Here is a 144,179-nt window from a genome sequence, read left to right as displayed (position 1 = left end):
TGATGCAATAGTTCCAAATTTTTCATCTTGAAAGTAGCAATCAAATCAATCTTAAATTCAGCATTATGTGTCTCATTCTTCAGACCAATGATCAGTAAATCATCCACATATAAAACAACAATGGGAAATACATCGCCCTCACACTTTACATACAAAGTGCTTGTTGGAATGTTACAAAAGCCTTGTTTGACCAAATGAGTGTTAGCTTTCTCATGCCAAGCACGAGGAGAATGCTTCAACCCATACAAAGCTTTCTTACATTTTCACACTTTATCCTCTTGTCCTTTCTTGACAAAATCGCAAAGCTGCATTACATAAACTTTCTCAAATATGTCACCATTCAAGTAGTAACAATGTCTGATCAACATACATCCCATCCAAATGTCAAAGTTTAGGCATCTCAAGTGAACTGCCCAATGTGATCCCATTATTTAGTTTGGCTTTTAGGTATTTAATTTACTTATTTGTCAAAGTTTTGGGTAGGGCAATTTACTAGGATTGCTATATAAGCAACCCCTCGCCTCCATTGTATACACATTCAGTTATGCATTGCCGAGGTTGATTGGTTCAAGAGACTCTCTCTCTCTCTCTCTCCCTCTCTCTCTCTCTCTCTCTCTCTCTCTCTCTCTCTCTCTCTCTCTCTCTCTCTCTCTCTCTCTCTCTCTCTCTCTCTCTCTCTTCTCTCTCTCTCTCTCTCGTGCTCACTCCCCTTGGTCTCTACGCTTCCACATCGTCGACTTTGACACGGTATCAGAGCACTTGGTGGAGCTCTATGTTGCCTAAAGGCCTTGGAGTAGGAGTTGTCCTCCAAGAGGAGAAAACCCTGTCGCCAAAAGTGCCACCCCCCCCCCCCCCCCCCCCCCCCCCCCCCCCCCCCCCCCCCCCCCCCCCCCCCCCCCCCCCCCCCCCCCCCCCCCCCCCGCCCCTTTTGTGTCCCCCACAACGTTTCAAAACACTGCACTTGGTCCTTGGTGTCATCGAGCCCACCTGCAACGGCACTGTCTCTTCTGTGCGTGTTTTAAAAGGGCACCGTCGGTAGTGCCTAAAGGTTCCCATTGGACACCGATGGCGTTTTAGCAAGTGGAACATCCCAAGTCGGGGCTGGTTTCCTCTTGTTCCCTACTACGAGCATCTCAAAACTCCCTGTGGCGGCACTGTGTAGGGAAGAGACCAGCATCCTAAAGCGTTTCAAAATGCTGCCAATGCCAGCAGTGCCCCCCTTTTCCCTCTAAAGCGTTTCAAAATGCTATGTCCAGCGGCTTGCCAAATTAACCACAAGCCCAAGAGAGGGGCATCAAAAGAGGCTCTCTTGATTGGCTTTGGGAAGTGAGAAAACCATAGAGGTGAAGCGGTTTGGGAAACGACAAGGAAAGCAGCTTTGCAGTTGAAGAGAGGGATAGCAGAGGGTGTGGAGCGGCTTGGCAGAGGTGAGGAAATTGGAGATCTTGTAGCTTGGTTTGTGCGGCCACACTTTGGAGTGCAAGAAGGTTCCCAGAGTTCCAGATCTTGCAACTTCACCATGGCCCCGCCTTGCTCAAGCTCCAGCGACAAATTGAACGGGAACAACTACACTAATTGGAATTTAATTATGTGACTCTGGTTCTTACAGAAAAGTTTATGGGATATTGTCGATGTCTTGGAGCCTCGTCCCACACTTGATTCCCACAATAGGTACACACACCTTCAAGATGAGGAATATCTCAAATTGTGTGTCGATTGGGATGCGGCTAATGCAAAGGCAATGCCAGCCATTGCGGAATCTCTTACAAAGGACCTTTCTCCAGCTATTCAGACCTTGAAGATTGCCAATGCAATGTGGTTCAAGCTCATAGGTATGTTTGATCAGGATTCTATGATGCGAGCATTCACCCTTCTTGGATAGTTGTTTGCCATCCACTTTCCCCGAGGAAGTTCCATGCAATCATTTCTTATGAAGACTAAAGTTACTCATGATCAACTACTAGCTATGAAGAGTGCACTTATGAGTACCGAGTTAGCTGCTTTGGTTCTCACGAATTTGCCTCAAGAGTATGAAACAGTGGCTAGGACACTACGGCTACAAGTCACAAAGGAAAAGATGGAATTTGCTGATCTCAGCTCTTTTCTCATTGAGGAAGGAGCCGTGTTGGTAACTCAAGGCAAAATTCAAATTTTTGAGACAATGGAAGCACATGATGAAGCACTTGCTGCTTCGGATTGCAGAAAGAGGACAAAGTACTGTTGTTACAAATGTGGAAAGCGTGGTCATTTGGCCAAGGATTGCAAATGCAAAGGCAAAGATAGAGATTCTACAAAGGACAAAGGTAAAAGCAAGAACCGGGAGGAAAGGAGTGATAGTGACCCAAGGAAGGATAGTAAGAAGGCTTCTAGTGTGGTGATGACTACACTGGCACGGACTCTTGCCTTCTATTCACACTAGCTTCAGCTAGAGAGAGGCTTGTGAGTGGTAGAGAGGGGCAAGAAATTCTCCCTATATTTAATTTGGATCCTTGTGTTGGAGTTCAAGTTATTGGTGTTTGGACCCATAGGTCAGAGTTCAGTGCACATGCATCTGGCAAGGAACCAATCAGACGTCTAAAACACTATGGATGGGTGTGCCAATTCATTGTTGTTGGTCAGATTATGGATAGGATGTGTTCCAACAGTTCATTATCTTGCAGTTTTATATTTTGGATGTGATGTGTTCATAGTTCTCGAATTGGGATTATTCAACGTAGTATGGTCTACAATTCAAAGTTTCTACAAAGGCAACCAATGCTAACATCGCATTACTTTCAGGTACAAAGTTGAGGGGAGCAACACCGAGGTGTATCCAGTAGTTCAAGGTCTTCTATTGGGGTGTCCATGGTAGCTTCTTCATCGACTTGGTCTCACTATTGATGTCCACTATGAGCTACTGAGTGGGTGTTAAAGTTTAGGCATCTCAAGTGAACTACCTAATGTGATCCCATTATTTAGTTTGGCTTTTAGGTATTTATTTTATTTATTTGTCAAAGTCTTGGGTAGGGCAATTTACTTGGATTTCTATATAAGCAACCTCTTGCCTCCATTGTATACACATTCAGTCATTCATTGCCAAGTTTGATTGGTTCAGGGGACTCTCTCTCTTGTTCTCTCTCTTTCTCTCGTGCTCACTCCCCTTGGTCTCAATGCTTCCGCATCGTTGACTTTGACACTAAAAGGATCTGCCAATGCACATAGAAAACGCACAGTAGTCATACAACAAGTGGGAGCAAAAGTCTCTTCATAATCTATGCCTTTCTATTGTGCATAGCCTTTTGCAACAAGTTGAGTCTTATAGCGATCAATCTCACCATCTAGCTTGCGTTTCAACTTGTAAACCCACTTTGTACCAATGGCCTTTTTGTCAAGAGGCAAATCACATAAAGTCCATGTGTCATTTTTTATAAGTGCAACATATTTTGATTGCATGGTAGCCATCCAATTTTCTAAATTCTGTGCTTCATCAAAAGACAGAGGCTCCTCTACATCACATAAGCTAGAAACAACAAAAGCATAGCAATCTGATGCAAAAGATGCATGGAGAGAACCTGAACGAGTATGACTAGACAAAGGTGCATCCGATTTATTGTCACGCAAAGTATACACTAGCCATTTTGGCATACCTCTAACCTGCTCATTTTTATCACTTTTGACATCAAGTACATCATGTACATCTGCATCAAAAATAGGTTGATCTGTAGCATTTTCAAAAACCCCATAAAAAGAGGGAACAAACTGTCATAAATGTCATGTGAGCTGACATTATTGTCTCTCGTACATGACAACAAAGGCTGAACAGTATCTTCCACAAACACATCACATGAAACCAAGGTATGCTTTGTTTGTGGATGGTATAACTTGTAACCTTTGCTTTTAGTACTATAACCAACAAAAATGCATTAGATAGCCTTATCATCCAATTTTCTATAATGAGTTTATGGCACCAAATCATAAGCCAAATAGCCAAAAACGTGCATGTGATCAATAGATGGATTTCTATCATGCCATGCTTCATATGGAGTCATAGAATACAAATCTTTTGTAGGATACTTTGTTAAGTACATAAGTAGCACACATGAGGGCCTCAAGCCAAAACAAATGTGGCAAAGCTTGACTCTTGACCATACACCATGCCATCTTCGTAAGTGACTTGTTTTTCCTTTTAGCAACACCATTTTGTTGAGGTGTATACAGCACTGTACATTGGTGGTTTATCCCACAACTAGACAAAAATGCATTGAACTCATGAGACATATACTCCCCCCCTCAATCTGAACGGAGTGTGCTCATGGTACATTTAGAGACATTTTTAGCCGTAGCTAGAAATTTCTTGAAGCACATGAACACAATGGGCTTAGCTTTAAGCGAATACACCCATGCATTCCTAGAGTAATCATCAATGAAAGTCACAAACTAAAGGTAATTGCCCAAGGACGGAGTTTGCATAGGCCCACAAACATCACTATGCACAAGGTGCAATCTACATGTAGTCATAATTGAACTATCCTTTGGAAACTTTGAAGGTTGTATAATACAACCTTTGCAAATATGCTTCACAAGTGCTTCAGGAGGCGGCAAAGAAGCAACCATATCATATTTTTTTAAATGCAACAAACTAGCAAAATTCAAATGCCCAAGACGTGCATGCCAAAGTTTTGCATATGAAACAGCCTTTGAATCCACAACTACATTTGCAAAATTCTACCCAAACTTGTCATACAAAGTGAGCTTATATAGCCCACAACATAAAATTCCATATGCAACAATCTCATCACCAAAACTGAGATCGTGAACTGTACATTTTTCATCCACAAATTTAACAACAAGACCAAGTCTAGCAAGTGAAGATACGTACAAAAGGTTCTTTTTTATCCCAAGTACATAAAGTGCATCAACCAGAGTGAAAGAACTGCCATTCGTAGCAGTCAATATAATCTTTCCAACTCCCTTGATCAGATAAGAGGCATTGTTGGCACAAGTGACTGAATTCCCATGAGGGACATCCTTGAGAGAGGTAAACAAGTCACGATGAGAGGTAATGTGCTTTGTAGCTCCACTATCAAAGTATCACACATGAGCATCTGTAGCAACTGACATACATGCATCATGGATAGAAGGATCATAAGTGCACTCTGGACTAGGATCCCATTCTACATATACATCAGCATCACAATCTCCTTTCATAGAAGACTCTACAATAGCTGCACTTGTAGTAGAACCAACCTCTTTTGTCTTGGCCTCTTTTGCCTTCAACTTAGGACATTGATTGATCAAGTGATCATTAGCTTTACAATAATGGAAACTCATCTTCTTTTTTCTTTTCTCACCAAAATTATTAGACGAAGTGCTACCAACAGAAGCATTACGAACATGTGATTTACCACCATGAGAAGTGGCTACATTGATATTACCACTTTTTCTCTAAGTAGCAATAAAGACCTACTCAATTGCACGCTATTTAGCCTTGTTTCTTCTTGAAAGTGACTCTTGCAAAAACAATGTGCATAATGCATCAAACTTGACAACTTCTAGTTTTCCCTGGGTCATAAGTCTCCAAGTACGAGCAAAACTCTGGTAAGAATCTGGCAAAGCATCAAGAACAGTCTGCACAAGGGAACTATCATGACTTTGCCTACAAAAATAAGTTGCTCATTAATATCCTTGATACCATCAAGGAAAGTGTCCATTTCATCTTTCTCATGCATAATCTTTGACTCCAATTCTTTACACAGCAATGCAATTTTAGCCTCATTGCGACTTGCATAAAGACCAGCCAAAATATTACAAGCTTGTTTTGCAGATTTAGCTGAACGAATGTGAGGAGTAATAGTTGTAGGCCAATATATGCAATCAATGCATGAGCCTATGCATCTCTAACATCCCAACAAGCTTGCTCAACCGTAGGCAAAACAGCTCTGGCAACAACAGTCCTGCCACCCAAACCTGCAACATCGCTTGTATCCTCAAAACCAAGGCGTACAACAAGGTCCCTACACAACAATCCAAATTCCCTTTGACACAAGAACATGTGGCATCATGTAAGCCCACATTGAGTAATTGTCCCCATCCAATCTATCCTCAGCAGTAAACATCTTGAACACATCTATGTTGTTGTCAACCATGGCGAGTGTCTGCACCTAATGTGAAAACTGCCCAAAAAGAGGAGAACCAAAGTGAGACCAACACGTGCTATGTATCACAATCCGTAGAAGACTGTAAGGGACCTATTATGCAGAAAATGACACTTACAAAAATCTGCACAAAAGGACGAAATTGATGCATAATTCTAATGGAAATGGAGGTCGAAATGAGCCCAAATGGAAATTCTGAGTAGACCGAGCTCTGCAAGATTTCCCGAAGTATTTGTTGACCTACTGATGCTCAAAAAAGCTCACCAAAATCTGAGAAAGTGACCGGGCTGTGTTGTCGATGCTGGCGACTAGGCCCGGGAGGATGCAACCTGCTTTGGTACCAATTGTTGGAAATAGGGTCGTAGGGAAACACATATAGCTTGGAGAAGACAAAGAAGCTCAAGGCATGCAACAGAGAGTATGTATTGCTTAGTGCACAATGAAATATAAGATAGCCCTAAAGTGATGGGTGTATATACAATGCAGAGGGAGGGAAACCTCTTAGTGAGGGAAAAAACGTATCAGCAGTCCTAAGTGTGCTCACACACATCGCTACCACGTTTGTATGGTAACAGACCCCCCTTTTATAGGTGTTAGAGGGCTTAGGATTAGCTTGATCATGCATAATTATTGCTATAAAGCTTTCTTTAGAAGCAATTGATCGATGTAGGTGACGAGGTAATTGGTAGGGCTAGAGAGTACCTTCGTAGGTTAGAACTCTAGTTGGTATGATTTACATAATGGAAATGGGAATGTAAAGTAGTAGGGTGTGTAAAATGAGAAATTAGCAAGAAATTGGGTAGGATTACAATCTCTCTCGTCCATCAGTGTCGAGAAAATGATGAATCACCGCCCTCATCTTTTATAATTGGTGCTTTGAATCCATTTGAATTTGTTGATCATCCGTGTGAGTGCGCAAATTAGGTGCGTGTGCGGAGAGAGAGAGAGAGAGAGAGAGAGAGAGAGAGAGAGAGAGAGAGAAGGAGAGAGTACGCAGTGTGTGGATGGAGCAAGCTCAACACTATGTGCGTAAGAGAGGCCCTTATTCTTCTATCTAGTAAAGAATAAGGTGTGTACAAGTAATGGGCAATCGCACGTCTCTGACATGTTCGATTGAGGTAAGAGGCACACCGCCTATTATAATAATCAATATCTAATTCTCCTAAATGATTTCCTCATGTTAAACTGATCATTTAATATGGGGAAGTGCCAGGGGAGAAAAAGCTAGAATATTGGTTAAGCTAGCAAACCAGCCACAGTAGGGATCCAAAGGACGAAAAATAGGGATCCAAAGGGGGGGCCATCTGCAAAAGAACTATGTGCAACAATGGGCTCAAAAGACCCTAAGGTTCAACCCATTAAGACTTCCAAAATGCTAAGGTTCCAAAATTTAAAGGTTGTGTCCAAAGGTCAAACATTAGGGGAATTGGATGCTTTGAGTGTGTCCCAAAAAGTCTTTGTCAAGCCCTACATAGGAGGGGGCGAGCCCAAGAAGTAGGGGATGAGAGAGAAACACCCATACACACTCACAAGCTTCATTTGTACACAAGGGGAAAGAGGGACACATGTCAGCTCCCTAAGCCAGATGCCCACAAGGTGTACTCAAATCCTATTGGATGGCCATGGAGGTGGACCAAACAGAATTAGACTAGAGTAAATCTAGTTTAATTAATTAAAAAACACTTAATAAAAGAACCAACAAGAATTAAGCTCTCTAGAAGACTATTGGACAATCTCCCAAGGGGACCAATGAGCATTCAGCAGCCCAATGGCTTGCCTGATTCCTATTGGCCAGCAGGCAAAGGGGTCCAATGAGAGTTTAGTTGAATTAAATAATTACCTAAAGCTCTCACAAAAGGGGAAAGGGGGACACATGTTAGAAGGCTATCACTTATGCTGCTTAATTACCATTGGCTAAGCCTGGGGAGGTCCAATAGGATGCTAGCAAGAGCAAAGCCATGGGCAATCCATCCCTCCAAAGTGAAGTGCAATGGCAGCTTCGTGCTCATGGGATTCTCCAAGCTCCCCACCATGACGAGAGAGCACCTAGGAAGCCTCCTTGCAAGACTTCCAAAAGGGGCCTTTCTCCGATTCGAGAAGAAGAAGAGGATCCCTATGAAGGGCTCATAAATTTTCTCCTTGATGACGCATCTCCTTCTCAAAGGATAACTCAAGAGCCTCCACCGAAGGAACAAGAAAGAAGTGAGTCTTCCGCCACCTCGGCGGAGATGGCTCCACGAAGACGGCGAGCTAAACGCTCTCCATTGCCTCCAAAATGGAGAAGACCATGGCATACTTCTCCACGCCATACTTCGAATAGGGATGACAAAAAGCAAGAGAAGAAAAAGGCGAGAAAGAGGACACCCTCTTCTCCATCTTCTTCATCCTCTTCCTCTTATGAAAGTGATGGTGAAGACAACAAAGATCAAGGCAAGAAAAAGGCGAGAAAGAGGTCACCCTCTTCTCCATCTTCCTCAAATTCTTCATCTTCTGAAGAAAGTGATGGTGCAACCCTTGAACCATCAAAAAGAGGAGTCCATAGGAAATCCTATGCCACGTGGAAGAGGTCATCCAAGCTCAAGAAGTTCAAAGAGGGAGGGAAGAGCATCTCTTTCCTTAACTACGATGGCACTTTTGGTGCTACTGACAAAGTCTTGGCCTTTATCCAACCATTCGATGCGGCGTTTGGAGATGAGGGATTCATGGAGTCCTCTAAGCTACGCCATGTAGCTATGCACTTTCAAAAGTCCGCCAGACAATGGTGGTCTAGCCTACGGGCCAACGGTGAAGCTCCACGAACATGGAAAGCTTTAAGAGCTTCCATCATGAAGCAGTTTTTGGCCACCGATGCCAAAGACAAAGTACTCACCGAATGGCGAAGCTTGAAGATCTCTCCCTATGAATCCATCCACAAATATGTAGACAAGTTTTGGGACCTACAACTCAAAGCCACTGTCTTCAAAAATTTGGATTTTGGAGAGCAAAAGCAGTAATTTTGTGCGGGCTTAACTGAAGAAATGGCAGAGCATGTCAACTCCCAAAGGCCACGTACCATATCAGCGGTAATACATCATACTATGGTGGCCTCTCGAATCAATTTTCAAACAAGGGCTAAGAGGAATTCTAAGCCCCCTGAAAACAAGGGTTCCAATGAGCCTAAGGGGAAGGACAATGTCCAAAAGTCTCTAAGGGCAATTCCAACAAAGCTAAAGAGAAGTGAGTTTATAAAGGCAAAAATAAACTCTCTCCTGAAGAGCTTGAGCAATATCGCAAGGATAATCGGTGTTTCAAGTGTGGCGAACAAGGGCATGCGTACCGTGCTTGTCCCCAAAAGAACAACCACCATGATCCTCCTAGAGCTACCTTGGTCGAAATCCAAGAGGAGGAAACTCACCACAAAGGATCTCCTCTATGCCATGCTTGGGGAAAGGTAAGAGAACATGATGCTTTTATTCTCTTTGACCCCAGTTCTACTCATAATTTTATATCTATAGAGTTGGCCACCAAGCTAGGCATACAAACCTACTAGATGGGAGATGTCCTACCTGCAGACGGTGCTTTCAAGGCGCAAGAAGCTTCAGTCACTCCCTTAATCGGGAAATTGAAGCTCCATGTCCAAAGCTATGTGGAGAAAGAGGACTTCTTTATCTCTCCTCTCAAGCATGAGGATGTAATCCTAGGGGCACCATGGTTTGATGCATGTCTACCAATGTTAAATTCCCTAAAAGGAGAATCTCCTTTAAGTTCAGGGAAAAAGATATGTATATAGATGCTAAGGAAATGGGTAACATTATACCCATTGTACATACACTAGCTTTCAACAAGTCAATAAAGAGCTCTATTTCCGTGTACATGATTTTTGTTAAAGATTCTCAAAATGAACCTAATGTTTTAGCAAAAGAAAATATACACAATCAAAAGGAATTAGAGTTATTCAATTTTCTCAAGGGGTTTCAAGATGTCTTTATTGACGACATCCCTTGTAAGCTACCTCCTAAACGAGGTAATGATGACCATGCAATTGAACTTCTTCCAGGAAGTTCACTGCCTAACAAACCTCCTTATAGAGTTTCTCAAGCTCAACAAGAGGAGATTATGCGGCAAGTGCATGAGTTAGTTGAGAAGGGCATGGTTAGGCCTAGCTCATCTCCATTTTGTTCTCCTATGCTACTAGTGCAAAAGAAAGACGGCACATATCGTATGTGTGTCGAATATAGAGCACTAAATAGGATCACTATCAAGAATAGGTTTCCCGTTCCACGGGTAGAAGACCTATTTGATAAGCTACAAGGGTCCACCTACTTCAGTAGGATTGACCTAAAAAGTGGCTATCATCAAATAAGGATAGTTGATCAAGACATTGTAAGGACCGCATTTCGCACTACGTTTGGTCTTTACGAATACATTGTCATGCCTTTTGGCTTGACAAATGCACCAGCCACATTCAACCACTTGATGGAGAAGCTATTCAGGCCTCACCGAACCTTTACTGGAGTGTCCTTTGATGATATCATCATCTACTCTAATTCATTAGACAAACACAAGCAACACCTCCATGTAATATTTCAAGCACATTGCACTATTATTTTTGATAAACCTATAAGTGATCATGTTTTTGTTTTCTGCCCTTCACCCTCCCGCGTCGACGCGGTACTAGTTAGGGGCACGTCCCGGCCTTATAGGTGCAAGCACATTGCAGTATTGATTTTGATAAACTAAGAAATCAGGTTTTCGTTTTCTGTCCTTTACCCTCCCACGCCGACGCGGTACTAGTTAGGGGCACGTCCCGGCTTTATAGGGGCAAGCACACTGCACTTCCAACGCCAAAATCAGGGCTACCATCACAAAAGTAAGCTCTACTACCTAGGCGCTGTCTGATCAAAACATACAAGTGATCTTGCAAGCTGACATTAAGGGCCAGAGACAGGAGCTGCGAATTATCACCAGAGACAGGATTAAAACGTTCACGTCCCGGCCAGCTCATTAGCAGTGGCAGTAATAATATACCTGCTATGGGCACTGAGGAATTAATTCCACCTTTATTGGCCGCTGATCAGGTGCACGGAGGGCCACGCGGTTAGCCCGCACTGACGCGGTATGGATTAGGGTCATGTCCATGTGAGATTAACGACGCGGAGCGCGTACCTTAATCTCGGAAGATATTAGCGTCATCCCTGCTTCAGCTTCCTAAAGAGAGAGTGAGAGAGAGGGAGATGGCAATGGCCACTGCTGTGCCGATTGCTTTCCATAGGTTTTCGCCACACTGTGAGGAGCAGCTACATCAGCACTACAGCCCTCCTGCAAGCAAAATCTTTTGTGTGTCATCACTAGATAGTATAGCCTCAGCTCATTCTCTTTTTGTTTCTCTCTCTCTCTCTCTCTCTCTCTCTCTCTCTCTCTCTCTCTCTCTCTCTCTCTCTCTCTCTCTCTCTCTCTCTCTCTCTCTCTCTCTCTCTCTCTCTCTCTCTCTCTCTCTCTCTCTCTCTCTCTCTCTCTCTCTCGCACACCTCACTCAGCTGTGCTGGCAAGAAAGTTGGGCCGAGCAGAGGAGAATGTTGTTTGGACTCCTTTGGAGTAAGAAGGCTAGACCCCATGGATTCTAGCTCAAGCTACCGACTGACTACCCGCCGCAGATGATCTGGCACGCTCAAAATCTAGCTGTCAGTTGCCCAGATGGACACTTTCCCTTCAGAGTGATCAGTGTTTGGGAAAAAACATTTGTTAAACCTTGCACAATTCCTTCCATGGGTTTTCTAATAGAAAATTTGAAAAATCGATCTGGGTTTTCTCCTGATCTCAAGTGGCATTTTTGAATTTCAAAGCTTCACGAATGTAAGCTGAGACGCTTTTCCCGAACAGTGCCAAGGGTCCCTTGTTCATAGTAACTCTAGCAGTGTCCTTCCTGATTGTAGGCTGGGGTGCAGCTCCTTCATCTCCACTATGCCTGTTGCTCGAGTGTGAATAGCCCTTCCCTCTTAATTAGCGGAGACTCTAGCTATGTGATTGATGCTCGCTTGGTCAGGAACGAGTCCTTGATTTGTGCCTCCAAAGCCCTCGCACTTCAACAGTAGTAGCAAGCTCTGTCATACAAGTCTTCAGGTATAATATATATATTATATATATATATATATATAATTATATATAATATATATATATATATATATATATATTATATATATATATATATAGAGAGAGAGAGAGAGAGAGAGAGAGAAGAGAAAGAGAGAGAGAGAGACTTTAAAGCACCTTTAATTTATTTTATTACCCTGCATGTTTAAGAGTCGAGTCTCACAAAATACTAGTGGCATTACTGGTTTTTTTTTTTTTTTGGGAAGAAGGTAGAAATGTATTAAAGTAAAGTAGAGATGAAATACAAAGGACTGAGGTCCCACAGGTAGCGGGTGGGAAATCTCCAAGTCCATGAGAAATGTTACAACAATTGAAACATTTTATATTTGGTAAAATGGTAAAATTTAGGGACAATGGTACTACATTGCTTCCATCTGGTAACCTTTGATGCAAGATACATTGAAATCTTTAGAGAGAGCATGTTGTGCTTTTCTACATAGCCTCAGAGCAGATTGTTTAAGCTCAAACATAAGGATCCAACTAGGGTATGATGAGGAATGTTTGAAATACAAAGGCATTTCTTTGCATCCAAGTAAACCATAGTGTAAGACCTCTCTAGATATTCCTCTATTGATATTCCACAGAGGAATATCTAGTCCTTTGCAGTTTCCCAATATGAGATTCTGGTATTCCAAAGCTTGAAGGTTGAGTTGACTGGTTGCTTCTTGAACAATCCTTATTACATCTGCATTGCATCTACAATTGAACCATAGGTGAGCACAATCTTCTATGGTTCTAGAGCATCTGGTGAATAGCCCATCACTAACACCTGCTTTGCAAGCTTTATCTCCACTCCAAATACCCTGATGCATGATGAGAACAAAAGAAAGGAGACAATTCCTGTAGTCTTAGAAATCTTGCAAATACCATGCATTTTATGAGGATTAGCCGACTCTTTGGAAGACTAATGAATGAGAAACATTGAGAATGCTAAAACAAAACTGAAGGTCCTGACTCCTTTTTTTAAGGAAGGGAAGATTGTGCAACCAATGGGTTTTAAATTTCAACAAGTACCATGGCCATGTGACAAAAAATTTACACTTCAAATCTCACTAAATGTCTTGATCATATGCAAGAGTTAGCTCTAAGATAAAACATGGTTTTCTTCATGTGCCTAGTCCTTTCCGTGCTAAATTCAGAGATGGAAAGTATGTAAGATGGAGGTCAAAATTAACCAAAGACTTCAATGAGAGGATAGCATTGGGATGAAACACATAGGCCTAGCTAGTGAGAGAGGTTATATTGGAGCCTAATGCGTCACATGTTTTTCATGTTAGCACTCCTAGCTCGGTTCAAAAGGGGGTGATGAATGATGTGACCATTGCAGACTTTCCTTGATGTACTTAAGAGGATTTTCAAAAAAGAGACAACCAACACCTCTCATATGTGCCATGTACTTTGTGTATTTTCCTATCCTTGGGTTGGACTCTATAGCTCATGAGTTTGTGCATTAGGCTGAACTAACAAAAGTGGAGTTTTTCTAGGGATTGGGTGGGGTCAGAGTTTTAGGGATTGGGTGCTTGGAGTTTTGATAGCTCATGTTACTTAATCAAATATGAATTTATATTATAGCAACAATCACCTTCATGCATTGGATTTTTCAATCCTCTATGGATTGAGCATTTTGTTGGATTTCCTACACTTAAGATTATGACTGGGCTTAATCAAAAAAGTAATTTGTGTTATAACTCTCTTTACTTTCGCTCGAAAAAGTTACATGCTCGGTTTTTTTTGCTCGGTGTATGGATTTCCTCCCATAGTGTCGGGATAAAGATCCTAGAATGACCAATGATTTCTGGAAGGGTCTCTTTGAGAATTTAGGAGCAAGGCTAAACTTCTCTTCGGCCTATCACCCGCAAACAGATGGCCAAAGTGAAACAACTAACCTAACAATTCTCGATCTACTAAAAGCCTATGTAACGGAAGTAGATCAAAGATCCCAATGGGAGAAGTACTTACCCTTAGTGGAGTATACCTACAATAACACTATACATACTTCCACGGGAAAAGCACCTTTTGAGGTAATTGAGGGAAGATCAAAAAGTCCCTTGCTACTTAAGGTACACAGGAAGATCTTCGCTGCAGATGAGTATAGCCGAGACCTACAAGAATCTTTCCAAAAGATTAAGGATGCTATCTCTATCTCACAGCAAAGGCAAAAGGTTGTTGCTGACAAGCACAGAAGAGCCCAAGCCTTCAAAGAAAATGATTGGGTCTTACTCAAATTTCCCAAGGCTCGAATAAGGCACACGACAGGCAAGAATCCTACGGGACACCAAAAGTACTATGCTAAGTTAGCAAAAAGGTACTATGGTCCCTTCCAGATTCTTAAGCCAATCAATGAGATGGCCTATCAACTCAAGTTGCCTAGTCATTGGCTCATACACAATGCTTTCCATGTGAGCCTACTAAAGACTTACAAAGGAGAACCACCTCAAGAACCAACTATTGAAGACCCACCGGAGATCGAGGACCAAGAAGAGGTGATGCAGTCCGAGTCCATTCTCCGACATGAAGACAAGGTACTATGAACAAAGTTTTTGTCTTGTAAGACTCTCTTTTTCTTTATTATGCAAAAAAATTAAGTAGTATGCATGCTTAGATCAAGTTTGCGGAGATGACGTCTCCCGAACACCAAGTAGAGCTTGTCACTCTAGTATGGAAGACTGATAGGACTAATGTGCAGACATGCTTGCGGCAGCTTAGGCTCTCAAGCACCAAATGGACTAGTCATCCATTCTGGAACGATGTCGTAGGGTAACATAGGGATCCTCTACCCGCTACGAAAAGGACTAATGAATATGCTTTGTCTTCTCTACCCCATAGTCGAGGACGACTATGATTTCAAGAGAGAGGTAATGTTATAATAATCAATATCTAATTCTCCTAAATAATTTTCTCATGTTAAACTGATCATTTAATATGGGAAAGTGCCAGGGGAGAAAAAGCTAGAATGTTGGTTAAGCTAGCAGACCAGCCACAGTAGGGATCCAAAGGAGGGAAAATAGGGATCCAAAGGGGGGGCCGTCTGCAAAAGAGCTATGTGCAACAATGGGCTCAAAAGACCCTAAGGTTCAGCCCATTAAGACTTCAAAAATTCAAAGGTTGTGTGCAAAGGTCAAACATTAGGGGAATTGGATGCTTTGAGTGTGTCCCAAAAAGCCATTGTCAATCCCTACATAGAAGGGGGCGAGCCCAAGAAATAGGAGATGAGAGAGAAACACCCACACACACTCACAAGCTTCATTTGTACACAAGGGGAAAGAGGGACACATGTCAGCTCCCTAGGCCAGATGCCCATAAGCTGTACTCAAATCCTATTGGATGGCCATGGAGTTGGACCAAAGAGAATTAGACTAGATTAAATCTAGTTTCATTAATTTAAAAACACTTAATAAAAGAACCAATAAGAATTAAGCTCTCTAGAAGACTATTGGACAGTCTCCCAAGGGGACCAATGAGCATTCAACAGTCCAATGGCTTGCCTGATTCCTACTGGCCAGGAGGCAAAGGGGTCCAATGAGAGTTTAGTTGAATTAAATAATTACCTACAGCTCTCACAAAAGGGGAAAGGGGGACACATGTCTGAAGGCTATCACTTATGCTGCTTAATTACCATTGGCTAAGCCTGGGGAGGTCCAATAGGATGCTAGCAAGAGCAAATAGCAAGAGGGGTCGACCAAGAGAGAGAGGAGGTTGTTTTTTGCAAGGCATTATTATCACACACTCTCTCACACAATCTCATGTGTGAAGTAAAGAAGACTCTCTCTCCTTCTCAAACTTCAATGGAAATCTTATCACCTACTCCAAGCTTGTGAGAAGGAAGGCCTACACCAACAACTCTTGGCTTTGTGATGCAAATCCAACCAAGAGCCAAGCTTCAATGCAGCTCATCTCCTCTACCATGCTAATTACTAAGCTAAGCTATGCTAATAGGAGTGATTATGTGAGGAGATGTACATCTTTCTCGTAAGAATACTCCTTCTTCCTCTCAATCTACTCTCATACCCCGCTAGCTCTCACCATCTTCGAAGGTGTGTGAGGTCTTGGGTCTGAGACCGTGAGGGAATTGATGTTGTGTTTGATAAGTGTTTTGATTAGTGCATGAAGTTTCCATCTTCATTGCACTAGCTAGTATTGAAGGAACACAAAGAATTGTAATGTAAAATGTCTCTCTTGATGGGAGAAACCACAATGGGGACCGGCTCCATGCAAATCCGGTCCTCAACTGTTGTCAATTGCTTAATTTCTCTCTCTTTTGAAGTATTGTTCATGCTATCTAACTAGGTGTTATACTTTTTGTTGCTCTCTCCACCCGAGCACTCTTGTTAATCTCATTAGGAATCTATTCTAATGAAATACTCACTATGTTCATGCTATTTTCCGCTACACACAAGTTACTAGGCCATTAAATGTTACACCACCTTTACCCCAACAATCTTCCTCTTAAAGGCGATGCACCAATAAGTGAGACCTACTAGATAAACTACTAGTATGTACAAGAAACTAGGTGAGAGACTCTCTCAACCTACACCCATTGTCTCACTCAATCGATCTACACGCAGTCGTATTGGCTCTGGAGGTAGGCGAGTGTGGGTACCCATGCTAGATCCTACATGTAAAACTTGTATACTACTTTGTATGGTCTACAAAACTTCACTATGCATCATGCTAGCGTCAGCCATCTCACGACTAACAACCCCTGCTGCAAATGTTCCCACTGCAGCTGCTAGATCGGTCCTTGATACTAACAAGTCAAACATGAGACACTCGAATGTTGACAAAATCTACACAAACCTAGTCGTACTTGCCTCTCGTATGCTATCTACAATCACTGTATCATCAAGACTATCCATTGCATATAGATGTGTCAACGCCGACACTGGGAAAGCTACGTCGCTCTCACCCATAGGCAAAAATGTGCGTCCTGGCACCAACTAATCAGCCTCTAACATGAGAATATCAAAGAACTTCATGTCTGTCATCTTTGTCTGTGTCTCTAGGGAGCAGAATTGCTCTACCTCTGCCAGCGCAAAGCTTGACAATATGTGTTGTATCTCACTAGAGCACTGCCGCTCTATCTATGCTCTACATAGTCTACTGACACATCCTGCACATCTAAATGCTCTGTCTCGTGAGCATGGTAGAGCTCACCTGTAAAAGTGACACGTCTTGTCTCTTTCTCAAAGCATGCCAGCAACAAAACTGAGACTATGTCGTCTCAAACCTCAGACACATGCGTAGGATATACCAGGCCGCTGCGGGCTCCTCTGGCAATCACTAATGAACCACAATGCATCTGGAAAGACTGCTCTCTAAGAAATAATTGACAACCAAAGTCTACTAACTATCTCACTGAGATCAAGCTCTATCTAAGGTGAGGAACATAACGCACATGCCATAGTGTATATGATGCACCACTGGGCAAAGACAAACAAACATCTCCTGCACCCTCTATGTCAAATGTTGAACCATCAGCAAGCTGCACACAATCAAGTCTCCCACTAGAAAATGTGATGAACCACTCACGACATGGTATGACGTGGAAAGCAGCATCGCTATCTAGTAACCATTGTGGAGAAAGTGTGCTATCCATAGACATATTTGTAAGAGGTACACTCGAGGCAAGCATGACATCACTGTCACTGGTATAGATTACCATTGTAATTACCTCTCTAACATGTGTCAAAGTCGTACCTGCATCATGCATACATCTCCGATGTTGTCTCATACATCTGAAACAATGGTGCCTAATGTGTAATGTGAGATCACAATGCCAACAACGCAAATATCGGCAAGAACGAGACTGTCGTCTCTCAAGAGTCATTGTTGTAGACTCTAAATTATCACATATATCTACAACCATAAGTCAATGTCAAGAAACTATGGCGAGAAAACCTGGGAGAAATCCGACAAATTCTCCCTTATAAACTGAGTAAAACCTCAAGTACAATCTCTACCATATACCATACCATTCTCCCTTGTAAACTGAGTAAAACCTCAAGTACAATCTCTACCATATACCATGCCAAAATGGCAACAAAGTGGGAGATAACTCGACCACTACACAATCATGGAAAACATTATCAAACGCATCAAAACGGATGCTAACATACTTATAAAAGAACTCCACAATTTGTAAATTGCAAGCATATAATCTGAGACAAACTGCTCAACCGAGCATAAAGCACATAACCATATACGCAAGTAGAGAGCAAACTAGCTCAAAACACATCCCACAATAGAAACTGCCTGCAAAAGTCTACAAAAAACCTGTGAAACTTGTGAGTGGCAAAGTCTGTAGCCACACTAGCATACGCAATCCTCACTCCTGCAAGAGTGGGTACAAGAACACCAAATTGTGTCCAAGCTGACAAAACCTGTCAAAGTGGGAGTCCAACTTGACCACTAAAGTCTCCGAAAGAGGACTCGAAACCATAAACGCCTCTTGAGAGATCATGTTTGAATTTAACACTTCAAGAACCTTAGTCATTTAAGCATGATAAACACCTCAAGCTTGGAGAAGATTCCCACAAACACCTTAAGCATCTTAGTTAGCAAGCACGACAAGCACCTTATGCGTGGGTAGGATTCCCACCTCAAGGTCAGCTCTAGCTTGCCTAAGGTCAAAGGACTTTTTAACACTAACTTTTGGAGGTCTTTAATGAAGCTTACCCTAAGATCTTTAAGCTCCATTAGGTAGCATTGCTCTTTAACAAACCATCTCTCATTTGGACCCCTTTAACCTTGGCCCCGTGTTGAGACAGATCAATAAGCACATGTCTATATTCTAACCCTTATCCCGTTTATTCTCCCACATTAAATGATCAGTTTAATATGAGAAACTCATTTGGGTTGGTTTGATATTAGATTTTATGACAGAGAAGGAGAGAGTACACAATGTGTGGGTGGAGCATGCTCAATACTATGTGTGTAAGAGAGCCCCTTATTCTTCTATTTAGTAAAGAATAAGGTGTATACAAGTAATGGGCGGTCGGATGTCTCTGACATGTCCGATTGAGGTAAGAGGCACACCACTTTTACCCGAAAAATCCGCTTATTGCATCCTTTTGTCCGCTTTGTCTTAGGTGAAATAAATTAGAAGACTTAGATCATTAGAGATATGTGCATGAGAAGGAGAAAAGTAAAAGAGGTGACTAATGGTAGAGAATTGCAAACTATGGAGGTATATACACATGGCTAATTTGGATGATCTTCTTCATGCTAGATTTTTCCCATGCTACTAATTATTGTGTGTGTGTGTGTGTGTGTGTGTGTGTGTGTGTGTGTGTTTGTAATGAAAGTGTATAAGGATAAAAAGTCAAATGTGTAAAAAAGAGAATGGATTGTTTGGAAGTGCATAAATGCATTTTAGGGTCCTAGGGAGGCCCAAATAATCCCCCAATGTCATGGTCACTGGTTCTTGAGTCCTTTTTTGATGTGTAAGAGGTGAGAGAGAAAAAAAAATGGCCTAGAAGTGATGAGAGAGGGTGAAATGCAAGCTAGGGTTTTATGGAAAAGTGTAGAAGTTGTACACATGTCACCAAGCTCTTGAAAGGTCTTACATTTTCCATTTTTTTTATGTGTACCTTTATCCACATGTCTACCACCATGACTTTGCATAAAACCTATAACACCAAAATATATATCCTCTTGTATATGCTTGAAGGTCTTTGAAATGCATAACTCCTCCTTTGAAATCAAATGTGGAGCCAACACCTCATGTCCTTTGCATTGAAATCTCCTTACTTTCCTAGAAATGTACATGTCCTCTTGAGAAAAGTCCTATTTTTCTATGTGGAGATATCACCGACCTTGTTTATTACTCTATAGATATATACAAGAAGTAGCATAGATAGCTATATAGGTAAGCTAAAATAAATAGGCATAGGTAAAAACACTTTTATTTATTTATTTAGATACCCTCAAATATAATATACATATGCAAACTCACACCTATTAATATAAAGCAAAAGGTGGGGTTCCCTTGAGAAAGGTTGACGTTGGATATTTATTCCCACCATTTTGCCTATGCATAAATAGCTTATTAGAATTATAAACATATTTACATATTCGGTTTATTTGGGGATATGTTTAGGATTTTTGCTATTTGTTTCCTCATGATGGCTAGATCAAAAAACACCTATCATTTAGTTTCCCCCCCTCCAGTTGATGGTTCATTCATGTACCATCCACTGGCTCGCACTGGAATGAAAGTTGTGGATAATTTTGCAACACCTCCTGCAAGGTTCCTCTCCTTCTTGATGCCTCTTTGCCTTCGTATGTTATGCGCCTAGTCGCACATGATTTGAATGCGTGAGAAGTACAACAATAGTAGCATACCTCCTTGGTTTTCTCCTTGGCTTGTTCTTTCTCCAGATCTCCTGGAAGGATGCGACTTAGATAAGTCTTGATTCGATAATTGTTGCCGGTGTTCCTTTCCATCCAAGTCCATCACTTGGTAGTAGCCGCTTGTATAATCTTTTTTCACAATGTAAGGCCCTTCCCATCTACTTTCAAACTTGGCATCAAACCTGTTGTCCAGCGTATTGTTGTAGCAAAGGACCAAGCTCTTTTCTTGAATACCTTTGTCTTTGAGACCCTTGTCATGATTCTCCTTGAGTTGCAATGCTTTTTGCTCGTAGCACTTGTATGCCATCTCTCTTTTCCACTCAAGTTCCACCATGATGAGGAGCCTATTGATCCATGCTTGATCACCCTCTTGCTCATGTTTAGTTGTAAGCTTTATGGTAGGAATTTGAAGTTCAATTGGTTGCAAAGCTTCTTGTCCATACACAAAGTGCAATGGAGCGAAGTGTGTAGAATCTTTCTAAGTTGTCCTAAATGCCTATAATGCCCCATCCAAAAAGCCATCCCAGAGCTTTGGCTTACTCTTCACTATCTTTCTAATAATTTTTGCAATGATCCCACTAGCCTCTTTTTCTACCAAACCATTTGATTGTGGATAATAGGGTGTGTTGTGTCTATGGTGAATTTTGAGCTCATCACACACCTTCGTTAGTAAGACCTTTCTAAAACTTGGACCATTATCAGAGAAAATTTCAAGAGGTGTACCAAATCTGCAACAAATTTGGGTTTAGACAAACCTACTCGTTGTCTTTTCATTTACTCATGCTACTCTTTGTGCTTCTACCCATCTTGTCATATAGTCTATGGCAAAAAGGATATAGACTTTCCCATTTGTTGTCCTAGGCAACGGACCCATAGCATCAATTCCCCATTTTTCAAAAGGACTGCAAGCAATGACTGGTTGTCGAGGTCCATGCAGTAACCTTTTTTTGCCATTGATTTGGCAATAGTGGCAGCTTATACACCAATATTGGACATTCACATACATACTTGGCCAAACATATCCAGATAGAAATATTTGTTTGATTGTTAGCTCATGTGCAAAATGACCCCCACAAGCTTCTTCTCTTGCAACCCTTTTAGGATTTCAAGAATTTCACTAGTGCATGGCACTTGTCTACAAACAAGACCCTTACCATTTTGGTAAAAAGCTCCCTCTAACTAGAAAAATGAGCTTGCTTTTTTGATGAGCACCCAATATATACAATAGCATACATGGCTAATTTTAATGATCCATGGCTAATTTTAATGATCTTCTCCATGCTAGATTTACCCTAGGCTACTAATGATGGTGTGTGTGTGTGTGTGTGTGTGTGTGTGTGTAAATGTGCGCATGAGCGTGCGTGCGTGTGTGTGTAATGAAAGTGTGTAAGAATAAAAAGTAAAATGTGTAAAAAAGAGAATGGGCTATTTGAAAGTGCATAAATGCATTTTAGGGCCATAGGGAGGCCAGAATAAGCCCACAAGGTCATGGTCATTGGTCCTTGAGTCCTTTTTTGATGTGTAAGAGGTGGGAGGAAAAACAATGGCTCAAAGTTGACGAGAGAGGGTGAAATGAGAGTGAGAGTTTTGTGGAAAATTGTAGAAGATGTACATATGTCACCAAGCTCTTGAAAGGTCTTACATGCCCCATCTGTACCTTTATCCACATATCTACCACCATGACTTTGCATAAAACCTATAGCACCAAAATATCTATCCTCTTGTATAGGCTTGTAGGTCTTTGAAACACATAACTCCTCCTTTGAAATCAAACGTGGAGCCAACACCTTATGTCCTTTGCATTGAAGTCTCCTTACTTTCCTAGAGATGTACATGTCCTCTTGAGAAAAGTCTTATTTTTCCATGTGGAGATATCACCGACCTTGTTTATTACTCTACAGATATATACAAGGAGTAGCATAGATAGCTATATAGGTAAGCTAAAATAAATAGGCATAGGTAAAAACACTTTTATTTATCTATTTAGGTACCCTCAAATATAATATACATATGCAAACTCACACCTATTATTAACATACACCTAAGGTTAATATAAAACAAGAGGTTTAGTTCCCATGAGAAAGGTTGACACCCCACCATTTTGCATATGCATAAATAGCTTATTAGAACTATATACATATTTGGTTTATTTATTTGGGGCTATGTTTAGGGTCTTTGCTATTTGTTTTTTCATGATAGCTGGACCGAAAAACAACTATCAGTATTAGAGATGAAATTCTAGAAGGGGAAGACATCACTAATGAGCAGAGAGAGTCTGAGTTTATCGAACAGCAAATTTGAGGATCCTAGAGGCCTAAGATGAGGGGATGCTCCCATCATTGGAGGAGGTTGCATCAAAGGATTGCATCTACATTGGAAAGACATATGCCTTGTGCACACTCTCACCATGGAGGACATCGCCATGATCATGCAATGACCTATGCAAGCCATCTCCGTTTTCTAATACACACATATTCACCGTTTTGTATTTGTTCTTTGAGATACACACCCACCTTTTGTATATGTACCCCACAAGGTCTTGATACCCACCTTTTATAACTTTATTATACTTAGATGAATCCAGGGTCAACCCAAATTCACCTTTAAAGGAAAGTGCAAGGTATAGACTCTTGGTAGTCATCCATAAGGCAATATAACCATAAGCTCCAGCATGCATAGTATTGACTAAATACTGCGACATCCCCACTAACGTTGTCAGTGTCCAATGAAGAGTGTGAGTACACGGATGCGTGCGTGCATGGTGCGATGTGCATGTGGAAAGGAGAGAAGGAGAGAGTACACAATTTGTGGGTGGAACAAGACCCTAATACGAGCTTCCCCTTATTCTTTGTATATGTACACAAGAATAAGGTATAAGTGGGCGGGCGCTCATAGCCTAGGTGGTCGGGCAAGGCGCAAACGCCTGTACCCCAACACCCTCCCACTTAAAGGCGAATGTGCCGATAAGTGGGTCCTACTAGCTAAACTGCTAGTATGTACAATAAAACAGGTGAGAGACTCTCTCAACCTACACCCATTGGCTCGCTTAGTCGATCTACATGCAGTCGTATCGGCTCTCCTGGTAGATGAGCGTGCGTACCCACGCTAGAGCCTGCATGTAAATCTCGTAGACTACTCTGTATGGTTTGCAAAACTCCACTATACATCATGGTAGTGTTAGTCATCGTACGACTGACAATCCCTGTTGCAAATGCTCCCATTGCAGCTGCCAGGTTGACTCGACACTAACAAGTTGTACATGAGACGCCCGAACGCTGACAAAATCTGCACAAACCTAGATGTACTCGTCTCCCCTGCGCTATGCGTATACGTATACTCTGCATCATCAGGACTCGATGCGAGTGTCCTGATATCACCTCATAAGCCTCTAGCATGAGCATATAAAAGAACTCCAAATATGTCATCTTTGCTTGTGTCTCTAGGGAGCAAACCTTCCTTGCCTCTACCTGCACAAACTATGACAACACGTGTTGTGTCTCACTAGAGCACTACCGCTCTATGTCTCTCTCTACATGGTCTACTGGAACGTGCTGTACAGCTAAATGCTCTATCTCGTGAGCATGGTGGAGCTCACCCGTGAAAGAGACACATCTTGTCTCTCGCTCAAAGCAAGCCAAAAACTAAACCTAGACCATGCCATCTCAAACCTCAAACACATGCATAGGATATACCAGGCCGTTGCGGGCTCCTCTGGCAATCACTAATGAACCGCAATGCATATGGAAAGACTGCTCTCTAAGAAGTACCTGACAACCAAAGTCTACTAACTGTCTCACCGAGATCAAGCTTTGTCTCAGTTGAGGAACATAGCGCCCATGTTGTAGCGTGTATGATGCACCACTAGGCAATTACAAACAAACGTCTCCTGCACCCTCTATGTCATACATCAAACCATTGGCCAAGTGCAGGCAACCAAGTCTCCCACTAGAAAAGGTGCTAAACCAGTCATGATGCGGTGTGACGTGGAAAGCAGCATCGCTATCTAGTAACCACTTTGGAGAAAGTGTGCTATATAGACATATTTGCAAGAGGTACACTCGTTGAGGCAAGCATGACATCACCGTCATTGGCATTGACTGCCACTAGAACTGCCTCTCTAAAATGTGTAAAAGCCATATCTACATCACACATACATCTCCGTTGTTGTCTCATACATCTAAAACAACAGCACCTAATGTGTCTTGTGTGACCACAATGCCAACAACGCTAGTATCGACAACTGCGAGACTACCGTCTTCTCACTATCACACATGTCTGCAACCATAAGTGTATGGAAAAAAACTATGGCGAGAAAACCTGGGAGAAATTTGGCAGAGTATCCAGCAACAAAGTGGGAGATAACTCGACCACTACACAATCATGGAAAATATGATCAAACACATCAAAAATGATGCTCACATATGCATAAAAAAGCTCCACAATCTGTAAATTGCAAGCATATAATGTGGGACAAACTGCTCAACCGAGCGTAAAGTGCACAACCATACACGCAAGTAGAGAGCAAACTAGCTCAAAACGCATCCCACAAAAGAAACTGCCTGCAAAAGTCTACAAAAAACCTGTGAAGCCTGTGACTAGCAAAGTCTGTAGCCACACTAGCATACGCAATCCTCACTCCTGTGAGAGTGGGTACAAGAACACCAAATTGTGTCCAAGCTGACAAAACTTGTCAAAGAGGGAGTTCAACTCGACCACTAAAGTCTCCGAAAAAGGACTCTAAACCATAAACCATAACACTACTCAATGCCAATGAGTAGAAATGTCAAAATGGCTCCACAATCTTGCATACAATTGCAATCCACACTCAACGTACATCCACCGAGTGACTGTGCATAAACAAGCGCCAAAAGAGTTGTAATCCAATAACCTTATCAAGGCGAAAACAATGCTCTCAAGAAAGCTCACCGGCACTCAAAAATGCTCGCCAAAATGCATGTATAATGGGCATCAACCATGCGCCATAACCATATGCAAACCCATTCGCAAAGACCATGAATCCAAACACAAAATCAGTGCCAAAGTATCCTGTGAAAACTTGTGAAAGAAGCTCCACTTGTGTGCTTCAAAAATCGTGTCTCTCAAGAGACCGCTTTGATGGTGTGGAAACGCCTCCGTACTTCATTGCCCAAATCTACCAAAAACCCTCAAACTACAAACTTTGCACAAGCTGAAATTGCATCTTCAGTTCAAAAATTATGCACCTAATTTTGAGCACCTTCCGTGCTTCCAAAAGTGCATCAAACTCGCACACTATGCAAAAATAGAAAACCTACAATTTTTGTATACAGTCAGTCTGAGTTGAATGTCAACAAAACGGTGAGGAATTTGCAAAAAATTTCTTCTGCAAAGTGGTAGATGACATCAAAACAAATGGGATGAGTGGGTAGAATATTCAGATCTGTCTTCTACAAGGAGAAAAATGAATCTAAAAACAGTGCTGTTGCGTGCACAGTTTTTAGGGCAGCACCTTCACTTACACACAATCTTTCACACTGACTTATGAGCTTCCACAAGAGCATACATCACTCTCAGCTGAGCTCATAAGCTCCCATTGAATTCTCACAAATCTTTTGAGCTTTCTTGACCCCTCCACCGTCGAGAGCGAGCGAGCTATCGCCTCAAAGCTCTCAAAGCCGTTGTGCTCTCCGCGATCACCAGCGCTCTGATACCAGTTGAAGAGTGCGAGTACGTGGATGCGTGCGTGTACGATGCGATGTGCATGTGGAAAGGAGAGAAGAAGAGAGTACAAAGTGTGTGGGTGGAGCAAGACTCTAGTACGAGCTGCCCCTTATTCATTGTATATGTACACAAGAATAAGGTATCAGTGGGCGGGCGCCCATAGCCCGGGGGATCGGGCAAGGCACATATGCATGTACCCCAACACCCAATAGTGGGTGTAGAACTAGGTACTAATATGTGCTCCCACACACACGTGAAGCTCATGAATCAATACAAAGACACACACATATTTATTTGATTTGTGTCATAGACCGAGTTTGACTTGTGTGTGTGTGTGTGTGTGTGTGTGTGTGTGTGTGTGCATGTGTGCGTGCGCACAGACCTTGTATCAGATTCACCATGATGTAACTCTTCAGTCTCAGAGGTCAATTTGGCCTTGCAGTTCTCATAGTCAGAGTTTGGCCTGTGTGTGTGTGTTAAAAACGACCACATCAATAAGACAATTATTAGTAACGCATAAAGTAGCAAGATTCAAATCATTCTTAAGGCATATGGTACAATAATCTATGATCCCCGTGGTGATGTTGGTTAACTCTCCTTTTTTTAAACCAAAGTTCCATTCTATACAAGCCTTGTCCATGTTACCTACATCCATCATAAACCCAGAACTTAATTTGCATCTAATTTATGGACTATCTATGTCTTTGAACTTGTTCTTGATGTCAACATAGCATGGACTATAGGCTTTACGAGGACCTCATTAGCCATAGTTGGGGGGCTTTTGTTGAAGATGTAAGGGCCAAGTAGTACACACTCTTTTAAATAGCATAAGATAGGTGGGTCCATTTCTTGCAAGCTTCAGTTGTGATGGCAATTTCTCTGCTTTAAGGAGTGGGGTGATAATGGAGGAAGACCCCGCCATGCAAGTAGTGGGGTTATATACACCATGTGGTTTTATCAGCTCGTACCACTAAAGATTGATCCTATAATAAGAACAATCCATCTTTACCCATGATGAGATACTTTTTGGATTTAAACCAAGGCTTACAAGCGGTTCCCTTGAAATTTTCTAAGTGCTGGATCCCACGAAGAAAAAATGCTCATGCTATTGTGTGTGAGTTGCCCTCCATCCTTCCTGCACTAGGCATAAGATAGGAGGTACTTGAGGGGGCACTAGGCCCCTTGAGGGACCTAGTGCCCGCCATTGAGCATTGATAATTATGCAAATACCCCTTTTATTGGTCTCCATAGTCTGAGCCTTTCAAATCCATTGCCACAAAATTCCTGTACCAGCTTTTTTATGTCTTTGCTTGATAATTATGCATATACTCTTTTATTAATGTCCATAGCCTAAGCCTTTCCACTGTTATAGAAGTCCTTTACCGACCTTTTTATGTCTTTGATTGATAATTATGTAGATCCCTTTTATCAGTCTCCATAGCCTGAGCCTTTCAAATCCAATGTTACGGAAGTCCTTTATGAACCTTTTTATGTATTGGGCCGCATGTAAATATGAGGAGTCTGAAAAAACGATAGGTTATATCTGTGACAATATGACTTTATGTGCCCATCTTGATGGGCGGTTGCTACCCTTGTGAATGTACTTAAAGATATGAGTTGGGACAATTTTCTCTTTTTCGAGCTTCTTTCTATTGATGCTGTTATCCTTTACCTCAAGTTGCATACTAAGGAATGTTGTCTTTTGCACTACTCCATTCTCGAAGGTTGTTGCAGTGTGGTTAATTATTAGGCAAGGGGGATAGATTGGACAATGCTCAAGAAAGAAAGTATGGTCATTATTGTTGACCCATAGTATTAGAAGACCTTCTATTAGATTCACCATGATGTAACTCTTTGGTCTCATAGGTCATTTCAGCCTTTAGAAGACATTAATATAACATTTCATTTCATTTCATCTCTCTCTCTCTCTCTCTCTCTCTCTCTCTCTCTCGCGGATTTACCATGATGTGGTCTCATAGGTCAATTTGGCCTTTAGAAGACATTAATATAACATTTCATTTCATTTTCGTGTGTGTGTGTTGGGGGGGGAGGGGGGAACTTACTTGTGGTGGAGACACGAAGGGAGGGAGCCGAGAGCTAGGAACGCGTGCATGCGTGCGCGCGCACACACACACACACACAAATTGAGAAGGGAAACACGGGAGCAAAAAATGGCTCATCACGACTTCACTCAAATTTTTTAACACTTTGTAGACATCACATAATCATCGCATGTCGCGTATGCGACGTCCTGTAATTTGCAAGTGTCGCAAAAGGCATCACAAATATGATGTTGCATAAGTGACACCCTTTATGATGCTTTTAGCGACGGATTTAGTGACGCCCTTTGTACCAAAATTTGAATTTTTGAGGGCGTCGCATAAGCGATGGAGGACGACATTACTTTTGCGACGTGTGCTATTTTTAAGGGTGTCACAAATATAAAAGGCTTCTTGTAGTGTAGGCCAATGGCTTTAAGTACACGGAGGGGATGCTTAGGAGGAGTCACCCTGCAAGATAGGTGGCCTTGCACTCTACCTCTACCTTTGTCTATCTACCACTCTCTCTCTTTCTCTCTGACTCTAGTTACCTATCTCTATCTACACCTTTACCTAGCACTACCTCTCTGTTTATCTCTCTACCTCATAGTCATTGTCTCTCTACTTTGCTATTTTTACCTATTCAACTATCTCTCTTCTCCTCTCTACCTATATCCCTAACCTATCTCCATCTCTACTACCTCTCTATCCCTACGTGGACATTATAATCCACACACATGCACACACACACACACATTTACGTTCTAATAAATATAAGCTTATATAAATTTTTCTTTCTACATTTTAAATTTATCTTAATTTTAATTATGTTGTTCTTGAATTTTCAAAAGTTTGTTCTTATCAATGTAAACAAACTTGAACTCATGGCCTATTACCAAATTAAATAAGCTAAATTGGATCACAATAGGTTTATTATTTGATTGAGGGTTGGCCATCTTTTTATGTGAGCCTTGATAGGAACACCTCAACTCCCAGAGAGCAGGATTCAGGAATGTATTTTGCAGCTGTTGCAATCAGCATCTTCGCAGGCGTTTTATGGGTTGTTCTGCGCTATTTGGGAAGGCGGAGGAAAGAGTACGCTGTGGGCTTTTTCCACCCTTATACAAATGATGGTGGTGGTGGGGAGCGCGTGTTGTGGTGCGCTGTCAGAGCCATCCAAGCAGAGAATCCAGATCTTTCTTGTGTAATCTACACTGGTGATGAGGCTACATCTGAGAGCCTGGCTGCTCGAGCCCGCCGCCAATTTGGAGTTGAGCTCTCCTCTCTTCCAAAGGTCAGTGAATCCACTTCAGCTCTGTTTTAGTAAGTGGTGAGACAGACAGTTATATAGTTCAATAGAAATGAACACGTAAATATTCAATAAATAGTTAGACTGATAGATAAATTAATAGATAGATAGGTTAATATAGTTTACATTAATTAATACATAAATATATGTGGAGAGAGAGAGAGAGAGAGAGAGAGAGAGAGAGAGAGAGAGAGAGAGAGAGAGAGAGAGAGAGAGAGAGAGATTTTAACGTCTATGTGAGGTTGAAGACTGCCTATGAGACAAATCAAGTATACATGTGTGTATGTCCTTCATCTATCGGAAAAGACAAAACAGTCCAAACTGGTACAAAATAAGGATAAGGATAAAACCCTTGGTTTGTGATGGGCTCTATGGGGGGAATGGAGCTCTAGTATGTGCATGTCTATATGCTCAGGTAGTACAACCATGCAAATGCATCAAGCTAGCTAGCTCCATCTTGTGTCAATAGGAGGGTGTAAAATGTGGTGCATGGGAGGATCGTGAGCAAGGTTGGGTGAGCCATCATCTAGGCTCATCTCTCCTTGGCAGATCGATGTGCTCGGGTTTGGATCTCCTCAATCTGTCTACGGTGGAGTCGTGGGGGCCGGGCATCCAGTAACACGTGGGCGTCGTCTGGCCCGGCTTATCTCAGCCTGCTGGAGAGTCACTCCCCGTGGTGCGGCTACGACCTTATGTAAAGAATCTGACCCTAATTTTTGGTGCAGGTTTCAAGATGGAAAGTCAATCGACTTTTCGAGCTCGATTGATGTCAAGATTGCTTTTTAAGTTTGAGTTCTGTTTGAGAACTTGTTTGGTGATCCTTTTTGGATTTTGTTTGAAATGGATGGCATCTGTTTTGAACTTGTCTTGGTGTCGATTTGAACTGTTTGACTGTGGTTTTAATACTGGTTTCAATGATTGGTAATTTTTACTCCTGGGTGGAGTAGTGAGAAATGATGTTTGAGAATGCCTGTTCATACTCATGGCCCGGTTATTTGTGGGGGGAGTATTGAACGATTGAAAAGTATTGTTTTTACATGGCTCGGATCTGGATGGTTATGCGGGAGGAGTATTCAGAAGTTTGAGCAGTGGTTACTCTCAGCACCTCCAAACGACGCAGGTTGTGGTCTGGGGGGCGTTTAGTTGTAAGGGGCCTCTATATCTATCGGCTCGGACCTTTTTAGGTTATGCGGGAGGGGTGATGAGGGAGTTGTTTAATATCTCTTGGCCCGGACCTTGTTAGGTTATGCGGGAGAAGTGTTCATCAGTGACTTAATGTTTCTATGTCTTGTAACATGCATATGTGAGCATTTGTGTAGCATTGTGATGTGCCAACCACTGACTGTTCCTTTTTGGATGAGATACTTCTGGAAAGTCAATGTCCCAGGATATCAAGAGTTCCGATCTCGAATGAGACTCCTTATTGGATGAGATTCTTCTGGGAAGCCTACGATCCAGGAAATCAAGAGCTCCGATTTGGATTGAGAAACTTGAGTTGTTTTGCAGATATGTTGTAATCGCGGATGATTACTTTCTTTCAATAAGGGGGAATGTCACAAATTGCTGACGTGTCAAGCCCACTGAAGAACGGAGCCGACTTGCAGATCCCGACCTAGGGGCCTAAACCCTAAGTGAGGAAGTAGAAACATCAGAAGAAGTTTTACCAACTTGCAAAGTCTTGCCGAGTGGCCTATTTTTAAAGAAGAGTTCCCACCAACTTATGGGACTCCATTCAATGGGGCCCAAGTGACCTAAAGATGTTAAAATAAAGCAGGACCAACGCGCGCGCGCACACACACAAACTTATTTGCGTAGAAGCTGATGAGGTGGCAGCAGTGTACGGATTTTCGGATTTTACGTTGACTGTTGACGTGGCAGTCTGTATTGATTTCCGGATTTTACGTTGACTTGCTGACGTGGCAGCTTGTACGGATTTCTGTGATTTATGTTGGGCAGTTTTCAACGCCAACTTTTGAGACTAATTGCTTTTGAGTTTGATTGCTTTTCATGTAACTGCTTTTCAAGGCCAAGGGCCTCAAAATATGTGCAGAGGGCTCAGTCTCTAGCACGCTTTGGTGAAAAGGTGCAGAGCACAACTACCGACATTGTACCGAGTTCAAGTAATATAAAGAAATATCGAAATGGGCGCCAAGGTTTGGGGCCAATACTCTCTGGGGTGGAATTCCGCCACTCCGTGTCGCGTGTGCTCCCTCTCCCTTTTCAGCTCAGTTGTTATTGTAGTGCTAAAAGTCTGTTCGGTCTGTTCTTTTCTATTGGCACGTGGTCCCCGTCTCGTGACAATGGTATCAAAGCATCAGGGGTGTGCTTTTCGAAAGCATACCGGTCCCCCCAAAGAGCAGACACAACAAGGTGGTGCTTCCAGAGTCGCTTCCAGAGTTCCCTAGAAAGAATCTTCGTGTCCCGACCCCGGACTTAATAGCTACTCCCACCCTTACTTTTTTTTTTCCAAGAAAAAGATCCTTCTATTAGTTAATGAAATTGCCCATAAGGCTACAACCACCTCTACTAGAGAGGGCTACAGCAATCAGAAGGGGAGACTCCCAATGAAAAAAAAAACAGCATATGTACAATGAGGCTAAATCAGGAGATGGGAGGAGGGAAAAGCCACACAGGTGGACGGTAGTGCCATCTGAGCCCACCCTGGACCATGGTGAAGAAAGGCCCAAGGCGCCAGAGTCGAAGGAAAGCCTCTCTGCGCTCCCGCGTGCGGTCGGAGCTGCCCTGGAGTCTCTCGAACTGTCCCCTGAGAGTATGGATCAGCTCTAGCCAAAGATCTCGAAATGTCTCTGCAGGTGGTACTGGGCGAGCCTCGAAGATGCGGAAGTAGCGAGGCCGCCACATGAACCAGAGTGTCAGGCCGCAGATGAGCTCCCAACACTCCTCTCTCTCACTGCACTACTCTAGTGGAGTAAGCTCTATAGCAGGCTAGAGTGTAAGTCGACCCCCCTTATCACTATCATCTTGCTGGTGGAGGATAGCTCAAATTGTAGTGCCGGGCCCGTGAGAGTGGACCAAGCAGCTGCCCCCAAGTGTATTGTCGTGCTGTGGAAAAAAATTGGCATCAGCCGAAGAACTCGAAGTCAAACCTGTTGTGGGCCATAGGACAGTCCCAGAGACAGTGGCGCTGACTCTCCACAGGGTGGCCACAAGAGACCACTATGTACAAGCCAACTTCCCACTGCTGTAGCCCTGTGTGCAACCAACCACTGGAACAAAGTGACTTGCCGCGGCTGTCTGGCGTCCCACAACCTCGCCCAAAAAGCTGACAAGAACACAGCTGTGAGACCCTCTTCTTGCCAATGAGGTGCTGCAACAGGACGAGCCTCTCTCCGTGCTGCAGTATGTGACGTCCCAGTCAAACGGTGTACTGAAAGAAAGGGACACCTGGATGGAGGGTTGAGGCGAAAGGGTCCCTCCAAAACCACTCTTCAAGATCCCACTGTTCTCGTACAAGTGGACAGCTCTCCCAAGCCCACAGCCTCCAGTGGCCAGTCTCAAGAGCTGCTGGGTTAGGATCTATGACACAAGTCCTCCCACAGATGCCCATAACTCGGATCCTCTGAAAACAGGGCCTCAACTGACACTCGGTGTAAACGACCCTCACCCTGTAGCTTGAAGAACAGGGAAGGTACAGTCTTTGAACAAGCCCGAACTGCGATGAGGACCTCCAGGCGTGTGAAGACCCCCATCCATTTGGGCGCTGCTGACTCGAGAGGTGTGAGCCACTCAGCTGGAACTGCCTCTGTAATGTCCTGACACATGCTCTGCACCCCTCTCATGCCTTGTAACTGGATGCTATGGAGCTCCTCTAACAAGCCTGAGAACTGTAACGAGTCACCTAAGGTGCGTGCTGGACCCTCTGCCATGGGACCCCAGGAAACATGAGGCCTACTACCAACCAAGTGGCCTCTCTGAGTGCTAACCATGGGGATCCAAACAAGGGGATGTCGCAAGTGCTCCTCCGTGCAAGAAGATTGGTGCTGCTCCAGGCCTCTCCTCAAATGCTTCCAAGAGGAGAGCAAACTCACAAGAAAACGGTCCTCCAGTATCTCGCTCAAGCCAACCCTGCGCATCTCTGTAAAAATCCATCTGGTCGAAGGTCTACAAGGGCCTCTAGCCTGAGGCACTCTAGCACTAAGCCGCTGAAGCAAAAACTCCTTCCAAGGCTCCTCCCCTGGAAGCAATCTTCTGACAACAAACTTCCCAAGAAGGGCTCTGCTCTGTTGTGCTGGGTCTATGATCCCCAAAACCCCCTGAGAACAAGGAAGAGTGATGACCTGCCGGGCTACTTTGGCCCGGGCTATCTGAGTGTCGCGTCTTGACCAAAGGAAATTCCTGATCAGCCTCTCCACCTAGCTAATGCAAGAACTCGAGAAAATCCAACAAGATGTAATGTACCACATAGTAGCCAACAACACCATGGTGGCCACTACAACTTTGCCAGCTAGAGAGTTGTGTGGAGCTCCAATGTAACAGCTTCCTCCTGATGGACAGGAGGGGAGCAATCTGCTGCTTAGGAGACAAGTCCAAACCAACCTGACAACCCAAGCAGAAGCCTCCCAGAAAGTAAAGATGTTGTCAAGGATTCTACGCTCCTTGACAAAACCAGTGTGTGTCGCATGTATAATGCTCTCAAGAAGTGGCTGAATCCTGAAACTCAGAGCCTTGGCAGGAATTTTGTAGGCCGAGTTAAGGATGGTGATGGGCCGCCACTGTCGAATCTCATCCAAGGAGCCACCCTCCTTGGAAATGAGGTAGATCAGACCCTCACTCATGCTGTCAGGCATCTCTCTTGTTTGCAGGATGTACTGAAAAGCGCTGCAGAGTTATGAAGCAAGCAAGTCCCAGTACTCTAAGAAAAAACTGGGAGTCAAACCATCCTCTCCTGGACAACTACCACGGGGAAGTGCTCTGAGGCCACGTGAAGCTCCTCAAGCTGAAGAGGGAGCTCAAGCCTCTGGCGCATCTCCTTAGTCACAAGACAAGGCATCTGTGCCCAAACCTGCTCTCTGTTGGCATCCTGACTCTGACTGAGGCTCTGTTGAAAGTAAGTCATGGTAAAAGTCAGTAGCTATTGCTCGCAAGTCCTCAGGCTCTAAAGCAACTGACTCGTCGGGCTTCCTGAACTGGCTGACCTTGGCATGCGCATGCCGGGGTCCCACTGCCTCAAAGAAAGCCCCTGTCACTCTGTCACCCACCTAGGTCCACCGAGATGCTTGTCGATGGAAAGCAAACTCATGGCACCTCTCCTTTGTGCTAGCGAGCTCCTGGCGAGCCTGCTGCAACTGCTCCTCTAAGCAAGGATTGTCTGGATGCTGCTCCTGCTTCCTCCGCAAGGAAGCAACGCCCCGTTGGGAGACGTTGCTTCTCCTCTCTCGCTGCAACCAGGCGGGCCGAAGACTCCTGAAGAAAGAATCGACTAAGCTGTGCAAGTCCTGAGGCCACTCTGTCAGCAGGAGAGTACTGCATGTCTAAGCTCTCTCTCCAAAGAACCACCACTCGCTCTCTGAGCGCAGAGTCCAGCAAGGCCCTCTCAGGGATGCGAAGGCCACACATGTGAAACCTGCAGTCATACAAAACCTCTCCCAAGCTGCCAACTCAACTCCATGCACAGTAGTATGGCTACCTCCAATCTTGTCAGAGGGGTCCTCCAACATGTTGAAGTCACTCCCAATGCACCATTGCTCTGTTTGCGGCAAAGACTGAACAATCTGAGACCAAAACTCTGCACGTGCACTCGCCACATTGGGCGCATAGGTGTTCAGGAAGCCCACGAGGCAACCCTGAGCCTGCATAGTGATCCATTGAGCCGTGCTTGGCACAATAATCCCTCTGCCCACAATGGCGTAATGCAAAGAATCCGCAATAGTCATACATACCCCTCCTTGGATGCCTCCGGGTCCAAATGCAGCTGACCAAAAGTCTTATAGTGACCACGCAAAATCTGACCACATCGTCTAATGCGGCTCTCACAAAGATGATGCTCCTGTAGCATAAGAATGTCTATCTCACCACCCACAAGGCATCTCTGTAGCTCTTGACGCATCCGACCCCTCTGACGTTGAAATTGGGGTCCTCCTAATCCCTGCACATTCCATGAGGTTAGCTGCTATGGCACCATAGCAGCTAACCTCGCTATCTTTGAGGCCAGTTTGGATGGGGAGTAATCTGTATCCGAACAACCTCTAGACAAGAGCGAAAGGAGTGACTGTCCCGTCGAGGCCCAAGCCGAGCGTGCAGTTCGAAGGGCTACATCCTCTGTCCAAGAATCCTCATGTACAAATATATAACAAGGAGGGCTCTGAGTGTCAGCAAACAGATGCACCACTATGTGCTTGCAACCCGCTTCATCCAGACTCCAGAGGCGTCACGTTGAACTTGGCAAGAGGCCAAAGTGTCCGCACCAAATGTGTCACTCCTAAGTCCCTTGAGTGGTGTGAGAACTCAGTAGTTTGAATCTGGAGCCAATCAAGAACAGTGTGCTGGGTCCACTCTGTAGAATCCCTGCCGCACAGCGGAAAGGAGAAACCCACCGCTGTGTCCAGAGCCTTAGTGCCTCTAGCTTCTAAGAAGAGGACGTGGACTCAAAAGCAAGCCTCCTCAAAGTCAGGAGTAGAGTCACTCAGGAATGAGGAACTGTGTGAAGCTGTGGTGGAAGAAGTCCCAGCGTCTGCGAATGTCGAAGCAAGTCAAACCTCTAGGGACTGCTGCAAAGGGAGAAGTCTGCACCACAAAAGGCGGCCTCAGGTGGGGGAGTCCCTCTTGAGCCACTCGGCTCGTGGCAAAAGCACTACCAAGAGATCGCCTCGCGACAGACACGTGTCCAGTCTCCTGCGCTTGAGGAGGAGTGGAGGAAGGGTCGAGAGATGACGTTGTGGGCCCCACCGGGGAGAGAGGAGGGACGGGAGGCGGAGGTGGAGGTGGGGGAGGGGGAGGAGGACAGGGAGGCGGAGCGACAGTGTCCGAGGGAGGAGGAGGAGGAGGAACTGAAGTGGACGGGGCCCCTCAGGCGGGTCCTGCTGAAGGGGGTCAAAACGGTTTCCAATTGGAACCTAGTGCTGCTGAGCTGCAGAAGGTCGGCCACCAGGGGGAGCAGTGCGACGAGCCCTCCCCTGTAGATGACAGCAAGGTACCTGTTGCCAACCGTCAACTGTCTGAACGTTGGGCTTTGTCGAGGTACCAGCATGGGCGTCTTGTGTGTCTGGCTGCTGGGCCTGCTCAGCCTTGGGAGGTTGCGCCTTTGTTGTGGGTTGAGGTCTCCTGTGAGGACGGCCTTTGCCAAATGGCCCATCTGTCTGCAAATGAAACAGTGATTTGGGAGGCCCAAATACTCCACGCTCTGACGGAACCAACCCCCACTCACCCTAGGTAGTAGGATGACCTTTGGGAGAGTGGGTGTGTCTCGAACGAAAACACGTACTGAGGGGATGCCGGCCGCGTTGGCAGCTACCGATGCTGCCGTGCGAGGTGTCTCCAAGACAGTCCCAATCTCTGAGCCTATCCTGGTCAAGAGTGGCAGGTATTCCCTCCTCAAACCGGGAAAGCAAACGGAGATAGGAAGGTTTGCCTCCTCTACCAGAACATCTGTAGTTGGATCGAAACCGTGTCTCCACTGTCGAAAGTGGGCTTGAACTGCTCTGATGGCCATTGGACTCATCGCAATGACCTTGGACGCCATCTCGGAGGTCTCAAACTATATTTGATAGTAGCCACGTTTGAGGAATTGAACATCCAAGATCTTGCCCACCTCAGCGAGAAGGCGGGCCTGGAGAAGATCGCACACTTCTCCTCTGCTGGGTGTGGTGCCGAGAATCTTGCAGATGGCAGAAGTCACCTGAAGGCGTTCCACCTCTGCTGCGAGGCTCGCTTGCTCTGTCGGTGAATCAGCAAGTCGGATGGTGGGCTCTGCGGGTCGGGCGAGGGGGCTTCCTGAGAGTCCCTCTGAGGTGGAGCATGAGCCTCCATCAGTGTTTGCTGCCCTTGAGAAGGGTGAAATGACGATGACGAGAGGTGGCTCTCTGTTGGCCAAGCACGCCAAAATTGCTGACGAATTCAGCTGAGCAAGACTCGGGGGGAAGGGGTGAGGCGAAGCGAAGCGATGCGGAAGAAATGGGAGTGCAAAACTGGGGCGGGTTTGCTACGCGCTGAACCTGCTGTGCACTGAAATTGTTGCGCGCTGGGGAGAATGCGGGTAGCGCGCTGGAGGTTTGGGGGGGAGAGCGATGGCGATGGGGGGGGGGGGGGGGGGGGGGGGGGACGATGAGTGAGGGCAGCAGCGAGCACGACTCCCACCCTTACTTCATCGCGCATTGGGCGCGCTCCCGTCTTCATCGCTCATGTCTTACAGGGCATAAGCCATAAAGATCACTTGCAAGAGAAGGATTAAGATTTGTTTCGAGATGCTGTTTTTCTCGGATGCAGTGGTGGATGTCTATAGCTACCAGGCCGCTCACTCCAAGGACTTGGCAAGCTTTCAAGAAAATTTTTGCCCGAAGTTATATGGTTTCTAGCAACTTCTGGCAGAGGGGGTATATTTTGAAATGTTTTGCCACAGAAACCCTAGTAGAATACGACTTGAAGTTTCTCGACATCTCTCATTAGGTGTCTCTTCCCGAGCTAAAAACCTTGGAGGTTCGGTGTGATTGCTATGTCTTGGGACCACCATCGCCGCCAGAGGAAGACTGTCTGTCCAAGAGGTGATGTGTGAGAATGCGCGTGTGCAGAACCGCGCGTGAGAGAGAGAGAGAGAGAGAGAGAGAGAGAGAGAGAGAGAGAGAGAGAGAGAGAGAGAGAGAGAGAGAGAGAGAGAGAGAGAGAGAGAGAGAGAGAAGCGCTAGATGTGGAAGAAGGGGTGATCAGCCCCCCCACTGACCATAGACAGAAACGCCAATGAATGGTTGTGTACAGATAATATGTGGGTATTCCCCCTTGCTCCATATATAGGTGCCCAAGGAAGGGGTCGATCAGTGCCAGAAAGTGCTCCATGACCTAGCATAAAAGAAAAGGGATATAAGGGCGCCCAGAAAAAGTGGGCGGCCGGACGATGCAGTCTGTATGCGTACGCAAAGGGTGGCCAGCCCAGAGACATACTAGCCGTACATGTATGCCCTAGACCTATGTGAAGCTTCAAGCAGCAGAGTGGTGTAAGTGAACACCCCCTCTCAGCACCGGATGTTGAACAAACTGCATGAAGCCGAAGATGTGAGGCAAATGATGAAGATGTCTGTTGCAATGTCCACTGAAGGACAATACTCCGGCGAACTCTGCGAGTGTAGCAGCAGTCTGAGGTGTCTCGACCGCCCAGAAATCTCCATGGAAAAATGCCGTCATGAGCAGTGTAGCAAACTGCTGTACTCCTCCGTCGATACATGGTGAAGATACTGCGTGAAGGTCTCGAACTGAGTGTGAAAACAACTTCTTGTTGTAAAAGAAATGCCAATAGACCTGCAAGTGTCCTGTCCAATAGGATCTGTGGTGTCTGTAATCAAACTGTCTGGAGAAAATGAGGAAGCCTAGGAATTGTCATGAGAATGACCGGAAGCCTGTCAGTGCATGAACCTGTAACCGAGGGTAGCCAGGTGGCTAAGCTTTGGAAAAACTCAAGGAAGGTAAGATGTTGCAACCTGCATCATAAACTCCTCCGAATCAAGGAAAGCCAGACTAAATAGTCTGCACTGTAGAATCTACCGTAAGCTGTAGCAGTCATCGAGAGACCACACGGACCACCACCGGATGGTGTCCTATTAGTAGGTATGGTAATTCAAGATGAGGGGAAAGTCAGACTCAACAGTTTCCGCTGTGAAGGGCCTCTGAGAAGAGGAAAGGCCATACCAATTTGTTTGCACCGTAATCATCTTGTAGAAGTAGGGGAACCAGACTGGGTAGTCTGCACTGTGAATATCCTTTGAGAAGAGGAAAGGCCAGACCAATCTGTCTGCGTTGTCTTGCCTGTATCTCCCGGCTCCAGTTCCCTGGTGTCAACCAAAACAGAATTCGCGCCATCAACGCCACCAAACCACATCTCAGTGTGGCTCTCAATGTGAATGAGCTGGGAGTGGCCTACTGCCCAGGTCGGGGATAAGTCTGCTGTAAGGTTACCAAGGGTGAGTGTAAGCAACTCTGAAGGTAGCAATCCAAATGATCAGGAGTGTAGAAGAGCATTTGCACTACCATCCAAGCCAAGCTCCGGGTGACTTCGGATGTAGTCGCGTAATGAAGCCTGATCTCCCGCATCTTGCGGGTAAACTCTCCAAGAGAGTCCAAAGCACTGAAGTCCCACTCGAGTCTGTAGATCCAAGCAATGAACGTGTCCAAGAAGAGATCCAAGATCCTCTCCCTAAGTCCATTGTAGATGCTCCTGTGTAAGCAAGTGATCTGACGAGTCGAGGTCAAGTGGTAAGTGTCTGTCCACCCAAGGTGGTGGTGTCTTCTCTGGGAATGTCGGAATCCCATATGCCATGAGCATGGCCATATCTCGTGTGAACTCCTCTGATGAGTGCATAGGTGTGTCCATAGCAAACCACAAGTCACCACCCCCTCTAGAGTGTGCAACCGTCGAATGATGGCTGGGATGAATGGATCTTTCAAGGATTGTACGCCCGTAGATGATCAAGCCGAAGTCGAAGATACCGTGTACTGCAGCAGTCATTGAGAGACCGCATGGACCACCATCGGATGGTGTCCTGTGTTGCTAATTGGACTATTTTCTTATTTTTAATGATTAATCTCTTTTTTTAGGATATTTTATTGTGTGCACTAAGAACTGTTAAAAGATTGTAGCTACAGGAACTACCATCAAGAACGGACAACTCCGATGTGTCATTTGATGGGTGACGGTAAACATCGCGAAGGAGTTTCCGTAAGTTCGGTGAAAAGGGCCGGGTTATGAGTGCCCCTGATGCGTCACATGATGGGTGACGGGTGCATCAGTAAGGGGGCATCCCGTAGGCTAAGGAGGAAACCCGAACTGAGTAAGAAAATACGCGTAAGAACGCAAGCACAAGAATAAAGATGGGTTCAATGAAGCTTTTTACGAAAAGCAGGAACATTCGCGGGAGGGAGATGTTTTCCCGCGAGGAGTCTGTGTTTGCATTGCATCTGTGCCGTGTTCTGCACCCGGGGACGCCTCGAATGTGTTCGTGTAGCATTATTTTCACTAACTCAGTGAGTTTTTAAAGTTTGAACAGGTTCACACTTTATTTTATAAAGTGGCTGGCCACTTTTAAGTGACCAGCCCTATTATAATAAAATAAAGCAAGGCTCTTCTTAAAAAAAAAAAAAGCCAGCGCTAAAAAGCTACGCAAGGGGGGGGGGGGGCTGATTCAGCGATCCCTCTCTCTCCTCTCTCTAGGGGCGCCAAGTTCTGCTTTTTCGGCCTCTATTCTCTCCGGGTGCCAGGCCCTATAAAGTAGCAGCCAGCGTTCAGTTTCTGGAACACGTCGGAAGCAGCAGAAGAAGCTAGCGCTGGGATTCTGGAGCAGAGGTTGGCGACGGAAATTGCAGGTGTTCGTGTGACGATTGAGTACGGAGGTCGCTTTTCCGAGCAAGGAGCGACAGGTATAAGGTGTTGATACGCATCGAGAATTGTTGCTTTGTGTGGTTTGTTTTGCAGGAATCTCCCGTCTTACGGGAAAGCCCCTCACGGGAAGTACGGCTTCACGCCTAAGTCCCTTACGGGAAAGTACGGCTTCGCACCTAAGTCCCTTACGGGAAGGAACGGCCTTGTGTCCAAGCCCCTTACGGGAAAGCACGACCTTCGGGTCTAAGATTACAGAACGGAGGGGTTTCCTCGGGTTCCCGTGCTTGTATAAGAATTCTCCCTGAATAAAGAATACTCTTAACGGGGGGGGGACCAGCCCATCTTCTAGTCCCCAGTACTGTGTCGATCTTCTCCCTTCTCTCATGTTTGCAAAGTATTATATTTTTCAGATTTCTAAGTGCTCGTGTACGCTCCCGTTTTGTGACAGTGGTATCAGAGCTCGGACTCCTCTCTTTCTCTCCAAAGAAGGACGATTCCGGGAAGAACGGGAAGAACCATGTCGGGCCAAGGGAGAAGCGTTGAAGAGGAGCTTCAACAAGTGCAAGCTCAGCTTGCGGATTTGCAACAAATTTTACTATTGCTAGATGTCCAAAAGTTCTTGGGCGGAATGAAGAAAACGAATGGAACCGATGCAGCCAGGCATCAAGACAACACTGTTGGCGTGAGACCACAGGAGGAAAGAGAAGAAGAACGTGCCGAGGTGCACAAAGGATCTTCGGATCGGAATGAACGGCCTACTCCAAGGAAAGGCCAAGAAAAAGCGCTCTCTTTGCTAGACGAGAGCAAGGACATCTCTATCTCATCTCCATCTTACTCTCTTGATTATACTTCTACTTCTCGATCATCTCGACAGAAGAAGGAAGCCGCTACTACTACTACCTTACATCAACCTAAAGATAAGCCTCGATTCAAGAAGCATGGTCGCAAGTCTCAACATCGCATGAGAGTCTTCAAATTGGGCGACAAGGACATCAAGTTTGAAACCTACAACGGACGGAGAGACATCTCCAAAGCACTGTCCTTCATCAGACAGTTTGAAGTCGCCTTACCAATGGGCACTTCACAGAAAGATCCAAGTTACGCCATGTGGGGATGCACCTCAAGGAAACGGCAAGTAATTGGTGGTTAGCCAAGATTCTGGAAGGTTCTCAGGCCAGAACTTGGGAAAGCTTCAAATCTGAATTTTATGAACAATTTCTTCCACCTGACTTCGAGCAGGACATACGGAAGGAATGGGACTGGCTTGCCCAGAAGGAACATGAAAGAGTAACGACCTATGTGGACAAGTATTGGTCGGTTCTTCTGAAGATCACTCCCTTCATGAAAATTGCCGACGAGGAAAAGAAACGAAAGTTCGAAGCGGGTCTCCAACCGCAGCTTCGAAAGAGTATGAAAGTGTATCCGCATGATACTCTTCAGAGGATGATGGAGTCAGCAATCATTGTTGAGGATTTGCACTCAACTGGGACACCCAGAAAAATGGAGCATAGCACTTACCGTGCAAGACAAAGAGGGGTCTACGATGACCAAGGGAGCCAAGGAAGAAAACGTCCTCCATCTAGGGACTATGATCATTCTAAGAAGCCAGAGGGCAATGGCAAGCGAACTAAGTATCTTTCTCCTACTCAACTTCAAACTTTCAGAGAGGAAGGAAGATGCTTCTACTGTGGCGAGAAAGGACATATGAAACCGGATTGCCCGCTAAAGCAGCAACGGCAAAAACCAGCCTCTACGAGACAAGAGAAAGCAAGGAAGGAACCCGCTCCACCAAGCTCGAACTCAATTCCAGATGTTCAAGGAAACACAGAAACGGAGAAAGGAAAGCGTCAACTTCTGAAGGGCTGGGGGTCTTTGAACAACCAACGAGTACTGATTCTTTATGATCCAGGATCCACGGATAACTTCATTTCCCTGGATACTGCGGAACGTTTGTGCCTCACACCGGCTCAGCTTGGCACACCGGTTACATACGGATCGGCATTCGAGGGGTTGACAACCAATGCAACTCCTGTGCAAGGACAACTCAATCTTCGGATTGGCGAGTACAAGGACCGCGAATCACTTTTGATGGCACCCATCGAGGGATGTGATATCATCTTGGGTATGCCATGGCACTTCCACATGACACCTATTCCCGATTATGTGGAAAAGACCCTCACTTTTGATCATGGGGGTAAGAGAATAAAGAATCATGCTGATGTAGGAGATTGGCAGTTCCCAATTGTAAGCCATATCTCCATTAAGAAAGAAATGAAGAAGTGTGTTTCTGCTTACTTGATTTTTGCACGTGAGAAGGATAAAACTAGTAGGGACTCTTTCTCTAGTCTGGAAATTAAGCGTCTTCAATTTATTGAAAAGTACAAAGATTGTTTCACGGAAACACTTCCTGATGAACTCCCTCCGGTACGCCCGGAAGATCACCGCATAGATCTCATACCGGGTAGCTCGCCTCCCAATCAACCCCCTTATCGGGTGAGTCTTGCTCAGCAAGAGGAAATTCTGAAGCAAGTCAACGAGCTTCTAGAGAAAGGGTTAGTACGGCCAAGTGCTTCACCCTACTGCTCTCCAGTTCTACTGGTGCAGAAGAAAGATGGCACGTTTCGAATGTGCATAGACTACAAGTCTTTAAACAAGATCACGATCAAGAATCGCTTTCCGGTCCCTCGGATTGATGATATACTTGATAAGTTGCAGGGTGCAAGTGTCTTTAGTCGCATAGACTTAAAGAGTGGGTATCATCAGATATGGATCGCCCCTGAGGATGTCCATAAGACTGCTTTCCGCACAACCTTTGGACTATATGAATTTTTGGTAATGCCTTTCGGCTTGACCAATGCTCTTGCGACGTTCAATCGCATGATGGACCGCATTTTCAGCCCGTATCGAGCTTTTACGGGAGTATTCTTTGACGACATACTCATCTTCTCTAAGTCAGAAGAGGAACATCGGAAGCACTTGGACTTAGTGTTTCAAGAATTGCGAAAGCATGAGTTGCATGTGAATGCAAAGAAGAGCGAGTTCTTTCTCTCAGAGATACACTATCTCGGCCATATAGTCTCTCACAATCAGGTGAGTATGGATCCTGCCAAGATCCGAGTGGTAGAAGATTGGCCTATTCCCACTACGGTACATGATGTACGTAGTTTCCTGGGATTATGTTCGTATTATCGAAGGTTTGTCCGAGGAGTTGCCCATGTAGCAGGACCACTTCATGATTTGACAAAGAAGAAGATTCCTTTCAGATGGGGATTGAGACAACAAGGAGCTTTTGATCGGCTCAAGTACTTGCTAAGCCATGGACCTATTTTGATAGTGCCTGACTTAAGAAAACCATTTGAGGTTCACTGTGATGCTTCAGGCGATTGCATCGGAGCAGTGTTAAACCAAGAAGGCCATGCAGTGGCCTACGAAAGCAGACGACTTAAGGATGCAGAGTTGCATGCATCAATCTAGGAAAAGGAACTCACGGCTGTGATTCACGCCTTATCCAACTGGAAGCACTATCTTCTAGGAGCGGATTTTGTGATCAAGACTGATCACCAAAGTTTGCGATATTTTCCTACGCAAAGGAAACTATCTGAGAAGCAAATGAGATGGGCAAACTTTTTGTCTATGTTTCACTTCCAAATCCTTCACACGGCTGGGAGTAAGAATGTGGTCGCGGACGCATTGTCTAGGCGGCCAAGGGTGAACGCTATCACTTCGGTATATCACCAAGAGTTAGAAGCACTACCAGATTTGTATCCGAATGATCCAGATTTCTCCACCATTTGGGGAAAGCTACATCGTGGAGAGAATGAGTTTCCCTATTCCATTCGGGACGGTTATCTCTACCACCATCAGGCCATATGTGTGGCGGAACCATTAAGAAAGAAGATCATGGATGAAGCACACGCTTCGCCTTATGCGGGTCATCGGGGTATTCTCCCTACGACCTTAGCAATGGAAAGATATTTCTTTTGGCCTAGCCTTAAAGCAGATATTGATAAATATGTCAGGGAATGCTTGGTTTGCCAAAAAGTGAAGTATGATCGGCATAAGACGCCTGGGTTGCTACAACCATTGCCTGTGCCTAATGAACCTTGGGAAAGTATTGCCATGGACTTCATCATGGACCTCCCTAGAACTCAGACTGGAAATGACGCGATCTGGACCATTGTGGACAGGTTTAGCAAGCAAGCACACTTTATACCAGTAAAGAAAATGATCAAAGCAGATCATATGCCTAGGGTTTTTCTGGCACAGATCTTTAAGCATCATGGAATGCCTAAGTCTATTGTGAGTGATCGAGATCCTCGCATGACAGGAAATTTTTGGCGTGCTTTGATGGATAATCTTGGTACAAAGCTGAATTTTTCATCTGCCTACCATCCTCAAACGGACGGGCAAAGTGAGATAGCCAATTCCACAGTATTGGATATGTTAAAAGCTTATGTGTCAGACCGGCAATCTGACTAGGAGAAATATTTGCCTCTTGTCGAGTATGCGTATAACAATACCATACACTCATCGACGGGGAAAGCACCTTTTGAGATTCTCTATGGTAAGCCTTTGCTTCCACCGATCCTTTTAACTAAGGATAAGATCTTTGCAGCAAATGAATTTGTCCGGGATTTGGACACAGCCTACGGGCAAGTTAGGAGAGCTATTCTACGCTCTCAGGAAAAGCATAAGAAAGCTGCAGACAAGCACAGGAGGAATCTAGACTTAACAGTCGGACAGTTAGTCTTACTCAAGTTTGAGAAGGCAAGACTTAAGAAACAAGCGTCTCATAAGGGTAAGGTGGTAAAACTTTCTACCCGTTATTATGGGCCGTTTAAGATCACTAAACGAGTGAATGATGTCACCTTCCGAAAAGAGCTACCGCCTAATTGGAAGATCCATAATGCTTTCCATGTCAGTTTACTCCGGCCGTATGTGGGACCGCCTCCGAGCCAGCCTAGTGCTGAGGAACCTCTTGAGGTTGAGGAAACAGAAGAAATACTCCAACCGGAGCAGATAGTAAGTCATCAGGAGCGGCCTCTCAAATCCGGAAAGATAACACGGAAGTATTTGGTTAAGTTTAAGAACTATTCGAATCTAGATGCTCAGTGGATGACGCAGGAGGAATTAGCAGCTTATCCCGAGATACTGGAGGTATATGTCCAAGCACTATAGTTGAGGTCAACTGTTTAGAAGCCAGAGGGATGTTGCTAATTGGACTATTTTCTTATTGTTAATGATTAATCTCTTTTTTTAGGATATTTTATTGTGTGCACTAAGAACTGTTAAAAGATTGTAGCTACAGGAATTGCCATCAAGAACGGACAACTCCGATGTGTCATTTGATGGGTGACGGTAAACATCGCGAAGAGTTTCCGTAAGTTCGGTGGAAAGGGCCGGGTTACGAGTGCCCCTGATGCATCACATGATGGGTGACGGGTGCATCAGTAAGGGGGCATCCCGTAGGCTAAGGAGGAAACCCGAACTGAGTAAGAAAATACGCGTAAGAACGCAAGCACAAGAATAAAGATGGGTTCAATGAAGCTTTTTAAGAAAAGCAGGAACATTCGCGGGAGGGCAGATGTTTTCCCGCGAGGAGTCTGTGTCTGCATTGCATCTGTGCCGTGTTCTGCACCCGGGGACGCTTGGAATGTGTTCGTTTAGCATTATTTTCACTAACTCAGTGAGTTTTTAAAGTTTGAACAGGTTCACACTTTATTTTATAAAGTGGCTGGCCACTTTTAAGTGACCAGCCCTATTATAATAAAATAAAGCAAGGCTCTTCTTTAAAAAAAAAAAAAGCTAGCGCTAAAAAGCTACGCAGGGGGGGGGGGGGGGGGGTGATTCAGCGATCCCTCTCTCTCCTCTCTCTAGGGGCGCCAAGTTCTTCTTTTTCGGCCTCTATTCCCGCCGGGTGCCAGGCCCTATAAAGTAGCAGCCAGCGTTCAGTTTCTGGAACACGTCGGAAGCAGCAGAAGAAGCTAGCGCTTGGATTCTGGAGCAGAGGTTGGCGACGGAAATTGCAGTTGTTCGTGTGACAGCTGAGTACGGAGGTCGCTTTTCCGAGCAAGGAGCGACAGGTATAAGGTGTTGATACGCATTGAGAATTGTTGCTTTGTGTGGTTTGTTTTGTAGGAATCTCCCGTCTTACGGGAAAGCCCCTCACGGGAAGTACGGCTTCACGCCTAAGTCCCTTACGGAAAAGTACGGCTTCGCGCGTAAGTCCCTTACGGGAAGGAACGGCCTTGTGCCCAAGCCCTTTACGGGAAAGCACGACCTTCGGGTCTAAGATTACAGAACGGAGGGGTTTCCTCGGGTTCTCGTTCTTGTATAAGAATTCTCCCTGAATAAAGAATACTCTTAACGGGGGGGGACCAGCCCATCTTCTGGTCCCCAGTACTGTGTCGATCTTCTCCCTTCTCTCATGTTTGCAAAGTATCATATTTTTCAGATTTCTAAGTGCTTGTGTACGCTCCCGTGTTGTGACATCCTGACAGGAGGTTACTTCATCCTCTGTGAAAAACACAAGCCAAGAGGCTGCTGTCCACCCAAAAACACAACTACGAGGTGATGAAAAGGCTGCTGTCCAGTGATTTTCAGTGTGCTCGTACGCTTATGGCATGGTCCGGAGCGTTGCAGAGGGTGTAGGGAGGGCGGGGAATCAATGTCACAGCCCCAGGTGGGCTGAAAACAGAGAAACAGCAGGTGTATGGCTGAAATCTGTAGATTTGAAGAGGAACTTTGCTGGCAACGCACCGGATGCCAAGGCCAGGTAGGTGGTGGCGAGATCCGGGGTCCAGAAGCTGAGCGCTGCCCTCCTGTTGCAAAAATGCAGCACCTGTCCAAAAATGCAGATGAAGATAAAAAACGCAAATGGATCTGGAGGGGTTTTCCGTGACAAAATGTCCAGAAATGGTAGCTCTGGCAGCCAGCAGGTGATCGCCATGTGGAGAAGAGTAAAAACGCGATTCCCGCGACAAGAACACTAGATTTTCGTCGCGTACCTAGCTTGTTGCAAAACGCTGACAGATCTGTAAAAACGCTGCCCTGACTGAAAAAACGTTGCCTTGGCTGATCCAAAAACGCAATCTGATCTTCTTCTTGGGAGGGGTACCTGATGCGGAAGCGAGAGAGAGAGAGAGAGAGAGAGAGAGAGAGAGAGAGAGAGAGTGCACACGTGCACTCTCACATGGTATCAGCAGCTTCAGGCTCATGTCCTGCGCATCACCCGCTAGATGTGGAAGAGGGGGCCATTGACCATAGACAGAAAACACCAATGAATGGCTGTATATAGATGATATGTGGGTACCCCCCATATCAGTCCCCCCCATTGACCATAGACAGAAAACACCAATGAATGGCTGTATATAGATGATATGTGGGTACCCCCCCAGCTCCATATATAGGTGCCCAAGGAGGGGGCCGAGCAGTGCCATACACTCTTCACGACCCAGCATAAAAGAAAAGGGATATAAGGGCACCCAGACAAAGTGGGCGGTCGGCCCAGACGATAGGTGGCCGGACGATGCAGTATGTATGTGTACGCAAAGGGTGGCCAGCTCGAAGACATACTAGCCGTACATGTATGCCCTAGACCTATGTGAAGCTTCAAGTAGCAGAGTGGTGTAAGTCTAACATGATGGACCATGCTGTGGTCGGCTATGAACTTATGGAAGGAATCTAACCCTAATTTTTGGTGCAAGTGTCAAGATGGAAAGTCAGTCGACTTTTCGAGCTCGATGTCGAGATTGCTTTTTAAGTTTGAGTTTTGTTTGAGAACTTGTTTGGTGATCCTGTTTGGAATTTGTCTGAAATGGATGGTATCTGTGTTGAACCTATCTTGGTGCCGATTTGAACTGTTCGACTCTGGTTTTAATACTGGTTTCAATGATTGGTAATTTTTACTCTCAGGTGGAGTAGTGAAATTGCTTGTTCATACTCATGGCCCGGACCCTTGTGGTTATTTGCGGGAGGAGTATTGAATGATTAAAAAGTACCGTTTTAACTCATGGCCCGGACCTGGATGGTTACGCGAGAGGAGTATTAAGAAGTCTGAGTAGTGGTTACTCTCAGCACCTCCAAACGATGCAAGCTGCTGTCTGGGGGACGTTTGGTTGTAAGAGGCCTCTATATCTCCCAGCCCGGACCTTTTTAGGTTATGCGGGAGGAGTGATGAGGGAGTCGTGGAATATCTCCCGGCCCGAACCTTTTTAGGTTATGCGGGAGGAGTTTTCATCGGCGACTTAATGTTTCTATGTCTTGTAACATGCATATGTGAGCATTTGTGTTGCATTGTGATGTGCCAACCACTGAATGTTCCTTTTTGGATGAGATACTTCTGGGAAGTCAACGACCCTGGATATCAAGAGTTCCGATCTGGAATGAGACTCCTAATCGGATGAGGTTCTTTTGGGAATCCTACGATCTAGGAAATCAAGAGCTTTGATTTGGATTGACAAATTGATTGTCCCACTAAATGACCCTCGGAAATTTTAGAGCTAACTTGAGTTGTTTTGCAGATATGCTGTAATCGCAGACAATTACTTTCTTTCAAGAAGGGGGGATGCCACAAATTGGTGATGTGTCAAGCCACTGAAGAAAGGAGCCGACTTGCAGATCCCTGCCGAGGGTCCTAAACCCTAAGTGAGGAAGTAGAAATAGCAGAAGAAGTTTTACCAACTTGCAAAGTATTGCCGAGTGGCCTATTTTTAAAGAAGAGTTCCCACCAACTTATGGGACCCCGTCCGATGGGGCCCAAGTGACCTAAAGATGTTAAAATAAAGTAGGACCAGCACGCGCGCGCGCGCTCGCAAGCTTATTTGCGTAGAAGCTGATGATGTGGCAGCTGTACGGATTTCCGAATTTTGCGTTGATTGTTGACGTGGCAGCTTGTACGGATTTCCGGATTTTACGTTGACCTACTGACGTGGCAGCCTGTACGGATTTCCGTGATTTACAATGGGCAGTTTTCAACACCAGCTTTTGGGACCAGCTGCTTTTGAGTTTGATTGCTTTTCATGTAACTGCTTTTCAAGGCAAAGGGGCTTTAAATATGTGCAGAGGGCTCAGTCTTTGGCACGCTTCGGTGAGAAGGTGCAAAGCGCGAGTACCGGCATTGTACTGAGTTCAAGTAATATAAAGAAATACCGAAAGGGGCGCCAAGGTTTGGGGCCAGTACTCTCTGGGGTGGAATTCTGCCACTCTGTGTCGTGTGTGCTCTCTCTCTCTCTCTTTTCAATTCAATTGTTATTGAAGTGCTAAAAGTATGTTGAGTTTGTTCTTTTCTATTGGCACGTGGTGCCCGTCACGTGACAACAATAAAAAATTGACGCTCAAAAGCTCTAGACGATAACTACACCTAAAGCTTTCCACCTGCAAAGTGCATGGTGTTTCAGGTGTGCTCCAGCTTGGGGCAGCTATTCTGGCCAGGCTCTTTCTCTCCTCTTTTGGTATGGTTGCGGTCATGCCACATCGCCAAGTTGTGACAGCAGCGTTTTTAGCAGCACATTACCCTCCCATTTCAGCGATCCGGCACATTGGAGGTGCCGCATTGCTAATTCGCTGCAGATTTCAGCCACCATCAGCCCCATCTAGCTGACAGATTTCACATCAGATCTGCTGCGTTTTTGTAGCCAGACCTGTGTTTTGCAGCCAGCTTTCAGCCCCTTGAATCCTCTCACAGTGGGTGTGCATATTGGCCTCAGTTCTTTTGTGGTGGCTATACGCAGCCCACATCAATTTGTTTGAGAATGGTGCATCAAATCAGCCCCAGAGGTGCTTCATCTTGAAGAGTTGCCGTGGGGGTAGTCTCCCTAGTCTACTGTATATACCACTCCGGTAAGAAGGTGGGAGGCCCTTGCGAGGGTGGGTGGGGACCCCATCTGTGTGTCTTCTTCTCCTCTTCTCTAATCTCTCTCTCTCTACCATCATCTCTCTGACTCTCTCTATCTGAGCTGAAGGCAACTCTTGTGGTTGTTTTAAATGGATCAACAAAGGCGAATTTAAAAACTGTCATGTCGAGAAGAAGAGCCATGTAGAGCAATTCTGAATCCTGATGCTGAGTGATTTACATATGGGTGTATGCGGAAATAGCTTAGGCTTGAGGAATCTCAATCTCACAGCTTAATTATGTTCTTGTTAAACATCATTTATTGGCCCGACTTGTCTCTTTATGGCCCGACTTGTCTCTTTATTGAAAGCTGAATCAGCAGCATTTACTCATTTAGCCGTTCTAAAATTTTAGGTGGTCCGGTTACAGAAAAGGCGGTGGGTGGAGCCCAAATCTTATCCATACTTCACTCTATTGGGACAGAGTTTGGGCTCCATGGTACTTGGAATGGAAGCCTTATTGAAATCCACACCGCTTGTTTTTTTTGACACTAGTGGATATGCCTTCACATATCCGCTTGCGCGTGCTCTTGGATGTCAGGTTGTTTCCTACACACATTATCCAACAATAAGCTCGGACATGCTGGCAAGAGTTCTTAGGCGTACATCAGCATACAACAATAATCTTGTTATAGCACGAAGGCAAGTATTGTGCTTAGTCATGGGATCTGCTTTTGAAGTGGGTAAGCACTTGTGGAGAAACGTTATCTGCCAATTTTTTTCTTGGTTAGGATTTTTATGTACTGACAATTTTTTTATTTTTTTTCAGTCACCTACTCTCTCTTCTAAAGGCACTGTATTATTTACTGATGATGCTTTCATATGGCCTGGCTGGCCGTTGTGTGCATTTGGCCATGGTTAACTCATCTTGGACTCAGGATCACATTCAAAGGTTATGGAGGGTTCCCAATCGAATCAAACGTGTGTACCCTCCTTGTGATACACGAACTTTACAGGTAATTTTCCGCAGTACAGTTGCTGTAGTTTTGGCTGAGTTCTTCAAAGGGTATTTACAGCATCTGATCATTCTGTTTTTGGGATCCATGTACTTACTCTCTCTTCTTCTCGGACAATGAAGACTATTCCCTTGAGAAGGAAGGGTGAGAGTACATATTTCATATCTGTGGCTCAATTTAGACCAGAAAAGGTTTGCCTCACTGCATTCTTGAGTACTTTTCTACCAACATCTGCGATTCGACCGCTAAAAGGTTAACTGCTTTAAGCAGGCGCACGGGGTTCAGCTTGAAGCCTTTGCAAGACTCTTGGAAGGTCTACATGCTGCGGATTTTTCCACTCAAAGCAGAAGTAGCAGTGTCAGATTAAAGCTGGTAGGAAGCTGCCGTAACAAAGAGGATGAGGAACGGGTTGAGAAGTTGAAGCTGAGGTGCTCAGAGCTGGGAATTGCAGAGCAAGTAGACTTTCTCGTTAATGTCACATACAGGTATAGTGTGTTTTCTTGTGAAGTTGAAAGCAGAAGCAATTGGATTAGCCTCTGTTAAAAGCTTCTTTAGCCCTATCAGTACAATGCTTCACGAGTTTCTATCATGCAGTCATGCCAGGCACTTGCCTGTTAAGAAGTGCTTGGATTGTGGTGTCATGCTCTTTGACACTGTCCCAGCCCTTTAGATAATAAATTGCAGATGTGTAAAGATGCACATGGTTGCACACACACCTGCCAGGTGAACTATGTAGTTTTTTTTTCCAAGTTCTTGCGGGGTGGTTTCAATTTAGTTACATACGCTACTTAACAACCACCTTGTGGTATGTTTGCCTGCATGCAAGGTCTTCTTGCATTCTACAAATCGAGTTTTTTTACCTAGTTTACAATATGCATTGTCCGGGCCCCCAAAACTAGTGAGCACACATACTTTTGCTACATAGGCACAAGGTAGAAATGGGCAAGCAGAGGTACTTAGTGATTGCAAATATCCACTAATGCTAATTCATAATTTGTCGTTGCTCAGAGAGCTTTCATCGTTACAAACTCAGCTGTTGCCCCTAGATGAAATATCACAAGTATCAATTTTGGCCTAGAACGCATTTAGTTGGAACTGGTGCCATTTATATGTAGAGAATCAGTTTTTGGCACTTAGTGCTAATCAAAGCAGGTTATTTTTTGGGCACACAGGGAGCTTGTGGACTTGTTGGGGGGAGCTATAGCAGGCTTGCATTCGATGATTGATGAACACTTTGGCATTGTTGTTGTCGAGTATATGGCAGCGGGTGCCATACCTATCGGTATTTACTCTGTTCGACCTCCTTTCCTTTTCCTTTTTTCTTTTATTCTTTTCTATTGCCCGCTTTGAAGCCCTTTTTACATGGTTTTCAGCTCACAATTCTGCGGGGCCAAAGATGGACATCGTTGCAGAACAGGAGGGTTGCAGGGTAGGATTTCTTGCAGCATCAGTGGCTGAGTTTGCATCAGCCATGGCGAAAGTGCTTTGCATGCCTGAAGAGGAACTCTTGGAAATGGCTGCTCTGGCAAGACAAAGGGCTATGTCCTTCTCAGAAGCTCGATTCGATGAAGATTTAAAGGCTGCAATTTCTCCAATTCTGAGCCACACAAAACACAAAGGTCTTAACCAGGGGTAGAACGTCATCACCTTGTGAGACATATCTTTAAGATTGACTGTTTCTATGAGGGTATGGAAACAGACAAAATCTGAACTTTTGGGTAATTATGGGTCACAATAGGATTCAAGAGAAACAGAAACGGAAGTAGAAACTATGACACTGAGGGCCCCTTTTGTCATATTGATATCATTGTTTCGCCACAAACGTGACAGGTTATGTCAGCCCTCAAGCAAGGATGCAAGTTCATCAAGTTACACAATTTTGTCTAATGCGTACTTTTCAACGTTGTTGGGATGTTTTTTTAGGATAAAAAGTTGAAAGTGAGCTCTCAAGCCAGGACAGCATTGCAATGTGATGGGATTGTGTTTTCAAGCCTGCTTTCATTGAGAACACAGAGATAAGATTTCTTTTAATTGTCATTATAGCTTTTTCAAGGCTTGAAATTTCACGCTGCCACACTTAAAGTTTCCCAGGAAGTGTATTATCTGTTATTAGACATTTGCATATTTATATTGAAGGATACCAATTTAAACAAAGGAAACTGTAATTTTAAACCATGTCAATCAAGCTTTTTTTTTTTTTTCAGTCATACAATCTTAGGTGCCCTAACGTCTCTTTTTCTCAATGTCTATGACTGAGGAATTTTTCCTATTCCATTTTGCGGTAAAGTCTTAAATTCTTTTCAAATTAAATGGTTAACACCAGAGGGCTGGTTGAAGATTTTAAAAAAGGGCATTAAGCAAGATGTTGGCAATGATGACAAGTTTTTGTGAGCTTTTTTACTTACATAGTTCAGAGACTTCAAGAAACAGAGAAAATGTAACAAGAAGACATATGGTTGCAAAGAGAGAATGTAAAGATAGATATTATTGCATCCAAAGGGGAAATACAAAAATCATGCATTATACTAGTCGATTTTGCCCAAATGCTGCACAATAGTTCTAGAACTTTTGTTTCTTGTGAGCTTGTACTGGTCCCCCCCCCCCCCGCGCCCGCCCGCAGGGCTTCTCACTTTTGTTCTTTTTATAGAGCCACCATGACTTTGCATTGCTGGTAGAGACATACATAGGCATGACCCGCACACTGTTTATATTTTGATTGCAAGATGATGAGGGTTTCAAGCATCTAATCTAGGGATTATTGTCATAAACCTTGGGAAGTAACTTGAATGTGTAAACTTAGTTCACCCTTATAAGCAATTGCTCATACTATCATAATGGAGCTTCTTCAATAAAAATTCAACAGTACTAAGATTTCCCGAACCCCTTTGCCACCTCACCTTGTGTGTTGAATCAACGGTTATCTTCTCTGCCCACTATGCCTACACATTCCATCAAAGTCCAGGGTCGGGGGGCAACCAATCCGAGCCGTGCATTTACTGCACTTTTCTGTGCAGAATTCAGAGGGTGTCGATTGGATGTACGCCAACTCAGCATACGGAATGTTAGGCAACACCAGTAGCCTGCGCACCAATGATTGCTTGGCACATCGACGTGTGGAATCACTTGATTGTTGCCACCTCAGCACCCATAATATATATGCTTCCCCCCAATGAAACCATGCCAACTCAGTGTTGGGAAATTGGAATTTAGATCATGAACCTGTGTCGTGACTATCATCTGTGCAGCATTGTTGCAGTGTGCCTTCGTGTCATACGGCATGCCATTATTGGCCCCCACTCCCCTGGACCTTTGATGGTCGGGAATGGTCGCTTAGTGACCATTCCCGTAATCAGTGCTCCCAGCCTCCGTCGATCGCCTTGATTACACGGAATGGTCATTCCCTACCCCATACCTAGCCATTTGACTCTCTTATGGATGCCACATTCTCTTAGTATCTCATAGCAAGAGTAGATTCTTATCATGCTCACCTTATACTAAAAGAAAAGGCAAAAGCAGGGTAGAACTTTGATTTTGTGGATATTCCCTTTAGGAAAGTAGTCTGTACGGTGTAGCCTTGAATAAAATCACCATGTCTTTTAATGGAGTGAAGTTTTACAAAGGAAACACCAAGCATAGGTAAATAAGTCAATTCCCTTGTTGGATTCATGAGGCACTCTCATTATTTTTTAAAAGAAACCTTATAACACCTTCCATTTTCAAATAAATTTGCGTGTGTTCATGTTGCATACATTATGAAAGTATGAAACCATGAGTTTTTATGGTTTTAAAATATATTGATGAGGATTATGACTTCATTATCATGTGGGGATGTTTTGTTTTGAAGTCTTTTTATGTGAATGAATGTTATCTCTAGTTACATGGAATGCACAATCTTAATACACATGTCCACCGTAATTAGGTTACCGGAGTAAGATAAGAAGAGTTGTAGGTTGTGCGATCCAATGATGGTGAATGTTTGTGATTTGGTCATAGATGCATGATGCTTTTAAATATTTTTCCATAAACACAATAGGTACTAAGTTCCATGTCTCGCTATGAAATTGTAAACAAGCGAAAATTTACCCGGGTGTATTTTGTAAAAAATGTTGGATCCTCTTGAGGTTTGATGATTTTAAGTCACAATCGAGACCTCATACATGCTCTTATAGGTGAAAATTTAAAACCTATAGCATGATTCTTGTTGTTTGGTAAGGAGGTGAATTCTATTAGTTTCACCTAAATTGAGATCATGCCTAATGACATAAACATGGTACATATGTAAGGCTTGTTTATAAGGATGATTTTTTGCCATCTAGGTAAAGCATATTTGGGATGCCTTAGGGGTATAAAGGTGAATTTACTTCATATCTTCCCCTAATCATACTCTAGAGTTCTTATATATAGTTCATTATATGATTTAGATAAGTAATGTAACTTAATGTATTGCATGCATGACGTTTTTTTACAAAATTTTATGCAAGAGTATTATTAGCACATACATGTTGGCTTGTATCTTGTGGCCTTGGCACACATGCACAGATGCTAGGCTTGCAATCTTTTATGCCTTCTATTGTATCCATGTACTCTCATGTACTCCCATGTACTCTCATGCACACACTTTGTATGGGGATCTCACATGCAAGCATCCTACCATGAATACATTATATGTCTTGCTCATAAACATTAGTAGATACATGAATTAATATTTTTGTATGAAAAATATATTGGGAGGCCAGCTTTAAAAAGTGTGTGACATGTTGAAATTGAAAGTTTGGTTATTGAGTGTGTGGGGTGATTGTGGGAGCTATATATTGATGGCTTGTGGCACATTCTACTAAACTTGCATAGGTCATTGGCAATATGTTCTCTTATGCACTTTTGCTTTGATGATGTCGATTATTTAGGATTTTCTTTTCTTGCTTATTCAACGTTCAATGTGTAGATGATTTGCTGATTGATTTGAATGCTACTTCTAAGATGAAAGACTTGGGGTTGTTGCATCATTACTTGGGCATATAGTTTAAGCAGTGTGATGGTGGTATTGCCTTAGGCCAAACAAGCTACTTAGAAACATTGCTATGTAAGTTTGGACTTGAGGACTGCAAACCTATTGCTACTCTGAATATTCATGATGCACGTGATCCTGCTAATGTCACTCTTTATCAAAGTACCGTTGGATGCCTTATTTATGTATGCAATACGAGGCCAGATATTCAGTTTGCAGTCTCACATGTCAATTGATTTATGTATAGCCTACGGTCTAAGCATTGGCAGGCTACCAAGAGAATTTTTCACTACTTGAGTGGCACTTTGCATCTTGGGTTGTTTTATCCGAAGGGGGGATTATTGCCGCCAAACTTACATGCTTTTTTAGACTTAGATTGGGTTGGTTGTTTTGTCACTCGAGTGTCCACAAGTGGTTTTTGTTTGATGCTCAATAGCTCATGCATATCATGGTTAAGCAAGAAGCAACCTACTATGACCACTTCCAGTTGTGAGGCCGAGTACATGGCAGTCTTCATAGCTATGGTTAAGTGTGTATGGCTCAGACGTCTTGTGACTAATTTGGGTGTTGGACAAGACACTACCAACATCATCTGCACTGACAGTCAAAGCGCATTAGCAGTTGCAAGAAGGAACCCAATTTTTCATGCTTGCACAAAGCACATTGAGGTGCATTATCACTTTGTCAGGGAGAGACTCTCAGCATGAGAGATTAGCTTGGCTTATATGCCAACACTGGACAACCTTGCAGATCTATTCACAAAGGCATTGCCTCATGAGAAGGTTGAAGCTTTCTGCAAAGCTTTGGGCTTGCTCCCCTTTGTGGATTGATCGTGCACTCAAGGCATGGCACTTCCCTACACACTATGTGCCAACTCTTGTTCACTACATCACTCCCAAGGGGGATTTGTTACCATATATATGTGGTAGTGATGTGTGTGAACACACTTAGGACCGTCGGGGCCTTTTTTCCCTCACTAGGAGGTTTTTTCTTCCCATGCATTATATATACGCCCATCATTCTTGGGCTAACTTATCTTTCATTGTGCACTAAGCAATAATACTCTCTATTGTGTGCCTTGAGCTTCTTCATCTTCTCCAAGCTGTGTATGTTTCCCTTCAACCCTATTTCCAACACAAGTCAACAATAAAGGTTCGAAACATAGGTGCTTTTTGAAATAGATCTTAAAGTCACAAGAAGGATCCTACAATTGAATAGCCTCATCAAACATTTCCACATTTTTGTCACTGCGATTGGTCTCTTGCTATCAAAACTTCCCAAATTCTTTCTTGAAAACGTTGCCTTAGTTGTGGACTACACTTTCTTGAAATGTACTTCATGTCAATACTATGATTCATATCTCAAAGATAAGAATATTGGATCCATCAAAGTTTATTTGGCAACATTCACTCGAGATATGGCATCTACGATGCCATTTGCAAGTAACATGTATTTCTCTCCTTACATTAGGTTTGCCTCCTTTTCATTCTTACATTGCTCAATATATTGGGATGTTACATTAATAAGTTTTATATGCTGGGCTATTTTTCATGACTCACAAGGCCAATGCTAGTAGCCTCATTGGGAGAAAACCCTCTGGTACACCACTCGTTTGGGCCTGGTTGTAGGACGGATATTATTTAGCGGCATGACACTACCCTAAGAGGTTATATCCCTTAGAATTAAACTCAAGATAAAAGATTCACCACCAGCGCTCCCTCCAATGAATTCAAACCCACACAAAATATGTCCTAGTCATCTACATCCATCAAGCACTTCCAATTATTTTGTTCTTGGCTATGCAAATGTGTAGCAAAGCTTCCTGAGATATTTTGTCCATCAAAACGACTGGAATAAGACATAATATGGATATATATATTAATGTATGTTAGATAAAGAGGAATTATGCTTGTCTCAAAGGTACAAACTATTAGAAATCATTCTTGTTGCATTAAGCCCATTGTATGTAGATTTGGAAGGTTCCCTTATCATGATTGCACTTAATGGGAAAATAACATATTCTAGGGCACCATAGCAAGGAATCTATATTCTTCCTATAGTGCATCATCAATGCCCACAAGTGGAAAATAACATAAAAGCCAAAGTGCACATGAAAGGCAATCATTGAGACACATAGGTTGGGCATTGTTGTATCAGTCTCTGCTTTGGCATGAGACATTTCTTCTATGCAAGGAATGTTTGGCCACTTGCTACGAAACACTGCATGTTTGTCGTACGCTATAATTGGCCGAGGTCTATGATTCCACTAGCTAAACCATACACTGCTTGCATCAAAGATAGAAACTCTGCAGGCCATACATGCCCAAGCCTTGATCGAACATTGCCAATGATGCTTGCTTCTCTAAAAGCATTATCTTGTTTGTGTTTTAGCTGATGACAACACCCCCTAGATATCTTGAAATGGTCCTCAACATCATCAAAGGAAGCCAAGCATTACCATTGGAGAAGGTGGAATAGAAGTTAAGAATCTTAAGTTTGGATAGCTCAAATTCTCCAAATATCGTTCGATAGAAGAATTATTTCTTAAGTCTCTCTTGCCTTGCTCACGGAAATGAGGAATGAACTTATCATTCCACACAACAAGTTACGAGTAATTAAAAGGAAGTATTAGTACATATATAAAAAAGTGGAAAACCCATTGTAACAAAAGATTGTGGTGTGCGAAGAGGGAAGACCGTGCTGTGTGGGTGGAGCAAGCCTCCAAGATGTAAAGAGCTCTTTATTCTTTGGTATATGAAGAATGAGGTTAGTGTGGTCAGTGGGCGGCTGGACATTGGACATGCGACCCTGAGCAAAGGCATAATGCCTTTACCCAACATGTAAAGTGTTAATATATATACAGCTACAAATCCACCCCACCAAACAATCGAGAACTTCTTCAAAACTTCTCGGCCATTCTTAGCCCTCTTCCCATCCTAATGTATCTTCACATGCCCTTCATGCAAGCCCATATTTGAGAAGACTATTTCCAAGGTTGAGATAGCCCTTTGCTTTGCAAGGCAAGTTGAAGCAAAACAAATGCAAAGAAATGAGAATTTCTCAATGTTCCTGGGATATCATCCTGCAAAGTGCACATGTGAACCTAGCTAGTGGGACATCCAAAAAACTGGTCGAAAGTTAGGGTCCTATAGATGCTTGTCTGGTGCCCTCCTCCAATCCAGTTTGTCAAATCCATGGACCCCTCCCATACAATTCAAGAAAGTGATTTTGCTTGTTTCTTTCCATTCCTCTACTCACTTATTATTACTTCAAGAATGCTAGTTTGATGAAAAACCCAATTCAATATATTATTTCTTGCCATTCCTCTACTCACTTATTATTACTTCAAGAATGTTAGTTTGATGAAAAACCCAATTCAATATATTGAAGCTCTCTCTAGGCACATGCAAAGGGGACTTAGCCATTTTGATAGCACATGCAACATCATTGAATCCAAGAAAAACACAATGTCATCTCACCTTAAATGTGGCAAGTAGGAATATATTTTTCTCAGATTGCATGCTTAAGTTTTCAGGATCGTCAATCGTAGTGCTTGCCTCCATTGCTTTGTTCATAAATGTCATTGTGACTTGCTTTGCCTTAGTCTCCTTGACAAGATCACACTCATCTAGTTTAATCACAAACTTGAGAACACCATTACACACTCTTTAGGGGTAACTTAAAAAGATTGCAAAATGTATGATTATTGTACTTGCAATATACCACTTTCTTCATTGATGGCAATCTATATGTCAATTCAATGTGGAAAGGCTCCCCATCGTTTGTAGTACTTTGTCGCTGACCTACCAATTTGTCTTTCAAATAGAGAAAGGGTTTGGCAATGGTGTGTGGAGGTGAGACTTCTCACTTTGTTTTTGCATAGACCTCAAAAGGAGTACTTAGTGTCTTACATTACATTACAATACCTACATGTAGTCGCACCACATCCTTTATTTGATATATCATCTTCTTTGCACGCAACTGAACATCTTGTGCATGGAGCTGATTCTCTTCCAAAATATTATCAAGATATTTGGCAATAATCTTGCCATATCTCTTGTTGTCCAATAGCCTAGCAACAATTTTTAAAATTTGGTATCAAACCATATGGAGCAAGGAAGTGGTTTTGTTACCTTCGACATCTTGCTCATGGTGAAGCAATGATCTAAGCATGCAAGTTTAAGATAAGGAACATGTCTGAGAGCCTATGAGATTAAATGAACTTACTTGATGTCTTGCATTGGATATTCCCCTCAACAAAAATGGCATAAATGTCAAAATCCTATCACAGGTAAAGTTAGGGTGAGCAAGGGTGTTTTTTTTTAATGAATGGAAAGTTGGTATGTTGATGTGAAGGATGATCTAGTGGATGATGTAAGAGATAACGTGGTAGCAAAAAATACAGGCGCGCAATCACAAGTTTTGAGTGCGCCGCAAGGGTCACATAGTGCAAGTTATGGTGAAAAGTTATGGAATGGATAGAACAAGTTCGTCTAGCTCTTCAAAAGTATAAAGAAAAGGGAAAGAAAAATTTGATGATATCCCTAAGCTATCAAATTTGAGTGATGGTCATGATGATGGTGATAGCAATGGTTCTGAGCACAGTTTAGAGGAGGAGTTGGACATACCCTCTGTGAAGCCTGCACGTGCAAGAAGGATGAAAATAGGGAATAAGGAACTTGGAAGTAATCGTGGACTGAGTTTGGACCTAAGAGAGATCGAGGGAGGGAGTATATGTCTTATGAGTTTAATGCATTTCTGGCTAATCAAGGATAAAACACCAATGTACAGTATCATATATACCTCAGCAAAATGGTGTTGTTGAAAGGAAAAAATAGGTCGTTTATAAAAATGGCACGATGTATGGTCAAGAGTCAAGCTTTGCCACATTTGTTTTGTCTTGAGGCCATTATGTGTGCACTTACGTACTTAGCATGTGTTATATAAAAGCTTTGGACTCTGACTCCTTATGAAGCATGACATGATAAGAAGCCATCTATTGATCACATGTGCATTTTTGGTTGTTTAGCTTATGCTTTGGCGCCACAAACGCACCGCAAAAAATTGGATGATAAGACTGTTAAATGCATTTTTGTTGGTTACAATATTGAAAGCAAAGGTTACAAGATATATCATCCGCAAAAAAATGTATCTTGGTTTCACAAGATTTTGTGTTTGTGGAAGATTCTATTCAGCCTTTGTTATCATGTACCAGAGATAGTAGTGTAAGCTCACAAGACATTTATGACACTTTATTGCCTCTTTTTAATGGTGGAAACTTGAATGCCAATTCCAATGAGGCAAATGTACAGCCTATGGGGATTTCTGAAAATGTTACGGATCAGCCTATTACTGATGTAGATGTACATGATGTACTTGATGTGGAAAGCGCTCAAAATGAGAAGGCTAGAGGTATGCCAAAATGGCTAGTGCATACTTTGCATGACAATAAATTGGATGTGCCTATGTCTAGTTGTACTCGTTTAGGTTCTCACCATGCATCTTATGTGTCAAATTGTTTTGCTTTGTTGAGTGTGTATGGCTCAGACGCCTTATGGCTGATTTGGGTGTTGAGCAAGATATTGCCAACACCATCTACACTGACAGTCAAATCTCATTGACAGTTGGAAGGAACCCAGTTGTTAATGCTCGCACAAAGCACATTGAGGTGCACTATCACTATGTCAGAGAGAGACTCTCAAGAGGAGAGATCAACTTGGCTTATGTGCTGACATAGGACAACCTTGCAGATCTTTTCACAAAGGTGTTGCCATATGAGAAGTTCGAAGCTTTTTGCAAAGCTTTGGGCCTATTTCCCTTCGTGGATCGGTCATGTCCTCAAGGCATGGCACTTCCCTATACACTATGTGCCAGCTCTTGTTCACCACATCACTTCTAGGGGGGATTTGTTACCATATATGTGGTAGTAACGTGTGTGAACACACTTAGGACCTTCATGGCATTTTTTCCCTCACTAGGAGGTTTTTTCATCCGTGCATTGTATATACACCCATCATTCTAGGGCTAACTTATCTTTCCATTATGCACTAAGCAATATAATCTATGTTGTGTGCCTTGAGCTTCTTTATCTTTTCCAAGCTATGTGGGTCTCCCTGCAAGCCTAATCTTAGTCTCTGCTTTGGAGTAAGAGTGCATTTGCATGTAGAAATGCTAAGGTTCGGGATTCTACATATCTATATTTTAGTGGTGCAAAGAGTTCTTTTTTTGGTTGTAGTGTTCACAGATATTGTTTATTTTTATGAAATAGGTGTATGTACGCATACTGTGATTACACACGGTAATTGACTATTTTAAGCAGGTTGCTTAGAGACTTCATGAAAGTGTTGGAAACATGTCGTCCAACAATGATGGACTTAACAAGATTGTTAGCAAGAAACTAGACAAGAACAACTTCCATGCTTGAAAGTTCAGAATGAACAATTTCCTTATGGGTAAAAGTTATTGGGAGTACGTTGATGGAGAGCGTGAGACATTACCAACATTACCAGAGGAAAGTGCAACTGCTGCGCAAATAAAGGTGTTTAAAGATTGGAACCAGGGAGCTCAAAAGGTCATGTATTGGCTTTCAATGAGTGTGCAAGACGCTACGATTGAGATTATACAAGATGCTCGCACCCTAAGGAAGCTTGGGATACTTTATTGTCATTGGATGTGATCAACACAAATGCAAGGAACCGGCACTTGAAGACTAAGCCAAGTACAATGTAGAAGAAAAACTTACCTTCAATGACTATTCATTGAAGATAAAAAAAACATATATGAATCCCTTACATCAATTGGTGTTACAAATGATGATGATGATAAGGTGGGAGTATGCCTACGTGGTCTGGATTTAAAATACAAATAGTTTAAGAGTGATATCCATCTTGGAGAGAATGTTCCTACGTTTACAGATTTGGTGTGCTTACTGATTGTGGAAGAGAAGGAACTTGAGGAAGACCATAATACATTTAGAGACATTTTCAGCCATAGCCAGAATTTACTTGAAGCACATGAACACTTTGGACTTAGATTTAAGCGGATGCACCCATGCATGCTTGGAGTAATCGTCAATGAAAGTCACGAAGTATAGGTAATTGCCTAAGGATGGACTTTGCATAGGACCACAAACATCACTATGCACAAGTTGTAACCTGCATGTAGCCCTTATTGAACCATACTTCAAAAATTTTGCACGCTACATCTTACCCAAAAAACAACCTTCACAAACATGCTTTGAAGGTGCTTCAAGAGGTAGCAAAGAAGCAACAATATGAGATTTTTGCAAACGCAGCAAACTGGTAAAATACAAATGCCTAAAAAGTGCATGCCAAAGTTTTGCATCTGAAATAGCCTTTGAATCCACAACAATATTTGCAAAATTTTACCCACACTTGTCATACAAAGTAAGCTTATACAGGCCATGGCACAAAATGCTAGATGCAACAATTTCATCCCTATAACTAAGATTATGAAGTGTTTATCTGTCATCCACAAATTTGACAAAAAGACTAAGTCTTGCAAGTGCAGACATACACAAAGGGTTCTTTTTAAACCTGGTACATAAAGTGCATCAAACAAAAGTGAAGAAACTATTGTTCTCAACAGTCAGCACAATCTTTCCAACTCCCTTGACTAGATAAGAGGCATTGTTGACACAAGTGATTGTATTCCCATGAGGACAGTCTCGAGAGAGGTAAACCAGTCTCGATGTGAGGTAATGTGTTTTGTAGAACCGCTATCAAAGTACCACACATGTGAATCTGTTGGAATTAGGGTTTCAGAGAAACGCACACATCTGGAGAAGACGAAGGAAGCTCAAGGCACACAATAGAGAGTGTATTACTTAGTGTGCAACGGAAAGATAGATAGCCCTAGAGTGATGGGCGTATATACAATGCATGGGGGAAAAAACCTCCTAAAGAGGGAGAAAATGCCCCGGCACTCCTAATGTGTTCACACACATCACTACCACATGTATATGGTAACAAATCCCCCCTGGAGTGATGCGGTGAACGAGAGCTGGCACATGAGTAAAGGGAAGTGCCATGCCCTGAGGACATGATCAGTCCACAAAGGGGAGTAAGCCCAAAGCTTTGCGGAAAGCTTCAAGCTTCTCACGAGACAAGGCCTTTGTGAAAAGATCTGCAAGGTTGTCCTGTGTTGGCACATAAGCCAAGCTGATCTCTCCTGCTGAGAGCCTCTCCCTGACATAGTGGTAATGCACCTCAATGTGCTTTGTGCGAGCATGAAAAACTGGGTTCCTCGCAACTACCAATGCGCTCTGACTGTCAGTGTAGATAGTGTTGGCAGTGTCCTGTCTAACACCCAAAACAGCCATAAGGCGTCTGAGCCATACACACTCAACCGTAGCTGTGAAGATTGCCCTGTACTCAGCCTCACAACTCGAAGTGGCCACAGTAGGTTGCTTCTTGCTCAACCATGATATACATGAACTGCCAAGCATGAAACAAAAACCACTTGTGGACACTCGCGTGTCAAAACAACCAGCCCAATCTGAGTCTGAAAAAGCATGTAAGTCTGGCGGCAATGATCCCCCCTTGGGATAAAACAAGCCAAGATGTAAAGTGCCACTAAGGTAGCGAAAAATCCTCTTGACAGCCTGCCAATGCTTAGACCCTGGGCTATGCATAAATCTGCTGACTTGTGAGACTGCAAACTGAATATCTGGCCTCGTGTTGCATACATAAATGAGGTAGCCAACAGCAGTTTGATAAAGAGTGACATTAGCAGGATCGCCAACATCAAGTAGACTCAACTTCAAACCTATTTCCATGGGAGTGGCAATAGGTTTGCAATCCTCAAGTCCAAACTTACATAGCAATGTCTAAACTTTTCTGACACAAGGCAATACCACCATCACACTTCTTAAACTGTATACCCAAGTAATGATGCAACAGCCCCAAATCTTTCATCTTGAAAGTAGCATTCAAACCAGTCTTAAATTCAGCAATATGTCTCTCATTTGGTCCAGTGATCAGCAAATCATCAACATAAAGAACCACAATGAGAAGTACATCACCCTCACGCTTTACATACAATGTGCTTTCTGTTGGACTGTTACGAAAGCCTTGTTTGACCAAATGAGTGTCAACTTTCCCATACCAAGCATGAGGAGATTGCTTCAACCCATACAAAGCCTTGTTACATTTGCACACTTTGTCCTCTTGTCCTTTTATGACAAAACCACGAGGCTGCGTTACATAAACTTCCTCAAATATGTCACCATTCAAGAAAGCAGTAACAATGTCTGATTGATGTACATCCCAACCAAATGATCTGTCAATGCACATAGAAAATGCACAGTAGTCATACGACAAGTGGGAGCAAAAGTCTCTTCATAATCAATGCCTTTTTGTTGTGCATAACCCTTTGCAACAAGTCGAGCCTTATGGCGATCGATCTCACCATCCGGCTTGCGTTTCAACTTGTAAATCCACTTCGTACCAATGGCCTTTTTTCCAGGAGGCAAATCACATAAAGTCCATGTGTCATTTTCTATAAGTGCATCATATTCTGATTGCATGGCAGCCATCCAATTTTTTGAATTCTGTGCTTCATCAAAAGACAGAGGCTCCTCAACATCATGTAAACTAGACACAGCCAAAGCATAACAATCTGATGCATAAGATGCATGGCGAGAGCCTGAATGAGTACGACTAGACAAAGGTGCATCCAATTTACTGTCACGCAAAGTGTGCACCAGCCATTTTGGCATACCTCTAGCCTGCTCATTTTCAGCCCTTTCCTCATCAAGTACATCATGTACATCTGCATCAGTAATAGGCTGATCTAAAACATTCTCAGAAACCCCCATAGGCTGTACATTTGCCTCATTGGAACTTACATTCGTATTTCCACTACTGAAAAGAGGCAACAAAGTGTCATAAATGTTCTGTGAGCTTACATTACTGTCTCTAGTACATGACAGCAAGGGCTGAACAGAATCTTCCACAAACACTACATCCCGAGAAACAAGAATATGTTTTGTTTGCGGATGATACAACCTGTAACCTTTGCTTTCAGCACTATAACCAACAAAAATAAATTTGACAGCCTTATCATCCAATTTTTTGCGCTACACTTGTGGCACCAAAGCATATGCCAAACAGCCAAAAACACGCATGTGTCAATAGAAGGCTTTCTATCATGCCATGCTTCATATGGAGTAATAGACTGCAAAGCTTTCGTAGGACACCTGTTAAGTACATAAGTGGCACACATGATGGCCTCAAGCCAAAAAGAATGCGGCAAAGCTTGACTTTTGACCATACATCGTGCCATTTCCATCAGTGACCTGTTTTTTCTCTCAGCAACACCATTTTGCTGAGGTGTGTAAGGCACTGTACATTGGTGTTTTATCCCATGACTAGCCAAAAGTGCATTAAATTCATGAGACATATACTCCCCCCCTCGATCGGAACGGAGGGTGCCCATAGTACATTTTGAGACATTTTCAGCCATAGCCAGAAATTGTTTGAAGCACATAAAAACTTCGGACTTCTCTTTAAGCGGGAATACCCATGCATGCCTGGAGTAATCATCAATGAAAGTCACGAAGTACAGGTAATTGCCCAAGGATGGAGTTTGCATGGGTCCACAAACATCACTATGCACAAGCTGCAATCTGCATGTGGCCCGAACTGAACCATCCTTTGGAAACTTAGAACGCTGCATCTTTCCCAAAATACAACCTTCACAAACATGTTTGACAGGTGCTTCAAGAGGTGGCAAAGAAGCAACCATATCAGATTTCTGCAAACGCAGCAAACTGGCAAAATTCAGATGACCAAAACGTGCATGCCAAAGTTTTGCATCTGAAATAGCCCTTGAATCTGCAACACCATTTACAAAATTTTGTCCACACTTGTCATACAAAGTGAGCTTATACAGCCCATGGCACAAAAGGGCAGATGCAACAATTTCATCAACCAAAACTGAGATCATGAACTGTACATCTTTCATCCACAAATTTGACTACAAGTCCAAGTCTAGCAAGTGCGTTGCTGAGGTGTGTAAGGCACTGTACATTGGTGTTTTATCCCACGACTAGCCAGAAATGCATTAAATTCATGAGACATATACTCCCCCCCTCGATCGGAACGGAGGGTGTCCATAGTACATTTTGAGACATTTTCAGCCATAGCCAAAAATTGTTTGAAGCACATAAAAACTTTGGACTTCGCTTTAAGTGGAAATACCCATGCATACCTAGAGTAATCATTAATGAAAGTCACAAAGTACAAGTAATTGCCCAAGGACGGAGTTTGCATGGGTCCACAAACATCACTATGCACAAGTTGCAACCTGCATGTGGCCCGAACTAAACCATCCTTTGGAAACTTAGAACGCTACATCTTACCCAAAATACAGCCTTCACAAACATGTTTGACAGGTGCTTCAAGAGGTGGCAAAGAAGCAACCATATCAGATTTCTACAAACGCAGCAAACTGGCAAAATTCAGATGACCAAAACGTGCAAGCCAAAGTTTTGCATCTGAAATAGCCCTTGAATCTACAACAGCATTTGCAAAATTTTATCCACACTTGTCATACAAAGTGAGCTTATATAGCCCACGGCACAAAAGGGCAGATGCAACAATTTCATCACCAAAACTAAGATCATGAACTGTACATCTGTCATCCACAAATTTGACTACAAGTCCAAGTCTAGCAAGTGCGGATACAGACAAGAGATTCTTCTTGATCCCAGGTACATAAAGTGCATCAACAAGTGTGAAAGAACTCCATTAGCAGCAGTAAGCACAATCTTTTTAACTTCGTGAACTGGATAAGAGGCATTGTTGGCACAAGTGACTGAATTCCCATGAGGGACAGACTCGAGAGAGGTAAACAATTCACGATGTGAGGTAATGTGCTTTGTAGCACCACTGTCGAAATACCATACATGTGAATCTGCAGCAACTGACAAGCATGCATCATGGACAGCATGATTGTAAGTGCACTCTGCGCTAAAAGCCCATTCTGCATCAACATCAGCATCACAGTCTCCTTTCACAGAAGACTCAACAATGGCTGCATTTGTAGTGGAACCAGCATTTGCAGTGGAACCACCCTCTTTCTTCTTAGCCTCTTTGGCCTTCAACATAGGACACGACTTCATCAAGTGATCATTAGCTTTACAATAATGTCAACGCATCTTCTTTTTGCCCTTATCACCAGAATTTCCAGACGAATTTCTACTAGCAAAAGCATTGGGAACAGAATTTTATCCACTCGCAACAGAACCATAAGAAGTTGTTGCATTACTGTTACCACCCTTTCTTTGAGAAGCAATAAAAGCCTGTTCAACTGCACGCTGTCTAGTCCAGTTTTTTCTAGAAGGTGACTCTTGCAACAGCAATGTGCATAATGCATCAAACTTGACAACTTCAGGATTTCCTTGGGTCATCAGTTTCCAAGTACTAGCAAAAGTCTCGTAGGAATCTGGTAAGGCATCAAGAACAATCTGCACAAGGGAACTGTCTGAAATGACTTCTCCTGCAGAAATAAGTTGCTCATTGATATCCTTGACACTAGCAAGGAAAGTGTCCATATCATCCTCCTCATGCATAATCCTTCTTCTCGCACTCTCTCTCGCGTTGCACTTCCGCTCGTACTCCTTCAACTGGTATCAGAGCTCAGATCGAGGCTCGGGGCAGCACTACAGGAGGCTAGAGTCACCAACTCAGATTGGAGTGAAATTCGACAGGCGAAGACACGGCCCCAAATCTCGTGGGACGGCCCGAAGGGTTTGGTGTTGTCAGAATTTCATTCTGAGGTCATCTCGGCCACCATTCGGCTTCGACAAAGGTCTGCGCAGGCCATTTTCAACTACGTGGTCTCGACAGGTGCAGATCCGACTCTGCAAATTTGGGGTTTTCGGCCTACGACTGCAGGTGCTGAGGATATCGACACTCTCAGAGTGTTGATTTGTCGCTGTCTACACATCGAAGGACGGCTCACAGTTCTTGGAGGCGTGTCACATACGACACGGGCGCATCTACACACAGACTGTAGGCGACATCCACTAGTTCATCAGGTAGCTTGTGTTTGCTGCTTGATATTCCAAATTTCATCCTGACATTGCAGGTAATTCCACATGGGATGTATTGTCAGAGATGATGTATGTCTGTTGAGGGTTTGCTGGTTGTGAGTCACGCAGCAAACAACCGCCGCAGCGGTTACAGCATACAGTGGGAAATTTGTGGATGTATGACTTTGTGGGAAGTCTATGTACTGTTAGATTTACTGCAGCCTTTGTTGAGGGTCGAGTGAGGTTTTATTGAGCTGGGGGATTCTCGAATGTTGAGATCCTTTCGGTGATACAGGTCTTGGAGCGATCCCTCGAGCACCCTTAGATAGGTAGCTAGGATGTATTGACTGTGAGTTAGAGAGTTGGGATTGCATCTTTGCTTTACTGCCATTGAGGCATTGTCGCAGTCTATGCTTATAGGACAGTGACATGACAGTGAGAGACAGTACAGGTGCAGGACAGGTTTACCCGCAGCTTACAGTGTCAGAGAGACAGTGTTTTTTGAGCTGTTTTTTGGTCTATTTTAGTACACCAGAGCCATTTTACAAAGGAGACTCTGCCAAAATTTCTGCAGAATCTGAAGCTTTCTTGGTTCATTTGACAGGTTGATATTGGTTCAGAGGTCAGTTTACAGGGGAAACTCTGCCGAATTTTTCCCAGAAAAGTAAACTACTGTGAAGCGTAGCTATGGGTGGATCACAGGACACTGCTCTTTACAATATCAAGAAGCTGGATGGAACCAATTTCCCATTGTGGAAGAAGCAGATTTGGCACGTGTTGGTACAAAAGAAGCAGATAAAACCTATAAAGCTCAAGGGGATAAAACCAGAAGATATGGACGAAGATGAATGGAGCGAAATGGATGAATTGGCACTTTCTACCATTATGCTGACTTTGGCAGAAAGCGTTTACTTCAATGTAGCAGACGAGATGTCGGCTTATCAAGCATGGTTAAAGCTGAGTGATCTTTATGAGAAGCAGAGTGCAGCTTCACAGGTATACTGGCTTAAGAAGCTTGTTGACTTGAAGATGAAAGAAGGGACACCTATGTCCAATCATCTGAATGAATTCAACACAATCTATAGTTAGTTGTCAGCTCAAGGTGTCAAGTTTGATGAACCTGTTAGAGCTATGTTCCTGTTGATCACATTGCCGGAAAGTTGGGACACTTTTCGCACAGCTTTGAGTAATTCTGCACCTCCAGATGGTTTGAACATAGCAGGTGTAGAAGGAAGTCTGCTTACTGAAGAAACCAATAGAAAGACAATGGGACAAAGGAAAAGGAACAGCCTTAGTTGTCAGGGGAAGGACCAAAGAAAAGTACAAAGGTGGAAAGAGGAATCAGTCTCGTAGCAAGTCCCACAGTGCTAAAGGCAAGAGTGACATAGAATGCTACCATTGTGGCAAGAAGGGTCACATGAAAAGAGACTGAAGAGAATGGAAAGCAGAAAAAGGCAAAGAGAAAGCTGAAGACCATGGTGAGAAGAACAAGTCCTCAGTGAAGATTCAAGAAATAAATGTGACAAACACTGTTGCAGAGGATGACAGTCTAGTGTCAGGAGACATCTACTTCTTGAAGAATACAATGGACTCAGCTCTTCTTACAGCATCTGATGGAAATGCACTGAGTGACTGGATTATAGACTCAGGGGCATCACTTCATGTGTCTCCAAACAAGGAGTGGTTTACTTCTTATGTGACCACTAAAGATCATGTTCGGCTAGGCAATGGGCAGACATGTGAGATCTTAGGTGTTGGAGATGTTCAATTGAAGTTTCAGAATGGCTCTTCTTTCACGCTGAAGAATGTGAGACATGTTCCTGCAATTACAAAGAGCTTGATCAGCACAGGTTTACTTGATGATGCTGGCTACGTCACCATTTTTGGACAGAACATGTGGAAGATATCCAAGGGTTCTATGACAATAGCACATGGAGTAAAGTCTGGAGGATTTTACATGATTTATGTATCAAATGTCTCTAAAAATGTAATCAATGTAACCGAGCAGTCGAACGTTTCTTTGTGGCATAGCCGGTTAGGACATATGTCCAAGAAGGGAATGGAAATATTGTCTCGTTCTGGTTATTTGCCTGGATTTTCATTTAATGATTTTGAATTCTGTGAACATTGTTTGTATGGTAAGCAAACACAGCAGCCACATAAGCATAGAAGCAGTAGAAGAGATACACAGTTGGCACTTGTTCATAGTGATTTGTGTGGACCTATGCCTAACCTATCTCTAGGGGGAGCTTCTTACTTTATGACATTTATAGATGATTACTCCAGGAAAGTATGGGTTTACTTTCTCAAGCACAAGGATGAAGCGTTTAGTGTTTTCAAAACGTTTGTGACACTTGTGGAGAATCAGAGTGGCAAGAAGCTTAAATGCTTACGCACTGACAATGGTGGAGAGTATGTTTCAAAGGCCTTTGAGGACTTTTGTGAGTCAAAAGGTATAAAACGTGAACTTACTGCTCCTTACAATCCTCCTCAAAATGGTGTTGCTGAGAGGATGAATAGGACCATACAAGAGAAGGTCAGAAGTATGTTGTCTAATGCACAGCAGCCAAATGGGTTTTGGGCTGAAGCTGTATCAACAGCTGTTCATCTTGTAAATAGATCTCCTAGCAAGGTTTTGCAAAAGGATTCAGTGCCAGAGATGGTATGGTCAGGCAAAATGCCCTCATACAAACATCTCAGAGTCTTTGGCTGTGAGGCATATACTCACGTTCCAAAGGAATTTAGGAACAAACTTGAGCCAAAGAGTAGAAAGTGCATCTTTCTAGGCTATGGTAATTCTGGTGAGATGGGGTACAGACTTTGGGATCCCGAATCCAGAAAGGTTGTCCGCAACGATGATGTTCACTTTAATGAATCCAAATATCATTCTAAACCAGAGAGGGTTGAGGAGATTAGAAGAGTTGTCTTCCAAGAAGATGGACCTGCACGTGCAAGACAAAATGTCAGGGCTCAAGAGGAGCAAGGACAGGATAGAGTGGAACCACAGGTTGTGGCTGAGCCTGAGCCACCTATTGTGCGTAGATCTGGACGTGTCACGCGACCTCCTGATAGGTTTGTTCCATCTATGAATTATGTCATGTTGACTGATTTCAATGAGCCTTCATGTTACAAGGAAGCAGTGCAAATGAAGGACTCCGAGAATTGGCAATTGGCCATGCAGTCAGAGATGACAGCTCTGCATAAAAACCAGACATGGAAGCTAGTTAAATTACCACGGGGCAAAAAGGCTCTACCCTGTAAATGGGTTTACAGGTATAAGATCACCGCTCATGATAGTCAGCCAAAGTACAAAGCAAGGCTTGTTGCCAAGGGCTTTAAGCAAGAACAAGGCATTGACTTTGATGAAGTCTTCTCTCCGGTGGTCAAGATGACTACATTGAGATGCTTTCTTGCATTGGTTGCCATATTAGATTTGGTGTTGCACCAAATGGATGTCAAGTCAGTGTTCTTGCATGGTGATTTAGATGTGGAAATTTACATGCAGCAGCCAGAAGGGTCTGTTGAGAAAGGCAAGGAAGATTGGGTATGCCAGTTGTTAAAGAGTCTTTATGGCTTAAAACAATCACCGATGGCATGGTACCATAAATTCCACAAGTTTATTCTTTCTCAAGTCTACAAACGTAGTGAGTTTGATCACTGTCTATATACAAAGAAGGCTAAGGATGGCAGTTGGATGATCCTTATTTTGTATGTGGATGAGATGTTGATTGCTGACAAGCACTTGGAAGAAATTTCAGCTTTGAAGTCAAAGATGGCAAAATCGTTTGACATGAAAGACATGGGTGAGGCAAGTCATATACTTGGTATGCGCATTGAGAGAGACAGATCAAAGAAGTTGATTTGGTTATCTCAAATAGAGTATATTGACAAGGTTTTGCAACGTTTCAATATGGAGAAGGGAAAGGCATTGAGTGTTCCATTGCCATCATATGTGAAACTTAGCAAACAAGATTGTCCTGTGTCTAAGGAAGAACGAGCTGAAATGGATAAGATTCCATATGCATCTGTAGTGGGTAGTTTGATGTATGCAATGATTGCTACTCGCCCAGACATTGCATTTGCAGTGGGAGTAGTAAGTCGATACATGTCAAACCCAGGCAAGAAACATTGGGAGGAAGTGAAAGGAATATTGAGATACCTGAAAGCTACAAAGAGTATGCGTATATGCTATGGGAGTCAGGAGCTAAGTGTAAAGGGTTTTACAGACTCAGATTATGCAGGTGACTTAGACAACAAAAGGTCTACGTCAGGGTATGTCTTTACATTGGCTGGTGGAGCAGTATCATGGCGTTCTAGATTACAAGATTGTGTTACTCAGTCTACTACAGAGGCTGAATATGTTGCAGCATCAGAGGCATGCAAAGAATCAATTTGGCTTAATCGACTAGTAAAAGATTTGGGAATCAAAGAAGAGATGCCTGTGTTACATTGTGATAGTCAAAGTGCTATACAATTGGCTCGCAATCCAATTTATCACTCAAAGACAAAGCATGTGGATGTGAAGTATCATTTCATCAGGGAAATGCTCGAGGATAAGCAACTTCAGCTTGTCAAAGTTCACACCACAGAAAATCCTGCTGATCTACTTACAAAAGGACTTCCCTCAGAGAGCTTTGCGCATTTTCGCAAGCAGTTAGGTGTAGGGTAGTACATCACTTCTCTACATCTCTTGTATATTAGCTTGTATAGTAGCTTCTCTCACACTTAAAGTACCACATTGGACTTTAAGTGGGAGGTTGTTGGGGTATAAAGCCCAATGTGGTCGCCCAGGTACGTGGGCGGGCCGCCAGGTATGTACACATATTCTTTTGTAAAAACCTAATAAGAACTCACTATGCTCTACACATTACAGTAGAGCGAGTTCACCATATCGTCGTGCTCTTCTTCTCGCACTCTCTCTCGCGTCGCACTTCCGCTCGTACTCCTTCAGATAGAAGAATCATATGCCCACTCTGCATCTAGATCACAATATCCATTTTCAATCTATTCTACAATAGTTGCACTTGTAGTGGAACCAGCCTCGTTCTTCTTGGCCTCTTTTGCTTTCAATTTAGTACACTGCTTTATCAAGAAATCAGTAGTCTTGCACAACAACACATCTTCGTTTTGTCTTTTTCATCAGATTCCCAGACAAGGTGATGTCAATAGAAGCATTAGAATTAGGTGATTTGCTACTCAGTAAAGAACCATGAGAAGTGGCTACATTGTTGTTGCCACCTTTTTCTTGAGCAAAAACAAAAGCTTATTCAATTGCACGTTTTTTAGCCATGGTCTTTCTTGAAAGTGACTCTTGCAACACCAATGTGTATAAAACATCAAACCTGACACCTTGAGGATTTCCTTGGGTCATAAGTCCCCAAGTACTTGCAAAAGTTTGGTAAGAATCTGGCAATGCATCAAGAACAGTCTACACAAGTAAACTGTGAGAAATGACCACCTATAGAAATGATTTTCTTATTAATATCTTTGATACCAGCAAGAAAAGTGTCTACTTGTCTTGACAGTTTAAGCAAGGGTACCCATTTCAACCCCCACTCTCTTCACGCTATATATTTATGAATTGGAGGACATGGTTCTTGTGGATATGCATGAAGAAGGGATTGAAGAAGTTCCTATTGGTATAGTTGTGATCATGCTTTTCCTACATGCAGATGTAGTGCTTTTTGCTCATACACAAGAAGATGCACAAAATTGTAAAATTGTCCATGGAGATTCTTCTTGCATAGTGACTAGACAGTAAGACAAAGGTTATGCTTGTGCAATCTCTCAACAAGGAAAACCCATGCATTGTTTTTAATCAAAAGCCTCATGAATTAATAGAAAGTTTCAAGTACCTTGGACTTCTGATTCCTAGCAACCACAAATGGTGTGAATTTGTTATGCAACATCTTGAAGTCAAGAAGTGGTCCTATTGTCCAATCCACCTCGTTTATGGGGTCAAAGTATGGGGTGATAGTACTAGTATCTCCACTTTGAAAGAATTTGAAAATGTTCAAATGCATTTTCTTTCAAATTTTCACTAAGTGAAGATACAAACACCTTATATGCTCCTTCTCCTTGAGTCAAGATCACTTACCATTGAGCTTTGAAGAGGAGATAGTTGTGAAATACATGACAAAGATGCGTCAAAGCTTGCCTATCAACTTCTTAGAATCACACGAGAGACAAGTAACAAAGTCCAAAAGAGACATAGAAGCAAAATATTGAGCTCAAAATGGATGCAAGGTATCAAGAAGTGGTATGGAAGATTGAATGGAACGCACTTGTTTCATTTTGCATCATGAGATCCTACAGTGTGAGGCTTTCCCAACATTGTAAAATATATAATAGCGTGGGAAAAATTTAAAGGCTTGTGCTTTATGTTTTACGCTGCCCTTATTGGGCCAAATTACAAAAGCTTGTTCTTCTCTGGATGAGGAGATTTTATTCACCCATACATGCCCAAGCATGTCCCCTTATCCACAATATGCACCATAACAATGATTTCGCTTCACTTCCACTCCCTTGAGTGCACTGAGAAAGAGTCCCTTTGTGTATGCACACCATGGCCCTTAACCTACTTGAGTGCTAGGCTTTTGATCAAAATCGAGCTTTCTTCCCTCACAAAGTTTGTTAAGCAAATGAAGCACAACATCAAAAACTTTAAAGTTACATCGTTCTTGTGTCCCATGCCTATGCTATAACGTGGACTACACAATTATCTACAAGGCTAGGTGCGTTCTTATATGTTTTCTGAAGTTTACTTTTTATTCCTCTCCATAGAATTAAACAGTCAAAACCTTCCAAAATGTATGATAAGTTGCTTTGCCAAAGCTACCCATGTTTTTTTATAAATGTACCTTGTAATATGTGGAAAACAAGGGCTTGAATAATGAGGACATGGATTTTATATTACCTCTCTCTATGCTAACATGGCATTTCTTACAAGACCCAAATTTGAATCCAAACTTTTTCTGATGCATGTCAACCCACCGTGAGAAGGCAAGAGCTCTTGAGATGAAGGGTTCCATTACTTCTACCTGCCCCAAGGAGATTTTGTAAATGTTGTCTCCTCCAATCTTCCGCGGTGTCAAAGGTAAACAAATGTCATCATGCAATCGCAAGCAATAATAACTAAGACACTAGAAAGTACAATTTAATGTTAACAATCAGGATGTATCTACACACTTTAAACTTCATGCAAAGAAGATGCAATTTTTACCATGGGCATGAAGTTTTTCCATTATTTCTACTAGTGTAGTGAGGAAACAATTTTCAAGAAGGTTAGTTTACACTTGATTGCTTCTTCTGAATATCACTATCTAGCTTTTAATTGAGTTGTCCTAGACAATGGTACATTTTTTGTATGCATAATGGGATGTGCACTATCATTCCCAATCTCTACATAGTCAGGACTGAAAAGTTTGCATTTCCCCCAAAACCACTCACCATAACTGGTCATGTAATTTGATGCACCCAACACTTGTAGTAGACATATTATTTAACATGTGCTACACCACAAATAGCCTCTCAAGCTCATTTACGATTCTACTAGTAGTTGCATCATTATTTTGATACCTCTTATTTGAACAGTCACATTCAAAGTGGCCATGTTTCCCACAATCCCAACAAACAACCTTCCCATGTGTAACGTCCTTTCCTAAACCCTAGAGACATTCAGAACTTTTTCAGCCTAGAAAATAATTTAGAAAAAGCAAGACCGAGAAAGAAGTCATGCAGACAACGAGACTTTACTCCAGAATGAAAAGACAAGGATATTTTAGATAAGAAATTACGTCATCCCTATATCTTTCCAAAAAGATTAAGATTATTTTTATACTTCTTCGTCAAAAGCCGCGTGGGAACTGATCTAGATCGAGAACTGGGAGAAAAAGGGACTAACTTGATTAAAAGATAAAGTTAAAAGATAAGAACTAAGAAGAAAATTGGGGTCCAACAGGAATTAAGAAGAGAATTGGGGTCCAATAGCATTTGAGAAAAGAATTGGGGTCCAATAGGAATTAAGAAGAGAATTGGGGTCCAATAGCATTTGAGAAGAGAAATGGGGTCCAATAGCAATTGAGAGGAGAATTGGGGTCCAATAGGATTTGAGAAGAGAATTGGGGTCCAATAGGAATTGAGAAAAGAATACCCACCATTTCCTATTTAAGCACCCCCTCTCCTTTGTAATTTTACACACAGACATATTGCTAAGCTACTTGCATACTTGCCATGCTCAAGATTATGCTTAAGTAAATCAAGGTTTCCATTAAACCTTGCTCTTACTCTCTCCCTCTCTTGAAGGCCAAACCCTTGAGAGTTTTGTGAAGAAGCTCCTCTCTCCTTCCTCTTCATCATAAATCCCTTTCCTTCCTCCTTGAGCCTCACATCTCTTCAAGAAGGACTTCAAACCTACTTCCCTCTTGTTTACAGGAGGTAATCTTCATTTCTAGTAGGATTAATTAATCCATGTGTTTTAATACTAAGAAAGTTTATGTGCATCATTTTAGGTTTAAGTTTTAATGGTAATCTTGCAATTAGGGTCAAGTGATAAGAGTATCTATGTATCATAAGTTTAAGCTTCAAAGGTAGATTTGCACTCGTAAGCTAAGCTTTAATAGTAACTTTGCACTTAGGTGTAAGCTTTAGTGACTACCTTGTATTTTTAGATTTAAGCTTTAATGAAAACCTTGCCATTAGGATCAAGTGATAAGAGTATCTATGCATCATTAAGTTAAGCTTAAAAGGTAGATTTGCACTCATAAGCTAAGATTGAATGGTAAATTTACACTTAGATGTAAGCTTTAGTGACTACCTTGCATTTTTAGGTTTAAGCTTTAATGGAAACCTTACGACTGGGGTTAAGTGCTAAGAGTATCTATGCATCATTAAGCTAAGATTCCAAGGTAGATTTGCACTCTTAAGCTAAGTTTTAATGGTAACTTTGCACTTAGATGTAAACTTTAGTGACTACCTTGTATTTTAGGTTTAAGCTTTAATGGAAACCTCGCAATTGGGGTTAAATGCTAAGAGGTTTAAGCTTTAATGGAAACCTCGCAATTGGGGTTAAATGCTAAGAGTATCTATGCATCATTAAGTTAAGTTTCAAAGGTAGATTTACACTCTTAAGCTAAGCATTAATGGTAACTTTGCACTTAGGTGTAAGCTTTAGTGACTACCTTGTATTTTAGATTTAAGCTTTAATGAAAAGCTCGAAAACTCATAAATTATAGGATGACCTTTTAGCTTCTTAAATAGAAAGTTAGGCACCATAAGAAAAGAGTAGTTGTCTAAGCTCGATAGAAGTAGTTCAATTTTTGGTATTAAAGAGTATTTCTAAAGTTTTCAATTTCAAGTTTGTTTGCAAATACGGGATGAGGGAGATAGGGGATAACTTCGCGGAATTGATCTCCGTGTTGTTTGAACCGAAAACTCTACAAGCTTCATGGAGATGTCCCATGGATGGCAAAGAATTTCAAAAACCTAGGAATCATACAAAACGGGGATTGAACTTAAAAAGTTTGCATTTTCGAAGAAACATTAACCATCAAATGCTTATGGCAAAAACTCGCTTGTATTTTCTAAATAAACTTGGCTGGTAAATAATTAATGAAAGCAGGAATTAAGGTTGATAACTCAATGAACCTGAAAATTACCAACTAAGAGTTAAAAAAGAAATCTCGAGACGTGATAGGGATAGCCCATTGCAAAACATAGATTTAACTAGGAGTTTTAAAGATTGTCTAGAAATGACCGAAAACCAAGATGGATCTTCTTAGGGTCAATTTGATTGAAAGGCCGGCCCATTGAGAGAATTCTCTTGGGGAACTTGACGGAGATTGATCCTTTTCGGTTAGGACAGCATAACCGGCAAGTTGTTATACCTAGGTCATTCATGCTCGAGGAATAAGGAATGAATGGGTTTGTTTTATTTTTGTCCGGCCGGGTGAAGTACCCGCAGTATCTTATTGGAAATCGGCCATAATCCGAGTATGGACTGATGCCAATAGTTGGATGAGAAGGTTATACTCAGGGAGGATGATGTGAATTTAATTAAAGAAATTTTTTCGACTTGGTTGCTTAAAAAGGAACTGAAAATGCTAGGAATATAAAGGCTATCATGTGCATCTGTCACCGGATGGTGCTATACCTCTCAAAATAAAATGCTTAGGAAGGAATTATTCAATTACTTGATGAGCCTTTCCCAAACACTTAATTCTGAAAAATGTTGTGAAGGTGTTGTCATTTTGATGGCTTGTAACCGATTATCTTGGCCTGAATGGGGAGGCAAGATGAATTGGTTGAAACTAAATGTGTTGCATGATTAGTTAGAAAACTAGTTACAAGCTAATTATAGCAGATAAAGAAAAGGAAATGAATTAAAAGTTTCTAAATAAAGATCTGGTGGGAATAACCAGATGAATTTTTCAGAACGAGGGTATGTAACAGATTGCATGTTGCTTGTTGTTTGATGATGTCTAATAGACTGCTGTCTTTCTGATTTTGTAGTAGTTAAGTACTACCTCGGGAAGGGATTCTCATGAAATGGTTCGGTGGGTGGGCGGATCCGGAGGGTCAGATGGCCGGATATTGATTTAAAATTTTTATGTTAAACGCTAGGAATACGTGGGATAAAAATGGGTAATCAGGGACAAGTGAGACCAAGTAGGATTGCAAGATCCCTCTTCTTAGGGGAAAGTGATAATTGCCGTGCCTGCTTGTCAGAAAAAAGGGGTTATCACCATGAACCAAAGGAGAACCAGAAAGCAAGAGCAGATCCTCAAGTTAAAGATCAAGAGAATCAAGACTAAGGACCACGATTTTGGGTGCGGAGAGCTGTCAAGGACAGATTGATTATGAGAAGTGGATAGAATCATTGAATGAAGGGATATACCCCCTTGGTTTGGCATTCGAGATAGACCGGAGTCCTGTCTGAGTGTCGGTCCCGAGTGGGAGGGATACTTGCAGATAGATCTACGTCATTCTCTGGAACAGTCTGGAGGACTGAGGGACGTGAGTAGGGTCGAGTCTGGGTATGACCCTCACACCATGTTTCCCACAATCCCAGCAAATAACATTCCCATGTTGACCTGTATTATTACGATGCACATTACCATGACCTCTTGAACTCTCCCTTCCTTGGAAATTTCCTTGACCACGTGTTTTTGTATATGAGCATTATTCTATTGCTTTGCTCGGTGGTTGCCTCTTCCTCTACCACCTCTGTAACCTATACCGCATCCTCTCACTCTGTTGTTGAAGAGGACCTGTTCAAAATTATTTCTCCCCTGTGTGAAGGAGTCTTCCGCGGGTTTCTTCTCTTCCACAATCAGTAACAACACCAAATCAGTAAATGTAGGAATGTTATCTCCAAGATGGATACCAATGTAATTTGGATCCAAACCTCACAAGTATATTTCCACCTTATCATTATCATCATTTGTAACACCAAGTGATACAAGGGACTCACATATGTTTTTTAATCTTCAATGAATACTCATTGACAGACAAGTATTTTTTCTACACTATATTCGGCTCAGCCTTTAACTGCAGGTTCCTTGTATTTGTGTTGGTCACATCCAATGACAATAAAGTGTCCCAAGCTTCCTTAGGAGTCTGAGCATTTTGTATGTGCCCAATCATATTGTCTTGCACACTCAAAGCCAATACATGACCTTTCAAGATCCCTCGTTTCAATCTTAAAACTCCTTTATTTACGCAGTAGTTGCATCTTCCTCTGGTAGAGTTGGTGTTGTCTCATGCTCTCCATCAATGTACTCCCAATAACCTTTACCCATAAGAAATTTTTTTATTTTGGACTTTCAAGCATGGAAGTTGTTCTTGTCTAGCTTCTCGCAATCTGGTTAAGTCCATCATCCTTGGACGACATGTTTCCAACACTTCACCAAGTCGATGAGCAGTCTTGCTAAAAATAGTCAGTTATCACATGTAACCATAGTATGCGTATATACACCTATTTCACAATACTAAATTGTATCTATAAACATTGCAGCCAAAACAAAACTCTCTTCACCACCAAAATGTAGATCTGTAGAATCCAAAACCTTAGCGTTTTTGCATGCAAATGCACTCTTACCCCAAAAGGGGACTTAGACGCATTCGAATTGGAAATCTGGTCGTAGAGTTCCAATTCAAAGGACTACAGACAAACCTGAGACGCATAATCTTCAAAGCACCTCAATCAGAGATCGTTTGACGATGACTCTCAAAAATTCCGACACAATGACTTCTGCTGCTCCACGATCCTCAAGCATAACCAAGCCCTGATGCCATGTTAAGAGATAGAGAAGGAGATCTTGAACTCTTGCAAGCACGTGTGTGTGCGTGTGCACACACACACACAGATGGAGGCAAGACCTCTACTTCTTCTTCACTAACTCAAGATAAGAAGTCCACAAAGCATAAAGAAAAAATACAACATAGTACAATGGTTTAGCGTGAACTGCTAGTAAGTGAGTTGGATGGATAAGTGTGTCATCCCTCCGGTAGGTAGACCAAGTCGATGTAGTCCAACTATAGTATCATTGACGAAGATATATGTATTCACCAAGACGCCCCAATGATGATGATTGTTGGTGATAGTCATTTAGGAGTAGTACATGTCGAGCTTTACATCTCAACACCTCCTCCTTTTATAGGCCCTCTAGCCTATCTTTAAAATCCCCTGAATGGCGCGGGAAAAATCTAAAGGCTTGTGCTTTATGTTTTACGCCCCCTTATTGGCCCAAATTACAAAGGCTTGTTCATCTTTAGAAGAGGAGATTTTACTCACCCATACATGCTTGAGCATGTTCCCCTCATGACTAATTTCACGTTTTGAGCCCACGACCTCCCCTCTACGAACCATGTGCACTAACCACTACGCACACATGGGTTCATTGAAATACAAGGGATTTGAGTATGTCATATTGTAAATGTGGGCGGATTTGTAAATTCGGGACAGATTCGGGATGCCTTTGCATCACCAGATCTGACGACCCACAATTGAACCCCCAGTGATGAGGAAGGTGACCCGCAATGCTAATGACCTCAAGCAATGGAACTAAGAGCCCCAAGCCACCTGGCTTCTACAACGGCTCAAGGCGCTACAAATACTCAAAGAAGCCGTCTCGCTCAACACTTGTAGCTCTTACAGGGTCACGACCTAACCACTCCAAAAAGCAGCTCAAAACCGATTTCTTATAGCTCATCATCTGCGCATGGGATTGCGGGGTATCGCAGGTGTCAAAAGGGTAGCGTGCGCTGATTTGGAGCCAGGAATAGAGGCAATGAACCTTTGAACCAGGAAAAGAAGGTAAATTTTCACGAATTCAATAATTTCGTGTGACTGCCGTTGCAACCCCCAGAAGAGCTAGGTGGGACGAGGCTCTAACAGAGAAAGAGGATAGCACGGATCTCTAGGGTTGGACACGAGCTGACGGAGATAGGGTACAAAACATCCGTAGTCCGAGAATAGTTTTCAAGGTCAATGTGCGCAGCAAAGAAATCTTTGTAAGTTGGTGAAACATCACTTCACATGTGTACTGACCTACTTGCAGGTAGTTTGCAAGTTGCAGTGATGAAACGGGAGCCTTAAATTTAGGCACTTGTCGTTAGGAGAGGCTCCCACGAGGTCGAGATAGACAGAGGAGAGAGAGAGAGAGAGTTGCAAACGAAAGCGACCGATCAAAGCGAGGACACAGAGAAATCCGTATTTGGCTCCACACTCCACAGGCGCATCGTTCACAGAAAAGATGCCTTGGAAGGAGAGTATCCTAGATATGGTGCTTGTACCCACCGGCCTCCTCATCCTACTCTTGTACCATGCGCAGCTTGCCTACCGCATCCTCAAACACCCTACTTCCACCGTCATCGGCGTCAATGACTTCAACCGTCGCGTCTGGGTCCGAGCTATGATGGCGGTAAGCATACATCAGTGTTCTACATTGGCTCCCTAGTGCTGTGGTCATCTGCTTTTCGAGTGTGTGTGCATATGTTTGCATTCTCAAATCTTTTCCTTGATGCATTTGCACAGGATAGCATGAAGAATGGCGTGTTGTCCGTCCAAACGCTTCGAAACAACATCATGGCATCTACCCTTCTCGCAACAGCAGCTATTACGCTTTGCTCTCTAATTGCCGTTTTGGTTACGAACAAGAAAAACGCAGTTGCAGATACGGATCTTGTTCTCGGAGATCAAAGCGACCTCGTGTCGTCGCTCAAGCTTTTGGCTGTGCTGATATGCTTCCTGGCTGCTTTCTTATGTAATGTGCAAGCCGTCAGGTACTATTGCCATGCAAGCTTTCTCATTAGCATACCGGTGGGGGAAGGCGCACCTGGACTCACGCCGGAGTATGTCAACCGTACCCTAACTAGAGGCGCTCACTTTTGGTCTGTTGGTTTGCGCGCATTTTATGTCTCTTTTCCTCTCTTTGTATGGCTTTTCGGACCTATCCCCATGTTTGTGTGCTCAGTTGTCATGGCAACTCTCTTGCACTTCCTAGACACAGCCAGGGATTTCAAGCAAACCTTTCTTGCGGACATGAAGGCCAACTCCAGGCCTATTTGTTAGCATCTCTTTTGTACATTTATCATTCTTTCTATTGAAATTTGATAATGCTCCTTCCATCAAAAGCAAGGTTTCTATTTCTTTCAAGGTGTTCATGTGGCAGAGTTGGTGCTTTATCTATAAGCACTTTACTTAGGATTTGAAGCCGCTGGCCTACAAAGGTGAAGACCAAGAACACAATAAAGATGCAGCTATATAGAAAAAATTATGGTCTACATGCGCATGCCTCGACAAGTCAATCCACTCACAATGATACCGGCACACACTTTATCTTTTGGGTCAATTTGCTTTAAGCTTGCAGAAGTTGAAAATCGTTACTTTTTTGTCTTCTTAACTTTCCAGTAGGTAATGCAAGTCTGTCCTTTGATGAGTCTTTGGAGACATGTCAATTGATGGTGGGGGGGGGGGGGGGGGGGGGGGGGGGGGGGGGGGGGGGGGATCTTGTTCGGTGGGACGAGAAGATTTTCAATTTCTGGACTCGTTCTGCATGGAAGTTCCAAGGCCATGTCATGTTATGTAATCTACATCACAATCTCCAAAAAAATCATGTCTCAATAACATCCATAATAAGCACTTGCTCAGAAAAGGTACACTAAGCTCCGCCAACTTTTGTGTTTTTCTGTGGTGTATATGGGCATAACCTAGACTTGGAGTGCTCAAGTTTGATTTTGATCAATGTTTTTCCATGCAACACACAGCTTTTTATCATTCAGGTCTTCACTCTAGCATCCAACCTGCAAAGTTCACTCTGAAGTGCTTCTGTAGCTGTCAATTTATATACAAGTTGCCTATCGCAATTGATAATCACCGTGTTTGCACTACAAAGTTCATGCACAATTACTGCTCCAGACCGCAAGTAGATGAGCCTAAGGCTTTGTTCGATGGCTCGGTTAGTAGGAAATGTGTCTCTAAAAAGAAGGTGTTGACCTCAAATGGTTATGTCGCTGCAGTAGCAACATCAAGTTTTGTCACCTAAACTTGCGCGCAGTGCTACTACAATTATATCTCGGTTTTATTCTTTGTAGAGACATTCAGAAGCTTAGCATTGACTTGAAAGGTAAAAAGAAAAGCACCCATCTTTGATAATGGCCTTACTAGCAGGTCCAACAGTCATACAATCAGTTACCCTATGAGACAAGCACAAACTCTTCTGACATCTTGGAAGAGGAAACCATAAGAGTCTCCTATAATAATGCTAATAAAAAAATTGCAGTACTCATAGTACTCAGAAAAAGCCAGCGCATGTTGCGTACCCTTAAAGAAGGTTTCAAAAGAAGTATTCTACAAAGCAAACGGTGATCCACCTTTAGTGTACAGTGAAGTCCAGGCAAGAGTTGTGTTGAGGTAAAAGTACAAACAGTCCTAAGGTATGGACACTAGCATGAATCCCCGCTGGGGACGAACATTTTTATAAAGAAAATATGGATCAAGAGTGACACTTATAATGATCAGCTTTAACCTTGTTGGAGGGTAAGTCTTCTGTCAAAAATTCTAGACTGCCAACATTTGCTGTGCAGAGCAGGTTTGTTTGAGATATCGGGTGTAATTTTAGTGGTGGATAGCTCAAGACATCTTCTACTTCTTGCAGCTACCCCTCTATTAAGGAAGTGTGGTCATAAGTAGGGGCCGTTGCTCATGCTAAGGACATTGAGACTGGCGGTTGCTGCCTCAACCTAGAAAGCGTTTATCCATCGCTTTCACTTGTGGAAGAGTCCGCAGAATCCGACTCTATAGCAAACAACCCAAGTAACGATGCAGCTCATTTCGACATCCATAATAGTAATACAGGCATTCTACTAACCGGTAGAAGACTGTGACACACTACTTGATCTCTTCCCTGGCGTAGCATTTTGCTCCAAGCCGATGGCAAGCGGCCCTAAGGCACCGCAATAAAAGCGTCCCTTAAAATCTTTGCAGATGGGTTACTCAATATACAGCTGCCTTCCTGACATACACTATTGATAATGCTCAACGATTACCTTTCTGTCTTCTGCCAGCTTTTCCAGCAGAGTTGTCTTCTCTGGGCTGCATATGCAGAAAGGAGGAGACAGGCAAGAGTTAAAAATTTCTTTTTTTCATGAAAAGTAGATAAAAGGACAAGCCATGAAGAACAAACCCGTTTCCTTGACACCGGGCTTTTGTGGAGGTTTTTAAGGCAATCACTGGCACGTTCATGCAACTCCCATAGTGTATCGTCATCAAATGAGTCCAAGTCCACTTCTATCTCATCACCTTCTTGGCTCATATTGCTAATCTTTTCCCTCATTAGGTAAATAAGCTCTTCTAACTTATGCTGTGGAAGCTGTCCTAAGAGAGTCTGAAGTCTTACTTTTTCTTCATAGTTCATGGCTCTCTTTTTCACACTGGCTTTGGCTTTTGTTTGAGTACTTGCCTTCCCCATTTTCTTTCCTTTTTCAGCAGATTTGATAGGTCTTACTGGTGATTTGGCTTTGGTAGGGGCTTCAAGTTTTGTAAAGGTTTTGGCTGTACTAGAAGGTTTCATTTTTGCGAACGGTGATTTTGTCGCGATGCCTGGGTTGGAAAGAGCTTCAGAAATTAAATTATCTCTGGATTTCCTTTTGGCATCAGGCTTCACTGAGGATTTCGACTTTGCCACTGGAGCTTTAGCCTTTCCTGGTTGTATGCGCCTCGAACCAGGCTGTGATTGAAGAGGTTTTCTTGTTTGTGAAGCAGTTTTAGTTGTCAGCAGGTCGGCTTCAGAGCTTCGTTCCCGAGGCCCCTGGCATAATGAGTCTCTTAGGACATCGAGCTCCCCATGTCCATTTGTCTTTGACAACCTTTCCTTGAGAGCATCCCAATCTCTCTCAAACATGGTGAGTAGCATCCTTGCAGATTGATGTACATCATTGCCTGGAGGATTGTAACTCATAGCATTCTTGAACGTCAATTTTACATCATCTGCAAACTCTGGAAGAGATTTGTACTGTCTCTTTTCAACTCTACTCTTTATAGTTCCAAGATCCATAGGTTTCTTTATAACAGAATGATAATCTGAGAGGCCAAGCTTGACTGCATCTACTGGTTCATTAAATATCCATCCATCTTCATGATCCATAAGTCTCTTCAGAAGGTTTCTGCAGTGTGTCTTCAAGTCATTTGGAAACTGAGACGATCTTCTCGCATTGAGTACACGAGTTGGCTGCCCATTACTTTTGCTCGCATTTGACTTAACTGGAGATACCAATTTATCTTTACATACTAGAAACTCAGATTTCTTGTAAACTTGGCTCACTTTAGGTGTGCGTTTGCTGCCTAGAAGCTCTGCCCCAACTACGCTGCCCTTACCTGCTTCATGCAAGTGTTGCTCTGGTAATGGAGCTGCATGATATAGCGAACCATTTGCTGCAAGGTTCAACTGAGAAGTAACCTCCTTACCACCACCACCTTTGATAGCCAAGTCATTACCTGAAAATTGAGCGTCACTAAAACTTGGATGTACAGGTGCTGCACGAGACTGTGAAAGCTGCATTGCCCTTGCTTCAAGCTTTGACGAGAGGCTTTGAACCGTAATTAAATCCTCTTTCAGCTTCTTTCGAAGCCTTCTTCGCATCTCTCTTGAAAAGTCGTCAGAGGGCCCCATCTTGGCACGGAGGGCTTATTCCACAAAAAGGATTTTTACCATATGGGGAATCTATCTGGCTGCATTCCCCACAGAAAACGCTATTCTTATCATTGAGAGAGGAGCACCTTCTAAAACAAGCAGCTCTTCTCTCGGATTATATTAACAACCCTAACTCTACTCAAACTAATCACCACAACATCTCATGCATTTGAATTTCATGGCTGTTTTCCAAGAGAAGTGTCATTCAGGAGCAAATTACCTTTCGTGCTTCTAGGTATAAGAACAATTTGCTCCCTTCCAAGTGCTTTCTTTAATCCATTAATAAAGCTGGCAGTCCAGACATTCTAACGCCTTAATCCTAGCTTTTGCAGTTGTGATATCACCCACGTGGATGGAGACCTCTGAACACTCCAGGTTCGGAGGAACATACGTGAGCAACAAGCCCAAACCCTCACCTGTAATCAAAACAAGTACTTGTGTGAAAAACTTAGCACATTGCCTAGTAACAGAGACGCAAATACAAATAAAATTGGTATCACCTCTACATATGTTGCCCATGTGACACATACTTCTGCATTATGTGAAAGATCAAGGTAGATACTTGTATATCTATTTCAGATCCGTTTGATTGGAGCACTTTGTTAACATTGAGGACTACTCTGGTGTCATGTTTAAACTATCTAGGCAGTAGAATATGATTCAAGGTTCAAGAACCTAGAGCATAAGCTCGCCCTTACTTGGCACCATATACCAGCAGGGACGTGAAAAATTAAGTTCCTTGTGAGATGGACGTATATTCCCTTTTACTAACATGATCTTCTATTAAACAAATACTACCCAAGGCCTTGGGCAAGATCATCATTTTCAAGTAGCATTTCCAAAAGCAAGTTGTCTAAGGAGGCTAAGTGCTAATGTCTCTCCCCGCACCCCCTCCCCCCCCAAAAAAACCTCCTACCTGCGCCCACGCTCACCCGTCTCCCACCCCCAACTCCCATTGCCGCCCGCTTCCGTCCCGAACGAGATGGCCCCTCCCCCTCCCGGCTGTATCTGAGGTAAACATACCTTTTCCACCGGTACAAGCCATGTATGTGCCCACCCAATGGGCTCGCATGAGGCAAGACCCATGTTCCTAGGTTCCCTGGGGTCAAAGTCTCTGTGTTCTACAGTTTATCACCTTAGGTCACCTAAGGGTGGCATAATTGTGTCATTTAGCATAGTTCTGCCAGGTACCCATGTTATTATGGTGATGTGGCATTTTTCCAAGAAACACGGAAATAATTGCAATCTACACACTTGGCAACACTTTAGCACTTCAAAAACACTTGAATAAAAGAGAGAGAAGATGACACGGCGCGGCAAAGTTCCGAGCCAAGACGCGCTGGCCCCAAAGACTGTCGCCCCTTTCGATATTTCTTTATTATTGATCTGCAAGAGTACAACTCCCGTTGGGTCCAGATCTTCCAACTTTGCGTCCAGATGCTTGAAAGAATCCTAGGGGCACTTATAAAGAGTACATGGGTTGCTAAAAGCATAGCCCCAAAAGCATTAAGCCTAAAAGCACTTGGTTCTGAAAACATCTTAGTCCCAAATAGCTCACGCGAAACTGTCAAATCTGCCATCGCAAAAAGCAGAAGTTTGTACAGCACTGCTCATCGCCAGCAACGCAAAACACGGAAATCCATATAGTAGTGCCACGTGGCAAGGCAACAATTTACGAAAGTCAGCTCCAGAGATCAAACTTTTGTTATTTGGGTTTCAGGTCCCTCGGTCAGTGCTCCATAAGTTAATAGGGGTTAGGTTTCTTAATCCGTAACCCCTATATACTTTAGCCCACTCGACAGGACCTTTTAAAGTTGGTTTTTCTCCTATTTCTTCTTCGTCTAGGTTTTAGGCCTCTCGGCCGGTTCCTGCAAAACTCAATCAAGTCAATCTAGACTCGAAGACCTCACAATTGTCCTAGCATCATGCAGATGACTTTAGATGCAAATACTTTACAAAGAATTCCGGCTTTGATCAAGAGATTGGCATGAACCACCTTCCTAGGGAGAGTGAATCTGGGAAAGGCGAAACGAACGCATTGGACCGATACATCTATGACCTTGGCATAGAAACCCTAACCCTAAAACCTGTCACATACCACCTTCTAAAATCAAAGCAATCGTCCTCGAGTGCATGTCAAGTGCAGCACAAGGATTTAAGGATTTAGCTCGGATCGAGGACTCTGCACAAACACAAGGTTACTTTACTTCACTTGAAAAGAGAAACTGAATTAAACACAATGAACGAGAGAGAGAGAGAGAGAGAGAGAGAGAGAGTCGACACGGCATGTCATGTCCCAACCACCCTCGAGGGTCCCCCTTGCTCTGTTGCCAGTGCAAGTAATTTCTTTATTACTTGCACAAAATGCTGATACAATGATCCTAAATGTTGAGATGCTGACGAGAACTTGATGCAGGTACTTGCTATTGATGGCGATAATGGGGTTGATGCTGATCTACTGAAACTGATGATAGTAAAGGCTGAAATCGATGGTGCTTAGGGCTGAAAACGCTGGTTCTTAGGGCTGAAACTGGCTGGTGATGAGGCTGAGGAAACGCTGAAACGCTGATGGTGAATGCTGATGCTGAAGGGCTAAAAACGCTGGACTGAGGAGGGCTGAAAAGGATGGGTACTGATGCTGCGGGTACTTGGTACTTTTGCTTCCTTTGCCTCTTCTGCTTCCTAGCACCCCTCATGGGCTGCATAAATACCATCAAAAGGCTGGGAGCAGTCATTACAGAGCCTCCACGATTTGCAATAAAATGCCAAATGTCACTTATGAATAAAATGACCTGAGGGACGGTTCATAGGCGACTTAAGAGATGGTTCACATGCATATTTTCCGACTGATTGTACTATGCAAGAGAGGGTATGCAACTATGACTTGCCTAGACATGCACGTCCTGCTAGAGGCTCACAAAGTTCCAGGCTAGGTCCTAAGCTCAACTACGATTGACGCTAGACTATAGCAGTAGCTTATCCACGTGGCGCAAGTGAAGTGCAGGATACAAAAATGTTCATACTTCTAACATTCATGCAACTGAAAATCTCACAAATAATCCTTTCCATTAGCCATTTGTGCTTCAATTTGTGTCCCTTTGGCATATTCTTCAATACCTAATCTTGCAACTAATTCTGGGGAGATAAAGTTTTGCATAGAGCCCGAGTCGAAGAGGATAAGGTCATCTTGATCTTTGACTTTTCCCATGCTTTACATTGCTCATTGGATGCATCGACGGTAGGAACATCTATCAAGTTAGAAATCAATCCAACCGAAGGTCAAGACTTCTTATTTTTTGTGTGTTTATTTGTGGAGGGTCTTTTGTTATTGGGGTTTTCTGGGCAGTCCCAGCAATATGACCGTGACGGCCACATTTGTAACACCTTCCTTATGTTCGGTACTGTGACATCTCTTCAAGAGTCGGCCGTCGAGTAGATGTGTCGGCCACTGTGCTAGTTCGCAATTGTGGGGGATCTTGGACGGAGGATCGAGGATTTGGGTTTCTCTTGTGGGAGGGAGTGGTCATGTCAGTGAACACCAGTTCTTTCTTCATAATATGGTAGCCCACACTTACATGAGACCTCATATTTGATACCCACTTTCCTATACAAGATTGCAGTGGAAAAGGAAGGCCCACAATGTACTTCTTAATCTGTTCTACAAAAGTAATTTCTCGAAAGGTGGAAATTGGTGAATAAACGTCCCAAAATCTTTGGTTGTGAATCGGAAGGGTGTTCGAAGAGTATATCCTGAGACCACACTATGTTGCAATTATATCCACTTCGAGTGTCTCATCAAGGAAGCTTGGGTAGAAAGCAAGCTTGAAATCATGCCAGGTCTTTGGACTATCTGGTTTCTTGGTTAGGGCGGCCCACCCCATCAAAGCACTATCTTCGAGAAAAGATGTCACTTGTAGAAACTTGGATTCTTTTGTAAAATTTCCATTACTGAACAAAACATCAATTTGTTATAAGAACTTGAGAGCATTGTGGGAATCTTAGACGCTTGAGAAGGTGAAAAATTTAACCATGGCACCACCATCCTTGAAGGGATAATTGCAAATTCCACACTTTACAATACTTTTAACACTTCAAAAAACTGAGACAAAAGACAAGACCCGGCGGAGTTCGAGACAAGACGTATTGGCCCAAAGACTGGAGCTGCCACAAACTGTTGACGTGTCAAAGCCCTGAAGAATGGAGCCAACTTACAAATGCCGACAGAGGGGCCTAAACCCTAAGAAGAACAAGTAGCAGAAGAAGAAGAAGTCCTACCAACTTATGGGGTCCCCGTCTGATGGGGCCCCAATGACATAAAGGGATTAAAATAAAGCAAGAGTCACACACACACACACACACACATGCAAAATTGATGACGAGGCAGCTATATGGACGATCCTCATTTTGGCTGACTGATGACGTGGCAGTTGTACAGAATTCCGCAAATCGCGCTAGCAGCTTTTTGGCATTGCTTTTGGACCAAAAGCTTTTGAGTTTTGAAGGCTTTTCATGTAAACTGCTTTTGGGGCCTAGGGCCTTTAAATATGTGCTAAGGGCTCATTCTTTGGCATGCTTCCCGGAGAAGGTGCAGAGTCTAGAGTACTGGCTTGTACAGTGTTGATGCAATATAAAGAAATGCCGAAAGGGGCGCCAAGGTTTGGGGCCAATACTCTCTGGGGTGGAATTCCGCCACTCCGTGTCGCGTGTCGTCTCTCTCTCTCAATTCAGTTGTTATTGAAGTACTAAAAGTCTGTTCTTTTCTATTGGCACGTGGTGCCCGTCTTGTGACAATGGTATCAGAGCATCATGCGTGTGCTTTTCTGAAAGCATACCGGTCCTTCCAAAGAGCAAATAGAGAAAGATCGCAATTGCAAAGCTTATTGGAAATTTTTTGCTTCGTGCTCCGACCCCGGACATATATTGGAAATTTTAGCTCCGTGCTCTGACCCCGAACTTATTTTGGAAATTTTAGCTCCATGCTCCGACCCCGGATTTATTTTGGAAATTTTAGCTCCGTGCTCCGACTCCGGACTTATTAGCCACCCCCACACTTACTTCATCGCGCATCGGGCGTGCTCCCGTCTTCGCTGCTCATGTCTTGCAAGGCATAAGCCATAAAGATCGCTTGCAAGAGAAGGATCTAGATTTGTTTCGTGTCACTATTTTTCTCAAAAGCAGTGCCATGCAGATGTTGATAGCTACCATGTAAGGTGCAGCGGAAAGTGAATGTTGAACTTTGCTCAAGATGAGTGCTCCGAGCTGTGCTCAAGGGTTCCTTTTACTTACGGAAGGGAGAGCCTTCCGTTCCTTTAGTGAGAGTGCAATGGACAAAAACAAAGTGGTGAACACTGTGAATGAAGGTACTGAGACTGAGAGATAGAGAGAGAAGAATACGACACCAAAATGTTGTCAAACCCTCCTCCAAAGGCCCCACTCTCTATGGCGAGAGCGGTCTACTTATGATTGCACAAATCTCTACAATGCTTGGACTTGCCGATGATGTCGACGACGATGAGGATAACGACAAGACGGGCTGAAATCTGAAACTGCTAAGGGCTGAGATCTGCAAATCTTTATCTGTTGAATTCTGGCTCTACGTCGGTGACGATGTCGATGGCGACGACTACACGCTGAAAACACAGATGCTGAAATCTGCGTTTTCCGGGATGAATCTGCAAACTTTGGTGGATCTGACCGTGCGACGAGGAACTGCTGCGGGAAGGTGAGATCTGCCAGGTTTGGAACTTCTTCTGCTGTGTTTGACTGCTGAAAACTGAAAACGCTGGTCCTTCTTGATGCCTTGTTGCGACGGAATTGCAAAACGCTGGCTGTTATGCTGCTCCAAAAACGCTAGGCTGATTTGATGTCATGCGGGAAAATCTGCTAACGCTAGGGCTGCTGCTGCAAGCTGCTAACACAAGGCTGATCTGTCTTCTGCTACTGCCGGGCTGATCTTGTCCAAAAACGCTCGAGCATATTGGGGGTCCCGCTGAGAAGTTGCCTGTTGAGCAAGTGCTCTTGCTGCCTCTTCTGCCAGAATTGCTAGCGCTAGGTTTTTCTTATATATTCACTTAGTAAAATTGCCCTATCCAGTTCCCAACAAAAGTCGCTTAAAAATAATAAGTGAAAAATGTCAAAAATAGGAAAAATAGGTCTATGCACTGTAAAAATGCTCCTGATGGGTTCTGATGCAAATCTGATGTTCATGCTGTGTGCAACCAGAGGATATGCATCTAATCTAAGTGCTTGGACATGCACGGTTTGCGAATAGACTCACAAAAGTGCCAAAACACTTCCTAATCTAACTGAGTTGAATTGAACTGAACCCATGTCATGAAGTAGCTTGTCCACGTGCACATAGGGTTAGATGTGTCACATAACATACCAAGCCGCACACCCCAAGGACTTGGCAAGCTTTCAAGAAAATTATTTTGCCCGAAGTACATAGTTTCTCACATCTTCCGTCTGAGTGCAACTTCTGGCAGAGCGGAATATCCTAAAATGCTTGCCACGGAAACCCTAGCAGATTATAACTTGAAATATCTAGACATCTCTCAGCAGGTGTCTCTTGTTGATAACCTCGGAGGTCCAGTGTGATTGCTATGTCTTGGGACTACCATCCCCGCCAGAGGAACACTATCTGCCCAAGAGCTGATTGACAATATTGTGGTCGGCTACGACCTTATGGAAAGAGTCTAACTCTAATTTTTGGTGCAGGTTACAGGATGGAAAGTCAATCGACTTTTCGAGCTCGACTGGTGTCGAGATTGCTTTTTAAGTTTAAATCTGTGTGAGAACTTGTTTGGTGATCCTGTTTGAAATTTGTTTGAAATGGATGGTATCTGTTTTGAACCTGTCTTGGTGCCGATTTGAAATGTTTGACTCTGGTTTTAATACTGGTTTCAATGATTGGTGAGTTTACTCCCGGGTGGAGAAGTGAGAAATATTGTTTTGGTATTGTTTGAACCTCGGAACGACACAAGCCGATGCTTGGGGAGCATTTCGTTGTATGTTTGAAACCTCGGAACGACGTAGACTGATGTCTGGGAAGTGTTCCGTTGTATGCTAGAAAACCTCCGAACGACGTAGGCCGATGCTTGGGGAGCGTTTGGTTGTATGCTTAAACCTCCAAGCGACGCAAACTGCGGTCTGGGCAGCGTTTGGTTGTACAGTCCTCTGAGCTCATGGCCCGGACCTTTTTAGGTTATTTGCGAGGGGAGTGACGAGGTAGTCGTTGAGTAGCTTCATACCGCAAACCGTTTGTCTCGGGGGAGTGCTCAACTGCGCTGTTTGTTGTGTCTTGTAACATGCATATGTTAAGCATTTGTGTTGCATTGTGATGTGCCAACTACTGAATATTCATAACTGGATGAGATTGCCTGGGTATGTAATTTTAGTGCATCAAGACACCCATGGAAGATCAGTGCGGTCTGGGTGTGATGGCTAATTTTACTACGCCAACATATCAAGAGTTCCAACCTGGACGAAAGGAGAAGCCGACTCCTTGATCAAAAGAGCCATAAGGAGAAGCTAAGTCCTTAACAAAAAGAGCAAATTGATTGTCCCTCGGAATGACCCTCGGAAATTGTTTGAGCTAACTTGAGTTGTTTTGCAGATATGTTGTAATCGCGGACGATTACTTTCTTTCAAGAAGGGGGGATGTCACAAACCGTTGACGTGTCAAAGCCCTAAAGATTGGAGCCTGCTTATAGATGCCAACCGAGGGGCCTAAACCCTAAGAAGAACAAGTAGCAGAAGAAGAAGCCCTACCAACTTATGGGGACCCCGTCCAATGGGGCCCCAGTGACATAAAGGGATTAAAATAAAGCAGGACTCACACACACGCAAAATTGATGACGTGGCAGCTGTACAGACGCTCCACGTTTTTTTTTTTCCGACAAAAAGATCCTTCTATTAGTTAATGAAACTGCCCATGGGGCTACAACCTCCTCTACAAGAGAGGACTACAACAATCATGCTGGGGAGACTCTCCCAATGAAAAAACAACATATGTACAATGAGGCTAAATCAAGGGATGGGAGGAGGGAAGAGCCACACAGGTGGACGGTAGTGCCATCTAAGCACACCCTGGACCATAGTGAAAAATGGCCGAGGACGCCAAAGTCGAAGGAAAGCCTCTCTACGCTCCCTCGTGCGGTCGGAACTGCCCTGGAGTCTCTCGAACTGTCCTCTAAGAGTATGGACCAGCTCAAGCCAAAGGTCCCGAATAGTCTCTGTTAGTGGTACAAGGCGAGCCTCGAAGATGCGAAAGCAACGGGCCCGCCAGATGAACCAAAGTGTCAGGCCACTGATGAGCTCCCAAAACACCTCTCTCTCACTACACCACTCCTGTGGAGTAAGCTCTGTGGCAGGCTGGAGTGTAGGTCGCCCCACCTGCATCACTATCATCCTGCTGATAGATGATAGCTCAAACTGAAGTGCGGAGCCCGTGAGAGTGGACGAAGCAGTTGCCTCCCAAGTGTACTGTCGAGCCGTGGAAAGAGCGGGCATCAGCCGAAGAACACGCAGCCACACCTGCTGTGCCAAGGGACAGTCCCAAAGACAGTGACGACTCTCCACAAGATGGTCACAAGCTTTGCATGCGGACGAGAGACCACTATCCACAAGCCAACTCCCAACTGCTGTAGCTCTGTGTGCGGCCAGCCACTAAAACAAAGTGACTCGCCTTGGCAGCCTGGAGTCCCACAACCTCTCCCAAAAAGCTGCCAAGAACTCAGCTGTGAGACCCTCCTCCTGCCAATGAGGTGCTGCAGCAGGGGGAGCCTCTCTCTCTGCTGTCAGTATGTGACGTCCCAGTCGAACAATGTACTGAAAGAAAGGGACACCTGGGTGGTCTGCAAAAGAGACGAAGAAGAGACGGGGTCCCTCCAAAGCCACTCTCCAGGATCCCATTATACTCTTATCTTAGCACTCCCTATTCGGGGGGATGAGCTACTGGACGCTGAGTTTGCTGACGACTCAGCTTTGTACTTGGATGGCCAGGAGGCCAACCTTCACATGTACGAGCAGGCTCTTGAGACCTTCTGTTGTGCATCTGGCGCACTGATCAACTGGAGAAAGACAGTGGCTTTCTCAATTGGTAGTGCTCCTGTGCCCGATTGGATGCCAAGTGAGGGTTTCAGGTGGATTCCCCCAGGGACTGCAATTCGGTACTTGGGCTGTCAGGTTGGTTTGGACTTGTCTCCCGAGCAACAAATTGCTCCCCTCCTCCTGTCTATCAGGAGGAAGTTGCTACATTGAAGCTCCGCACGACTTTCTTTGGCTGACAGAGTTATAGTGGCCAACCAGGTGTTGTTGGTTACTATGTGGTACATCACTTCTTGCTAGATCTTCTCGAGTTCTTGTATCAGCCAGGTAGAGCGGCTGATCAAGAATTTCCTTTGGTCAGGGCGAGACACACTGACAGCCAGGGCCAAAGTGGTTTGGCAGGTCATCACTCTTCCTTGTTCATAGGGAGCGCTAGGAATCATAGACCCAGCACAACAGAGCAGAGCCCTTCGGGGGAAGTTCATCGTCCGAGATCTTCCAGGTCATGAGCCCTAGAAGGAGTTCTTGTTACAGCGGCTTCGTGCTAGGGTGCCTCAGGCAGGAGACCCCTGGCAACCTTCGACCAGATGGATCTTCACAAAGATGCCCAGAGTTGGTTTGAGCAAGAGACTGGAGGATCGCTTCACTGTGGGGTTGCTTTGATCTTGGGAGCACCTGCGGCGAGGCTTGGAGCAGCGTCAGCCTACTTGCACGGAGGAGCGCCTGCGACAGCCCATTGTTTGGAACCCCATGGTTTGCACTCAGAGAGGTCACTTGGTTGGTAGTCGGCTTCAGGTTTCCTGGGGTTCCATGGCAGCGGGTCCAGCACGCTCTTTAGGTGACTGGTTACAGTTTTCAGGCCTGTCAGAGGAGCTACAGGGCATGAGAGGGGTGCAGAGCATGTGTCAGGACATCTCAGAGGCAATACCAGCTAAGTGGCTCACGCCTCTCGAGTCAGCAGCGCCCAAATGGATGGGAGCCTTCATGCGACTGGAGGTTCTCATCTCTGTTCAGGCTTGCTCAGAGACTGTTCCTTCCCTGTTCCGCAGGTGGCAGTGCTGTTTTCAGAGGATTCGAGTGATAGGCATCTGTGGGAGGACTTGTGTCATTGATCCTGACCCAGCTGCTCTTGAGACTGGACATTGGAGACTGTGGGCTTGGGAGTGTTGTACATCCGAGGATCTTGCAGATGACAGAAGTCGCCTGCAGGCGCTCTACCTCTGCAACTAGGCTCGCTCGCTCTGTCGGTGATAGAGCAAGTCGAATGGTCGGCTCAACGAGATCGAGCGAAGGGGCTTCAATGGAGTCCTTCTGTAGCGAAGCTTGAGCTTCCATCTGTGTCTACTGCTGTGGCGGAGAAGAGTGGGTACAACAAATCTTCTGCAAAGAGACCCCGGCAGGCACTGTCAAAGAACTAGCATTGCCAGAGCCAATCGACAGGAGAAATCCCGGCGTGCGAATAAGAAGAAAAAAAACGGACTGAGCCGCGGGCAAGGCGGGGGGGTGTCAATGAATGCAGAGAGGCGGGGGAGGGCGGGATAGGCAGTGCAGCGGGCGGGGGAGAGGGCAGCGGGTAGCGGATTGAGGGGCAATGGGGGCTGAGGGCGGGCAAGCAGGGGCAGGGGCAGGGGCAGCGCAAGGGGGGGCAACGGAGGCTGAGAGCGGGCGGGCGGGCGGGCAAGCAGGGAGGAAGCCAGCGAGAGGGGGCAGCGCGGAGGAGATAGGGCGAGGGAGCGGCACAGGGCGTGGGGGGGGGGGGGGGGGGGGGGGGGGGGGGGGGGGGGGGGGACAGCAACACCGAGCGAGCTTTGAAAGCGATTTCAAACCATCATTTTCAATCTTCAACCCTTTCCTCGCCGGAAGTGCTGGACGCTCCGCGTTTTGCGCTGACTGATGACGTGGCAGTTATACTGAATTCCGCAAATCGCGTTGGTAGCTTTTTGGCATTGCTTTTGGACCAAAAGCTTTTGAGTTTTTATTATTTTAAGGCTTTTCATGTCAACTGCTTTTGGGGCCTAGGGCCTTTAAATATGTGCTAAGGGCTCATTCTCTCGCATGCTTCCTGGAGAAGGTGCAGAGTCTGGAGTATCGGCTTGTACAGTGTTGATGCAATATAAAGAAATACCGAAAGGGGCGCCAAGGTTTGGGGCCAATACTCTCTGGGGTGGAATTCCACCACTCCGTGCCGCGTGACGTCTCTCTCTCTTAGTTCAGTTGTTATTGAAGTGTTAAAAGTTTGTTCAGTCTGTTCTTTTCTATTGGTACGTGGTGCCTATCTTGTGACAGATGCCCCTTTCGGTATTTCTTTATTATTGATCTGCAAAAGTACAACTCCCGTTGGGTCCAGGTCTTCCAACTCTGCGTCTAGTTGCCCCAAAGACGGCCCTTAGGGCACTTATAAAAAGTATACGGGTTGCTAAAACAGAGCCCCAAAAGCATTTAGCCTCAAAGCTTCTACACCAAAAATAGCTAGCGCTAAAAACTGCTCAAATCAGCCAACGCCAAACGCGGAAATCCGTATAGCAATGCCACGTCATCACCAGGAGCGCAAATCGCGGAATTTCCATACAGTAGCTACCACGTGTCACTTTTACACATCTTGTGTGTGTGTGTGTGTGTGTGTGTGTGTGTGTGTGTGTGTGTGTGTGTGTGTGTGTGTGTGTGTGTCCTTTAGTTTTAGGCTCCTCGGTAGAACTTTATAAGTTGGTATTTCTCTATTTCTTCTTTTTCTTCTAGGTTATAGGCCCCTCAAGCATCTCGTCCCAAAAGCTGACGCCCAAAGCTGCCAATAGGTTTCGCGGAAATCCGTACAGCTACCATGTCATCAGCGTAAAACACGGATGTCCGTACAACTGCCACGTCATTAGAAATTTATGCAAGAATTGTGTGTGTATGTGTGAGAGTGGGTCCTGCTTTATTTTATGAGCTCTAGGCACTTGGACCCCCATCAAACGGGGTCCCATAAGTTGGTGGGAACTTCTTTAAAATTAGGCCACTCCACGAGGTTCTGTAAGTTGGTAAAACTTCTTTTGCTAGGGTTTAGGCCCCTCGGCCGAGATCTACAAATTGGCTAGGGTTAGGCTCGGAGAGCCCTAACCCGTCGAGTCTTTAGTGGCTTGATACGTCAACAGTTTGTGACATCCCCCTTTCTTGAAAGAAGAGTAATCGTCCACAATTACCATATATATGCAAACAACTCAAATTAGCCCAAAAATTTTCGAGGGTCATTCTAAGGGACATTCCATGGGACAATCAATTTTCTCATTCCACATTGAAGCTCTTGATATTCCGGCATAGCAAAATTAGCCACTGCTTTTAAGAAAAACCGTCAATGCGTAGGGTTCGTCAAGGCAAACTCCTCCTCTATCTCCTCCTTCTCTTGCAAGTGGTCTTCGGTTCTTTATGGCTTATGCCCCGTAAGACAGGGCGATGAAGACGGGAGCGCGCCCGATGCGTTATGGACTAAGGGTGGGAGTGGCTAGTAAGTCTTAAGGCAAGAACGCTAAGATTCTTTGAAGAAAACAATTGGAAGCGCCTTAACTCTGTCTGCTCTTTGATAGGACCGGTATGCTTTCAGAAAAGCACACGACTCGAGCTCTGATACCACTGTAACAAGAGGGCACCACGTGCCAACGGAAAAGAACAAACTGAACAACTTTAAGCACTACAAATAACAATTGAACTAAAAGAGATGCACGACACATGAGATAGGGCGTGACAGAGTTCCACCCCAAGACAGAACTGGCCCCAAACCCTGGCGCCTCTTTCGGTATTTCTTTATATTGCTTCAACACACTACAACGCTAGTACTCCATCCTCTGCATCTCCACGCGGGAGCATGCCAAAGAATGTGCCCTAGGCACATATTTAAAGGCCCATGGCCATGAAAAGCTTCAGTTCTAAAAGCATTTGGTCCTAAAAGCTGACGCCCAAAGCTGCCATCGCATTTCGCGAAAATCTGTATAGCTGCCACGTCATCAACGTAATGCCACGTCATCCATTTTTTTGTCTCTCGGATTGATTCTGAAAGTTGTTACAACTTCTTCCTCTGCATCTGTAGGGCTCCCATCTCTCTTTGTCCGGAGTTTGTCCTTTAGGTCATGCCACATCATCACTTTGTGACAGTAAAACGCTGACATGCGTACAATTGCCACGTCATCAGCAATTTACGCAAGAATTGTGTGTGTGAGAAATGTAATAAATGAAATGAAATGTAATATTAACGTCTTCAAAAAGGCCAAATTTGGGGCCAATACCACGGGGCACGGAACTACGTCGGGCCACGTCGACTCAATTTTTTAAGTTGTGAAGTAATTTTAAGTGATTCTCTCGTTTGTCGTGCCAGATTCTCTCCTTGGAGTGCCCAAGCCTATGACAAACTGCAGACAGGGCACTTGGGCACTTTGAAAATTGTTGTTCAAGAAATACAACACACCACAATCGAACTGAAACAGCAAGTACAAAAACTGAAAAGGGATAACAAAAAAATGTAAACAAAACACTGTGGAGCGTAGTTCACTCAGATCTAGTGGCCCCAAGGCACGCCCGCCTTGCAGTACTTTATATTGATTGATCTCACAACTACAACCAATATAAAAGTACTGCAAGAGGTGTCTGCCTTAGCGACCACCAGGTCTAAGTGAACTACGCTCCACAATTTCTTGTCTACAATTTGGTCGGGAAAGCTCTAGTCAGCAACCATTTACCGTGCTCCCTCAAAGGCCCATGTTTAAAGACACTAGGCCTCAAAAAGCAATTTCTATTAAAAGTGGCACCCCGAAAGCTGCAGAAACTCAATGCCTTCAATAACAAGCCGAAAAGGCAAACCTCCACGTTTTAAATGCTACATATGCACTTGTTGTACGACAACCCACGTTTTCCTCAACAAAACTCGCCACATTAGCGCCGCAGATTTTGCGCGTGCTCGATGTCATAGACAAGTCCCTTGTTTCGGTCCAGTCACTTTGACTCCTCTTCATCGTAGGTCAATGCCTCGTCATCACCTTGTTACACTAGTACAACTCATCACGAAAATGATGCACAAGATTAAAGCACAAGTTTACGAACTTCTAACGTGATTTACTCGATTGAGCTTTTATGTGCAACAATCCAAGCACTCTTAGATGCAAAAGATGAGCATGAAGAAGCTCTATCTAGCGAAATTCATTGAGCCGCTTTTGCAGAGCTCTAGATTGTTTTTTCGACAATGAAGCATGATTCTCGATGTAAAAGTCGAAATAAAAGATCTTTAGAACTACCAAGTTAGAGCTCGCTGCCCCTCCTTTGGTGGCTGAGGCTCTTATGAGGTCCGCTTCTCTCTCTCAACATGGATACAGGTCACTAGACTTATATGATGACAGGATCTATTTCAGCTGGATACGCAAAGGACATGGATAAAACCTATACACGGCACAAAGATGACTACATATAGAGAGCATTTTCTCCATCTCACAAAGGATGAGTTCTCATCTACGCCTACCTACATGGACACTTATCCACGGATTACGATGTGCTATTGGACAGCTTCGAACATCATCACATCAGTTGGAGATTGAGACTTGCCGATATTGAGACATTTCAACTAAGGCCAAGTTGTGCTAGCTGTATCAGAGAGAGACAAAGACACAGCTTCACTATATATGCCACTTTACAGCATACTATGAGATACGTGGCCACTTTCACTGCCTCTTTAGACAAGGTTTTGCGCCTCTATCTAGAGTTACGAGATACCAGGGTCAGAGATGTCTTGGCCTCTATCTATTGGAGATTCAACGATATTGAGCAGGGTTGAGAGAGAGAGAGAGAGAGAGAGAGAGAGAGAGAGAGAGAGAGAGAGAGAGGCTCACACACTAGGAGACATACCTAGAAAAATGTCAAAGGTGGCAACGGAAGATGCAATGAAGACAAGTACTCGCTCGTGATCCGGTGGACACCTCGACTCCGATCTAGAACACCTTCAATGCCACATGCATGAACAAGGCACACCTGTGGAGAAGAGAGATCACTGAGGTAGGAGGAGACAAGACATCTAAGAATGAGAGAGAGAGAGAGAGAGAGAGAGAGAGAGAGAGAGAGATCTGGGAAAGGCTCTCCTGGTGATAACAAGTTGCTCATTCAAGTGACCAAGGGTGGTCGAGCATAGAATGGTCATGCCCAATGGATAGACCCGAGGTACACAATTGCGACTGCTACTGACACTGCCAACTGCTCCTGCACATGAGACTGCTGGCTCGACCACACCACTAGCTAGCACCCCAAGAAACTCTGAGAACAAAGCAATCTACAACTCCTCCTGGCAGGAAGGCATATCTAAATGGAGGGAAAGAGACGGGCCTCAAGGCTACCACAAGGATGGGGCTCCCCTCCATGCCCGAGGAAAACACTAGGGATGAAGCCTCCTGCAAACCACCACATGATGTGGGAAGGGCCGCCGACGGTGATCTCCAAGACCTCCATGGCTGCCCAAAAACACAGGTACACAGCTGAGCCAAAAACGCTCCATGAGCTACACCACAAAAACCCTATCTACCCCCTTTGTCTAGGGCTGCCATAAGGCGCCCCAAATGGCTGCCCCTAGAGGACACCTGATGCATGCCCTAAGAACACCCCCCCCCCCCCCCCCCCCCCCCCCCTCCTCGCCTATATACCTCAAACCAGAGGCTACCCGACCCACTCTCCCAACCCTCACGACCTGGCAAATGAGGAAAATGATGGGAAGAAATGAAAAATGGGCAAGTGAGCCACCTAGGTCTCACGGGAAAAAAAACAACTAGGGTATCAAGAAATATACGGCTACTGAGAACCTAAAACCCAAGGCTAAACATGGCTAGACATAACCCAACACGAGAAAACAACCTCACAATGGCCGATCACAGCCACAAAACAGCCCTCACTCCCTAACACATGTCCCTTGGAGGAACTGGACGAATCGAGAGAGATGCCTGAACTCTAACACCCCCTCCTCTCACCTCTCAGAAAGGAAGACACACCAGAAAGCTAGAATTAGCAATCTGCAACTGTAAAGAGAGGGTTTCATGGATGAGGATATTTGCTACAAAACTCCGAGGTCGAATTGTAACAGTGTCAGCTTTTGTAAATAATTTATTTATTTACTAGAAAATAATAAATTAATTAGTTGTGTGCACACCAGAATAGAACTAGTAGTTCTAGGGCATTAGGTGCGCCTAAACGCGGGCTAGAGCACCTCAGGGAGACCCTAGCAGAAATATACCCTGAAGCCACAGTGATTGGGCAATCGGGCCTTCAAAAGGGGTAGACAAAAGTCTCACATTATAGGCTTAAAAAAATTATGTGTGTCAGTGCGAGCACACGAATGAGATGGGGTCCTTAGAATAGTGATCCTAAGGCCTGGATTATTTTTAATATGCCCTTAGGACAAAACAGTTAAATTAAGTATAATTATTTATGCTCAAGCCAAATGGCCCGACAAGTGTGAACATGTGATGCAAGAACAGTGCCAGTATGGCATTGGTATCTATGAGTATTTGTTTGCAGGTATACTTCCTCTTCGTGAGGGAGTAGGAACAGAGGAAGGCACGAGCCTCTGAAGGAGAAAAGCGCTCTGAGGAACTAGAGCCAGATCAACCCAAGGGTTTCGTACCCGAGATTGGGAAGTAGATTCATGAATTTGAGAGTGATGTGATAGAGCAGAGTTGGGGCGATCCAAGAGGCCCAAGATGAGGGGATGCTCCTATCGATGGAGGAGGTTGCAGCAGAGGATCAGATCTATATTGGCAAGACATGGGAGATGCCCTATGCAGACTCTCACCATGGAGGACATCAACACGATCATGAAACGACCGATGCAAGCCATCTCCGGACTCTGAACACATATCCACCCTTTTGTATCTATTTCTCTCAGATACACACCCACTTTTTGTATATGTACCTCTCAGGCTCTTGATACCCACCTTTCACAGCTCTAGTAGTGTTTCTGTTTAGTTAGTTTCTTTCTTTCTTTTTATCCAGACCTTGTATCAGATTCACCATGATGTAACTCTCTGGTCTCATAGGTCAATATGGCCTTTAGAAGACATTAATATCTCATTTTATTTCATTTCATCTCTCTCTCTCTCTCTCTCTCTCTCTCTCTCTCTCTCTCTCTCTCTCTCTCTCTCTCTCTCTCTCTCTCTCTCTCTCTCTCTCTCAACATCTTCTTTTCAGTTTTGGTTGCACTTTGACATCTACAACAAAAACCCTGGAATGAAGCATTATATATACCTAGATGAATCCAAGATAAGCCCGGAATCACCTTTAAAGGAAAGTGCAACGTATAGACTCATGATAGTCGTTCACAAGACAATATAACCATCATCTCCATCATGCATAATTTTGACTAAATACTACGACATCCTCACTAACGTCGTCAATGCCCAGTACTGGGCGTAGGACTAGGTACTAATATGTGTGCCTACACACCCACACACCACACACACTCTCTCTCTCTCTCTGTCTCATGAGCATACATCAATACAAAGATCAGCATACGGAGCTCCATCTCGTGCATCCCAATCAACATACAAAAATGTCTTCCTTCGGTCAACACAATAAATGCCACACCCAATAAAACTCCACATAGCATATGCAGGCCCGTCGACATTGAAACTTACGAAACCCTAAGTCAACATGCAATGACTCCCAATCAAATTCATTGCATTCAAACATTCCTTCCTTATGCATAATCCCTAAAAGTTAGTTCAAAATGTTCTTGCAGTATTTCAATGATCAAGCAATTTGTATTGCAACTTTGGAATACTCTCTCTTACGAAGTTGAACAAGTAAAAGCCATTCTAACAACACAAAAACCAAACGCTAGGAATAAATTTATTAGGTGCAAAAAGTCTATAGTTGGCCGAAAGAGGAAACTATTGGCACTTCCAACGGCACTTCCAACGCGGTTCATATGGAGTATTCCATCACCAAAGAAATCTACCAGCTACCGCTGGCACAAAGAAGCACCACCAATGTAAGAGGAGTTTTGCACCATCTACCAATTTCCTACAATGTACTCACCTTCTAATATCCAAAAATCTAATCAAAAAAGTAAAGATAAAGATCCCGTATGATAGGGCCAAGATATTGTCCCTTTCTTTCCTTACTATTTGAAAATATGACCAGCGCTTTCCACTTGGCAATGCACATTCCAGCTACGATGCACATTAAAGCTTATAAACATCACAGTATGGGACGATGCTTGGCAAGCCCAGACCGCAACAACAAACTGCAAGCAGCTCCGGGCTAACATGAAAGCAAATGCCTATTGCAGAACGTGTGACCTTGAACAAAAAACATATTTTAAGCTGATATGAGCTTGAGCTTACTCTCTCATTCAATCCTAGAAATAAGTTCATAGTCGGTAAGAAAAGCTAAGCAGCTGTAAAAATGTCCGGAATGACTAATTAAGGCTGCATAGGTCATACATAAAAAATCCTGTGAGTAAATAAGTTATCATCACATACTTCCTTTATATCACTAGTCAGCACCCAACTCACCCACATTGGATGACAAGCAAAAGTCGATGAAATTTGTCTTATAAAATGTTATCTTGACTGCTGCAGCTATGGTATGTCCAAACCCTAACTAACTAGTGGCTGACTTCCATGCTAAAGTTCTCATCTGACATTTCAAGGGCACCAGTTACAAAAGTAAAGAGCCTAAAGGATCCACCATTATGTCCAAAATATAGATAGCTCGTAGAAACCAGAACTGGAATTTGACAATGGCCTTTGGCAGCATCATTGTGTCACCACAGAATACATCACAGGTTTTAGGATGCAATGTAGTGGAGGAATCGCCTCTTAAAATTACACCTTTGGCAGACACAAACGGTTCACAAACATTACACTTTACAAAAACAACGCAAAGCTCTCCCTTCTAGCAGCACCTACGCTTAAACTTTCACCTCATGCAAATACTCCATGAAACAAGATAGTAAAGCAAATTAATATGCTGCAGTAAGGAAACTGCTGGAGCATGCATGCTAATTAGCTCAAAAGTGAGCACGAAGGTTAAAAAACGAGATGAGAGGAGAACTGACCCTGCATGTAGGTGGATGAACGCCAGGCAGCTCAATGACAACTTCGTGAGGTGAAGAAACGTCCATTTGGGGACGTAGACGCAAGTGAGAGAGCGAAAGCTGAAGCTCGCCATGGCCAAATTGGGCAGAGAACTGTATTTCTTGTTCACACTGGCCCGCGTAAAAGTGCAGCGCATTTGCTTTTGCTCGTTCTCTCTGCCGTTCGATCAAAAGGCCATCGGATGGCTCTTTAGAGTGACTAAGTTTGACTCCGGTCCCTCCACAAATTCTTGCACCCATCATCAGAAAAACACATATTAATATTTATTCCATGGTATGAAGGTGTCAAAATTACAAGACACTTGTTATCGATGTCAACTTAGCTAAATAGTGTGCCTACTCATATCACCTGTGTGGAAGACATGTCCATGTTGTTAGGTGTAGAAGAGTATGGCCCGGAGAGTTAGTCTTCCACTCATGTGATATGCATAGATAATGCATCTATGCATATCACCTGAGTGGAAGACATGTCCATGTTGTTAGGTGTAGAAAAGTATGGCCGAGAGTATGGCCTAATGAGCAAGTCTTCTAGTTGCCAATTATATGGATTCACCACCATAACCTTTATGTAGAATCGTAGGGTCAATTCCATTGAGGAGTGGGGGAAGTGGAGAGTCGGGTAGGCAACATGGTGTGTGTGTGTGCCGCAATTAGAAGAGAGGAGGTATAGCCTCTTGCATGTGTTCTCATGATTTCTCCTAGTATCTTCATGGCATGAAAAGTTCCTCAAGTAGTGGAATTATCAGATTGAATTTAACCCAAGTGTACTTTACCTTAAGTGAACCCAAATCTTACTTGGTAAGGTAGTTTTCCAAGATAGCAGATGTCATATGGTTTTGCTTACTTCTAGGTATGGTATGTGAGTGTCTGTGTGAGCATGCGCCAATGGTGTGTGAAAGTATAGCAAAAGGCTCATGCCAATGTGTGTATGTAGTGTGTAAGGAAAGTGCAGTGTGTTTGGAAATCACCATGTATGCTATTGCGGTCATGTATGCCAGTTTGATTGCAGTTCCCATCAGGAAAGTGAAAGTCGGTAGTAAATATGTAATCCAATTGTGGTGTTCCACTTTTTTCAGATGCAAAACAAGGGCCTCTCTCCAAATGCCTTCACCCACACATGCATCTTGAAGGAGCATGGCTTTAAGCAAGACGTTGAAATTGGGTAACAAATTTGTAATGAGTTTGTTTGTCAAGGTGTATTGAAAAAGCTACCATGCTTCTATATGAAATACATCTAACAAGTGTTTGAGGCGTTTTTGACTAAGTAGTGAGTTGATGAACATGGTTTTGCTTGAGTGCTTTAGTTGGAAAGCTTGCAAAACTATAAATCCGCTTGTTAAAGGAAATACACCCAACAAGTGTTTGAGGTGTTTTTGACTAAGTAGTGAGTGAGATGCCTAGTCATTAGTTCTATTTTATTTTAGTTAATGAACATGGTTTGCTTTAGTGATTTAGCTGAAAAGCTTGCAAAATTACAAATTCCCTTGTTAAAGGAGGACAAATAATATGGTATTAGAGGTTTAGCAATAAATTAATCATAAACCTCCCCTCAAACAAGGTGTTTGGCATTCTAGGAGGGACACAAACGGCTTCTCAATAGCTTCATTAAGTAGTCTCTATACACTAGGGATGCTCACACAACACATCACATGAGAAAGTGCATGGAATTTTAGGCGATCGCAACTTGGGCTTAAATTTTATGCATTGTTAGTCATTCATAATGAAAGAGTGAGCTTGAGTATAATAGTAGCACAAATGGATTGCAAAGAAGCTTTATTTATGGACATAGCAAGAGGCTATATATTTTGGCCTTCTTCCTAGCAAGTGGCAAAAGTGGTGGAAGTTTCAGAAGAAGTACGTGTGGTTTATCTTAGTGCATTGGCATTTGGATGGATGCATACATAGCTGGCTTAGAGGGGGTTTCCATAGGAGGGAAATCTTGGCTCTCACTCCAACAATCCTCCCCTTTAGAGGCTATTTTCTCTTCTTGAACAAAGAGGTCCTTCTTGTCAACTCCTCCTCTTCGTTTCACGCTCTCGGTGCTCGTTAATATACATCTTGATACATCTAGAGTGGTTCACATGATTTTATCATAGTGGATCTCAATTGGTTTGTGTGGTTAGCTGAATCATGAATTCATTGGTTCAAGGAGTCTCTGTAAGAGAAGAAGCTTGTATTGTAATATAGGCCCTCATTGAGAGAATTATAATACAAAAGTCCTTTTGAGGAGGGACCGGCTCTAAAAAAAATCGATTCTCAACAAGTTGTCAATCTTAATATTTTTATCTCTTCAAGTTATGTTCATGATTCAGTGTTTTGATTTGTAAAGGATACTATGAAAACAACCCAACACTATTTACAATTTTTCTCTAAAGAATCCTCTTAATGGGAAATAAATTAATTCTATTGTGATTGCATTAAAGTATTAGATACTCTGACAGAGAGTTTTAACAGGGTGCATCACACTAGGCTTGTATGGTATCAATTTTTTGTATTATTTGCATGGATAGGTCTTATCACTTTATATTATAGTGGTAGTGTCTACTACCCTTATATTTATCACCAAGAGAGAGACTTAGTTTATAATAATGCAAGCTTTGGGAGGTGATGATTATCCCATGTACAGAATGGCAAGTGTATTTTTGCTCATCATAAATTGTCTATTTCATTCAATCATAAATGCCTTGGTGATTATCATTTATGTGAATTGAAGGCACTGCCCTTTTTGTGGCATTTCCTTTTTTTTTTTGTTGATGATTGTCTGTATGATGTGCTACACATCGTGACTTCCTTCTTTACCATTTTGTAAACAACTTTCTCTCGTTTTCATGTTTTGTATGCCTTGTCTCCTCTCCTCTTGGTGCATGTGGCTATGAGGGATAACCATAGGCATTATAAGTGTGTGATGAGGAGACTCTCTCTCTCTCTCTCTCTCTCTCTCTCTCTCTCTCTCTCAAATCTCCCAATTGTTGGTAAGTGGGAGACATTTTCACTTCCATAAGCAGTGGTGTTGGGGTAAAGGCCATGTCGTCAAGCCCAACACCACTAACACCCATCTTAGACTCACAAATCTTATGCTTTATATATAGTAGATGAAGACTCCACCACAAAAGCGTCTCTTTCTTCTCATCTTCTTCCTCACTGCACATGCACACGTATGCTCCTGCACCGTGCACTCACAAGTAGTCGCTCCCACTTAAAGGCCAATGTGGCCCTAAGTGACCAAAGAACAAAAGTATGTACAAAACATGTACAACTACCTACGCATGAAATTATGAAAGTTCCTGTGATCCTAAGACTTGACACAATCATAAGTGCGACCTCTCTCTTTGCGAGATTGTGAAAAATAAGCATTATTTCTCTTAGTAGGCTCAAGAGATTTCCTACGAACCTTCTCGTCTCAGACCAGAGGGAATATTGAACCAATCTCTCCGCCCAAACTCTGCCCTTTATATAGGCACCCCCGAGCCTGGTTCAGAATGGCCCTTGTGGTCTCTGGCCCTTGGCATGAAATTACTCCCCTCCCCCCTTGGAGAATCGTTTTCATCCTCAAAAACAAAAGTGAAAATTTTATTCTCAAGAACAATATCGCTCATGTTTTCCCAAGTGACACCTTCTTCAGATTTGTCTTTCCACTTGACCAATATTGGTTGATGCACATAATGACACATATATAGATCATGATAGTTGAGAATATGTTCATGTTCATATGTCTGGGTTGGAGGTTCAATGAAAGCAACTAAAATCTATTGGTTGATGACATCGTCGTCCCTATGCAAGCGTTTACTCAAACAACTTACATGAAGTACTGATGAATACGAGAGTACATTGAAAGAGAGTTTGTAAGCCATATTTCCAACTCACTAGAGTACTTTAAAAGGCCCACAATATCTCAGAGATAATTTAGGTGTTGACCCAGTCTTCAAACTACTTTCTGAATGCTATGGCGCACGTATAAACATCTCTTCCCCTTTCTTTAAGTATGTCGCCGACACTTCTCATCAGCATACTTTTTGTATGTATCCCATGCTTGTTTTGCAAGGGTCATCATATCCATGTGGTTTTGGAAGAATTCCTTGATCTACTAAAATTTCTTAGTTGCCAACCCGGCTGTAACTAGTGATTTAGGTTGAAAACCATACACAAGCATGAACAGACTTGAACCAATCGTCACATGCCTGCCACTATTGTAAGAAAACTCTAAATTAGAAAATTAACCTTTCCCATTGGATTGCTTCCTGCTAACATATGTCCTCAGCATATCCTTTAGCATTAGATTAAAATTAGTAAATTGCATATTTGTCTCTAGATTCGTGGTAGTACTGATGCTGAGTTGTTGCTCCCCAACCATTTACAAAGAGTCCTCCAAAAATGGTTGGTAAATGTGGGTCACAATAATGCCCAACACTTCGAGGTAATTCATGTAATCAATATAGATTATAAATAGCCAACTTGGTGAACTTTAGAGATTGGAATAGTGGATTGAATAAACTATACAAAGTTTAGTCAACTTATCTACAAGCACCCAAACCAAGCCATGACCTCTAATGGTGATTGGTAGACCAACTATTAATCTCATTGAGGTATTGCACATATAGTGTGAAATGCTTTGTAAGCTATCAATTTCATAAAAATGCATGCCGCTCCAAATTTGCCTTTGCTAAACACTAGGGCTCATAGCACCTAGTGTTCATGCATTTAGCAAAAATGGATCTGAACCTGCATTTCCATGACTATAATTACCAATGCTTATGGCCAATGTTATGCTCACAATACACAGGGAAAGAACTAAATACTTTTCATTGCAATCACGCAAAAGCCATGCTAACATATTTGGACCATATAATCACATCTAGGTGCCAAATGAAACATGTTCAATAAACGAATGTAGCTTTGCTATATGTGTAAACAACCATCCATTTAATTTGTTTAATAGTACTTGTAACCTTAACAAGTCTTACCAGGCACAATTTTAGGCCACTAAAATTGCTCCTGATACGACGTGCTTGAAACAACCTAATAAACGGATTGAACCATAACCTAAGGACTTTGTCAAGACACATAATTGAAATAACAGGTGTCAGTGTTGATCCTAGAGACTCATCTCCACATGTGGAATATGTCTCATATAAGGATGTTAAAAAAAATGACATCCCTCAAGTACAACCTGTACTTGTGTGTGGAGATAATTGTAAACACTCAATGACATGAGTGAGAGGGACCCTAAAACTCTTGCTCCACACTGGCTAAACCAAACTCCAGGAGTTCTTAGAATATGTCACACCCTTTGTGATTAACAACATATGCCAAATGAAACCCTACCATGTAGATCTATAACTGCAAGGAGCATAAACATATTTGGTACACTATTGTCCCAAAACTCGTTGCTCTGAAAGAGCACAATGGATAAAAGCATTCTAGCATATGCATCCTACTGGGAAGACTCAAGGGGGAGTGTCGAAGTAAAGGACCAGCTCACGCCACATCTGACGGGTCAACAAAAAATAATTCACTTAGTTATTTATTTTTTGCCTAAGCTGGCATTGTAATTCATAACCTCGAGCAAAATCTGATCTTATCGGAACATCTTTGTACTTGATAAGAGTCTAGATAGCCTAGTCCACCATATTTTTTGTAACAATTATCTAATACCCAATTTTAACGCTGGGTATATAAGCCAAAAGTTTGTAATTATTAAGAATCCAATAACTGTTGAGCTTACGTGGTGAAGAGCACGTTTACACTAGCACATTCACTACTCTTTGCACGAGTAAGCATTGCTAATGAAACTTCTTGTGTTGCTTCCTCTCATGCTTAGCATCTTGGACATGTCTTGTGTGATGTGTTTGTGTGTGTGTGTGTGTGTGTGTGCGCGCGCGCGCACGTGCGATGCAATGAGCGGTTTTAGCTCTAGGTCACCTCATGTGTTTGTGTAACTAAGCATGGTCAGAGGTAAGTAGGCCCTAGGAGAAGCCAAAAGACCCCTCATTCATCATTTTTGGTGAAGGTAAGAGGTGGCAATGGTCACGGTTGCTCACCTACCCAACGGTGACTTTTGCAGGTTTGGTTGTTAGGAACATGTTTCCCATAGCCTAGAGATCTCCAAATGTCATTTGGAGTTCATTTGACACTGCAATGACCACTAGAGTGAGAGATAGACCGCATAGGAGACTTAGGCATTATCCCTTGAGTTGCTTGCTGGCTTGAGAGTGACACCTTTCTCCTCAGTGCATTGTCATTAGGACTTTTCATTTGTCATTTACATGCACTAGTCGGGTCAGCTACGTCCTCGAATTAACATATTTATGTTCGTTTAAGTTCTCGTTAGGTTACTCCGTCCAAACGCAGTGGCTCGCCAACAACCAAAGACACATTGGGTCTTTGAGGTTGGATTTTTGGTAATGTGTCTTTCACATCGTACCTTGCAAGTTTGCATAGTGCACTTAACTCCGAGTAAGTGGAAGCTACTTTTAACCTCTAGGTAAGCATAAAATTGGGTTTAATTTCCTTTCTACATATGCTTTAAGATTGAAGATGAGAACTTTGTATCCCTCCAAGAATGAAGTTCATCTAAATTTTCTAGCCTCTGTATTCCTAAATGTATTGATACATGTTGAGAGCATGTCAAAAATTTTGAACATCATTTTGCAGGCAATGTCAGGTTTACCTTGAATGAGAGTTGATCATTTGTTTGATTTCCTTCCCCATATATGCAAGTGAAGGTGCCTCTCTTGGTTTGGGGAAGATTGGGTAATTGATCCATGTAGGGTGGGAGACAAGCAGCTGCTCAAAGTCATCCCACCTTCTTCTTTCGATAATTGGGAAATATGTGGGGTCGATCTGAAGGTGGGATGGAGCAAAGGAGCTTATCGGTAATGCTTGCTTGTTCTCCCCCATGAACTTGATTTTCCATTGTAGCCTCACCTCTTTGATCATTTTAGTGGTCCATTCAGATAGATCTGCATTCTTGTAGCTACCCTTGGCATCTCTTGTTGTTGCTCATGTTCTTGCCTTGCTTGCTCCTTGTTGATAGTTTCGTTCCATTATTTTTGCTACGTTGTCTACTTGGGATTCATCAAAAGGACTCACTTCTATGGCAGTGGTTGCTTGATGCTAGTCCAACCTTCTTTTGGTTCTCGATCCCTTAGCAGTGGCACCCTCTTCTTGTTGCTCTTGGATCTTGGCCCTTTTGGCTTCCTCCTGCTCCTCTTCGCCATCAACATGCCTCTTTGATGTTTGATCCATTTGCTCTCTAATGTTTTCTCTCATCATTTTTGACAAGCTCTGGGCTTGTTCTTCTTTCTTGAGTTGTTCCACCCTCTTGGGTGGCCTCCCGGCAATAGCTCCTTCTTCTTTTTTGTGGTCAGCCATTTGAGTAGTGGATGGGGAAGTACTGGCTTAGGAACCTCCTCTCGTTGTGATGTATTTCAATAGATCTGATTTCAATAAATGGTGTTTGTAGAGGAGGTTCCTCACCATAACCTCCCTTGTTACTTTTCAATGTTCCTCCGATAGATGGGAGTACTCTTGGGAAATTTTGTGTGGCTCAAGTAAAGTACCCACATTTACCGAGGCCTCATCTACTTCCCTTTGTACCTGTTCATTTCCATATTTTTCTTCCTGATCAATCATCACAGGGTTTTCTTGCATTTTTAGCAAGCCCTTTGACTGATTATCTTGGGTTGCCAATGGCCTTTGTGTTTTTGGCTCTTGGCTATGCTCTTTTATAAATTTCATTGGCAAATCAGGTGCCGCAGCATGGGCCTCCTCCAGACTGTATCCAACGGCAATCAAGTCCTTGATTAACTCGTTAGCCGTTTCTTTGGGTGTGATTTGTGAGGTGGAGATCTTGTCCTTCATAGTCTCTGCCTAGTGTTGGCTGGTTCGTTTGAGATGTATTTATGTTTCAGTGGTTAAGTATTCCATATGGATCAATGTGCTAGGCACAAGGCTTTGTATTTTTGATTCTTCAACATGTTTTGTTTACACTCTTCCTCGGCTTATTGTTTTCTCTCCTACTCTTCCTTAGCCTTCCTTTCCCTTTGTCCTATTCTTTGGGCATATATGGATGCGCGCTTCCTTACTTGAGTGGTTGGGTCTATTTGTTGGAGTTGAGCTTCTGGCCCCTTCATCTCTAACATACTCCGATTGTGTTGTTTTTTTTGCCTTTGCGGGCCTGTTGATGTAAAAGGTATGGTCCCTTTTCTTCCTTTGGGTTGCCTGATCCTTTTGGCCGACTCATTTGATTTGGGAGCATCTTTTAATGAATCTCTTTCACCGACAAGGCAAGCCGCTATCTTGGTTAAGAACTCGGCTCCCCCTAGGTGAGGAGTGCCTAACTGCTCCTTGTCTCCATTCTTAGATGTGTATGCAATTGTGTTGAAATCCTTTGGCATTTTAGGTGCCTCTCATCTTCTTCTCTGCTCATCCTTCCAAGCACAGTTGAAAACTCTGAGGCCATGTTGTTTTTGGATGGACTCGTCGACAAAGCATGCCCTTGATCCATATATATTATCCATATCGAGTTGGTAGCTATCTTTATTTTCCAATTTGTAAATGCTTCGGTGCCTCATCTTCTTTGAAATGCTCGAACCTGTGTGTCAAAAGCACTTTCTCATGGTTTAGTGCAAGATTTTTAGTCATGATAAGTCCAGCTAGAGTCAATTTTTCCCTTCCATTTAGTCATGTCAGTATCTATTTTGTGCAACCATGGTGTCTATGGAGTCCTTTAACTGAGCACTTTCCAGTGGTCTTCTTCAATTTCAAATTTTTCACTATAGTACCACCCTTAATCACTAACATTGCCATCTTTCACCTGACCTGTTGTGTGAATCCAAATTGGACTTCCATTTGACTTTTTGGTTTTTTGGACTACCCACTTGATATGCTTCCAAGCCATGTGGTGCTTCAATTTCCCAAAAAGGTCTCATGGCAACAACCGCAGTAGCTGACATTTGAGTCCAAACTAGGCAAGGGTGGTACCAAATGGTTCCTTTGGCTATTTTTTTTGCAAACATGCCCTGTATGCCCCAAGTGGCTAACTATTCTGCCCCATGCTTAGGAATTTCCCTTGTTGTGAGTCCTTTTGCAATGTTTGTTCTGCTCATGGTTTTCTCATCATCTTCAATATTCTCATGTAGCTTACTGAGACTTCTTATGAGATTTCTAAAGGTTACACCCTGAATTTGGCTATCATGGCTATCTGCTAGGAAGTCATTTACAAATAAAGCGCAAATAATGCACATTTTATATGAAGTTGAATTCTTGGGGAAATTTTGCCCTGTTTCTTGCTATTATAGTTCCATATAAGAGTTGATAAGCTTTAGGTATCAAAATTCTTGAATTTCCCTTCGTCTCTTCCAAGTTATGGCCATCTTCGACCTTTGGACCTAGGATTTTCCAAATTTTTCTTGATTTCTCGGTGGAACAAGGAGTTAATTATGCATCATGAGGGTGGTTTTGTCTTGCTAGAGTTGTGGGTATCAAATTTTCCTAGCTTTAATCCCTGTGGCAGCAATTGCAGTTGCTGACATACGTGTCATTTCGAACCAAAATTTGCTTGGGTAGCTTCCTCATGCTTTTGTGTACCTGTTGGTGCCCTGTTCCTATCATATAATCTTGTAAGTTGTCCAGCTTTTTGTCTTGTAGGTGCTTGGCACTCGGTTTTTGTGGGGTAGAAGTGTCCATTCTTGTGTACATAGCATTTTTGGACTCCCTAGGAGCTGGTCATCACACTGGTATTCCCAAATTTCATGAAGTCCTGATGTGGTAGCAATCACGGTAGTTGACATATGTGACCAAACCTCATGAAATTGGCACCTGCTAGTTCCTCTTGATGTGTAGATCCATTTCATGCTACACACCATCTTTGTGAGTTGGGTCTAGGTCTCCTTACCTAATTTTTCTTGTTTTGAAATGCATTTGGCGTGGTTACGGTATCCTTGGGGGTTTTCAAACAACTTCAAATCCTCCCCACATATTCCTTGGGTCTTTCTTGAGCTTTCTATGGAGAAATTATTGTCCGTGGGCCTAAGATTTAGTCAATCGTGACTTTATTGGTGAAAAACGCACAAGAAACGCACATTTTCCTTATCTTGAATTTTGGCCATCTTTTTGCCTAATTTTTTGTTACACTAGGTGCCACTAAGGGTGTTGGATCTTTTTGTGTTAAAATTCTTGACTTTGCACTTCTTTTTGCCAATTTACGACCTATTTTTGTCTTTTCAAAATGATCTGCCCAAAATCTGTCTCTGTGTGAGGATCTGGTGGTCAAAATTTCTTTACTTTATACTTGGGGACTTGTATTGGCTAGGTGATCATGTTGGAAACTTTTCCTGCCAATTCGGGGTGGGGTGGTAGCAATCCCAGTCACTGACACCTAGACTTGTTTTTTATGAAAATTTTATGGGCGGCTTCCTTATGGTTTGGTGGTTATTTTGACACCATGCACTTGTTATTTGGACCTGCAGATTGATAGTAGATCTGTTTTTTTTTTTATATTGTTGTACTTTGACTTGTTTTGAGGGGATTTGGTGGTCTATTTTGCCTGGGGGTGCCATCCCTGAACTCACCTTGTTGAGGTGCACTTGTAGGTTCAACATGTGCTTGATTTGGGCCTAGGTGGTAGCAACCACGATAGTTGACACCTGGCAGTTTTGCTTGATTGGATGGTACTTGTGGGTTCCTTACATCCTTCTGGTCATTTTGATACTATGCATGCATATTTTTTATTGCCCATGTGGTGGTAATGACCCTATCTCTAGTTGAGGTATTGAGGCCCGGATCTCTCCATGTGGTGGGTGTGTTAGTGTTTTGCGTACATAGACATGCTCTAGATAGAGTTAGAGACTCACCGCTAGCTCCACTTGCCGTGGTGATCACCATGTCGTACGTACAGAAGCTCAAAAGTTTGCTCGCTCGTAGGTCTCTCTCTCTCTCTCTCTCTCTCTCTCTCTCTCTCTCTCTCTCTCTCTCTCTCTCTCTCTCTCTCTCTCTCTCTCTCTCTCCGGTAGGGCTCTAGTAGGCAAATGAGCTAAAGTTTCCCCTCAATGTTAGTATATGTGCCTAGTGCTCTCAGAACCCAACTCTGGCTTTTGATCCCATCACCTTTTTTGTATACCTTATACTTCCGTCGGATCTTCAATTTCCGCGTTTGGACTTTGTATGCCCTAGATATGGCGGGTTTAGCTATCAGGTGGCCGTCACATTTATGTTAAATTTGACGTCTTTAATTTGCTTCCAAACTTTTTTGGGAGTTCTTCTTGGTATGGCATTTCGTCGTTTGGCTTTAGGTTTTACATTGCTTCTCTGAAATTTTTATTAGATTTTAGAAAGAAAATCCAAAAAGGTACTTAAAATTGTGATAAATCCAAAATTTTAGCAAAATAAAGCCAAAAATTATCCACAAACTACCAAAATTGTGGCAAATTATTCTTGACAAAGAAAATAAACTTTTTGCTATACACAAAGTATTTAGGCCATTATTGGTCAATCACTTGTGTGTTTTTCTTGAGTTTTGACCATATTTGACTATATAATTAGCGCCAAAATATGAAAACATAATTATAGGGATTATATACTAGAGTATGGGGTTATTTTTGGCCTTGGCATGACCTAATCCTCCTTTAATCACTTACGAGCATTTACTTAGAATTTGTAAAAAAATTAAATCGCAAAAAAACACAACAAAGTTTAAATTGTTGTTAGATAGTGGCCAATAATTTGTATAAATCATTTTGCAACAGGTTCCATATGCCTCCCCCCCCTCTCGTGTCTGACTCCTCCTAGACAAAATAAAAATTACGATTGGAAGGTGGGTGGAGTAATATGCCTTGCCATTTAGCTTCAGTTGTAGGAGTGCAACATGATCTTTCATAGGCATTTGGAAAAATTCCACTCAAACCTTTGTATGGGTACTCTGCTTTGGCCTCCATTCCTGTTGTATTTGCAATGCCTTGGCCATCCTATGGTGTTGATGTTGGTTTTGTGGCTTTACTACCACTGGGATCCATAACCAAGGTTGATTTCTTTGTGCCTGATATAACTCTTTGGATACCCATATTTGATTTGTTGGCTCTGTTGGTTGTTGAGTTGTTGAATGTTGCTTTTTTTTGTTGATTTGGTACCTTAGAGAGTTTGGAAGTAATTCACTTGGGAATCCAAATAAACTCTGGGTTGTTTTAAGTTTGAACTAATTTCTTTGGTACCCATATCTTTGTGATAGAATCGTGAGTTGGTCGTATGGGTGTTTGATACATCAATTGAGTTTGTACTGGCTTGTGGGTATGTAGTGCTTTTTCTTCATCTCTTATATCTCTCCTGACCCATACTTGATTTGTGCTTTGATGGACCTTGGGTAGCCAACATTGCTTCTTGTTGTGCTTTTGTCTTCTCTGTTCTTGTGTCGTTCTTGATGTGGGTAATGTTGTTGCCACCTGTTTTTTGAAGCGTTGGTTCTTGTGGCGACCTTGTTGGGATCCACTACATGTTTTCTATATACAAGGGTTTTTTGCCCTTGTCAATAGTATTTTCCATTGCGGGCCTGGTTTTTGTTATTTTAGTCAATGGAACCTTTGACTCTCGATTACATGCTGACTTCATACCAGATCAGAACACCAATCTATCTGAACATTGTACTTCTTTTGCCATGGTTGTCCAAGCAATAATTGGTGTTGGGTTCGGTGAGCTTCTAACACATAGAATCTGTGTGGGTAGATATGTCAATTGATTTGAACAAATAATGTAACCAACCCTAGTGCTTTAATTCAGTGTGTTGTATAGCTCTGCACTTCTTGGTGTGTTGGTTGAAGCCTTTCTTCTTGGCCAAGTTGCTTGTATAATATGAGGAAAGTGACATTTCCTTGGGCTCCTGTATCAAGTAGATTTGTAGCTTCCACTTGATTGTTGCTGACTTTAACCTTAATTATTGGGTCCACTCTATCTTCTTCAACTTCATTCATGGAAATAACATTGATCCGCAATGGTTTTCCATGTTGTTTTTGTTGTCGTAGAAGCCTTCTTTAGCCATCTGTTTGTTAGCCTTTGCTTGTGCTTCTTTAACAATCCGCTCCTTCTCTTTAATTTGTTGTTTTTCCCTGTGAATCTGCTGTAGTCATGGGTTAATGGCATATGATACTTCTTGAGCATGCATCCACTAATCCAGTTAGGCATTTCTTCTCCTTCTAATGTCGCAAGCTTGACAACCCGCTTGATGATAGATCTTTAGTCACAAAGGGTCCCATTCCTTGCTTTTTCAAATTTTTTGCATGTTATTTTAGGGTATAAACCAGGACATAGTCACTCATTTTAAATTCCTTTGACCACACGTGCTTGTCAAAGAACTCTTTTTGCCGTCTTTTACTAGCATAGATAGATGCTATTGCTTTAAGACATAGCTTATCTAACTTTTCTAGGTCATCTAATCTAGAACACAATTCATGACATGTCCACTCTAATTGTTTACCTACTCTCAAGGTTGGGATTAAGAATTCAATAGGGACAATGGCATTAAGACCAAACACCATATTGTAAGATGTTGATTTTGTTCAATATTGTGTAGAGTGTTTTATTAGTAGCTTCAACGTGTCCATTGGCTTTGGGGTGATATGGAGCAGACTTCTTATGAATAATCACGGATTCCTCTAGAGGATTTTCAATAACTTCATTTATGAAATGTGTGCCTCTATCTTTGACAACTTCTATGCATAATCCATATCTTACAAAGACATTTTTGTATAGAAATCGCGGGAGAAATCGTGCAATGGTTCTGGCATCTGCCTTTTGTGTGGCTTTTTCTTCATCCCATTTCATGAGATAGTCCATGGCAACAATGCTATATATGGGCATGAGATCTGTAAGCGGGTGGTGAGATTGGTCCCACAAAATCTTACCCCCACTTAGAAAATGGCATTGCACCCATCATTGGCTATAATGACATCTCATCTCTCTTTCCACGTACCTTGGTACACTGGCAATCATCACATCTTTTAACATATTCTTCCGTGTCCATGTGCAATGCTGTAGTAGTTAAGACAATTTTAGTTGTCTTATCTCCTGAGAAATGGCCTCCACTAGTTCCTCCATGTGCTTGCTCTAGGAAAGGCAGATATTCATTTTCCATTGCACATATTCTGAGTTGGTTACCTTTCCCTCTTTTGTTGAGCTGGTTTTCAATTAAAGTGAAGTCTCTAGCTTCCAATTCGATGGCTCTCTGTCTAGCCCTTGTTGTGTTTTCACAGAATGTCCTTGTTGTTAACTAGTCAATCATATTATGACTCCATTGAGGTACAGTTTTTACCTGAAATAATGTGGCATATTCCACAGGTGGATTGTTTCTGCATGTAGCACAATTCATTAAATATCTATGTACATCGTTAGGCATATTTGACCAATACACTCCAAGTTGCTTTAAGCACTGGTGTGTCTTCTTTTGGGAACAATGGAAGCTTATGTCCTATACATGGGTTTCCATGAGAAAATATTCTTATTCCTCTTGAATTATGCATAATCGCAACATTCCATCTAAACCCAGATGGTACAAGCGTCCTCCCATAAGTTGAAAGTTCTTAGCTCGTGTGATTGTTTATTGCTTAAGGTCATGTTCAATCCTAACAAATGTGCTTCTGTAGGTCAAAAGTGTGACTATTTCTTGAGACCATTTAGGAACCATCTCAATGTTGAAGAGGTATGCATTAGGTATGTCATCATCTACCCCTTCGGATGCTTCTTCGTTTGGTAACCTAGAAAGGTGATCCGCTCTAAGGTGCGTTCTGCCTTTCTTGACCAGTACCATAAAGTCAAACTCTAGCAATATGATGAACCAATGAAAAATTATGCCCGTATTGCAAGGTCTGTTTACTAGATACAAGAGGGCTTGATGGTCTGTAAAGAAGACTTATTTGTTACGGCATATATCACACCTAACCCCTCTCGTTTTGTGGTTGTGTAGTTCTTTTCTGCACTATTCAATTGTCTCCTAGCATAGCAGACTAGGAAATCCATTGTACCTTCTCCAGGTTGAGCCGATGTATAGCCTATTGCAAATAACGAGGCATCAATGTGGACATGAAATATTTTATCCCAATATGGTGCTTTAAAAATTGGTGCTGATATAAGTGCATCCTTAAGTTTCTTGAACGATCCCTCACTTTATTCAGTTCAATCAAAGATAACTATTAATCTATAGAGGGGTTGTGCAATGACTGGATACATGTATATGAATCGCTTGTAGTACCCTTAATGTCCTATGAAGGACTGTACTTGTTGGCCTTGGCATTTCTACAATCACCTTGATCATGTCGAGATCAGTAGATATACTGTTTTCAGAGACAATATGTCCCAAGATTCTACCTTGTCTCACCATGAAGACACATTTTTCAAGATTTAGGCAGATTCCATAAGTCTTGCACTTCTTGAATACCTTTCTAAGATGCTCAATGTGTTCTGTTCTAAGACATGAGTGTACACAAAGGTCATCCATGTATATTTCCAAGAATATTCACAAATATTCCTTGAAGGTGTGTGTCATTAGCCTTTGGAATATGGCAGGGGCAATGGTTAAAGCCAAAAGGCATCACCCTATAAGCATATATTCCCCATTCCATGGCGAAGGTTGTCTTGTATTGGTCTTCTACTGCAATAGCTAATTGGTTGTAACTTGAGAATCCGTCTAGGAAGGAGTAGGCTTGCTTGCTAGCCACTCGCTCGAGCACATGCTCCATGATTGGTAAGGGATAGTTATCCTTTATTGTTGCAGCATTCACTTTCTTGAGATTTACACATACACATAATTTCACATTTTTCTTGGAGATAGCCACAATGGGTGACACCCAGTCTGTGTGTTCAATCTCATAAATGAACTCAGCCTTTTCAAGATTGTCAATCTCCTCTTTAATTTGTTTGGCAAGCGTATCATTATAGGTATAGGGATGTTGTCTATAGGGTTTGGCATCAGGCTTCAAGGGGATCATATGTTGACATATCGATGGATCCACTCCTTTGAGGTCCTGATATGACCAAGCAAATCCATCTATATACTCCTTGAGGACTCTGATGAGCATCTCTTCTTCTTCTGTGCTCAAATCTATTGCTATGTAGACTGGTCTTGTGTCCTCTTGAGGCTCTGCTAGGTCTATTCATTTGGCGTTTTCAAGGCTTCATTTCCTTTTTTCTCCCTTATTGGTTGTTTCATCACTATTTTTCTGTCTTGGATGGTGAATTTCCCATAATGGGAAGGGACACCCATCTTTTCTTTCTCAGTGTCCTCTTCTTCTTCGCTTTCTACCTCCGTAGTCCATACTCCACTCAACATTTTTTTGAGTTCCTAGTATTTATTCTTACACTCCACTTTGATCCATTTTGGTTCCCCAAAGCCATTCATCCCTGGTTCTTTTGGTCTGTTATGGATCGTTTTCTTTCTCGTATTTTGAGCTTGTTTCCTCATGGTCCTAATGCTTTCCTTTTTTTTTCTATCCTGAGTTTTAATGAATCAACCTGAGATTTCGTCTTTTACACAATTTTCAGCCTTTACAAGCATAAAGAACTGTGTTTTACCTTTCACTCTTGGCATCAGATTTTTTATGACCATGTTTATAGCTCTTTTCATCATATAGCGTTGTTGCCGTCTAGGTTTTTGATTTGGAGAGTCATAAACCCTAACATCCACTATGGTTTCCTCTTGATCACTAGAGTTATCAAAGCACTCGTTATTAGCATCATCGTCGAATTCAAAATGCTGCGGAGAGTCGTAGAACAACTCTCCCTCCTCCTTTTCTCGTGCTCTATCGTGTTGGGTTCATTTGAATCTTAACGTCCATCTTCTTCTCATTAGCTTCATTTGCCTCTCTAACATGTTTCCATAGTTTATCAAGACCATCTATTTCTCTACACTCCTCTGGCATGCCTGGGTGGAATCCATGAGAAGACTGATCCGTGGTATTCAACACTATGTTTGGTCCTTGTGCTGGGGTTCCGGGTTTTGGTTCGTGCTTCTGACTAGAGGATGGATCTGGATCTATTTGCTCTTGGTTTGGTGGAATTATTGGTGCTGGTGGGACAATTATCACATCTTCAGGTCTCCCCATATTGGAGGTTTTAGTAAAACTTGGGCTGTTTAAATAATTTTCTGGCACATTTCAAGCCTCTGCTTCTCTAGTTTAGCATATGGATATGTCATCCACCTTTGTTCTTGAGTTTGATTGTTCTTGAGCCGTGCATCATAGGCTTTGAGGAGGGCATCTAATGGTTTGTTAACCTTCTCTACCAAAACTGATTCTCCAAAAATAACACTCTTGGGTTTCTCAACTATGCCTGACTCTGGAACTACCTCAGGGATTTTCTTCTCTTTGTTTGTTTCTTCTTCAAGTTTCCTCACTTTCTCTTTCATTTGTTTCAGTTCTTCAGCTAAGGAAGTCTGTTCACGTTCCTTCTTAGCTTTCAATCTAGTCTTCCTAGCTTTCCACGTGTTTCTCTAACTCTTACGTTCAAGGCTAGGCGTATCTGATGTTGGATTTTATATGATGGGTTTGTTTTCCATTTTTTGAGCTTGTGCTCTTGCACGATTATCTAGATTGGTATCACATTCTCATTTTCTAATCCATTACTCGATGGTACTGCCTCTAGTATGTTAAACATTACTTTTTCTCCTTTGCTAGGGTTCTTAGAGCAATCATAAATCAAATGAGTGATCCCACAATCAGGACAATATACATTCACTCTTATGATCTCCGTGTGGGGACATTCTTTCATCAGGTGGTCACCACCACGTTTAGTTTGTTGAGACACTTCTTGAGTAGCTCTCTGTTGATAAGCGGGTCTTGATGTTGCTAATCCTTCATTAGCTGGAATAGCAATAAGCATTTGCCCAAACTGTATCTTCCTTCCCTAAAAGTGTGTGCAACAGTTGGTGGTCCAATAGATCCAATCAGCTCCATGGTTATGGTGCTTTTGGTTCTTTAGGTGGATAATATCCCGTATTGGTCATATATCCACTAGGCTCCTCGTAATATGTAGGGAGTGACACAAGTGTTGCTCCTCTGTCTCTTCTACAATTGGTGCATATTTGACTCCTACAAGTCTCATTCCTAGTAGTGGTGGTTGTTGTCCTAAGAATGGTTGTGGTCTTTCAACTCCTACTGGTGTGAGAAGAATTCTTGTTGTGTATCTCGGCATTGGTGGAACTTGTGCTTGTGCTACTTGGGCTTGTGAGGAATAATGTCATTCTTTTACGTAACCTTTTTTGTAATAACACTCTTCACTCGTGTGATTTGTTCATTTGTGCTCTATTGCACACCACTTAAGTTGCTTAACTTGCGGCTTAGCAAATGGATTAATCCTCTTGAGCACTTCTTTGACGACCTGTTCTTGATTTAGCGAAGACTCAAATTTTTGTACTGACTTGGATCCACTATACTGTGACGAGGAATCATCATCTAAATCCTTGTAATCTCCTTCCTTGTAGACATCACAATTATCTACCAAATATAGAGTTTCTTTCGTTAACTCGTTCAATGTAGTGCTCTTTTTCATGTGTAGATCTTTTTGGAGATTTGCATTCCTCAGTCCTTGGATAAAAATGAGCATTAATCTTGATAGGGTTTATAGTTCTTCTATTAGACATAACTTCATATATCTTTTAAACCTTAAGGCTACTTTTCATACAGATTCACCTTCTTTCTGCTTGAATTTATGGATTTGTGAGAGGTGTTATGAGCTATTCCTCTTTGAGAGAATTCCTTGATAAACTCATCAAACACCTCCTCGATTGACTTGAAATCACGACCTTCCATAGAATGAAACCAGGTGGCAGCGTGCTCTTCAAGTGTCAATCCAGATCTTGCCAAATGCGTTGGAGAATTTAGGACTTCCTCAGCTCTAATCACATGCACAAAAGCTGCCATGTGATCCCTGGGATCTTTGCTCCTAGAATACTTCTTGTTTACCCATTTCTGGACTTGGATGGTCGGATCCTATCGTGATCTACAAACCTAAGCATAGGGTCTCCCAGTTCTCCTCTATGAGTTTTTGGTCTAAGGAAATGTAGGGGTTCCTCCCCTATAGGTGCTCCTAATCTTTAATTCTTGGCTGGTCCCATGGGTGGTTGTTCCTTTCTTTAACCTCTCTCTCTCTCTCTCTCTCTCTCTCTCTCTCTCTCTCTCTCTCTCTCTGTGGGCGGGCCTCCTTTCCCAACTGGATTTTGTGTTATCGTCCTACTCTCATCTTGGTACTACCGATGAAGTGGTGGTATTGGTGGTGCTCCTAGACCTAACATGGCTTGATAACCACCTCTTTTTGTGTTATGTTTTGATGTTGCATAATGTTGGAGCCATGCTTGCAATGATGGCGGTGTTGCTTGTTGATCTTGAGGGTTGGGGCAATGGTTGTCCATTGGTCGGTGACATGGTGTCGTAATCATCTGTAAAGGGATTTGTAGACTTGGTAGGGGTTTGTATGAGCCTTTACCTCTCTTCAGAAGCATGCACCAACACTTCTAGAGTTGCCAATCTTTCTACGTCCCTAGGAAGGATTGGATCATATTCGCATCTATACTTGTCAACATACATTATGTTACTCCCTTTGCTTGAGTCATAAGCGTATAACTACAAAATCTTTTCCATGCTTAGCTCCAATGCATAGGGTGTTAGGCGTTTGAAATATGTTTTGGCCCTACCATTTGTATTCTCATAGATTCCTATGTCTCCTTGGTTTGTTGGAACTTTCACTACCTTCTTATCAAACACCCTGATGGCATTAGGGGAATCTACTCGAGGCGGCATGTCTGCCATCTCCAAGATCACTTCCCTTTTGTGACGTTGTCTCCATATTTGTTATAGTTTTTTGTGTCTCCTGAATGAACTCCCTCGTCATCTCGAAACCTATCGCTGCCGTCGTACACTAGAACTAATTTTGCTCCTTTGGCCGTCTTTTCTTCAATACATACACTTTTACGTCCTGTTGCATCAGAGTATACCAAGGCTCCATGGGCATTTGATCCTTCTAAAAATATGGTTGTATACTTAGGTGCCTGATTCATACTCCTCAAAGTGCTGCCTTCTTCAACTTGGGTTGATTGATGAGCTACGGTGTTTTGATTAGCTATAAAGTAAAGGGATTGGTTTGAAGAGGCGTGAGTATCACTACCCTCTTCTATAATTGGATCTAGGAGATCTGTCCATGCTTGATTTATGCTCTCCTCTGTTGACACTAGGATGGCTTGGTCTATACCTGCTCTATGATCTCTCTGAAGATACTTATCTGATCTTAAATACATCAATTTATCACTATTTCAACAATTAATCCAAACCTTATACCTTACAAGTCTGTTTGCAGTCTTCCCTAGTTGTTGCCTTGCTTTTTGGATAAGCTAGATGCCTGTGTACACAAAATCAAACACTTTGCCTCTTGGCCTTTTGAGTGCTTAGTCCAAATTCCCCTTTAGAACCTTCACTAGAATTTACAAAACTTGCAAAAAAAAATTGAAATTCATGTCAAAAATTTGAAAAGTCAAGCCCTAACTTTCACAAGGTTTTTAAGTGTGAATATGGAGCCTGTTTAACTCAACCAAGGTAGTTTTGGAAACCTTGCAGGATGGCCTATGTGCTGGTATGGTCACAACCTAAATCTGAGCCTGATGGTAGTGACCATGGTAGCTGCCACTGGCAAGCTTTTTCAACCTAGTCACTTTCTACTAATTGGCTGCTATCTATTGAGTGTATACACACCTTGTATAAAGTGTTTTGGTGCATGTTGGTGTCTTTTTGGCCCAATTATTAGAATTTGGCTTTAGACTTCAATTTTTGGTTCATTTTAGGGTCTTTTACTTGTCCAAATGAGTCCAAGAAGGTACATCTGGAATCCTTGGATTGATAAGAATGAACTGAGACCAATTTGGGTCCCAACTGACATAGGTGGCAGCAAAACCGCAATCGGTGCCACTGGTGTGTTTTTTAGTTTCGACACTTCTTGTAGCTTCCCTGCTTGGTGTATAGTCTGTAGCACCTATGGATGACCTGAAATTTCAAGATATCACCCGTCAAAAGGCACTCTTTCTCTCCAAGTCTGGTCACTTAGGCAGTTTTGGTTGGATTTACCCAATTTCTAAACTTTTTTGACCTATGGAAAGTGGATTTGACAAGTACAAGGTTTGAGGATCCTGATGCTATGCTCTGTCTGTGAAAATGTGTCAGGTGGCAGCAACCACGATTGTTGACACCTGTGAGATTTTTGAACCTGGATGTTTTGTATAGCTTCCCCACGTCCTGTACTACTCAATGTCACCTTGCACAGCTAAGCAATTGGTTTAGATGAGCCGGTTCTCTAACTTGGTCATAAATGCAAAAAATGTTAATTTAGCATTGCTGATGGCTTCAAAAATCAACCAAAACTTCCAGATCAGTCCTTTTAAGGTATATGCAAGTGCACAAACAAGAATTCATCAATTTGCACTTCAAATTCTCAAGTTATGTACATTTATTGGCAGTTGAGTCACCTTAAGCTATCAAAAGTCGCAATATGGCACTCAAAAGCAACTTCGGTTGATCTATGCAACACTAAAAATAAGTCTTAGTCTAAACACTACTCCTATCTCTAACCTAAAACACTAAAGTAACAAAACATAAATCGAAATAGAATAAAATAAAATGATAGCGGGGTAAAAGGTAGCCGAATTTTGACTCTAGTCACAACCCACGGAAACCACCTACCAAACACAAACTACGACAAGACTCAAAGCATGGACTCAATGCACAATGCACTAAAACCAATCACTAGGGTCGTTCTAACCTATATGGTAACCAAAAGAGAACACGACTCCTTAGTCTACCTGAGAGCTCAACATGCATCATTGACTCTCCTACCTAAAGATAAATGTAATGAACTAGCACTGGGTAAAGATGAACCTCACCACGACCTCCTCTGCTAGTGTAAGTCCTATGTCCCCAGAAACGGTGCCAATGTTGGCAAGCCGTCGCAATCAGACAGAGTGGCCTAACAAGAACTCAAACCAACATAAATATGTCAATCCAAGGATGTAGATAACCCATCTAGTGCATGGAAACATTGAATGCAGTCCTAACGACGTTGCATTGAAGAGAAAGGTGTCACTCTCAAGCCATAATGCCTAAGTCTTTTATGGTCTATCTCTCACTCTAGTGGTCATTTTACAGTGTCAAATGAACTCCAAATGACATGAAACTTGAGATTGGGGATCTCTAGGCTATGGGAAATAGGTTTCTAACAACCAAACCTAAAAAAGTCACTATCGGGTAGGTGAGAAACCGTGACCATTTCTACCTCTTACCTTCACCAAAAATGACGAATGAAGGGTCGTTTGGCTTCTCCTAGAGCCTACTTACCTTTGCACATGCTTAGTTTCACTTAAAAAACCATTAAAAACTCCTAAAGAGCAAATAAACACATGGGGCGGGTCTAGAACTAAAATTGCTCATTGTGTTGCACGCGCGCGCGCGCACACACACACACACACACACACACTCAAACATAGCACACAAGACATGTACAAGATGCTAAGAGTGAGAGGAAGCAACACAACAATGATTTTTTTGATGCTATCTCGAACAATTAAAACATAATTTTTGTATCTTTGCGCTTTGAAAATCTGTAGTTGACAGTCTCTTCTTGGCCACATTGACCAAAATTGTTTCCCCTTGGGTAGCTACTGCCTTTTTTCAAGATGGAAGAGATGACCAACTCTTAAGTTGCTCCACCTAAGTGGCGAGCAATTGAACACATATCGCCAACTTACGAAATCGGTCATCAAAATTTTTGAGATCACATCGCATGAGGTACTCCTTTGTCTCGGACAAATTACTGGTATCCTCCAAAATTTCAAGCACACTTTGGGGAGGAGTGGTTGATTGTGGAGAAAGCTTAAAATAAAAAAGGTGATTTTCAAGAAGCTCCATGTCGAGTGAATCAAAGATTGGACCCATGAAGTACTGCATTCCAGAGTAAGATAAATAAATACCTTGAAGAAAGATCGCCTTGCAAAATCAAAGGGAAATCACGAAGGAAATCAATTAGCCTTGCTAAATCAATACCACCATGGGCTAGTCAATTATCGATGTCGACCCCCAAGCTCGGTTTAAACTGGCCCTCCTGGACTTTGGCCCTTGGCCTGACATCTCAGTGAGCAAATTATCGACTAAATCATTGTAGGCCACCTTGCCATTAGGTGCATAATTACTTATGGTTGTGCATAAAGTATCCTATGAGAAAGGTAGAGAGAATAACAAGAAGATATATTGAACCTCTTCATCAAAATTGAGTCATTGTGATGGCAAATGGCGAAAGATATATTGAACTCTTTCAAGTTTCTGAGGTGCCACCTTCTTTCATACAAATCTCAAACATCTGCTTCTTCAAGTAAACTTTATTGCTTGCACTCTTGCTCTTATATGTGCTACATAACTTGTCCCATAAGGCACAAGAAATAGCTTCACCAATAATAGTGACATACAATGACTCACCAGATTTAATTGAATAGAAGATCTAGCCTTAGCGTCAAGCATCTTCCACTCTGCCTCAACGTAGTCGCTATCTTGTGTACACTCAAACAATGGCTCAAATTGACCTTTCTGGATCAAAACATCTCGAATTTGTTCCTTCTAGATATCTAAGTTTGTGCCATCAAACTTTTAAATGTTATAATTGTCCTTCTCGGGACTAAAAGCCATAATTTCCAAATGTGAAAACTATGTCAAAATCCTCGAAAAAATTTGACAGAATTTTTCCTATGACTGGAGCATAATCTCAAAATAAAATGAGCATCAAAGCGATACAAAAATAGTGACACTATGCATAAATAAAACTTGTAACACCAAAAGGATCTCAGAATTTGAGAATTACCAGCTCAATAAAACCTTACCATGACCCTCCAAAGGCTAACAAGTGATTCAAGATTATGGCCAAGCTCACCAATGACTATCTACTGATCGAGTCTAAAAAATGATCAGGAACTGTCATAGATGCCAGTGAGGCTTCACAAATGACATACAATGGTATTATGTACAAGTCAACATACATGAACAGAGTAAGTCATTGCTATGTGAAGCAAGATCTGTGCATAAACAAGCGCTAGTGGAAATGCAAGCATAAACAATCACTAAAATCCCCATGGGGATAAATTTCTCAAAAGAGATCAATGCAATCAAACTTTCTCAATGCATTGCTATGCATAAACCATAGAGCAAAACAATACTCATATGCATCCAGAGAAGTGACATAATGCCACAAACTCTAGTCTGTAAATATATAGAACTTGTAACATGTGAAACCTATATTTAGACACTTATAGTCTTGTAGAATTGATAAGTCAATCTAGCTATGCATACAAGCTGTAGAGATCAATCTCTAACCCACATATGGCATACATAAACCAAAGCACATGTGGCTACAAAGCACATGTGGCTACAAAGCACTCTCTAAGTGCATAGAAAAGTAAGCTCTTGCGTGAGTGGCTATATGTGTATAAATGTGTATGTGTGTCAAATTTGATGCATTTGTGCCAGGTCCGATCCTCTCAGAAAAACAGTTGTTGTATTGCTCCACTTCCACCATGGAAAAAAGCGAAGAGAGATGCATTTGTGTTCGTTTGATGATATGTATTACTTGTGCAATGATGGCGAACAAAGTTGGACAAGAGTACATGAGTATGTATGCCAAATGTGTTTTTTTGGGATCATTAAGTGGGTTTCTAATGTATGTGAATAGGGATGCTCGGAAGTTGTCAAAGGGCAAGTTTATGGGCTTATTATGTAGTGTTCAAAGTGCTCTTCAAGTCTGTCTTCACGACTCATTGAATGGAGTTCGGATGGGAGTTACAAGCACTTAAAATTTTTTCAAGGGTCGGGTCTACAATTTATGGACAGGCTTTGGGATGCGTATCGGGCGGTTGGTTCCAGCTTGCCAGGTTTTTGATTGATAGCCTTTGATCCAAGATTTGAGATATGCTTTATGACGTTCAAATTGGGCTCCCTTTGGCCAAGTTATGTTTAATTAAGTCAATGATTGAAGCGATTTCTGGACATCTTGGAAGAGGGGAAATAAATGCAATAATGGATAATTTTTGGATTTGCAGACCAAACTTAGGAGCTTGGGATGTGGCGACAAGATTGGGGTTTGATCAATCTTCACTACAGACCCATTGAGCTCCAAATGGTGAAGTTAATGGGAGACAATCAACTTTTTTCCTACACTCTTGTGAGGGGAATATGGAGGTTTTTGAAAGAAAAAGAGGGATTCCTTCACAATGTGCCATGTGGCATGGGTAATATTCCACATGGGAGCTATTTAAGTAGAATTCTTTGCTATATATACTAAAGTATGTGCCCATCTGGGTATCACAATGTGAGGGATGCTCTTGGTGGAGCTCACCTCACAGCTATGGTGCACGCGCGGGCTGCCTGACCCGGCACTACGTAGGCGGATCTTCGATGAGCCAGTGGTAGTGATGGCTGCTCATAGGCTCTCTTGGGAGCGTCGCTAGTGGGTTTTCCCACGTGGGGGGATCAAAGGGCCTCTTTGGGCATGTTACATGGTAAACAAGGGCCTTTCATGGATGTAAGCTATGGGCTAAACATAAAGCAATTTTTAGCCATCTTTGGGAGCTACGTCAAGGCATGGAAAACAAGCAATAAGAGTGTGTTTTTTAACAATTTTATAGAAGTTTCTTGCCAGTACTCAATTTTTGGGATCGAGAAGTGAAGTTTTTGTTTTCATGATTTAGAACATGGGCAAGGGAAGAAGACTTGGGAAAGAAGAGAAATTGAAGGGGACTTTCTCTTTTGCTCTCTCTCAATCTCTTTCTCTCTATTGGCAAAGAAGAAGATGAAGAAGTTGAAGAAATGGACAATCGGCTTCAAGATTTAGCATCCGCTTGCTCCTCACTTCTAGTGTATGCAGCCTATTGTGAATTACATAGAGGGTGAGTTAGCCTTGGTGTTTTCCACCTGTACCAAGCATACACAAGGCACCGTTTGTTGAAACTTCTTCTAACCGGTTTCTATTTCTATTAGCAATTAAATTTTTGGTTTTAGTTTGCAATTTGTCCATCGTCTCTTGGTTCTAGTTTATAATTAGTCCATTGATGGGGCACAAGTTGAACCCGAGACCTCCTATTTGCTACAATAAAGCCCTACCTAGTGCATGCCGGTGACTATGTCAACATGACACGCGTAAACCACCTTAATTCATTCCTTAATTCACCCTAACGATCGAGCGGCGAAGATCAGAGCCCGTCTCTAAATTTGGGCCCTAGATCCTTGCTCGGTTTGGGCCGTGCCATATAGTGATGAGGCGATTTAGATGTTACCCTCAACACTATCTAACATGAGGTCATCAAGACCCTAGGGTGGTGGGATCAACGATCGCGGACGGGTTGTTGGGATCTCGAGGAGAATGGGCGGAGGAAAAAAAGTCAACACATTGACCCGCAACCCCTCGCGTCCACGATTAGAACCCAAGGCCCTAACCACGCGCCCGCATGGGTTTGCTTGTCCCCAAGGCGAAGCCACTGTCTCATAAAGTGAATTCGGACATGGCCAAAAGTAAACATGGAAGAAAAGTAAACAAGGACAAATTGGAAAACGTCCCTGCTTCGTAAGAAATGTGCTTCACTTCAGCGTCCTAGATCCCCCACGTGACTAAAGGGCACGGCAGAACACTAACCATATGACACTTAGAATCATAAACTCTTCAAAAACATCATAGACATTCTAAATACCTTTTAGCACTTGAAGATTTTGAACTATCATACAAACATAATTCTGACTAGCTACTTGATACTTAACGAAGAGCTTGGAAAGACGTGTTCTAAAGATCAAAATTGAGTTTATGGGGAGTTGTGCGCTCCTTGCCGCACTATCGAAGCAAGGGACTTGCCGTTACACCATGTGCGAGCCATAGACGGCTCCAAGCACACAATTAGCTTAACTAGTAAGCTCAAAAGAGGGCAATGGTGTGTCACTCACCGCTCTATGCTCCTGCCGTGGAGGATTCCTCGCCGCGAAGAAGGAGACACTGCTATGTCGCGCTCAACCGCTTCACCGCCATCGTGCCGCCGCAATGCTCGATCGCACTCTCTCTCTCTCTCTCTCTCTCTCACACACACACACACACACACACACACACACATACACACACACAAGGAGGTGAAGAAGAAGAAGATGGAGATGGAGATGGAGCAAGAGCACTCTTCTATTGCACAAATGAGAGAATGAGTGAATTTTAGGTTTAGTTCTTTTATATGAGCTCACCCCATTCACACTTGGGCGCCCATGCTTAGCCAACTAATCCCTTGAATGTCCTTGTTAGAGTGCGCCTCTCATCGGCGATCACTCTTACCCTTTTCCTATTGGTCCGACAAGCCCGGTACCTGACTCTACCAAATACATAATACACGTCCGTCGTAGGTGATGGGATGTCCGTGAGCCGTGAGGGTTAACATGCCCCCCTTCCTGATGTAGATTCCGTCCTCGGAAGCTATTGAGTTGAAGCTCTTCGTCGAGGTGGAAGAGCATTTGAGATGAATGTCCTTAGCCTTCTTCAGTCACTGCAAAATCAAACAACATTGGCACAGTAATTGTATTCTCATAAGTGATTAAAAATCATATGCAGTTTTAGGTAGACAAATTGATTGGTAAAAGAATTTCAAACAATTTGTCAGCAATGAACATTAAATTGCAATGTAATCAAATGCATAAACAGATGTAAAGGTAAAAAATTAAACAAGTCTAGGGTCGCTAATTTGACGGTCGAAAGGCACTAGAGATCGAATATTAATACCATGGGTAAGCTTCTTAATTTTCTGTGGTCAATTAAGTTGTTTAATCGCGAGAGCCAAGTATTCATGTTCGAGGGCTGACTAGAGGCTATATCTAGAAGACCTTGTAGTTAAGCTACCATAAAAGGAATTTCTCATGAAATCATCGCCTGAAGCCCTAGTACATTTCACACAATGCTGCCTAAATTCGATTAAGAACCTAAGTAACCATTAATTATTAGGAAGGCATTCCCCATGGTATTAAGAGAAGATTTCTAATACCTAACTTGGTTAAACTAGCTTAGTCGGACTGCTTAATTTTTAAACCTAGACAAGTGATTATGACAAAAAATTACATTGAATTAAATGTTTGATACTAAGCAAATGCGGTGAATATTAGGCTACCAATCGCAATCAAAGCAGACAATCATAGACACAAAAAAGATAAGGGGCAATGCTAATGGACAAGAAACACCTGTTTGTGTTGATGGTCGCACTTGATTTGAAGAGCGAGTCGAGATAAAGATTCCATGAAGGTCCAAATTCTACCAATAGAAACACGCTCCTGTACACACTAGGAATCAAAAGGAATACCTCCAGGAGGCACATTAGTGGGAAAAGGTACCAACACTTATTGAACACAACAAAAAACATAAGGAACCCTAACCTAATTATTTGCACTCCCCCTAGAGAGTCAAGGGAATAGGATATTGTAGAGGTTGGGGGGAAACCCTAAGGCTAAACCCCTATCCTCGTTGTCGAGATAAACAAAGTCATCATCCATGAGACCATATGTGCCATCCGTGTAGTCATGTAAATTTTCTTCTTCATCATAGGTGCCCATGTTTACTAAGAAGGTCACTAGACGCCTATAGTCATCTTGGTCAAAAGGGTAGGCTTGTGCAATGGGAGAAACGCTCTCTACTAAGTATGGATCAGACGTGGTCAAGAGACGTATCAGCCATTCTAACTCCTCAAAATTCCTCTCACATGCTAGCGTACCTCTCAAATCCCATTCACATGCAAGCACTGGAAAGACCATGTGAAATATTTGTGAAAAGTAACGAGGGTACCTCTCACCCAAGGCAGGAGTGGATGACTCTAGCGTACTAGCCATATCTGTACACGCAAATAGATGATGGTTAGAGTGCAAATATTACAAGGGTCGTGTTCTTGTGCATAATTTGGTTTTATGATTTTGTGTTATGGCTCTTGCTCTTTTACTTTTTTATCTTGTTTTTGTGAGTATAAGGCTTTATATATACATTCCCTAAGATTGGAGATTAAGGGGTCAGGGGGAAAGGTTGAGAGGGAAGCAAGCGAATGATGGATATCCACAAACACTCCCCCCTTCCTTGGGTAGATCATACCGTTTGAAATGATGTCGTCACCCTTTGAAACCAATTGTTCCAGTTGGTAATAGGTGAGGATTTTTGCCAGTAGTTTTCTATTACCCTAGGTGCCTCGTCAAGTTGCAAGGGTGGTAAGGTACTCTCCCAGGATTGAACTTGAAGTGGTTCATCAGGTGATTCTTGAACACTGGGAGGTGTGGATTCTTTTGTAGCTTCATGGAGGTCCACTACTATAGATGGAGGCTGTGTAGAAGCTTTTACCTCTATGGATGTATTACATGAGGACCTAGAAGCTTCATGGAACTCCCCCCTCCCTGAGCTAGGTGCAATAAATTGGTTTTGCCTTGGAGCCCAAACTAGCTCTGGACTAGGTGTGTAGCATTCTGTGATCTTTCCCTTCCCACGGTTTGCCATTGGCTTTAGCGTTACACTGTTTGACTCATATGGGTTTGTTGTCGATAGGGAAGGACACATTTTACGTTTAGGTACCCAAATTTTCTCATTTCCATCATAGTAGCCTTGGGCTTCTAACAGTTGTTTTGGAATCCATCGTGATTTGGTCTTGACTCTCCTAGGGCGCGCTCTTGGTTTTCCGGGGAAATTTTTTCTTGGAATGGATGGGAGGGTTGAGGTAGTTGGAAGTAAGGCCTTGGGGACCCATTGATATGTACTCTTAGGTCGTGCAGGTTGAGTACTTGCAATATTACTGCTTGCTGCAACTACAAGTGTTGAAGTGCTAGATTCATGGATAGCCGGTAAAGACGAGTTAACCACCTTGGCTTGTGAATGTTGGCTCTCCTTCAACTTTGCTAGAGTTTGCAACGTAGGTGACTTTGCTTGAATGATAGGGGTAAGAGTCGGTGGTCGCGTCGTGACACTACCAGTATCCCAATTAATAGTGCATTTGGTTGCCAACATCCACGTGCGTCCCAGGTTTATGTTGCCTTCCATAGCTCCTGCGGGCATGACTAGAAACCTCTGTACTATGCTTCCATTGTCATAGACAATAGGGGTCTGAAGGACTCCAAGAATAGCAGTTTTCTTTTTATTAATGCCCTTGACTTGCATCGTACTCGGGGATAGGGTCGGTTTCCCTAATTGACACCAAACTCCATAGGATAACAAATTGTGTTTAGCTCCCGTATCTAATAAGGCATTGTATAGTACTTTCCCATAGGGGCTATTTAGCTCAATTGGGTATCGTAGGGGTGGCTCAGATTCTAATGAGTCGTCATCTGTGTCCTCGAAAAATGCTTGCGTGATTCCCAGATTAGCCTCTCGTTGGCGTCTAAGACGTTGTTGTCGTTCTCGAGCCTCAACTCTTGCTTGGATTTTTTAAAGCTCTGCTTGTTCCTTGGCAGCCTTCTTTTGATGGATGGCTTGCAACTCTTCCTGGCTTAGAGGATCATAATATCTTTTGAATTTACTCCCATTAAGGAATCCAATGGTTTCAACTCCATCTAGAGTCTCCACACGAATGGTACCTTGCGGGGTAATTTCACACACTCGATATGGTCCCTTATCAGCGTATTTCAATTTCTTCTTTTCATTATGTACCCCGTACATAAGAACTTTATCACCAACCTTGATGTCTTTATCCTTTAAATGGCTATCAAACCACTTCTTTCTCCTATCCTTCTCCACTAGAGCATTTCGCACAGCTAATTGCCTCTCTTCATCTAGCCTTTCCAGGATATATAATCGCTCCACTAAGGAATTACCATCCCAACCTTCTTGAGAAGCTACTCGAAGACTAGGAATGACAAACTCCCATGGCATAACTGCTTCTTGGCCATACACCATCTTAAACGGTGTGCAATTAATAACAACTTTATACGCAGTACGATAAGCCCATAAAGCTGATGTAAGCTTTAGGTCCCAATCAGTGCGATGAGCCTCGACTGTCTTTGTCAACATGGAGATGAGAGTTTTGTTGGTACTCTCAGCTTGGCCATTTGCTTGGGGATAATAGGGTGTAGACTTGTGGTGTGATATCATGAAGTTTGATGTGAGTTCTTTTATTACTTCATTTATAAAATGAGTTCCATTGTCACTCACAAGTTCAAAGGGGCATCCAAAACGTGTGATAATGTTCTCAAAGAGGAACTTAGCTGTTGTTTTTGCATTCGCCTTCCGTGTTGCTTTTGATTCAGCCCATTTGGTTACATAGTCGGTAGCCACAATGATATATCGTGATTGCGTGTTACGTGCAGCCGGACTAATCGGTCCTACAAAGTCTAAGCCCCACTTTTCAAATGGTTGGGTTACCTTAATGGGATGTAGAGGCATCCTATCCCTTCTTTGTGGCTTGTTGAAGCGTTGGCATTCATCACATCCCTTTGCAAAAAATGATGCATCCTTAAACAGAGTGGGCCACCAATAGCCTGACTGTAAGATCTTTCGGGCAGTCAACTTTCCTGAAAAGTGACCACCAGCTACGCCCATGTGTGCCTCTTGTAGAATATATAAATACTCATCCTCGCGGGCACAGCGTCTAAGAACATCATCTTTTCCTCTCTTATAGAGAGTTCCAACCAATAAGCAATAGGGTTCGCATTCCTTGATTAATTTTCGAGCTATATCTTTTCGCAGTTCTTTGGGTGGAAAACCATTAACTAAGAAGTTAACAATCTTTTCACTCCATTCAGGCATTGTCTCAACAATGAACAAAGGAGTATCAGGCAATTCATCATCAACCCCCGTAGGAGCTTCGCCATTAGGGATACGAGATAAATGATCTGCCATGACATGTTTCCTCCCAGGCCTCACAACAACGGTGAAGTCAAACTCAAGAAGAATTAACAACCATCGTGTAATTCGACCTGTGGAACACGGCTTGTTTACCAAATATAGCAATGCTTGATGATCAACATAAAACACAAACTTGGTAGCAAGAAGATAATAGCGAAATTTCTTTACTGCGTAAATCATAGCTAGACCTTCGCGCTCTGTAGTAGTGTAGTTCATCTCGGCATCATTTAATTGGCGACTTGCAAAGCTAACAGGGTAGTTCAATTTATGTTCTCCTGGTTGAGTTAGAACACACCCAATAGCAAAATTTGATGCATCAATATGCACATGAAAAGGTACATTCCAATCAGGTGTTCGCAGGATTGGAGCACTTGTTAGGGCCTTCTTTAATAACTCATAAGATTGATGACATTCTTCCGTCCAGTGAAACTCGATAAGAAGCTTGTACAATGGACGCGCTATCTCGGCAAAGTTTAAAATAAATCTTCGATAATAACCAACATGGCCCATAAATCTTTGAACTCCTTTATATTTCGTAGGTGGTGGCAAATCGACAATGGCTTTAATCTTACTCTCATCTGTGGATATCCCGTTCTTGGACACTATATGCCCTAGAATGACTCCATGCTTAACCCAAAATTGGCATTTGAAAGGGTTCAATGAGATGCGATAAAATCTACACCTTTCAAATATTTTTCGTAGATATAAAAAATGCTTCTCCCAAGAAGAATAAACACAAAGGTCGTCTAGGAAAGCTTCACAAAACTCCCTTAGAAATTCTTTAAACGCAGTGTTTATTAATCGTTGGAATGTAGCAGGGGCATTCGTTAAGCCAAAAGCCATAACACGAAATGCAAACACTCCAAACTCTGTGATAAAAGCAGTTTTAGCTTGGTCCTCTAATGCAATTGTGATTTGATTGTAACCAGAGTACCCATCTAAAAAGCTATAAGCTTCCTTGCCCGCAACTCTTTCAAGCACATGTTCTGAATATGGCAAGGGATAATAATCTCTCCTAGTGGGTGCATTAACTTTCTTGAGGTCCACGCACACTCTTAGTTTCCCATTCTTTTTTGGCACAATGACTATTGGAGAAACCCATTCTGAGTGCTCAATAGGGTATATGAATCCACATTGGATAAGTTTTTCAATCTCCTCTTGTACAATTTTGGCGTACTTAGGATTCATTGGATAGGGTCGTTGCTAGACGGGTTTAGCAGTGTTGATCATGGGAATTGTATGTTGCACCACAGAAGGTGGAACGCCCTTCATGTCATGATATGTCCAAGCAAAGATATCCTTGTATTCCTTGAGGAGCTCCTTAAGTACAACCTCTTCATTTTCGGTAAGGTCTTGAGCAATAAAGACTGGTTTAGACTCCTCACCTGGTTCTGCTAATTCTATCTCTTTAACTACCCATGGACCATCATAGACTCCACTGCTTTCATTGGTAGGTATTCGTTGGGCTTTGGCATACACAACCTTTCGCTCCCCTGTGGTATAAGATTTAAAATGTTCAGGATCCGTATGTAAGTCAGCAGGCTCTTGTCCTGACAGAGACCTTTCTTTTAGTTCTGCCTCCTTTTGTTGTTGTGCTAACTCTCGGTTTTGACGTCTTCTTATAGTTCGACTCAATTTCGGCTCTATAACCTCCAATTGAGCGAGGTCAATGGGTCGCGGGCTGCACCACATGACACTCTGGAGATGTTCACCCCAATTGTCTACTAGCTTTCGATGAGCATCACATGCCCCTAGATAGCTAAGCCATTCTGCAATAGATCTTTCCTTGTTTATCCTAGCTCTCACATTTGCTCGATATCGTCGTCTCTTATATGACCTTTGTTTCTTGTTAAGGTTTTGATTTTGGTAAATGTTTGAACTCGACTCACTTGATAGGTCTTCGCTTGTATCTTCTTCACTCTCATATAAATTACCATAGATGGTCGTACTAGACCTTGAGTGTTCAGTTTCTATACTTGGCTCACTCGATGTTTCCTCAGGTTCTGAATCCATTTCTCCCTGAGATTCCGTTTCTGATGTGTATTGGCCTGAAGCCTTTGAAGAATCATCGGTTTCACTCTCAGGTAGGTGTGCCTCTTTCTTATCATCGGATGTTACATGCGCTACACCTAACATGTTTACTGGTGCAATGTGTGGTATCTCTTCCCCATCTGGTGTTACCCAGGTTGTTCCTCTAGCTCCCCGTGTATCTATAGTTGCTGCTAGGTGTACCCAATCGACATTGTCTGACTGAGCCATTCCGGGTAGGATATCCATATAAGGAGAGTTCTCCCCAATATCCATGTCTTCGTTACACGTGTAACAATACTGTAATGGAGCTGAGTGAATTGTTGTGTCTGATCGATTATCAATGATGAATTTATTTCCTAGAGGATGCGTTCGACCACTTAAAAGATCAACTCGAATGACAGAGTCTTGGAACTGTAAGTAGACGTGGTTTTTGGACCAGTCATGCACCATTTTTGCTTCCCTCATGAATGGACGCCCTAAGATCATCTCAAATGACATAGGATGCTTGGAAAAATCCATAACAATGAAAGTTTGCCTTACCTTGTGTCCCAAGACCTTGATTCTGAGATCCTTTAGCATTCCAATAGGCGTAACAATAGATCCATTAGCCATTTTTACCACTACGCTTGTGGCTTCAAGGTGAGGTCGCCCCATAGACTCCCAACAACTCTTTGTCACCATGCTGACTCCCGCACCACCGTCAAGGACTCCCTTTACAGTTAATCCTTTAGTAGTGATTGGCAGAGTAGCATTAGATTCATCACCTTCAAAGTATTGCCCCAACTTGTTAACGGGTACTTCAATTACAGATTCATGTCCCGCTAGGTCAGATGGTGGTGCTAAATGTTCCTCATCATTCATTACCGAGTCAGGTTTGTTCATATGTGCAAACTGTGGTAATCCGGCCTGTAATTCTCCATTGAGGAAGGCTCGAAGAGCTGAGACTAGCTCGGGGTCTTTATATAGTTTGGACATGATGGTGGTTCTAACTTCTGAAGACATGAAATCCAGCAATTTGGCAACATTTAATGGCATCTTGTGGGACGTAGGACCTTGACAAGAGAATGGTGAAGATGGAATCTCCACTTCCTCAAGGGGGTCGGGCATTCCCTCACCAAACATTCTCTCTAGTAGGAAAGGTGTGTGTCCACTTTCAGATGTCCTACCCTCACTCTCTTCCTGAATGATACTGGGTAAAGCTAACGACCTGTAGTTCTTGTGAGGTTGAACTTGTGTGGGAAACACTGTGTTCGACATCTGGATATGTTTGGGTTCAGGTTCTAATGTTCGTTGAGTTCTTCCACCAAACCCCTCAGTTGTTGGACTCGTTCAATTTCCACTGTTGGGTTTGGATAGGTTCCAATCTTTCTCTTGCAATCCTCATTTTTCGTCTCTCGTGGCTTATCTTGGGGGTTCTCAACTGGGTGATTTAACTTTGAATACTCTTTTGGTGTTCGTCGTAATTCCCTCTCGTGATCCTCCTCACTGCCTTTTTCCTTTGTAGTAATAGTTTTGGTCTCCGTGGTCTCTATCGAATCTGAGTCATCCTCAGGGTCATTCATATACACGGGATCCTCTCCTGTCCCTATGTTAGTCTTTGAACTAGGTTTTGAGCTAGAAGCATTAAGGGATTTCTTTCTTCGTGTTTTCTTCTTTCTCACTCGGCCAATGGATGCAGCATCTCTCTCTTCGAGGATGTAATTTTGCTTTTGGAGCATCGACCGTGTGAGTGCATTCACTGGTGCTATGTTTATAGTTGGTGGTGTCCCATCAACAATCTCGATTATGTTCAATGGTGTGATTTTCGGTGCGTTTGGATTGTTAGGACACTGTGCGATCAAATGATCTATGCCACAACGATTACAAGTGAGTATTGGCATTGCCAATGCATTCCCTTGACTTGTTTGCATTAGTGCAGCATTATTTTGCATTCTAATGGGGCACTCAGCTACTCGATGTGGTCCACCACATTCGTAGCACTGAAGAGGTGGTCTTCTGGCAAAACTATTAATGTTTTGGCCTCTTGCTGCTAGCGCAGTAGCTTGATATACCGGTTTGATTTGTCCCCAATGGTCTTCCATATAGTACATGGGACACTCCTCAAGCATGTCAACTCCATAGGTGATACTAGAGTCTATGTCCTCTTCGCAATCTACATAAGTACTAGATGACTTGCAACCTATTTGGTTCATAGGTGTAACTCTTGGATGAGGGGGTTGCGGTCCTAGCACTGGAGGCGGCAACGGTGTGGTTTGGACCACATTTTGGGTTCTAGGGACCATGTGCTGTAATGGAAACTGTTGCTCCATGGGTGGGGTAGGCATCAATGCAGGAACTCGAGGTGAGTGCCCAAGCTATAGGCGGTCTATTTTCCATGATGCGTTTAAGCATTAGGCAATCCTTCGCTTGATGGCCATACCTACCACACGCGTTACAAGTCCTGTTAAACTTTACTCTGAAAGTAGGGCATTCACTCGTAGTATGTGGGCCCAAGCAAATTGAGCACCATTGTTGCTCCCTTCTTGGATACATATGAGTGTTTTGTGGAGCACGATTACCCCTAAGGCTTTCTTGGATGGCCTTTGTGAGATCTGCCAAAGTCATCTCAGATATCGTTTGCTCTTTCACGATTGGCTTTATCTTCATTGGCTCATGCCCTGATGCTTGCGAGCTACTAGACTTCGGCTCGGAAGACACTCTTTCTCCTGCAATCATTAAATTATCCTCCAATTCGATTGCATTCATGGTGACTGCTTCCCAAGTCGTGATACCTCTAATGACTAGGCCATTATAGATACTTTCATATCGTAGTCCCCTAATGAAT

The 144,179-nt window shown here is 43.0% G+C and overlaps 3 protein-coding genes across 7 annotated transcripts; 2 read left to right on the top strand and 1 right to left on the bottom strand.

The window, feature by feature from the left end:
• The first annotated feature begins 29,309 nt into the window (after nucleotides 1-29,309).
• LEW3 (UDP-Glycosyltransferase superfamily protein) lies at nucleotides 29,310-54,086 on the top strand. 2 transcript variants are annotated; one of them, XM_086485471.1, is made up of 8 exons: nucleotides 29,314-29,648; nucleotides 51,449-51,532; nucleotides 51,635-51,735; nucleotides 51,863-52,049; nucleotides 52,172-52,240; nucleotides 52,320-52,534; nucleotides 53,222-53,331; nucleotides 53,423-53,926. In XM_086485471.1, the coding sequence occupies exons 1-8, from the start codon at nucleotides 29,367-29,369 to the stop codon at nucleotides 53,683-53,685; spliced, it is 1,311 nt and encodes a 436-aa protein (XP_086341597.1). In that variant the 5' UTR covers nucleotides 29,314-29,366; the 3' UTR covers nucleotides 53,686-53,926. The 2 variants fall into 2 exon arrangements, with proteins under 2 accessions (XP_086341596.1, XP_086341597.1); XM_086485470.1 differs by having other exon boundaries at nucleotides 29,310-29,648; nucleotides 51,449-51,735; nucleotides 53,423-54,086.
• Nucleotides 54,087-83,378: 29,292 nt separating this feature from the next.
• On the top strand, nucleotides 83,379-84,838 carry LOC147439655 (uncharacterized). 2 transcript variants are annotated; one of them, XM_086484358.1, is made up of 3 exons: nucleotides 83,379-83,596; nucleotides 83,671-84,033; nucleotides 84,147-84,838. In XM_086484358.1, the coding sequence occupies exons 2-3, from the start codon at nucleotides 83,866-83,868 to the stop codon at nucleotides 84,681-84,683; spliced, it is 705 nt and encodes a 234-aa protein (XP_086340484.1). In that variant the 5' UTR covers nucleotides 83,379-83,596; nucleotides 83,671-83,865; the 3' UTR covers nucleotides 84,684-84,838. The 2 variants fall into 2 exon arrangements, with proteins under 2 accessions (XP_086340484.1, XP_086340483.1); XM_086484357.1 differs by having other exon boundaries at nucleotides 83,379-84,033.
• A 1,011-nt stretch (nucleotides 84,839-85,849) lies between these two features.
• LOC147439654 (transcription factor GTE4-like) lies at nucleotides 85,850-107,578 on the bottom strand. 3 transcript variants are annotated; one of them, XM_086485469.1, is made up of 6 exons: nucleotides 107,408-107,576; nucleotides 88,523-88,718; nucleotides 86,797-88,340; nucleotides 86,660-86,705; nucleotides 86,482-86,556; nucleotides 85,850-86,408 (listed from the first exon to the last, which is right to left on the bottom strand). In XM_086485469.1, exons 3-6 carry the CDS (start codon nucleotides 88,279-88,281, stop codon nucleotides 86,365-86,367), a joined length of 1,650 nt encoding a protein of 549 aa, XP_086341595.1. In that variant the 5' UTR covers nucleotides 88,282-88,340; nucleotides 88,523-88,718; nucleotides 107,408-107,576; the 3' UTR covers nucleotides 85,850-86,364. The 3 variants fall into 3 exon arrangements, with proteins under 3 accessions (XP_086341595.1, XP_086341594.1, XP_086341593.1); XM_086485468.1 differs by having other exon boundaries at nucleotides 86,660-88,336; nucleotides 107,408-107,578; XM_086485467.1 differs by having other exon boundaries at nucleotides 86,660-88,340; nucleotides 107,408-107,577.
• Nucleotides 107,579-144,179: the final 36,601 nt, after the last annotated feature.

The sequence above is a fragment of the Adiantum capillus-veneris genome, chromosome 16 (assembly GCF_014529385.1).
Source record: "Adiantum capillus-veneris isolate H3 chromosome 16, ASM1452938v2, whole genome shotgun sequence".
Lineage (NCBI taxonomy): Eukaryota > Viridiplantae > Streptophyta > Polypodiopsida > Polypodiales > Pteridaceae > Adiantum > Adiantum capillus-veneris.
The sequence above is the reverse complement of the archived record's forward strand: the minus strand, read 5'-3'. Positions and strand labels throughout refer to the sequence as shown.

Coding starts and splice junctions, on each gene's coding strand:
- LOC147439654 (XM_086485468.1), bottom strand. CDS start 88,281: ATGGGGCCCTCTGACGACTTTTCAAGAGAGATGCGAAGAAGGCTTCGA. Junction 86,557..86,659: donor AGCTGGCAGAAGACAGAAAG/GTAATCGTTGAG, acceptor GCGGTGCCTTAG/GGCCGCTTGCCATCGGCTTG.
- LOC147439655 (XM_086484358.1), top strand. CDS start 83,866: ATGCCTTGGAAGGAGAGTATCCTAGATATGGTGCTTGTACCCACCGGC. Junction 84,034..84,146: donor GGGTCCGAGCTATGATGGCG/GTAAGCATACAT, acceptor GCATTTGCACAG/GATAGCATGAAGAATGGCGT.
- LEW3 (XM_086485470.1), top strand. CDS start 29,367: ATGTATTTTGCAGCTGTTGCAATCAGCATCTTCGCAGGCGTTTTATGG. Junction 29,649..51,448: donor AGCTCTCCTCTCTTCCAAAG/GTCAGTGAATCC, acceptor CTAAAATTTTAG/GTGGTCCGGTTACAGAAAAG. Junction 53,332..53,422: donor AGCGGGTGCCATACCTATCG/GTATTTACTCTG, acceptor CATGGTTTTCAG/CTCACAATTCTGCGGGGCCA.